Below are 144,179 nucleotides of genomic sequence, written 5' to 3' on the forward strand. Positions count from 1 at the left end.
TACGAAAGGCCCAATGAAGCGATGCTCAGATCCGAAAGTCGAAAGAACTTGTATCTGCTGGACATCAGTCTGGATTCCAGATTGATTCTGATGGTTCTTTACGACTTAATGGTCGGCTGATAGTTCCTGATGATTCTAATTTGAAATATGTCCTTCTTCGTGAAGCACATTGTAGCAAATACAGTATTCACCCTGGAGGTCGGAAGATGTATTTGACATTGAGACCTCAATTCTGGTGGAAACATATGAAGAAGGACATTGCTGAGTTTATTTCTAAATGCTTGGTCTGTCAGCAAGTGAAAGCCGAGAGAATGGAACCGGGAAGATTGCTCCATAGTCTTGAAATCCCGGAATGGAATTGGAAACATATTGCTATGGATTTTGTGACTCATTTACCTCGTTCGCCCAAGGGCTGTGATGCTATTTGGGTTATTATTGATCGGCTTTCGAAATCTGCGCATTTCATTCCGTATGAGCGGACTTATCCTTATAAGAGAATGACCCGTTTATACATTGAGAATGTTGTGAGATTGCATGGTGTGCCAGTCTCGATTGTATCTGATCGTGATCCCAGATTTGCTTCTAAATTCTGGGGTAGTTTTCAGGAAGCGATGGGTACGCGTTTGGCTATGAGTACTGCTTATCATCCTCAAACTGATGGCGAAACTGAGCGTACGATTCAAACGTTAGAGGATATGTTGCGTGCTGTTGTGATGGACTTCAGAATGGGATGGCAAGATGCCTTACCAAATTGGTCGAATTTTCTTATAATAATAGCTTTCAGACGAGTATCGGTATGGCACCGTTTGAAGCTCTATATGGGAGACGATGTAGATCACCGTTATTCTGGGATGAGATTGGTGAGAGACAATTGACTGGACCTGAAATGATACAGGAAATGAATGATAAGGTTCAATTAATTCGGCAGCGGATGAAAGCTGCTCAGGATCGTTAAACGAGTTATGCGAATAAACGAAGACGACCCTTGGAATTCCAGAAAGGTGACAGAGTATTTTTGAAAATATCTCCCTTTAGAGGCACTGTTCGATTTGGCATGCGAGAGAAATTATCTCCTCGTTATGTTGGTCCATACGAGATTCTGGATCGAGTTGGTGATCTTGCGTATCGATTGGCATTGCCACCAGCTCTATCTGCTATTCATGATGTGTTTCATGTTTCTATGCTGAGGAAATATGAACCAGATCCATCACATGTACTTGCACTTGATGAGGTTGAACTTGATCCTGTGTGGAAGAGTCGACGTGGGAATTGGAGAGCAAAATGCGAGAGTCATATCCGCATTTGTTTGATTCTATTCCATCTGTTCCATTGTATTCAATGTATACTGATCCGTCTACTAATTTTAGTTTTGATATGTACTATAACTGATGACATATTATATGTTTGTCAATGTTATGTATATAAAGATGCTTGAGATTTCGAGGACGAAATCTTTTAAGTATGGGAGAAATGTGAGACCTCGTAAATTGATTAATGTTAATTATGTACTTATGAGTCATAGAGCAACTCATAAAGTAATCATAATTAAAACTGAAATAAGAAAATGTAAATAATATATTAATTATAAGATATATGGGTTGCATATGAACTCCTGTAAAAGAAAAATAGTCTACTAAATTTTAAAAATAGTCAATTAAAATTTAAGGGCAAATTTGTAATTAAGGATATGGTGGCAAAATTGTAATTAATAAAACACTTAAAATTTTGCTTCCATTTCCCTGTAGTAACGTGTCCTAGGAATTGTGTTACACATGTCCATTCTCTTCCTTGTGTTGACCGATGCTTGCATGACTAAGCATATAACCAAGCTTTTGAAATACATCTGTAACATATTTCCTTCACATTTGCAACGATTTGAAGTGAGAAGTGCCTTCTGGTTCTACGAGATGAAATAAGAGGTATGATTATGTCAATTTTAAGTTTTTATTATCTTTATGTGATAGACGCATAAATAGGGAAATTGAAACACTGTAAACACGTGGTGTTGAGGTGGGAAGGTGATATCATGAAATTGGAAATATATATTAATTTAACTAATTGGATAAGCAATGTGATTAGTTAAATGACATGTTGATCAAGGGATTTATTGAGTACAATTAACAGTATGAGGAGATTAAAGAAATTCATTGTGCTATTCTTGTATTCTGAATGACTTGTGTGTGTGTGTGTGTGTGTATATATATATATATATATATACACATACTTGAGTATCGATTAATAAACACCAAATATATATATATGGTTCAAATAAAATATAAATTTTCTTAATAATTTAAATGTTAAATTGAATAGCGTAGAACGAATTAATACATTCAAATACGCTATCAGTGTTGAATTTGAATGAGTTTATTAATTGAAATGAATATGTTATTGATGTAGATAGATTTTTATACTGAAATCTAAAGCTACAACAGACTGGAAACGAAGAATTGAGGTATGTTGCGACCGGATAACATACGACAGATATCTGTATTATATGATATATGTTGGATTGGTTTGATTGATTGGATTGAGAATATGTGTCTATATGCCTTATTTGTTGAGTTTATGTGGCATACATGACATTGTGATTTGAATATCGATGTATAACATAAATGTTTTGTTAACACACATCGTTTGATGCATACATCGATACATGACATGCACGCTGAGCTATGATCCTTGGATACCCTGATATGATTTGATTGGATTCTGGGGTTTGTGAACACAATTGCTATGTTGGTATTATATGACCCGTAAAGCATAGATAATTGTGGCCCCGATGATTGGATATGAGATTTGGGATTTGATGGCGCTTTGTTGACGCTATCATACGAGTATCCCTTATTGAGGCCGGTGTGCCAGCTCGAGCATTGATTTGATAGCGATTCGTTTGATTCTGACATGTGCTCAGTGGATGGGCATTTGACCCGATACATCCACGACATACATGCATTGCATACCATATATCATTGTTTAGATACTTGTGGTATATATGATGGTTGTTCCATACGGAGCTTTGCTCACCCCCAAGGGGGGCTGTTGTTGTCTTTGTGTGTGGACAATGGCAGGTACTCCAGGATATCAGGAGACCAGAGAGGGTATTTCTGGAGGGAGTCACAGTTGAGTTGAGGTTTATGTCTTGTTCCCAGTATATATGTATATGTATTTATATACCGGGGCATGTCCCGAGGATATGAGTTGTTTGTATATGATTGGTTATGATTTCGTGTGGGCATGTTTATGATGTGAGATTAAATACTATTTTTAGTTTTCAAATTAAAGAAGAGATATTTCGGGCTCATTGTAAAGAAAATTTAAACTCGTTTTCCGCTATGATTAATTAACCATAATAAGATTGCATTGTAATAACGATTAGGAACTAAGGGCCCCATAATATCAGTTGTAGGATCGAGCGTCTGTCGCTTTACCAAGAGCTATAGATAGTGATAACAGTGCAACTCAAATATTTTAAACCGCATAACAGTCTAAACGTCATGGTTTGATCGATCTACCCAACAGAGATAATTATTTATCTGAACAATACTAATCAAAGTCACGTACATTGGAGCAAATGTTGTGGTCTCATTACTGAATTTGCTGCCCCAATTATAGTTTATGTGCTACGAGCAAAATCATTAATGGGATGGCCAGGTTGTATTGTCACTTTAGTCGATATGTTGCAACAATGTCTCCTCGGAGCTTGTCACGCATCATGTTATATTAACTTGTCACTTACGAGAAGAGGATATTAAGGACAGGGAAAATAGTTTTATCCAGTCGTGTGTTATTTTGAGTTTTGGTTTATTAAATATTTAAAATTTGATTTGGTACAATAAATTTAATTTTTTTATTTTAATTTTATTTTTCCCGTGTCCTAACATGACAATAGAAAATTGACGAGTTGGGGCTAGAAACCAATGACGTGTTCGGGGCCATGTCAGTAATTAGATTCAAATAGTTAAAAGTTAGTACAACAAGACTACAGTTAGACAAATTATAATGAACTAATTAAAACTCAAAATATGATAAGTTGGTAGACAGAAAAGTTATTTTTCATAAATATTATATTGCTAAAAAATTATATATTTAAATATTCTATGAAATTAAAAAGGGACGAAATTACAGCTTGAATGTCAAGAAATTATCATGAAATTTGAGAATTTTACGTCTAAATATTGGAAGTAATTAAACTACATCATAACCACTTGGCAACATGTCTTTTGTGTTTGATATAAAGAGAGACATGGAGAGCCCATTAAGATTTAAGATCATCGACATTTTGACAAGTATAAGGTTTTATTAGGCTTTTGAGTGCAAACAGGGACAGCTTTATTTCCTTAATTGCGATTTGCAAAAGAACATATAAAAATATCATAAGTTTGATCACAAAAACTTTTGAAAAACGGTTTAATATGTCAATTTTGTGAGACGAAAAAATCCATGAGACCGACTCATAAGAAAACTACTGAAGTTTGATTCACCTTCACCTTTTTTCTCTTTACCTTATGTTTGTTTGGATAATAAACTAACTATGTCTAAAAACAATTTGCTTGAGAGAGTGGGGATAGTTATAGTTTTTTTCTTCCATTTTGTGACCCAAAATTTTTTATCCTTCTTTTATATATATATAATATTATAGAACTGATTCAAATATTTTTAGTCCCCAAAGTTAAGTATATATATAACATGAATATGTAACATAGGGTTTTTGTATAGTTATGGGAGTAAGTCTCTTGTGAAGCGGTCTCACGAATCTTTATCTGCGAGACGGGTCAACTCTACCGATATTCACAATAAAACGTAATACTTTTAGCATAAAAAGTAATATTTTTTCATAGATGACCCAAATAAGAGATCCGTCTCACAAAATACGACTCGTGTGACCATCTCACATAAGTTTTTGCCTAATTACGGAGAGTATTTGCTTACATTGGGCTAAAAAATTACAAATATTATATATATTATAATTTTTAGATCAATTTTTTAAATTTTACTCAATATTATTACAGGCCTAGCACTTTGCATTGGATTAAAAAACATTAATTTTTTTTTCTTTTATAATTTTAGGCCTAAATTTTATGCTCCAAATTTTAAGTTTTTGCGTCCTATTACTGCCAAGATAAATATTTATAATCATATGTACAATTTTTTTCCTCGAGAGCGATGGACGGTTGTACGTTTTGATTAACAATATTTTAATTTACGTTACTTATTTGTTTATCTTTCCTATTCTCTGCAAAATTCGGAATCTCACCAAATTTAGTTTCGCTTTTTTCCTTCTGTGTTCGTTGATCATTCAATTGTTTTAAAATTATATGTCCTATTATTATTTTTGTTTTATTTTTGACCACATACTTTATATTTTATATCAAATTTTATTTTGATTTTAAGTTCTATACATGCTTTTCGTCATTTTTTCAGCGTTTTGCCATCGATTATCATGTGCTTTTTTTGTGCTTTATTAAATATAATATATTGTTGTCTACAATGAACCGAGATATTGGCTCTGCATTTGTATACAAACATTCATGACTTGTTCTAATTTCTAACACATAATCAAAGTCCTTAATGATCTCCTTGAAGTAACTACTTTATCTTGAACATGAATTAGCCCGACACTCGAGTGGAAACTGTACTGACTCCATGACTTTGAGATTGGAGAGAAACTGTATTTTTTGTCATACATGTGTGTCTATATATATAGTGGTATATTATAATTTTGTTCATCTATGTTATCACATTTTAGTTTGGAACCTTTTAATTTTTTGATATTTTAATCATTTTTCATCGAAAATGTTAATACAACATTACACGCGTCAATGTGCGTCATATTAAATTCACATCAGTACCAAATCAGCACTACGTCAAAAAAAAACAGTAAAAAAAAGAAAAAAAGAAGAAAGATAACAGAAGACTTGCATGTGATAACATAGATAACCAAAATTACCGAAAAACAACTCTACATAATAAAATATACAATTTTTCCTTAGGATAATTGGTTACAACTTGTGGCATTGATAGTTAGACGTTTAATCCAAATAATCCGGAAAAGTCGTGGCAAAAAACCATATGATTAGTTTGCTTAATTTAATTACTTTACTTTTCTTGTGTCAATCAAAATTGTAATTTTGTGGATGCAAAACTAAGATTATCACAAGTTCAGTATTTAACAATTTGGTCGATTTAATATATCCTCGAAGAAATTAAAATTATTACACTAGTTTAAAAACTATATATATATATATATATATATATATATATATATATATATATAGCTGTCAATGAAACAATGATATTGTCATGGATTGGCCATACACGGAAGAATAAATTACGTGCATCAAATAGGTCACATGAAATTTCGATAGATGTAGGCTCTCCCTTCCCTTGCATGCAACAAATTCGACTAGTCTGTAATTGCACGTCCCCTATGTTTTCGTGAGCGTAATAATGGTCACATTTTCGTTCCATTTGTCATCAATTTTGTCGTTGAATCATACGGTGCACGCTCCCAAATGGGTCAAAATAAAGAGCAGACATCGTAAATGTTTCACCATAAATCTCGGGCGGCCACACGAACTTGTGGAGTTTGATACACTCCATTCATTTTGAAACACAAAATTTGAATCTTTTTAATCGTATTTATTTTTAGAAGAAAACACAGTTGATTTTAAAAGGGTAACTCAAATTTTTTAATTTAAAAACCAAACAGGATACATTACATTCCAGTTACTTTGTCGATATAGTGGCTGATGATGTTCGGGTAGATTGGATGAATTGGGTTGGGCAATCTACCCGAGCAGAAAGGTGTATTTTCCCTGTAAAGATTTTAATATGATAGGATGAGTATGACCTGGTCTGATGGGATGATCCCGGGTGGTCTGGTCTGGTCTGGTCTCCCGGGTGCTTTGTCTTGGTCTACCAGGGTACTTTGGCCTGGTCTGCCCGGATTCTCTGTCCTGGACTGCCCATGTGCTCTGACCTGATCTGCCCGGGTGCTCTGTCCTGGACTTCCCGGATGCTCTGGCCTGGCCTGTCCGGGTGCTCTATCCTGGACTGCCCGAGTGCTCTGTCTTGGTAGGATGACCCAGGGTCAGACAATATGCACACATTGAACAAGATAATATCAGTGAGGCGACGGAAGGGTTTCCGACGTAGCTACTCCGACGCTCAAGTTAGTACAAGGTTAACCAAGTAGAGATAAATTTTATTGAATGCAGTAGATTGCAATGTCTGTTTAAATGAGAAAAAATGGGTATTTATAGGGGAGAATATGATATCGATTATACTGCATAGACACTGTTCCTGATTAGATAGCTGTCCATGCCATGTCATCTGACAACTGCCCATACCCTGTACTCTGACAACTGCCCATATCCTGTCATCTGTTAATAGGCATGGCGACCCATACAGTTCGGGTCTTGTCATGGGCACTGATTATCATGCTAATGATGTATGGTGACCCATACAAGTCGGGTGACCTGAACCCTGGTTGGGCGAAAGTACCCTGGTCACCTTGGTTGGGCGAAAGTAACATGTCTAAATTTTACCAATGCTCTACTCTTTACAGCATATTGGATTTTGACTTGTTTTAATATTTTTCTTTCCGCTTGAGTCCAAGAATGACTCGAGCCTCAGTGTATCATCGGTGGCAATTGTTAATCACCATCAATCCATATACTAATACTCCTAACGACCTGTAATATGAAGTGTTCAACTTGAGTTCTAGCTCCTAGTATCAATTGCATAACAAGACATTTTCTAGTTTTACCAAAATTTAGAAAACAAAATTTTAAATTGTACTGCAGCTCAAATCTCATACATTTATTGTCGTACAAATATCATTTTGATTCCATTCTCAAGAGACTCTTAAGTCAACATTATTTCAATAATAATTTGCTGTTTCTAACATAATTTTACACTTTCAAACTACAAGATACATGGACATCGGCTATTTTCCGGCATTTAATTTTTGTAAAAGTAAATTTGAAAAATTATTTTAAATCAGAGATTGCGAACTAGCTAGTCACATGACTCGAGACACAAAAAGACAATATAAGCACACAAGTATTAAAATGTTTAGCATCTTAAATGTGACAAATGTTTGCACACAAAAAGCTCAAATTTTTTTAGGCAAATATTTTCCCCCTTTACAGTATTTCTTTCAATCTTTATTTCATGTTTCCCTTTTGTTTTACACGTGGTTTTGCTTAAGAAACTTTTTTTTTTTTGTTACAAGACATGATATCACCCGTCATAGAACGATCCTAGTACTATAATTTTTCTCAAATAGCTTATTTTCATCTTGTCTTGTTCCATGATTTCATCTAAGCCTGTTGGAGAGGTGACGATTATCGTACTATAATTTTTCTCAAATAACTTATTCTCATCTTATTTTTTTCCATGATTTCATCTATGCTTGATGGAGAGGTCCAGATAGTTCTGTATTCTCGTTGGTATTTTACTGTTTTCGAAGCCTATTAATCAGCTGTCCTTTTTTGTTTTATGTAGATATTGTTGATCCTGACTTTCTAATATCTATTCAAAATGTTCATAAAAAACTTTTCTCTACAATGAAAAGAAAAGAAAAAAAAGATTCCAAAATTTTATATCGTAGATAAGGAAATATGTTGATCATAATATATCTAGAAAAAATTAAATTTGAATTTTTAATATATTTTATGTATTTTTTAAAATTAAAATAAAATAAAATAAAACAAGGGCCATGATGGATCCTTCATATTTTGGATGGGATTGGGTGTTGAAGGAGTCGAGTCAAACCTTTAAATAAAGGCAAGACTCGTTCTTTGCCCGCCCACATTCCAAAGTCTGACCCCCACAGGATTTTTATTATTATTAATATTAATTTGATAGGGAACGAGTGGCAAAAAGCAACGCTTGAAAGCACACACACTTCACAATTTTCTCTGTTATTTCCTTGGTCCTTTTTCTTTTTGGCTCTTTTTCACTTTCTTTTTGGAAGCATCCCATCACTTGTACCACTGTTTTTTTTTTTAAACAATCATATGCATTTTCCAAAAAATTATATGTGAGTTAGAATAAAAAAATTATCATGACATCTCGTTTGTAAAAACATGTAAAAATTTGTGTGAAACGGTCTCATAGGTCGTATTTTGTGACACGAATATCTTATTTGAGTCGTCCATGAAAAAATATTACTTTTTATGCTAAGAATATTATTTTTTATTGCGAATATCAGTATGATTAACCCGTCTCACAGATAAAGATTCGTGAGACCGACCCAAAATAGACATAGTCTTGTAAACATGATTTTAGTTTGATTACATTAATTCGCTTGAAATGAAAAAGATAAATTCTATTTGTATGTTTAATGTTACGCACACGGTTTTTTTTTTTTCAAGGTTAAACACTAAATTTTGAATTATAAACTATCCCAAATGCACTTTAATTAAATGAATTTTAAAAAAACTGCACTTCGAGTAATTTTATAATTCAAAAGTAGTGTGTTTTAAAAGATAATTTTATTTAATTAAATCATGCTTTTATTGGATGTTTATAATTTTTTTAAAAAAAAAACATTTCCTTAATTTAAGTCATTTTCAAGAATATTTTGGGGAAATGATAATATAAGGCTTTTTTTTGGATGATGGTGAGAATTATTTGGAAGCATAGTCGTCAACCTAAACAGACCTAAAATTCAAAAGCCTGAGGATTCAGTCATACAGTGTTTGGCAACATCTTTTTTTTCCCCAGATTTTTACTTTATTCTTATGTCTCACATGTTCTTCCTTCTTATCTCCATTCATACACTTCCATATATGATATGTATACTTTTCTATCAAATTATATGTTTAATTCTTTATTTTATTTTTGAAAAAATTGTTTTTTGTCCATTATATTTAATTTTTTTTCAATTTTAATCATACGTGATATTAAAATTTATTTTAGTAATACGTGTTCCATTATTTTTGGCATTTTGCTAACTTTTTTTGCACAAAAATTCTTACCTGATTTGAAACATCATCGTTATGCCAGTGCTAGATCTATGACACAACATGATTAAAATTGTGAACAAAAATCAAAATAGTGAATGACAAAAACTTGTGTGAGACGGTCTCACGAGTCGTATTTTGTAAGACGAATCTCTCATTTGGGTCATCCATAAAAAATATTACTTTTTATGCTAAGAGTATTACTTTTTATTGTGAATATCGGTAGGATTGACCGGTCTCACAGATAAAGATTCGTGAGAACGTCTCACAAGAGACCTACTCATAGTGAATAAAAACATAAATGTGACCATATAAAATACTAAAATTTCAAAAGACAAGCATAAATGACCAACTATACAATTTCCAATTTATTTTATATGTCACCGATTTAATGGAATTTTTATAAAATTATTGAATCCGAAAAATCATATGAGTAGTTCTTAAAATGAAGTAATATATGAACAATTCAAAATCAAAAATAACTGAAATCACATTAAAATCGAACTAATCAAATCGAAATGCACAACCATTTTAATTTTCACAAAATAAATTCGATGTATTCGAATTAATAAAATTGTCCAATTTTACAACACAAACCATTATATAAATCAATTAATTGATATTATAAAATTAGTATGTTATTTTATAACGGCTTACATCGATATCGTTCGGTATGAATTAGATAAACTCTTTGATTAATGTAATAGTCAGTATGATAAACAACACTTAGTAAACTTTATACGACATCCTGACATGATAAAATGTTAATAGAAAAAATCAAAATGATCATTGGTCAAACACTCGCCTATTCAATAAACTTGAACATTTAATATGAACAAAATTTGTATAATAGTTGAATAGAATAATAAAATTAAATAAAAAATGAGCACCTGAAAGTATTTAAATATAAATATACACAAAAACTCTTTTAAGACCATTTTATGAGTTAATTTTGTGAGAAGAATTTTCAATCCGATCCAACCCATGGAAAACTTATTTTTTATGACAAAAATATCACCTCTCACTCCATATATGAACATAATCAACTCGTTTAACATATACAGATTTGTGATAATGTATTAAATGAGACCTACTTATAATAAATATATATGTGTTAGTCTCTTATGAGATGGTCCAAAAGAGTTATATATTTGAAATCGATCGATCCAATTCAAATTATTGTGAAAATTAATGGATTTGATATAAATATAATAATTTTTTATAAATTAATTTTTTTTATTTATAAAATTAACTTGCGCCACTGTATTTTTATATTTATATATAGTGGTGTTGGCTTTTCTTCAAGTCGTCTTTCAAATTATTGTCATTAGCTTTTCTTCGTTCGTAATTCAACTAGCTAGCTCTCGATTTCTCTCTCTCTTCTCCATGGAAGGACTTGGGATTCGGAAATTCTGGCGGAATTCCTCCGCCGGAGACGAAGTTCGTGGGGCGGCATTCGTCACCGTTGAAGAAGAAAATGATGAAGACGACTCATTCTTCGATTTGGTTTTCAAACCGCCTACCAGCTGCAAAGGAGGCAACGCCGGTTCGAAGAAGGATTTCGAGTTCATTGAATCTTCTAGAGATGTTTTTCTGAGCAAAAGTGAGTTCATGATCTCCAAGCCTCTGTCACAGGCGGTTACTCTCGTGCGATCGACACCGAAGTTCAGAGTCTTCATGTTAGGTTTCAAAAGAACCACGAAATGTGGGAAGGTTGATCAGTCCTGCGGCGAATCGAAGGCGAGTACGTCGAATCAATCCTCGAAGCCTTCGAAAAAGGAACGGGAAAATCGTTTCTCCGGAAAGTTCGGGGTGGAGGAAATGTCAATCGCGCCGGTTTTAGGTAGAGAGAACAGTTTGAGAAGCAGGCTGTTGAGAGACGAAGACGATGACGAAACTCTGTCCGTCGGTGCTTCGTCGGTGAAGTCGATTCCAAAGTATCTGAAACTGATTCGACCTTTCCAAATGAAGGCGTCGAAGAAGGCGAAGGTTTCGAATTCCATCACGCCGTCGCACTCTCCGGAGACAGCGCCGGTGAATTTTTCTCCAAGCAAATTATCCGTGGGGAGCAGATCGGTCGGAAGTTTAAAGATCGCGGCAAGGAACTTGGTGAAGAGCCGATCAGTTTCAGCCACAGCTTCGACCATATCTCTAGCTCCGCCGTCTGTCCGCCGTAGAGATGACTCGTTGCTGGAACAGCATGATGGCATCCAAGGCGCCATACTTCATTGTAAAAAATCCTATAATTCATCCAAAGGTACATTCATAATAATTCAATAAAAAAAGTATATAAATTTTACTTACTAATTTAATTTCATCAAATAATTCACTTCTCTGATATTAATTAATATGTCTATAAAAAAATTTGCAGAATTTTCATAATTATTCTGGCCTCCAAAGTGGATATTTAAGAAAAAGAGAAGTACAGTTATATAACAAAATATCCTCGAAAGAAAGCCAAAAGGACGCAGCATTTAATTAACTGAACCTTGAATGAGCTTTAGAGAGAAGCAGCAGCAGGAGGCACACGAAGAATGCCTACCACGAGATGACGTCATATTTCAGAGAGCTCTAATAATAATATCGTCTTTTTGTAAAAATCTGAAATGCCCGGTGGGCAAATATTCCATGAGTAGAGGTAGGATCTGTTATACAAAAACATAAAATAAAAAATGCAAGTGATGTCGTTAACCGGAAGAGAATGATTATGGACTAGATAATATCACCAATCATATTAAAGTAGGTCTATGTGAGAGAATTTTTAAATGTGAGACGGATCAATCCTACTAATACTTACAATAAAAAATAATATACTTAGTATAAAAAGTAATATTTTTTCATGGATGACTCAGATAAGAGATCCGTCTCTCAAAATACGACCTTTGAGATCGTCTTACACAAGTTTTTGTATATTGATATATTTAAAATTGTTACGATAAAATATGTAGGATGAATGATATATGATAAATTAAATAATATAATGATTTATAAATTTTTTTTAAAAAAACTTAGTCAAACATTGAATGAACAAAAATGTGTTATATTATTTCACTTTTTTTTAAACAAAAATAGATAAGTTGGAAGTAGGCTTAAACTTTCTTAATATATTACGTTCTTCGTGAAATTATTGTCGAACTTTATTTTCTACAAGATACTATTATTATCTTTCACGGATATAGTTCACAAAATGAGATTATTAAATATCTAGAAAAAAATAAATACCTCTCATTATAACATGAAATTACATTAAATATAAGTTAAAAACTTGTGTGAAACAGTCTCACGAGTCGTATTTTGTGAGACGGATTTTTTATTTAGGTTATCCATGAAAAATATTACTTTTTATTGTGAATATCGGTAGGATTGACCCGTCTCACAAATAATGATTCGTGAGACCGTCTCACAAGACAACTACTCTAAATATAAAACACAAAAACTTATTGTCTTTCCTATCAAATTCAACATGTGAAAAATATTACATTTTTTTCTTCAAAAAACGTAACTTTTCATTTAAGTTATGGATCGAGCTGACCAATCTCATGAACATGATACTTAATCAATATAAATATCTTATGAAAGTAGTGAAAAAGTAAAGTATTTTTGAAGATTTTGTGATTTTGTGTTTTTTTAGAAAAAAAAATTGAAATCGGAAGAGATTGATTGTTGTGGGAATTGAATTAGTGTATATTCAAAGAAAAGCTACTAAACGCAACAGATCATATTGTAGAGACCGAGGTTGAAACGGTAAATATAGGCGTCGCGTCGTCTATGAAGTCAAGTCTCTGTCGCTGTGCAAATGCAGGATTGAAAAATGCGTTTTTGATTGGACTATTGTTGGGGGAATCAGTCAAACGCGATTAATTACTTTTAGTTGAAATTTTGGTTGGATTTCAAATTCCAGGAAATTATTGGTTGTCTTTTTCGTGAATTTCACGTAATTTTGGCAAAAATTTATATGAGACGATCTCATGCATCGTATTTTGTGAGACAGATCTTTTATTTGGGTCATCCATGAAAAATTATTACTTTTTATTATAAGAATATTAATTTTTATTGTGAATATCGGTAGGGTTGCCGTCTCACAGATAAAAATTCGTGAGACCGTCTCACAAGAGACCTACTCCATGATTTTAATGGATCCAGGACTTTCCGGCCAAAATTCAAGAAAAAAAGGATGGAACCTTGAATATACTTTTCATTTTATAGAGTCCATGCAAAAATAATAATTTCTATATATTCAGCAAATTATAAATAAAAAACAATAAATGGGTGGAGGTTATATATTTTTACGTTTCTTAATCCCAAATTTTGATTCTACTTTATTCTGTTTAATTCAAATTCATAAGTTGGTCTCAAGCAAATTCTGATTATTTAAAAATAATTATGATATTCTAATAAATAAATGAAATATTTTTCACTCAATATTAATTCAAAATTACATTTTACAACAATGCATCATTCAGATCTATCTTTCCACTTCATCATAATCTATATATAAATTTAAGGCAAAAACTTGTATGAGACGTTCTCACGGGTCGTATTTTGTGATACGTATATCTTATTTGGGTCATCAATGAAAAATATTCTTTTTTTATGCTAAGAGAAAACAAAATACATGAATCATGATGATATGTCCTCTAAAAGCGAGTATTATCTTCCATGTATTACAATGCATTATGTATCTCAAATATGTATAACTTAATGAATAAACCTTATGTTTATTCGAGTTCCAACTTTATTGATATTTCTCGAACCAATGAATGTGTGCACAATAAATATGAGAAAATATCATATCATAGTTTTATTAATTTGTTCTTACAACAAAATTAATAAAGGAACCAAGTCCTATTTTTTCTGTATGATCCTTAAATTTCAATGGTGGCATGCCTTTATTCAAAGGATCTGCAATCATCAATTCAGTGCTAATGTGCTATATAAGTAACTTTTTTATCTTTAACACGTTCTCATATGACTAAATATTTAATGTCGATGTGCTTGATTCGACTACCACTTTTGTTATTTTTAGTCATAAAAACAGCAGCTGAATTGTCACAATATATTCTTAATGGTCTAGATATAGAATTCATAATTATAAGCCTCAAAATGAAACTCTTCAACCATACAGCATGTGAGATTGCCACAAAACAAGCTACAAACTCATCTTGCATAGTGGAAGTAACAGTCAATGTCTGCTTTGCACTTCTCCAAGATACAACTTCACCAGCTAGCATAAAAATATATCCTGAAGTGGATTTTCGTGAATCAATGCAGCCAGCGTAGTCTGAATCAGAGTAGCCAATTACTTTCAAATTCTCAGTTCGTCTGAACATATTCATATAATCTTTGGTCACTTGAAGGTATCTCATCACTTTCTTTGCAGCTTTCCAATGATCTAAAACTGGATTACTTTGATATCTTCCCAGCATCTCAACAACAAATGCAATGTCAGGTCTAGTGCAGACCTGAGCATACATCAAGCTTCCGACAACAGAAGCATAAGGAATGTTTTTCATTTGTTCCCGCTCTAGATCATTCTTTGGGCATTGGCTTAAATTGAACTTATCTCCTTTCACAATGAGAGATATACTTGGTGAACAATCTTTAATCTGATATTTCTATAAAACTTTGTTGATATATGTTTTTTGAGACAGACCTAGAATACCTTTAATTCAGTCTTTATGTATATTAATGCCAATGACATAAGATGCATCGCCCATATCCTTCATATCAAAGTTTTTAGAGAGAAATTGTTTCACCTCATATAACAAACCTTTGTCATTGGTTGCAAGTAATATATCATCTACATATAGAATTAGGAAACAAATCTTATTCCCACTGACCTTCTGGTATATACATTGATCCATGATGTTTTCTACGAATCCGAATGAAGAGATAACATCATGAAATTTCAAATACCATTGACGGGAAGCTTGTTTCAATCCATATATAGATTTCTTAAGCTTACATAAATAATCTTTCAGGTTGTTTCATATAAACCTTTTTCCTCTAATTCTCCGTTGAGAAAAGCTGTTTTAACATCCATTCGTTGTAAATCTAGGTCAAAATGTGCAACTAATGCTAGAATGATACAGAAAAAATCTTTCTTAGATACATGAGAAAAAGTCTCCTTATAGTCGATTCCTTCCTACTGAGTGAATCCTTTAACTACGAGTCTTGCTTTATATCTTTCAATGATGCTTAATGAGTCTTTATTTGTTTTGAAGACCCATTTACATCCAATGGCTTTTACACAATCAGGCAACTGAATAAGATCTCAGACTACATTAAATGCCAAAGAATTCATTTCTTCTTTCATAGCATTAAACCATTGTTTTGACTCATTACAACTCATGGCTTATGAAACGTTTTAGGATCATTTTCGGCTCCGATGTTAAAATCCGATTCTTGTAAATACACGACATAATCACTAGATATAGCTGATATTCTTATTCTAGTGGATCTCTTTAAGTTGTTTGTTTGATCAACAATTTCTTGTTGTTCTTCATTAACAACTTGATCAACTGGATTTTCATCAGCAATTTGTGGAACTTCAGTAACCGGTTGCCTAACACCCATTTGGTCTTGAGGGGTGTGAATAACGACCAATATATCATTTGAATAAGAGTGTTGCGAATTAATGTGATCTTTCTCAAGAACTATGTCATTTGAATGATCACTTTCACTAATCAAAACATTTTCAAGAAATTTTAGATTTCTTGATTCCACAATTTTAGTGTTGTGAGATGGACAATAGAATCTGTACCTTTTGGATCGCATATTCGATGAAATATCAACTTATAGTTCTTGGATCCAGTTTCTTTTCATGTGAGTTGTAAACTCTTATTTCTGAAGGATAACCCCAAATGCGTATATGTTGCAAACGCGGTTTCCAACCTTTAAATAATTCAAATGGCGTATTTGGGACAGCCTTAGTTGGAACTCGATTTAATTTATACACAGCTGTCTTAAGAGCTTCAATCCACAAGGATTTAAGAAGTTTAGAGCTAATAAACATGCTCCTCACCATATCCAATAATGTTCGGTTTCTTCTCTCAGCTACGCGATTTTGGTCCGAAGAACCAGACATAGTATATTGGGGAACAATCCCATGTTCTTGGAGAAACTTCGCAAACGGACCAGGTGCCTGTCCATTCTCAGTGTATCTATCATAATATTCTCCACCTCTATCAATTCTCACGATCTTCATATGTTTTTCACATTGCTTCTCTACTTTAGCCTTAAAACTTTAAAGACTTCAAATGCTTCGTTTTTGTTATGAAGTATGTAGATATACATGTATTGTGAGTAATCATCAATGAAAGAAATGAAGTATTTCGGACTTTGCATGTCCATATTTGAACAACAAATATATGAACGTATGATTTCTAATATTTATGTACTTCTCTTGACACCCTTTTTAGACTTATTAGTCTACTTTCCCTTTATGCAGTCCACACAAATCTCAAAATCAGTAAAATCTAAAGTACTAAGTACTCCGTCATTTACCAATCTTTTAATCATCTCTATGGAGATGTGTCACAATCTCCTGTGCCACAATATAGAGCAATCTTCATTTATAACACAACTTTTAATACATCTCTGAACATGCATAGTGGTGTTATTATTTTGTAAAGAAATAGAAAAAATACCATCAATCATTGTACCATTTCCAACAATATTTGATTTAAAAAATAAAATTATTGATTTATCCAAAAACCGAAAGAAAAAACCAAGGGGTATAAGATTTGAAATTGAAATTAAATTCCTAGAAAAAATAGGAACATAAAATGTCTTTTCCAATTTTAAAATAAAATCACTATCCAATATAAGACAGAAAGTCCCAATAGCCTCCACATGCAAAGACATCTTGTTTCCTGAATAGATGTTCCGCTCATTTCCTTGAGGTTTCCTTAGGCTTTGCATAGCCTGTAAGGTATTTGTAACATGAATTGTAGATCCATAATCAATCCACCATGTTTATAAATCATATTAACCATATTAGATTCTTAACAGAAAAATGAAATAAGAATACCTTTCTTTTCAAGCCAATCCTAAAATTTATTGCAATCCTTCTTTATTTGTCTCGTCTTTTTACAAAAGAAATACTTGGATTCTTTCTTGATGTCAGGTTGGGGTGGAATTATTCATTCCATTTTCCCTAGACTTTGGCTTGCTTCTTTTATTTTTCTTGTGTAGTAATAAAAACATAATCACTCGTTTCCATTAACAACCTTCCTTCCTTTTGAACACACATGGTCATTAATTCATTGATTACCAATAGAAAATTTTGAAGGGTACATATTGTTGTGGAAGAGTGCATAAAATGTAGTGCACAAGAAAATTTTGAGACATTTCCACTTCAAGTGTTTTTAGTCGAGCCGCTATGTGCCGCATTTTCATGATGTGCTCTCGCACACCTCTCACACTAGTGAACCTTAATGAAGAGAATTTCATAATTTGGGTACTGACAAGTGCTTTATCTGAAGACCGAAACAATTCATCAATAGCCTTCAGTAATTCTTTGACATTATTGTGCTGATCGATAGAACCACGCATACCAATAGAGAATTTGGTCTTTATGAACATTACGCAGAGTCGATTAGATCGCTCTCATTTTTCATAAAGATCAACATCATCCGAAATGTTGTTTTCAGTAGCATATGGTTCGTCTTTCTGTATAGCATAACCAATATCCATCGACCCTAATTGAAGAAGAATTATTTCTTTCCATATTTTATAATTATCGCCCTTCAGTTCGGGAATATCACATTTCATATCAGAAAAACTCGTAGGTTGTATAACTGCATAAAAATATAATATGCTTATTATTTTTAAAATTTTTAGGTAATATCATGTTTTACCAATTTAAATCATTAAAAATATAGTGACATAAAATTTGCATGTGGACTAAAATTTTAATTCAATAAGAATTTTCTGGAACTATATGTTAAAACTATCAAAATATATTTTCCTTTAAATCATGTGGGTAAATTAAGAAAAATATAATTTTGATATTTTAACTTGATTAATCATATAAATATAACAAAAATCCATGTGGGATAAAATTTATTACGTTTATAAATTAATTATAATTGATGTCCATTATGTGCTTCAAATCCACATATGCCTAATTTTTCATAATTAAGAATGATGTGATTATTCCTCAATTATTTAAATTATATGGTTCACTGAACAAAATTTTGGCTTTATTTAATGCTTTATATAATAATTATTTAGTAACCTAATCAACACTTTCCAAGAGTGCTCCTAGGAAAGATAGGTAGGGCTAATGTCTTTTAAATACCTAACTCTTAGGCAGAGCAACGTTCATCAGGGAGACCAGTGTCTAGTCAAGCCAGTTTAAACCGATCTATGAAGAACTCTCCCAAATCATGTTTTCTCATGTCACCTTATAATTATTATTTATTTTAATACCCACATTTATATGAATCTTTATAAGTCAAAACTTTAAATAACTTTATATTCACATTTTTACTTAATTTGTTCATAAAAAATTATATAAACATAATAATAATCAAATATGAACAATTTGTGGATTATAATTATTTGAAATATCATACTATTGCAGAAAACCATAAGCAATATTTATAATTTTAATTTTAGTGGATTATTTTTATTCTACTCAATATTGTATGTAACAACAAATTATACATACATATAAATTTTTTTTATGCACAATTAAATTATTCATAAAATTTAGAACTATTTTAATGTGTACAAATTATTTAACCAAATGCTATATGTATACCGAATTATACATATAACTTAATTACACATTATTTATTTATTATTATTATTAAAAGTAATAAAATAAATAAATTTGTTACCGACAATTGCTTCAATTGTCAAATTTATGTAGGTCTCCTTCAACTTTAACCAATAATATACACACACATATATATCATATTAATAATAATTATTATTATAAATTTTATTATTATTATTATTTTTGAAATAATAATATTAATAATAAATTTGAACCGACACAATTATAAGGAAATCAAAGACATTCAATTTAACGTGTAGGCTCCTTAATATTAATTCATTTTGCATTACTTTTTTCAAAATTATTGAATTATCTTCTTTACACAACATTTGCGACGAGAAATTCATTCCAAAATTTTTCAGAAACCTTTCTCGAAAACTTCAAAGTGTAATCATGAAGAAAATTCCCCGACGAAATTTTCAGATAAATTTCTTAATTTATGATATCCAAACTTTCATTTTTACATAAACTTTCAGAAATCAATTTCTTAAAGTTCATATCCAAACTTCCATTTCTACGTAAACTTTCAGAAATCAATTTCTTCAAGTTCATGATATTCGATCTTCAAGCTTCTTAAAAATTTCAGAATTAAAAAAAAATTCATGATATTGGATTTTCAGAAAATGAAAACAAATTTTCAAGGAAGATGTATCACGGCTCTGATAACAAATGTAAGAATTTTTCTAAAAAATCACTTTTCTACGTATATATGAATATGCGGAAGTAGATCGAACATTAACTCCAGTCATTGAAATTTTTTAATTTCCCTGCTTTTCCTTCCGGTTGAAGTCTTCTACAGGGGCGGAGCTACTTAGCTCTTTACCCGGGCTAAAAGCCCGGGTGGCCCAATTTTTTTTAAAAAATTTATATGTAAATTTTCTATAATTTTGAAATAATATGATATTAGCTCGGATAGATCAATTTCAAATATTAAAATATTTTAGAGTTTAAAATTCTAACCCGGGCGGAGCCATATTTCTGGCTCCGTCCCTGGCCTTCTAAGCACTCAACACTCTCTGTAGATGATGTATTTTATTCTTATGAAATATGTGCTTAGGGACCTCAACCACTGCTATTTATAGGCGTTTCTTATACCATCGATGAGTTTATCTGGAGCCCGAGAGTCAAAAGAAGATGCGCATGCGTGCCTGATATGTGTCATTTTTTCTTACATTAATATCCACCGCAACACGAGTGGTGGTGATTTCAAATTCCTCGAAGTTAATGATGCTTAAAGGCTTGTCTTTTGCTTTAAAATTCAGCCTCTGTTATAACATTTGCAAACAACCTAGACGGACAAAAATCCCAGACAGAGGTCCCCTTGTTTGTCTGATAAAAAGGTAGACATCAAAGTAACTATTAGGCAGCAAAAAATAAAATCAGGAATTGACTTGAAACCAATTGGCCCCCCTTCTTGTTCCCTTTAAAAAACAAACTGCTTTTTCCTTCCATCAGATATTATTGACATATTATCCTCTTATCTGAAAGAAAGTTTCAAGATTAATAAAGACAGAAACACTGAGAATAAAAGTTAGATCGCTTTATTAAGTAGGGATAATTATTGCATCCCAACAATTTCTCTCTCAATAAATGCACTCCTTGCAATCAATAGGAATCGAACCCCGTGACCTTAGTTCTGATACCAATTGTAGGAGTGAGCGCTTGTCGCTTTACCAAAAGCTATAGCTGATGGTAATGGTGTAACCCAAATCTTTTTAAACCGCACAGCAGCTCAAGCACCACGGTTCGATCGCTCTACTAAGCAGCGACAATATTGCACATAACAATCTCTCTCTCAATAATTGTACTCTTTGCAATCAATAAGAATCGAACATGCTGACCTTGGCTCTGATACCAATTTTAGGACCGAACACTTGTCGTTTTACCAAAAGTTATAGCTTGTGGTAATGATGCAACCCAAATCTTTTTAAAACGCATAGCAGCTCAAGTACCATGGTTCGATCGCTCTACTAAGCAGGGACAATTATTGCACCCAATATTTTGACTTGTCACGACGAGTCATGTAACACGAAATTGACCTAATTGACTTGATGTATAGTCCCAGAACAGACATTAAACTATTTGGCTTAAATCGTTTTAAAGAACTACTAATTAACGGAAACTGTTTCTGCAGATATGGTGCATGTGTATGTCAACGTGAGTGACTCAAAGTTGGTGCCCATAGTTCTTTTTGTTTGTCTTTACTATGACTATCTCTACCGAGCACATGCTTTTGTTGGCTGGAAGAGGGGTGTAAACGAATCGAGCTGGTTCGCGAGCTTTTCGACCCGTCTCGAAAAATATTTGGTTCATATTTGAATTTATAGAATTCGAGACGAATGCCAACATGTTCGAATTTTTTTCGAGCTGAACTTGAGCTTAAATTATATTGTTCGATAGTTTGCGAACCGCTAACGAGCGTTGATAATTTATTAATATAATATAAATATATATTGAATAAATAAATAGATTTCGAGCCTTTTAAATATTTATTTTCGATCAATAGTTCGAATAGTTCGCGAACATGTTCTAATTTTTTAGGTTGAACTCGAACCCGATCCTTGATTCGAAATGAACTCGAATTTTTTTTTAAAACTTTTCGAGCTTTGAATCCAGCTCGAGGTTGAATATATCTATTTCGAACCTTAAATTTTTCGTCATATCTGGCTCGATTCGGTTCGTTTAAACCGGAAGTCTCCAAGCTAGATTGTCTTTAGTAATTTAATTATCCAGTCGCTTATATTCTCTCCCGATTATCATGTTTATATCGGCTTTCTGCTTCTTCCGCTTAACTCATCTCCCGTTTTTCTTAATACTTTAGATTGACATGGTGTGTATTAAATGTTTTTCATGGTCTTGAACCTTTTCCTACAAGCCCTCTAGTTTTCATTCATGAAGTCTAGTTGGATACAGGTTACATCTAAAGAACATTATGAACATTTGTAGTATGAAAACTAAATTACTACCATACAAACACACACTTTCCTGCAGTAGATGTTTCGCTCCTATTCTGCAGAGTCGTGGTGAGACCAATACTCCTGAACAAGCTGCCCGAACAAGGAATCCTCTTTCTATGTGCAACTGTGATAACTGCATGGGTGTGTAAATTTTGTCGTAATAATCTTCTGCGAGATCATGTCGGTAGCATTGTCAATAGATGCATGCAGTTGCTTCCTCGGGAACCAAGATCTTGCTTCTTCTTAGTAAAGCACGCCCCAAACAGAACAATTGACGTTGCCCCATACTCCACTTTGATCAATCTTCTACCACTGTAGTCACATGTTGTGTTTGTTTTGTAACGTCACATAAACATGATTTAGCAGTACTCACTCGATGTTATGAACGGTGTCAAAGCATCGTCACACATCAGATTCTCATAAGTTGCAGGAGCAATTATCCGGAAGACGACGGTTGCCCTGTTTTTTATGTGACAAATGATCAAAACATAACACCAAGACTCCGTATGATCCAAAAGATTTGGATTGTATTGCGATCATTTCTTAATTTTGTTATAATCATAGATGTTCAGTGATATGACATACTTAGAGAGTCTAGTCCATTTTTCTTCTCCTGAATTGCTTCCTTGAGCTGACACTTTCCAAGAACCTCTCGTTTCAAACAAACGAAGGCATAAAGAAGAAAGGAAAAAAATTTGAAGAAATTTAAGGAATTAAACGATAAAAGAATCAACAATTATTTACTTCCGAGAGTTCTTGATTTGTATGTTCACCCTAATATTTTTTTGTAAGAACCAATTTTAATAAATACCAAAAATAACTAAATATTTTTTAATCATAATCAATAACTCAAATATTTAAAAAGTATTAATTAAATTAAAAATATATACACACCAATTATCGTTTATATATAAGTTACTTGTATATTATTAAAAAAATTGAACAGATCTCTTGTAAAACGATCTGATGAATCTTTATCTACGAGACGGGTCAATCCTATCGATATTCACAATAAAAAAATAATACTCTTAGCATAAAAAGTAATAATTTTTCATGTCTAAAAATTTCCTTTGTTATAATAAAGTAGGCTACAGCCCAACTATCTGAGGGCGATGGGCTTGCTTAAGCAACAAGCTAATTTCGAAATCGCCAATAGTTTCAGTCGCTTCCTTCGAATCTCCATAATTCCATCAAAAAGCTCTTCAAAATTCAAAATTACATACAGCAAATTTATGAAATTGGTTCCAATCGAGCAAGAAACACACAAATTCAAGAATATTTTATTAATCACCTGTTGCGATGGAGTATGATTTCAAAACCCTGACATACGATTCGCCAACCCCCTCGTTCAGTAGGCCAGCGTCCGGCCCGTCATCGGCTGCCGCTGCTCATTCCATGTATGGTCGACCATTATCTCTTTATCCCAAGATCGGAGGCGGATCCGCTCAATCTTCCGCCGGTCATGGAGGAGTACCGGCCCGGAACCCCCCGTTTCTGAACGCCCCAGCTTCTCCAACTAGCTGTGTTATTCTTTTTCCTTTATGTTGTTTGAAGATTTATGCTGGAAAAGTTTCAGCTTTAATTTGTTTTTTGATGGTATTTGTCCTGTTTTGGTGGTATTTAATTTGCAGCTGGAATTGGGATTAGGGTTGCTATAAAACCTGAGTATAAAATTACGCCACCGGTATTTATTTCCTTGTCATCTGCTCACTAAGACGTAGAAATTTTTGTAAAGTGTGCTTGAATTTGAGTTTCTACTGATTTATGATTTCTTAGCCTCCGTTGTTGCCTGGACTTGGGGAGATCCCTCGAAGCAATTTCCACTTTGATTTCGAATTTGAGAGAAATTTTATAGCTGAAACAATGAAGGAAAACCCTAATTGGAGCAGACTTGGGTTGGAAAATTCTATGAACAAACCAACCGAAGCCGCATCCTCACATGTAAGTTTTGCTTTATTAGTTCATTTCAACAAATGAATAGTCAGATTGCTCAGTATTCTTATCTTTGTTTTATAGTTTATGAAGTATTATTCTGTATATTTGCTTATTCCAATGTTTATGTCTAGCAAAGTTCGGATACACAGGCACTTGACATAAAATTTTGGTTTCTTAAAGAGTGGTTTTTTAAAAGAAAACAAAAAATGTCATATTTCAAATTTGAAAAATTGTTTTTGAGTTCAATGAGTTAGAATTAATTGTGTCAAAGACTTTATTTTCACATATCACGAAAAATGATACATGATTTTTGGTAGGCAAAAACGTGTAGACGTTCTTACGGGTCGTATTTCGTGAGACAGGCTCTTATTTGGGTTATCCATGAAAAAATATTACTTTTTATGCTAAGATTATTATTTTTTATTGTGAATATCAACAGGGTTTACCCTCTCACAGATAAAGATTCTGCTCTTTTTGGTAAAAGAGTTGGCATACTTGTTTTGTACTTGAGTTGGATATTTTTTCCTCAATGTAGTAGGATCCTCCGTGTTGTTGTCAGATTACCAGTTTTTCTTTTGTAAATGAGAGTTTCCATGCTAGTGAATAGTGAAGTGAAGCTCCCCATCTTTTCATATAATTTTTAGGGCATGATTGATATGTTTGAACGGAATAAGAAATGAATGGAATCAGTTTCGAAATGGAAGGTGGGAGAGAATTAAATGAGGAATTTATTCTATTTCTGTGATTGATATCAAATTAAATGATAAATGAATGGAATGAAATTTTTTTTCATAATCAAATCATTTTTAAATATGAAAATAATTGTTATTTATTATTTATCATTTATCATTAATATTTTATTATTATTATTATTATTATTATTAATGTTGCTGCTGTTAAATAATAACTAATTTGATTTAATTTTGAAATATCATTATTAAATGATAATTTTAATATTATTATTTAATTTATTTATTATTATTATATTATTATTAATTTCTGATCATTTATTTTATCATCAAATAATAATAATAGTTTTATATTTACTGTTCTTATAAAATTATTGTTATCATTTTATTTACTAATTTTATTTTTGCTATTATTTATTATTAGTATTAATTTATTATAATTTTTTTATAAACAAAGATAAAATTTCTATTATTAAAAGATTTGAAAAATAAAATTGATAGAATATATTGATAAATATGTACAATAATACATATGAAAAGTAAATAACAGTAAACTTTCCTATTTGAAAATTAAATTGGAAAGTTTAAAGGATGGGAATGGGTAAACTCAAACCAAAAAGGTAGGAATGCCTATTAGGAATGAGTATTCTCATTCCAATTGAGAACCAAGCATGGAAATGAGAATGAGGTTGGGAATGCCCATTCCATTCCCACCTCATTCTCATGTACCAATCGTGCCCTTAGTGCTCAAACGTCATACATAGATCATTCAGTTTTGTTCATGTATTAGAAAACCCTGACTTGGGGTGAAGTCATATCTTGTTGCGGCATAACAATTGGATTTGATGCAGGGTCCATCAACAGATCCCATAGTGAGCAAATACATAGCAGCGGGTCTTAGCAGAGACGCTGTGCCACTTGCAGTAGCAAACTACGGAGACAATCCGACCAAGGTGATATATTCTTAAATTTCTTATCATGTTTCATTCAAGACTTATGGTTTGGATTCATTGAAGACATGTGAAATGAATAAAGAAAATTAAGAAATAAAGAAGTATATGGTTGTGTTAGCTTTACTTCTTGAGCTGAAAATTAGCCATGTCTATGTTTATAACTGATGGCGATTGTTTCTCCTCAGGTTAAGGAATTTGCAAATGGATTTACTCTCCTGCGAGAGATGGGATTCTCATCAAACAATGTTGCAGAAGCATTGTTCATGAATGACAATGACACGGAGAAGGCTTTGGCTCATTTCCTTAACAATAATACATCTTGAAGTAGCTATACTAGCAACATTATGGATTTGCATCAAACTCAAGTTCATTTGGTACCATAGTCAATACGTTTCCTTGTAATTGTAAAGTCGATTTGTGAAGATACTTATTGTATTGTTTGTATAGAGATTTTGGTGAGTGACGACTGTTTTGTTCTTTTCTTTCTTGTGTTCGATGTTTGGATGCTCCTATGTTGTTGCTGTCCGTTGAAAAGTTAAAATGTTGTTGCCATGACCATTGATAGTAACCAACCTACACATTATTTATCATATTGTATAGTTTCTTTTATTGTCTAAATTCAAAAATATGACTTGTAGTTGAGAGGCTTATTGACACAACAAGGCTTGCCCCTCGATTTAGGATTGCTGCATTCGAGTTTCATACTGTGCCCTTGAATAACTATGACCACGAAAAGGTTTTGACTAAAAGATATTGGTCAAAATTGTGCTTCGACATGACATACGTGTACGTTTATCGTTGCACCTAAACACCCGAAACTCTTCTATCTCGCCGCTAACTTTTGTCCTTATCACTTAAAACCAGAAAGCAACGCATATATAACTCCACGATAGAGCTCAGATGCATGGAAACTCTTCACGTGTTACAAGTTGAAAATATGATCATTCGCACCAAATATAGCAGCACTAAATTGCCTTGTGTTTAAATCTCCACCTTCCAGAACTGAACCGAACCGGTCAAGCCATTGAACCGGGCTAGGAATTTCAGTCTCCTCCACCCACTCTGAAGTCATATCCAAGTCATCCAGTTGAAGAGGATCTGCTTCTGAAGAATTTGATCTCAAATACTTTTCCAACTTCAGATTATAATTTACATAAACCAAGTCGTTTAATGTTTCCTTATCGATCTTGTTTCTTTTTTCAGAATGGATTTGCTGAAATGTGCTCCATTGCCTCTCAAATGTCGTAGTGCTGCAGACTTGACTGAGTATTCGTATTGCCACTCGTTGCAACGTGGATGCAGCGTCACCAAATTGTTCCCACCATATTCCTACACATCGCACCAAGATTCATTTGAATTTGGAGAAGTTAAACATAACGGACACTGGTAATGTTATAAATCTAGTGAATAGAACACACTATACATGGTTTACGTGGTTCGGTATAAATACATACATCCACTGGACGATGGCCTAAGAGCTAAAACTCTTAAAATATTAGGTTACAATCATTAATCCTGTATACAACTGATAACATATTGGGATAAACATGGTAGGAAATTTTTATCTAATCATATCAATATATATAATATCAGTCTTAATTTTAAATTCTATCTAGCACTTACCAGGTGAAACAGAGTCAATTGCCTCCTTAGCAAGGTTACAACCAAACATCCCACTTTTCCTTGAAAATAGAATAATCTGGTTTGTCATATCTCGCCTTAAATCGGGAGTGGGAAGAAGTTTCTCAAGAACTCTGTAAAATTCTTCTTTGATAGATCCAATAAACTTGATCTCCGGATTATACTGGATGCTTGGGTTCAGGAAGGCCGCAGCTGAATGCAGAGGAGAATGGAGATGGTTTTGCCACTTCTTATCGACTATGTCCACAAGCGTCTTGCATTTGATCTCGTCCATAATGTAATATGTCCTTATAGAATCCTTAGCTCGGGTCATCAGCTCGTAAATGAAACCCACAGAAGGCTTTCCTCCCGACACTTCCCTCAAAACTTTCAAGAACGGCTCAGATACAGCAACGCTTTCTTCTACTGCTCTCCAGAACTCATTATCATCTATGATTCCGATGCAAGTTGCAGCTTGAGGCTTATTTGAGTATGTCGAATTTGCAGACAATTCTGGGCTATTGAACATATGTTTCAATCTTGTTTTCTGCTTCAACACAGACTGTAAGGATAGAAAGTTTGAAACAAACTTGGTAATGCCACTCCTGATGATTTCTTGTCCTCCAGTGAACTTTTTCATCAGATCAAGCATCAATGAATTGTTGTATACGAACTTCGAAACAGCTTGCGCTTGTAAAATACACCGGTTGATCCAATCCACTTTACAAAGCTCCTCCAAGATCCCATTCATGCAATGTGAGGCACAGGGGGTCACGAAGATAGTTCCATAACTTTGTATTATGTGGTTGGCTAACCCAGGACAATTCAGAGAATTATCCATAACTATCTGCACTACATTTTCTGGGCCTACATCTTGAATAATAGAGTCAAATAAATCAGATAGATACTTAATATTTTTATAATAAGAAGACACATCAACCGACTTGTGGAAAAACGTTCTAGAGGGGGACGAAACTAAGAAATTAATCAGAGCCCTTGATTTGTTATCCGTCCATGTTTCTGCAATTATAGTACAACCTGTCATACCCCATTCCCGCTCACTATCTTTCGAATGGAAAGTCATTTCAGATTTGATCTTCTCTAACCAAGCCGTTTTCAAGGTTTCAGCAGATGGGGCTGAAAATCCGTTCCCGCACTTTCTTACAGCACCGAACATTTGCTGATAAGACGAGGAACGAGCTACACTGAAGTCCAATTTATTTTCAAAAAAGAAAAGGGCAACGCTTCTCTCGGCATTTTCTTGGTCATTTCTTGAAGAAGAGCTAGGCGAAGTGACAGAAGGGAATACTTTACCCATCACAGGCACTGCTTCAACAGCCACCATAGCCTTTCCAGTAGGTACACAGACAGCCACCGGAGATGTAACCTCTGGTATTTTTTGCCTTTTAACAATTGAAGTTTCTTTATCATCTTCTTTCAAGGATAGGATTTCTCTTACTCTATCACTTACATCATCCCTAACTTTTGTGCAGGGGTTTACACCTTTACTAGGAAGTCTAGACAAATGATGTTTTAGCCTACTAATGCCGCCATTGAGTACTCTATCACAAAATTTGCATCTCACCTTGTTTCCTTCCAACCTGTCAGCATATTCCCAGCAAGCATCTTTTTCTCTAACCACTGCCAGAAAGAAAATGAAAAATCAGTCCCTAGTCAAACCAGTCGTAAAATTAGTATTTGAAACTTTTGATTACTGCATTGTACTTGCATTCTTACAACAAGTGTTCTGAATAAATAAAGTGATCACATTGGAAACAAATAACCAACTTGATCAAGAACCTCAAATATCCTTATTAGGACAACCTATTCTTCGGTGGCTAACTTCTTTTGGGGCAAAGCCTTAGAATAGGACTTTAGCCTTAGTTAGAACAAGATAAGGCATGTCCCGAGGCAAGTCAGGTCTTAGCCTGAATGATACTCAACTCATCAAAGCAGCTTTGATTAAATCCATTAAAATTTCAAGTCCCTTTCAAGAAACATATCTGCACAATCATATGCTGCAGAAGTAGCCAACTTAAACAGCAAGACAAAATTTTTAGTAAAAATTTCTGGTGGTTGTATTGTAAGGACAGACATATACCGATATACCAAAACTATAGCTAGTGATAAATCTCTAACTTAAATTTCTACACCTTAAAATAGTCCAATCACCAGTTTCAATCAATGTATCACCTAGGTAGCCATATAAAACAGCAGGAGCATTTGTTGCTCCCGAATCCCTATGGTGTACACTCATAACTTGAAGAACCGCAACCAATAAGCAGGACTATCATGTATAATACTGACCAGTCCAACGAGCAGGACTCGGCAGATGAAAAATGCAATTAAATATGAATGATAAAACATGATAATTAAGTAAAACCGTATGTATAATAACAATTCAATGAAGTTCAAGCTGTGAAGCAAAATTCACCACTCACTTGTTATAGAAATGCCCAGCTGATGATCACCTGAAACAGTGTTTAAAATGTTAAAAAAAAAATTAAATTAAATTAAACTAAAAAAACATCCAAAATGAGTAAGAAATATTATCCATAACAGTAAATAATCATATCCCTAAACACCCATTTCCACAATTTTCAATCACCAACTCAATAAATTCGCTTTCTTGACCCCAAACAAAAAAAAAAAAAAAACACAAGCACACACACACACACACAAAATCATCTAAAACTAGAAACAAAATTGAGTTCCAATTATTTTTTTACTACAAGTATGATTTAACAGCAAAAATCTATCGATCTGAGAAATTTCAAAGGGCTGCAATTTGTTGTTTCTGCGATGAATCCATAGCCCAATTTTTATTACGCAATTAATTGATTTAAGATATTTTCAAAACTTAAAATTTGATACTAATTTGGAAGCAGAACAGCGAGAAATTGAGGAAATGGGAAGAATAAAAGCTTACGGAGAGATGCTCGGAGGTCTAGCGGATCTGGAAACTCGCTTGAGTTCTCGCGATAATTTGGCGATTTTTTTACTATACATATTTTGTTATTTACCAATTTTCATTTATTATTTATTATTTTTTTATTTTTTTTTTAAAGTGAAAAAGCTTATCTTCTCGTTCACATTAATTATTAAAAGATTTTATTCAGAGTCATATTTATTTGTTTGAGTTCGGGTCAATGTATCTTAAGTTCTATTATTCGGGCAAACGCTGCCAGGAGCTCGGCTCGATAAACTTTGTTAGGAGCTCAGATGTGCATGTTCAGGCATTATTATCGCGTGAGACCTTTTCTCGAGTAGAGAATAACCTAAATTATGTGCAAGGTCTTGAACTCTTACTTTGGTCTACTTGCATCAGTTAATGGAGTCGAGTCTGGAGTAATTAGGATAGAACCGGATTTTGACTAAATTGAAGATTTTACATGTGTTTTATGTTGAGGATGATGCTGTTGTTTTGCTTTTTCCATGGTTGGCATTAATATGCATAGAAAAGTAGGGTTTTGGTTGGAGAAAGACCAGACTTGCTTATAAAGGCATCAATAAATTAAAATTTTTAATATATATTAACGATTTTTGACATGCATATATTACACCTTTTGATGTTAATTATAACTTGACGAGAAACATTTTTAATAAAATATAATAATATGTGCATTTTTTCATTATCTAAATTTTTATTAAATGTAGGGTAGGTCTCTTGTGAGACGGTCTCACGAATCTTTATCTGTGATACTGGTCAACCCTTTCGATATTCACAATAAAAAGTAATACTCTTAGCATAAAAAATAATACTTTTTCATGGATGATCCAAATAAGAGATATATCTCACAAAATACGACTCGTGAGACTATCTCACTTAAGGTTTTTGCCTTAAATTTAATATAAATTAGTAAAAATAAGGTTAGAACTTAAATTTAATTTCGGTATGTATAATTAGCTTACTGATTATACTGAAATGTTGTAGTATATCGAGATTTTGGTACGATATCGGTATATAATATTTTCTATTGAAAAAATATCTTATTTTAAAAAAAATTAACTTTATTGTTTTTAAATTTATATATACATATATATAATATATATATTTTAAAGTCAAACCAAAATAATTATGTATCTACCTCTGTCATAGATATGTCCTTTTCTATAATATATGGACCTACCTTACTTATCCTCACATGGCATTAATGCTTCGGATGTCCGAGTAATAGGTGAATTTCTCAAGTTTTTCCCTGTTCAGACCAAATCAATCAACTTTTGTTTTGTTTTGTTTTTTTTATTTCCCCCCCTCAAATTATTTATGGTCTAATTTATTTTTAAAATCGAAGCAGTTAAAGATAATTACAATAATTCTTCTCTCTCTCTATTTTTTAAAAATCATATTGTATAAATTAGTACATATTATTCGTATTAGTCACTTTCTACATATAAATCTCACTTTTAAAATTAAAATCAAAATTCAAGCTATATGTCAAAATTGCTTTCAAATTTGTCATAGACTTTTTTTTGAAAAATAATTTGCTATAAAATCTTTTAAACGTTGAAATTGAATAAAAAAGTTAATAAATAATATCACGTTTAAAATAAGAAATTGAGTGTTAAAAATAAAAGTTATAAATATTAAAATTAGTGTGTGATAATATATGCAATTATTTATTTATTTTCGGATTATTTTCAAAAAAATTCTATAAACAGGTCTCTCAATTTGCAGAGGAAAAAAAATAATAGAGTATATATTTTTTTTATAAAGTGTGTAGTTTAATATATTTTGTGATTTTAAAATTATTATTTTTTACTGTAAATTATTACTTTTAACACATCAGATATTCTTTTTATTTATAACTTAGGTTGGGGAGCAATACTCACCGATCTATACGATTTAAAATAGTTCAATTATACAAATATAAATTTCAGTAAACCGACAAATTTTAAATTTTTTTTTACGACGATGTAATTCACTCCTCTCACTCAAAAACCCAAAAAAAACATTATTTTTCTCTTAGAAGTAAACCAGTCCACCATTATAATAATCAGTTGCACATGGTGAATTAATAAAGAGATTCAACCTCCAGATCCGACTCAGACGATAACTAGTATCTTTAATCAAGTAATTAATTTTTCTTTCCTTGTTGCTTTTTTTAAAATTGCATTACTATGGCATTATGATAATTATATTAAATTTTAATTTCTGAAATTTTATAAAATTCATAATGTCCCATCCAGTTAATAATTATAATCTCTAAATAAAAAATTATCAGCTTTCTATAGACAAAAATACCAAATATTGGTGGTATTTTAAAATTATTTACATAATTAAATAACATAGAAGTATCACATATGATAAACTACTAAAATTGAATTTTTCCTTATGTAGAAAATTAGTTAAAAGATTTAAAATCAGATGGTTCAGTATTATGTAATTTGACATTGATTCGAAGCTGAATTATATCAAATCTTAATCTTAATTAAAAAATGAAAGATAATTTGGTTAGTGTCGGTAGAAAAAAATTAGGCAAAAACTTGTGTGAGACGGTCTCACGGGTCGTATTTTGTGAGACATATATCTTATTTGGGTCATCTATGAAAAAATATTACTTTTTATGCTAAGAATATTACTTTTTATTGTGAATATCGGCAGGATTGATCCGTCTCACATGTAAAGATTCGTGAGACCGTTTCAGAAAAGACCTACTCAAAAAATCAATGACACTTCTAATTTCATAAAAAAATGTAAAATCCAATATAAATAAATAAAAAAATATGATGTTGTTACAGTAAATAGTATTAGGTGGGCTAGATCTGGAAAAAATTGACACCGATTATTTAATTTAATAGTCTTCATTTTCTTCTCTGCAGTAGCTGGTAGCTATTACGATACAGCACGTGCAGTTCCCATTCCTCCCGCGCCATATAAACAAACAACTCCCCTTTGCATTCTGAGAAGTTATCATTTATTGCTTTGTCCCCTCTGTACCACCCACCCTCCCACCATTTACGCTCCCCCGAGCAAGAAATCACCCCTTTTCTTTATCACAAACCGGAGTGTTTGGATTCTTGTGTTTGGTGTTTATGTGACTCGATTTTACGTTTAATGATGGGTTCTTTTTAAATCCTTTGGATGTGTTGTTCTTGAATTGGAACTTTCGCTGTATAGAGTTTCAGATTTCTTGGTTGGTGAAATCGGCTGAGAGGGGATTTCTTTGATCACTGGCTTGAAGGTACGTTTTGGATTTCAGTGTCGTTTTTGGGAGATTCAGACGTAGGATGGTGAAGTTTAGTCGTGATTTTCGAAAAGTTTTGAGTTTTAATCCAATCTATGTCGTCCAAGAGCTACATTTCAGCATGTTTCTGCAGATTATGCTTCGTTTGTTTGCTTTATGAGATTCGTTCTTTGATTTGTTATGAAAGATTGAAGATTTAGAAAAAAAAGAATGAATTATTGTTACGTACAGTTTTGTCAAAGTCTGGCAGAAAGAAACAAATAAAAAGTTGAATGAACAGTGTGTCTAGAGTCAGTGAAGGTGGGAAGAAAAAGATCTGTGTAATTTTTTATTCAATTTATTAACTTTTTTTATTTGAGACGTTACTAATTAATTTGGTTTGTTGACCTAACATGTCTGTGGAATTTTCTACACGTGGGGCTACATTCTTGATAAAATATTCAATATGTAATAATATTTGGTAATGCTGGTTCGTTTTTTAATTGGGAGTTTTTTTTTTGTTCTGATATGATGTAGTGATGGCAGAGATTGAGAATATTGTTTGAGGCTATTTTGACTTGTAAGAGAAGGAATGGGCATCAAGATTATTTTATTTGCAATTTTAGTATATGGTACACTGTACTTATTAGCAAGAGCTGAACCTGTTGAAGATAAACGGGCGTTGCTGGATTTTATTGATAACATTAATCATGTTCGTAAGGTGAATTGGGATGAGAGAACTTCTGTATGCTCTAACTGGACTGGAATAACATGTAATCATGATAATTCGAGAGTCATAGCGGTTCGCTTGCCCGCTAGTGGATTCAAAGGCAGCATTCCTTTGAACACACTTGGCCGGTTATCGGGGCTTCAGATCTTGAGTCTTAAATCAAATGGTATTAGTGGGACGTTTCCTTCTGATGTTTTGAAACTCGGGAACTTGACGAGTCTTTATCTCCAGTTCAATAATTTGCGGGGTCCTTTGCCGTTGGATTTTTCGGTTTGGAAGAACCTTTCTGTGTTTAACCTGTCCAACAATGCTTTCAATGGGAGTATTCCATTCTCCCTTTTGAATTTGACTCAATTGGTAGTTCTGAATCTTTCCAATAACTCGCTTTCTGGCGATATTCCTGATTTGAATATCCCGACCCTGCAAGTGTTGGATCTGTCCTATAATAATCTTACAGGAGCTGTACCTCAATCCCTCAAGAGATTTCCAAGTTCTGCCTTTCTTGGTAATTTAATTTCACCAGAGAATCCGATGCCTCCGGCTCTTCCACCGACAATTCCCCCAAAGAAACATAAGTCAAAACTTAGTCAATCGACCATCCTGGGAATCATTTTAGGCAGTTGTGCACTAGCATTTGTGTTAATTGCCTTGCTACTAATTGTTTCACACAGAAAGAAGCGAAAAAACAAATCGACCACCGAGGCTTCCCATAAGAAAGAGAAAACTGTTTCCGAGCGTCAAGGGAATGGTGGCCGGCTAACATTTTTTGAGGGGTGCAATCTTGCATTTGACCTTGAAGATTTGTTGAGGGCTTCGGCCGAGGTTCTTGGGAAGGGAACATTTGGTACTACGTATAAAGCAGCACTAGAGGATGCAACAACAGTAGCAGTAAAGAGATTAAAGGAGGTTATTGTTGGAAAAAAGGACTTTGAGCAACATATGAAGATTGTTGGAAATATGAGGCATGAAAATGTGGCTCCATTAAGGGCTTACTACTATTCCAAGGATGAAAAGCTTGTGGTATATGATTACTACAATCAGGGAAGCGTGTCGGCATTGCTACATGGTATGCTGTTTTTAACTTATTGTGTTTGTCATTAAGGTGGCATTATTGGTTCCTTGATTCACTTCCAAAAGGACGGATTTTTTTTTATATAGAAGCTAGATTCTAGTGCCAGCTTGAGATAAAATTGATTTTTTTAACACATTTTTGATTTCATGTGCTAGAAATAATAGCTGTAATGAGATCATCCTAGATTTGAGATGTATGAAATGAATAGGAGAAATATAGTGAAGATAATGCAATACAAATACACTGAAGGAAAAAAACTCACTTCCATATAGGATTTACGCGTGATAAAAGATAGGCAAATTAATGACACTCTTGTTGATATTTCTCATCTCCTCTACGCAGAGGTGACATAGATTGGAATAATATTGCTCGAAAATCTTTCTAATTATAAAATCTCATCACAGTTATATTAATGTTGGCCAATAAAACTGACAAATGTATGAGTTTGCAGCAAAACGAGGTGAGAACCGGATCCCTTTAGATTGGGAAACTCGACTCAAGATAGCAATCGGTGCAGCAAGAGGCATAGCTCACATCCACTCGCAAACTGGTGGGAAGCTCACACACGGAAACATAAAGGCCTCTAATATTTTCATTAACTCCCAACAGTATGGTTGTGTTTGCGATCTTGGTTTAGCGACATTAATGAATCCAATCACACCACCAGCAATACGGGCAACAGGGTATCGTGCTCCTGAACTCACCGACACTCGGAAAGTGACACATGCATCAGATGTCTATAGCTTCGGAGTTTTCATACTGGAACTCCTTACCGGGAAATCCCCTGTATATTCATCAGGTGGTGAGGAGATAATCCACCTGGTCAGATGGGTTCATTCTGTGGTTCGTGAGGAATGGACCGGTGAAGTTTTTGATGTCGAGCTCTTGAGGTATCCGAATATAGAGGAAGAAATGGTGTCAATGCTGCAAATAGGCATGAGTTGCGTGGAAAGAATGCCTGAACAGAGGCCAAACATCGAGGATGTGGTTAAAATGGTGGAGGAAATTAGAGGTGCTAATACAGGGAACAGCCCATCTGGTGGAAACAGATCTCCAGCTTCCACTCCACATTTGGCTGAGATTGGACCCTCAAATCAGTTCCAACATTAGCTTGTTACCTAATTTTTCCTTTTATAGTGAATGGACAAATTATTCAGTAGATATTTTCATGGTTTTGTTATTTGCTCAGTGTTGTGCTTGTATTTGGGGTTCAAAAATGTTGTCAACCTCTAAGTGGAGAGTCATGTATGTCTAGGTCGAGTATTTTGTCCGATTAGCTGTAAGCCGACGCAATTTTTTACAGGAGTTACGAGGGACAAATAATTGTCTTGCTAAGAGAACGACTGTGATACAACATTTGATTGAATGATTTAATCGATCTAAGTTGTATAATTATTATTAGTTATATATTTGATAAGACAAATGTTGTCATGCTTAGATGATGTTTTATGAAGTAAAAATGTTTCCACGGTTTGGTATTTGTGTTCTACTGACGTTTTTCTATAGTATGTGATTAATATGATTTTGTTCCAGCAAATGCTTACTACTAATTATGCAAATTATGATAGAGGGACGATTACTAGTAAAAAAGACTAGCAACCTACTCGTAAGAAGTGATGACATGAGAATAGCATATGCGATATTTTACGGATGAAACATGACGTTTACATCATATATAGCAATCTCAAACTCGAGCGGTCTCAATCTTTATATATATTAGGTGCCTGAATCGACTAAGGACCAGTTCAGAATATACAAAATGAAGGATCTGTTCGCCGCATCCCACTTGAAGATATTCGATCCCTTCGGCTATTCCTAGAACTATATCCTGAAGTCTCATCAAACCAAGGGGATTTTTCTTACGGCCCTCTTGGAAGATGAACTTCTCTAGTGATTCGTTTGGTAGAAATTCGTAAATGAGAGGTCGTTTAAATCCATCAGCACAAAAGCCCACCAAGCGGTGATGAATTTTTCCAATTGTACCAATTTCATTTATGAATTCCTCACCATTTCCCTGAAAATTATTGAGGACCTTTACTGCAACATAAATTTCATTGGCCAGTATTCCTTTATAAACAATACCAAACTTCCCTGACCCAATTTTTCACCAAACTCATTGGTCATCTTCCTTACATCAGTGTAAGGGAATGTAGTAGGTTTAAGAGCTCTATAATCTACCAAAAAAATTTCAATCTTCTCTTGATTTTCTCTGTCTGTTCTGATTGAACTGTGAAGAAGGTCGAGAGCTGCTAGAATCACTGCAAAAAGAAATTCGCAAATGAGAGCTGGTTTTCCATCTACGTTTTATGATTATTCAGATTCAGACAGTGACTTAATTGTTGAAATAAATTGTGCTTTTTAAATGATATATTTTTTGTTATAAAATTCTTTTACCCATGGAGTGTAATTAACTCGTGTGTATAGTAAATTATGTTTTTAAAAACACACTTTTTCATAAATATATAATAAAATGATAAAAACTTGTGTGAGACGCTCTCACGGGTCATATTTTGTGATACATATCTCTTATTTGGGTCATCCATGAAAAATATTACTTTTTATGCTAAAAGTATTATTTTTTATTGTGAATATCGGTAGGTTGACCCGTCTCACAGATAAAGTTTCGTGAGACCGTCTCACAAAAGATCTACTCTAATAAAATTATATAGTTACTCGTAACAAAATCAGTATATATAACGACCAAGTAAAACCAAACTGCAAGAAATTTTGTTTACAATCGATTCAAATCATCTCTTGATTTTTGCCATGTAGTAAACCAAGAAGTCAGTTTTTAAATATCATCTTAGAAAGATTTATTTTGACATTGCAATTGTAGTGACACGAGGGATTGAGTATTTGCACCGAGGTTGTGACATCCAGATGTTACATTTCGACATTAAACCTCATAATATACTATTGGATGAACACTTTATTCCGAAAATCTTTGATTTCGGGCTTGCCAAATTTTACTCCGCCGATAAAATTACAGCCACTCTCACTGCCATTCATGGCACGATAGGATATGTGGCTCCAAAATTGATCCATAGAAGTATCGGTGGAGTCCCTTACAAAGCCGATGCCTATAACTTTGGAATGCTGCTAATGGAAATGATCGGTCTAAAGAGAGATTTCGCAGTGATGGATCATACTTCCAGCCAGTATTTCCACACTGGATTTATGTCTGTTTCAACAAGGTCGAGATATTGAGATTGGAAATGGTGATGAGAATGAAAATAAAATTTTGAGGAGGATGACAATAGTCGCACTATAGTGCATCCAACTAAATCCAGGAGATCGACCCTCGTTGAAAAACAAATTCAACTGATTCAATGGTCTGCTGGTTGATGATCTTTCAAGAGGTCAGTAAATTTAAGGGCATCTCTTTTCTTGTTCAAGATTCTTGCGTAGATGCTCATGAAGTTGGGAATGATACTATTATGCATTTAGGTAGTATTTGACTCGATTCAACTAAGAAATTTATGTGGACTGCTTATTAACGTTTTCTTTTCTCTTTTTTCCTGAATGTGTTTGGATGAAGAATGGCTGACACCATTGGATATATTATAGGATAATACCCTCTGTCAAGTCTCAATCTTAACATGATATCAGAGCCCAAGTTCCACTATTATGTGTTGGATTGTCCATAGTTGGACCACCTGTTCTGCCTATAGTTGTGTCATTTGTAAACTTCACAATCCAGATATTCATTTCTGGGGTGAGAGGGTGACTTGAACAATCATACCCACGTGTACTAGCTTTTAAGGTTGAGTTAGATTCAAATCTAAATATTAACACTGTCACAGTAGATTGAACTATTCCGAGCGGAAGTAATGTGTCTATACACCTTCGAGACAATTTGGGATGGGCACATGGATAAATTTATTGAATAATTGAAGTGACGACGTGACTCTTGGATTAGATGTTTCCTCGAAATTTTGCTATTAAACTGTGCATGTATATCATGAGACACATTTTAAATACAAAAATAGTCAGATTTGAAGTGTTTATGCGAAGTGGGAAATTAAAATAATTTATCGAAGTATCGTTTCAGTTATCAAATTTTTATATGTTATCGAGGATATTTATGATATGCACATGTGGGCAAAAACTTGTGTGAGACGATCTCAAGTGTTGTATTTTGTGAGACGTATATCTTATTTGAATCATCCATGAAAAAATATTACTTTTTATGCTAAAAGTATTACTTTTTATTGTAAATATCAGTAGGATTGACACGTCTCACAGATAAAGATTCGTGAGATCGTCTCACAAGAGACCTACTCTACATGTTTTGTATATCAAAATAATTTTTGTTCAAGTGTTATACTTATTTTTGCTAAAAAAGCGATCAAACGACCCGTAACCATAACATGAATTTTAAATTACTTTTAAGATCTTGTAGTATTAGACTTGTCAAATTGGGTCAGGCTCGTCGGACCGGCCCGTCCCGCTATAAAAATTTAGCGGGTTGGGTTGATAAAATAGCAGCTCGTTTGAAGACGGGCCAAATGGGCTGAGCCCGTTTGGGTCACGGGCCAAGACGGGGCGGACCTAAACGAGGCGGACTGGCCCGCCAAATTTTGATATAATTTTATATTTTTAAGTTTTATATAAAAATTAGAATAAGTCTCTTGGCGCCTCCATCCCTCTCTTATCTTATTTCCTCCTTATTTTTCTCATGCGCCTTGCCTCCATCACTCACTCTGATAAAATCTAAATCTATGTGCTTCTTCTTTTTTTCGAAGATGTTATGCTCTCCTCTATTTTCTTTAATAGATACAGGCTACATGAATAAAATTTACAGATAATTCACTGAATGATAAAGTTAAATTTTGGTTTATGAATTTATTGATAATTTACTCTTAGAACAAATATATATAAAGAAAATAAAAAGGGAGAAATTTATTTTATATCTTTTAGATGCAGAAAATGATGAATGTGAAAATATTAAAACAACATCATCCCGAGAAGGATCCAATGTTGTCAAAATTTTTGATGAAGAAACGGTGGAAAGAACTATTGTAGAAGATCAAGATTGAATGGAATTTAATGAGAATTGACTTTATAGTATTTGTTTAATTTATTCATGTTTTGTTTCAACACTTTACTTTTTATGGATTATGTTGTTTGTTTTCTTAATTTCTTATTTCAATGTTTTTAAATATTTTATGAAACTATTGACTAAAATATATTTTTCTTTTACTGCAATACTGTTTAACATTTTTTTCTTAAAAAAATAAGCTGGTTCGGCCCGCCTAACCCGCGACCCAAGGTGGATTGGGCTGTGTTGGCCATTTAGAGGCCCGCACCACCCCATCTAATGGCGGGTTGCGGGCTGGCCCGCCCGGCCCCGCCAGCATGTTTTGACATAACAGCCCGCAACCCGTCAATCCATTTTGACATGTCTATGTAGTATATATAACCACATTAGATTATGCAATTAAAACAATTTGATCTATATGAATTAAACTTAACTCCTTATTTTTATTTATTTATAAATACAAGACAAATATCAATATCATTTTACAATATAATTTCATAGTAAATTAAAATAATAAACTTTAGTTCAAATCCCAACCGCGACGACGAGAAGCGGAACCATATCCAAGCAGTTATCGGATTAATTGAAATTGGAACCATAGGTTTTGGAACCGTAGTCAGGCCTAACTTGAACTACTCTTCAACTTATTTAAATTTTTTAATAAAATGTTAATAAAACTTTACAGCCCATTTGCGAACGCAGCAGACGTTTTCTCTGCAATTTGTTGTTTTCACTTGGCCTGTAGGGGGATCCAAAGATCACCGAGGTATGATTTCAGACAAGTTTATTTGATTTCTCCCCCCACAAAGTTTGTAAAGAAAACGGATCTGTGTTTTTTCTTTAACAGGAAAAGCTCATGGCTTCAAAGCGGATCTTGAAGGAGCTCAAGGATCTTCAGAAGGATCCTCCTACGTCTTGCAGTGCTGGTAGATTAATTTTCTTTGTGGAAAAATTTTTACGCTAAAGGAAAAAGTTTCGATTTTGATTTGTTTATTAACTTGGTTTTTGGGAAACAATATTTTATGAGTTTTTTTTTTTTTTTTACTTGAAGCTACTTGAGGTTATTTAATCAGTTCTCTTTTTGGTTTTTTTTTAGGAGAAATGTAAGTTATTCTATGGAGGGTCTTGGATAATTCATTGTTGCATTTGCGAAAATTTGATGTTCGTGTTCAGTGTGTTTTATTTATGTATTTTCTTGTTCAATTTGGTCCCTGAATGACTTTGATAAATGCTTGGATTTTTCCCTTGATGGTTCAAATTTAGATAAATTTGTTCCTAATATGCAACATAATGAAGTTTTAAAAAAAAGTTATGAATAACTAGTTTATATGAGCTTCTTCTTTTTTATGATGGATTGGTTCTTTGGAAGTTTGATAAGTTGTTTGTCCAATTGAGAAAGAAGCTTTTCAGGAAAACTATCTAAATCTGATGCATTGAGTAGATTTATGAACTTGGGTAGTGGCTTTAACATGCTCTGTGCTAGTTTACTCTCTGTTGGGATTTTGTATATATGTTTCTTAGGCGGGCTAATTAATGAGTCGGTAAAGTTTTTGATGTGACCATTTCTTTCTTGAAATGGCCAGTCATATCGAGCTTTGTGATTTATTCATAATGGATTGATTGAGGCTTCCTTTTAGCTATTGCTGTTGTGAGATTTTGATAACATGGATTTTATCTTATAAACAATCCTTGAAGTTATGGATGTACAAAATGATCCCCGAATATCATCTCTTCATATTACCACATCATTTCTCCGTTTATCTTTCATGGATACCCAAGTCATCTCGTGTTTTGGCCCAAATTAGAAAGTGGAATGGGATTCTGATGAATTTTCCAAATTTAATATTCCATTTTTTTTAATTCTTCGCTGCTAATTGAAGCCGGCAAACTACCCTCTTCAGAATCATGAATGATTTACATGTGCGAGAAAACATAAAAAATTCTATTTTGTTATGCTAATTTTGGCTTTCCACTTGGCATATATCTCAGGTCCCGTGGCTGAGGACATGTTTCATTGGCAAGCTACGATTATGGGTCCTCCAGATAGTCCATATGCCGGTGGGGTTTTCCTAGTTACCATTCATTTTCCTCCCGACTACCCTTTCAAGCCTCCAAAGGTTTTGCACGCTGACTTGTCTTTCTACTTTCAGTTTCTCTTTCCTAAGGGCTGTGTTAGTTGTGTATTCAAACTAGAGGTGGATTTACGAATTCAAGGGAGGGGTGACTGAATGGGTTTTTGGTGGTAAAACTTGTGGTATTATAAAAGTTGCACAAAATTACAGGAAATAATTCATTCCCCTGCGAACCACACTACTAGGTCTGCCCCTGATCCTAACGATTCAGCCATTAGATTTGCTCTTCTGTTATCATTCCCTAACTTTCACTATGCGGCTTTTTGAATAAATTTAAATATGTAGTGTATTCATCTTGTTTTCACAGGTTGCATTCAGGACAAAAGTTTTCCACCCAAATATAAACAGCAATGGAAGCATATGCCTTGACATACTGAAGGAGCAGTGGAGCCCTGCCCTTACTATTTCCAAGGTTGTATTTATTACCTACTCTCCCAATTATGTTTGATCAATCAACTTTCACCAATAATAACATACCGCCGAATGAACTCTCACTTTTCTTATAGTAGTTGAAATGATTTTTTCCCAATTCTAGGTGTTGCTTTCTATCTGTTCTTTGTTGACGGACCCGAACCCTGATGATCCTTTGGTGCCTGAGATTGCTCATATGTACAAGATAGACCGGAGCAAGTATGAGACCACCGCAAGGAGCTGGACTCAGAAATATGCTATGGGGTAAGAGAACTGTGTTTCAGTTTCGACAAGGGGATGGCCAGCTTCAACTACTTTTCTCGTTGTATTTTATGTATGATATAGTTAATTTAAATCTATCTTTAAAGTCCTTGATTTGGACAAAATAGAGGTCCAAGAAGTGCCCATGGGTTCTCATCCTTCATGTTCAGTTGATCTTTGAAATGTCTCGCACTATTTCTATATTACGCTTGTTCTCTTGTATGATCTTTTTCTTGTCTCGAAGCAATTTGTGGGCATGTTATTAATTATTCATAACTATTCATATTTGGCAAGAAAATTTCTCGAATCACAAGATGGAATTGATTATGATTCCTGACATTATATTATCCTTAATTTGTTCCTTACATAACGTGCATGTATTGAATCAGACATTACTGTTGCTAAAGCTAAACAGAAACAAACAAGATCAAACTCCAGTAAGCTTTTCTAACTCCCTGTCGTGGACTCCATTCCTTATATTTCATACAACATACCAACTTGCAAGAAATTGTCGGGAGGAATTCTAAGTGATGTAACTGCCGATACACTGTTCTTCTGCAAGAATCTATAGAGATAATTTATGGTCCAACGGATCAGCCAACCATTGCTTTCTTTAGATTTGAGAATCGTTCTTCCCGTCACAAAGACGACCCCTTTCTCGAGTGCGGAATCGAGTTTCTTGGCTTCTTCTGTGCTTTCTGATATCTCTTTCAACTTCTCCACGATCAATCCAACAGCATTTCCTGCTAAACTTTGCTCATCTTTATAGCCGAACTGAATCAAACATTTGTAAACTCCATCGAACCCCACTTTCCCGACCTCAAACCGCTCTTCCGGTAGCACAGTCTTGATCGGTAGAGTTCTAATGGTTACGATGATGGTGATTTCCCGAAGAGAATTCGTGTTATGAATATAGTGTCTGATAATTGGTGGGATTCCATTTACAAGATCAGCACAGAACAAACATATACCGGAAGGATGGTGAAGGTCGCTTTCATATAAGATTCTGTGGAGTTCTTCAAATCCGAGCTTTCTTTCAGAATCATATTTTGTTTTCTTGCTTCTTCCACTGGTCCAAGATAACATGATGATCATGAAGAAAGAGGCAATTGCGAATGGAACCCATCCCCCTAGTGGAATTTTGTTCACCATTGCTGATAAGAAGCAGCTTTCAACGAAAAGAAACGGGATGAAAAAGCATAAGATTAAAAGGAAATTTGTGTCCCAAATGACCAACATGACTAGTGTCACCAAGCATGTCGTTATAAGCATCACACATATGATTGCAACGCCTGCACAACAGAAAAAAGATGTTAAAAAAAACTCAGGAAATCTTGAATCAGATGAATCATAACATGAATAAAAGATACTAGAGAAAATTTTTCACCATATGCATTGCCTAGTTGAACACCTTGTTTGAATCCCACAACAAGAGCAATACAAAGAATCCCAACAATGAAATTGACTTCTGGAGAATAGACTTGACCCTCGTGCGTCGAGGACGTATGGAGCATGTTAACTCGAGGGAAGCATCCGAGAGCAAGAGATTGCTTAACGATAGAAAATGTTGCAGTTATCATAGATTGGCTGGCAACAACAGCAGATAAGGTGGCGATAACGAACATTGGCCAGTACACTGGAGTGGGAATGGAGCTATAATATGCGGTGCTTAATTTTTCTGGGTTCTGGATCAAGTAAGCCGCTTCTCCAGAATAACATAACACCAACGAGGGATAAACAAATGTAGAGAAAGCCAACTGCATCGGAAAATCGTTATTTTCTTAACTTGATCTGTAACAATAATCCAAAAGTAAATTTTGAACCCGAAATATTGATGCATTAGGTGGGAAAGCCTTGCAATCTTATAAATCGCTCCACCATGACTTGTAGAACTTATGTGAGATTATAATGAATACACTGATCGGTGCTATTTGGTTGTTTTCATTCTAACCTGGATCGATCTTTTGTTGAAGTGGCCTAAATCAGCGAACATTGCTTCAGCACCAGACGTGCACAGAAAGGCTGCACCGAGGAGCTCCCACCCGGTTCGGCCTTGTTTTTGAAAGAACTTGAGCATGTAGGAAGGGGAAATGCCCTTTAGGATTGAGGGATGGTAGGTGACAATGTTGTAGAGTCCAATTGCAGCATTTGTAGCAAACCACAAAAACATTATTGGAGAGAAAGAGCAGCTAACTTTACTTGTTCCAAATCTTTGGAAATAGAACAAAATTACAAGAAGAAAAACTGCCATGAGAACAACATAATCTGACAAGGAAAAAATAAATATTAGGATTTGCACCATTATCATGGTACTGTATAATGTGAGTAAACACATTATATATCTTACTGGTTGTAATCTTTGGGGAAAGTGTCTGAATTCCTGAAAGAGCAGAAAGAACTGCAGCAAAAGGGAAGAACACATTCAAGATGAAAATGGGAGAAGGAAACAAAAATTTCAAATATATATCAAGAACGATTGATCAAATGCTAAAGGGGTACATTCTATAGGGTTTCGAATATAACTCTTCATATTTGTCAGAAACAAGTTTCTAAGAAATCTCGAGTTTGGCGATAGTTCTATATTTAACAGATACCAACACAACTATATTCTGCTTTATAGTTAATTTGCACTTCTTATTGGTAACTTTCTAACATAAAAAACAAGATCCTATTTCTGGCCATTTTTTAAAAAAATCAACAAGATTCAAACACGTAAGGAAAATTTTCCGTTATGATTTTCATATAATGCATACCACTAGTTGCTGGTGTAAGAGCTCCATCTCCAATGACCATGCAAGTGCCAAGAAGAACAAAAAACGTTAGAAGAAACTGAGCAGTGTTACTTTTCTCAATAAAAACCTTGCTCTTATTCTTTATAGTGCTCCCTTGCTGATAATAAATCAAATTTGAATCAGATGGGAGCCTTGTATCCTTAATGGTGAGGTTGTTTCGGAACTTTATATGGCGACATAGGTACGAATACAAGGCGAAAGTACCGCCTTCTCCATTATCATCAGCACGAAGGACGATGAATACATATTTGATCAAGGGTATAACAGTCAACGTCCAGAAGATGATGCTAAAGATTCCAAGAAAATCTTCTCTTGTGGGATTTTCAAGTAGAGAAGAGGGAAGCACATAAAGCGGAGAAGTCCCTAGGTCTCCATACACGATTCCAAGTGTTTGATAAGCTAGGAGCAAAGTTTTTTTTGCATCATATTCCTACACCCAAAAAAAGGAACTTATTATAATTATCTGCATTTTCATTACATCAATGATTTGATTATATAAATAAACATGTATACATAAAAATAATCATCTGAACTAACAAATGAAAAATGAGATGTGCACTACATTGGCAAATTACATTCAGCAACTAAAATTAGTGCACTTGACCACCTTCTCGGGGATGGAATTCAATTTCTTAAATCGCGGGACCTCCTCGTCTCCCTCCATGTTCATTAAGATTGTATGTCGTTGATAAATGTGAGTGGATCGGAGAAAGGTAGAGAAAAAGAGTATTAATAGAATTTGAAAAGGAAAGAACTTGTGAGAGAGAGCGTGGGAATTAGGACTTATAAAATTGCTGTTGCATGAATATTTTGAGAGGGGTATGGATGAGTGTTTGCAAGCCCCCCAAAAAATAACAATATATAATTAAGACAAGAAGTATATGGAGAGGGGAATAAACATAGGAGTTTTAGAAGGGATGTCGATAGAATAAAATAGAGGATGTTAGAGAACCAGGAGGAATTACATGGGACGACGTGTACATTCAAAGATATTCAAATCTTACTACCATGACTCCACCAAACTTTTCTACCAATCCTAATAATAAACATTTCTGTCGATGACATACAACTCATCCATCTCGAGAAACTCGATCGTAATAACCTCGACTCAAAAAGGATCGTAACAATAAACATTTCTTGAAATTCATTGAACATGATAAACAAATATATTTTATACATAATATTTATATATATAATCATATGTATCCAACATGCTAGTTCATCCTGTATCCGAAAAAAAAAAAGGACATACCTGAAATGTTGTTTTTTGAACACTTAAAAAGGGCCAACTCGCCGTAAATCAAGTAACCCACGTCTGAAAATTCAGGTTACGAAAAAAAAGGATTAAAATTTCATACCTTTGATTGTGGAGTATAAGGCAAATATTTTCTGGGTAAATATTCCACTGAGATAATTTTATGGGCATCACCATTTTTATTCTCAGCAGAAACTTCCATTTCGATTTCATGCTGGGAACCCATAATCCTCGGTGAAACCTCACCAACCCCACCGGGTTATTATTACACAAAAATACTGAATAGTTTTTGCTTCACACACACACACACACATATGTACATTCTCATGCGTGTACCCGTCGGTCATACCCTAAACAAAAAGTTGATTACTAGGATCTATTTTTACTGTAATAAAAATTTATTTAACAAATCTCACGTAATTTATTTATCATACAAAAATTTGATCTTAAAATAATAATAATAATAATAATAATAATAAGAGTAGGTCACTTTGGAGACGATCTCACGAATGTTTATCTGTGAGACGGGTCAACCCTCCCGATATTCACAATAAAAAGTAATATTCTTAGCATAAAAAGTAATATTATTTCATGGATGACCCAAATAAGAGATCCGTCTCTCAAAATACGACCTGTGAAACTGTCTCACACAAGTTTTTACCTAATAACAAATAGCAGAGAATATGAAAGGTTGCAAGTGTGAAAGCAATGGAATTAATGTGTCTTATTAGAGAAATAGAAGAGAGTTGATAAAAAAAAAGTTTGACTTTGTGCATCCAAACAAACATTGGGAATACAAGTAGTTTTAATCTTAAATAAAAATTGCCTCTTAAATTAACCATAGAAAAAGTCATTAATCATCCAAACTTTGGTGTGTTAGCCAATAATATTGAAGTTTTCTTTAAACCGTGTTATATATATATATAGAGTAAAAAAGGTTTGGTACACATGAGAAATATATGGGGTTAAAAAATGTTCTGATACACTATAAACTTCCGTTTGGACAAATATTTTAAAAACGTTTTATAAAGGAAAGAACTTAAATATGTGTTTTTATAAATATTTCGTAAAATGTTTTTGATTTTTTTTAAAAATATGGTGTTTTCCAAAATATAGTTTTTACAAATACAAAATTTTAAAAAAAGTGTACTCCAAATATAATTTTTATATATAACAAATTTATTGGTATCTGTGGAACCTAACTATTCATTAAATAACATATTGGTACTTGTAATTTTTTAATTGCCTCAGATATTTACATGCGTGATCCAATCATTTTTTTTTGGTAAAATTTGAATGAAATGCCTATTTTAACCTCGTGTATAAAAAGATAGTTTTTATTAATATAATTGTATACCACTTTTAATTAGTCGAGAAAACCACATATATTGATCCATATTGCATTAATTATCATGCTTCCATACATGTTAAATTAATGGGAAAATAACAATTTTCAATATTATGCATCTTGTTGTTTATTATAAGATAACAAGCATATTCATCATGATAAATACAATTTAATAAATTTAATTTAGCATACTATGAACTCTAAAAATTATTATACAATTTTCCTCCAAAATTCACAACATCAAAATATTTTGTCAATTATAATCCGAAAAAGTTTTATTCAAGCCTTCAAGGTAAAAAATGTTAGCTTCAAATTTATACACAAACACTATTATAAAAAAATATGTAAAATTATAAAGCCATTATATTATAAAACCGTTGAGAAGGTGGAATGAATAATTTGCGAGGCGATAAATTAAATTAAAAAGAGAGTTATTTATCATACATGTAAAAAATAAATAACATTTGTATGTTATGTTTATTGATAAAATTATTGCTTAACTATTGCAATGATCATAGATCGTAAGCTGACTGAACATAAGTTTCAACTCATACTCATGCATCCACTATTAATTATAAGTCGTAGGTCAGTCCAGCTTGAGCAATAGCTCATAGCCATGCATTGTCACTGATAGAATATCCCACCCTTGAAAAGTGATTTCTTTCGTCCTCAACACTCGAACTCGGGACTTACAGGATTAAATATCTAGATTTTTAGAGTTTTTGGTATCGAAAAGAATCCAATTTTCAGGTATTAGGATATTCTATAACTAACAGTACATGGAAAAACCCACAAGAGAGAAGTCCTAGAGAGAACCCGTTTATGAGAAAAGAAACCAAGGGAGTCCAAAATCGAGATATCACATGTTCGTTACATTAATATTTGTCATTCAATTAATTTTAATTTTAAAGGGGCTTTATAACCTTTTACCTCCTAAAAATCAATTAAAATCAGATACAGATGTACGATAAGCCATTTGTAAAAATTAATGTATGAATTTATTAATTATTAAATATTACGTATACCAAAAAAATTATTCCTACTTTTATTTATTAAATGACCTTTATAACCTTTTATCTCTTAAAACTCAATTGAAATTAGATGGAGATGTACCCATTGAGTCATATATAAAAGATCATGTATCAATTTGCTATATATATGATAGTTCGTGCACCAAATATATACATAGATATATATAGTTTAATTTTATCTTAAATGAAATTTTCCTTTTCGTAATTAACAATTTAAACATGGCAAAAAGCCATAATGCATGTTTGCCAAAGTTGGGTCGTGTATCATGCAATGATCTTTTAAAGATTTCATTAGACGTTATATATATATACTCCTTTCGATACTTGACAAATTACATAAGATTGATTGAGAGATAATCATTGAGTTATAATAGCTCGGTTTTTGAAATATTGAACATCGATGAATTAAATTGAGTTTGATTTTCAAATTAATCGGGAGCAACTCAAAATAATTTTTCGCAGAAACAAATTAAATATTTTGATAAATCATTTAAAAACATACAAGCTGAATGTAAAAACAGTTTGGTTGAAGAACTTTATCAAACATTTGATATGCAATATTTTGATATTTGAATAACACATAAAATGTTTCAACATTGCATCTTAAAAAACAGTAGCAAGTAAATAAATGCAATAAATAAATAGACATACATTTGTTTATGAGTGTTTTGAGATTAAAACTCCTATTTCAACACTTCTTCATACAAGGAAAGATCCACTTGAAAACTTTGATTTATACAACTCCTTGTATAAACCAATTTTGACTTAGGACTTAACCATTGCCTAATCGAAAATCATAGTACACTCTTGATTATAGGTCGCAACTCTTGATTATAGGTCACAACCACACAATCCGCATAATATTTAACGTCTTTATGCCAAAACTACAAACACAATCTTTAATATATTTATGTGAAGACTCATCCATATAAACTTTCAAGCTTATCTCTTATGTATTTGTGAGTGATTGTATGTGATGATTTTTACCGTCTATTAATATATTAAATGTATTCTCACATTTAGGTTTGATCTCATTATAGCTAATTTTTTCATGTAGGCTGCCATACTTTGAATCACCTTAAAAATCTTGTATTTGATCTTCAAGATATTGTATTTATAGGCTTTAATAATGATACAGACATTAAACACAAGAATATAACTGTTTGGGAAGATTCTGAACAGTTGTTGACATTAAAATTGGCATTTCCACCTTGTTGGACGCTTTTCTCGAGCCTGGCTGATTTTGAGGTCCGCTGTCAGTTAGGATCATCAGCTAGACTGATCCTTCAGTTTGGCTCATTAGCTAGACTCAATCAAACTGATGAAGTATGTCAAAATCCACCTTGCTGATTTCAGCATATGTCTAATTAGTAACTTCATCGTATTTACCAGTATTTTAAACTTTGATTAAGACTTTAACTTGTGAATATGATTTGTATATAATTTTATTAGCTTCATAACTCATGTTGAATTGTTCTATTTGAATAACCAAGCTGATTAGACTGACCAAAATGCTGCAACTACTCATGTCCAACTAATTGGTGTTTTTGTTGCAATCAGTTTGATCTTGCAACCATCGGTTTGCCTAAATAACATCCGATTTATCTCAACTTATATGAAATACGACTTATCCCTAAATTGAGTTTTATAGTTCATTAGTTTTTCTGACTTGTCATTTTCATCACTAAGTTGTGAGATATCATTTACCAGATTTTTAGTTTGACTGTTGAGTTACAACTTTACGTTGGAGTAAATATATAAGAAACACAATCAAAAAAATTTGTTATCATAAAAATCAAGATTGCTAGAGTTTCTAAACTCAACATCTAACATAATATATCATTAAATCATTCATTTCTATCCAATTATATAAATTATGTCACAGTGAATTATGCATGATATAATTCACTTTCCAATTATTATGGATAACATAATATATGTGGTATAAGTAATAAATTTATTTTGTAAATATTATTATGTATGTAATGCCCGAAAATTTAATCCTAGTAATCTGTAATTATTGATTTATAATTTGATATGATTATGAAAGGATTAACCGAGACACGATTTGAGGTAACGTGTGATAATTTATGTGCGAGGACAGTGCCTCTCGCGCACGTGCGCGACGTGATGCGCACCCATGCGCCAAATGGGCAGAAGACCTCGCGCATATGCGCGACATGAGGGCGCGCATATGCGCGAGCTGCACAGGTCGAGTCCAGAGGTCCTCGCGCATATGCACGGAATTGAGGCGCGCATATGCGCGAGCGGTTGGGAAGACACGCGCCGAGACATACTGTCTCGCGCATATGCGCCGAGAAGGGTCGCGCATATGCGCGAGACGTGTTGCGCGTAGAGTTCGCCATTTGCCTTGATGCATGTTACGTATATATATGCAAATACGTTAAGCTTCAGAAAAACGAGAAATCGAAAGGGAAACTTTGGGAAAAATTGTCCTTGAATCTTAGGATCGCGATTGTGTAAAATCCGTCCGTCTGATTTTGAATTTGACTTCGGTACTGTGTTCATATCAACGCAGGCTACAACTGGACGTAAGTTTTGTTAAGTTTTGATATGTTCCGAAATTATGGTATTGTTGGAATTGAATATGATTTATATATGATGTTCTTGACATGTTAGACCTCATAGAATCGAAGTCAGATTAAGAAACGGACTGATTATGGAATTGTTATGATTTTCTGAAGTTAATTGACTGAGATATGATATCAAATTGTATTGGTATCGATTATTAGTTGAGGGAATTATTATCTGGTGATGTTATATTGACCGGGATATCGGGATTGTGCGGTTATACCGTTGATTTTGAATTATTGATCAGATTGGTATCGATTTAAACGGTATATTGATATGATATCATTGATATTGCCATTGCCAGATCGAGGGATTGACAGAGTTTGAATTCCTGACCGAAACTATAAACGAAAGATATAAGTCAATGTGGTATCGGGAGATCGACTTAAGTCGGTTTAGACTTGAGTTTCCCTAAATCACATACTTTACTTTATTGCATTGATTTGATTGATGTACTTGTTTTCTTGATTAATAGATAACAGGTATTAGACGAGTAATCTTGTGACAGAAGTGCCTGATAGTGGCGGGATCGCCACGGGCACATTGCACGATGTCGCAAGATAGTGTATTGGCGATAGTGCCAAAGTCTGTCACCGGATGATTGGCTATCGATGTGGATAGAATTTGGGTTTCTTCTATTACTGTTGATCGATGTCGTATCGGTGTGGATAGAATTGGAAGCTTCTTCTATTACTGGTGATCGATATTATATCGGTGTGGATAGAATTAGAGTTCCTTCTATTACTGGTGATCGATACCATATCGGTGTGGATAGAATCAGACCTTTTTCTATTTCTGGTGATCGATACCTTATCGACGTGGATAGGACTGGAGTCTTTTCTATTACTGTTGGTCGATATAGGAATGCCAACTTCTGGAAACCGGGATCTCTAGACTAGGATTGAGTCTAGTCTAAATTGTGTAGCTACGAGTATTGTCGGCAGTTTGATATTAGTTATGTTTCAGATTTTGATACATATTGATGTTACCTGTTACATGCTTTATATTTGTTTATATGATTGCATGTTTCGTTGATTTATACTGGGATTATATTCTCACCGGAATTATCCGGCTGTTGTCTTGTTTGTATGTGTACATGACAACAGGTGAGACAGGATCAGGGTCCAGAAGATGAGGAGAGATCGTGATAGAGTGGAGACTTCGGACTTTGATGTATATGGGGTTTTGGCACTTGATAAGTAGATGTTGAACCTTAGTTTTACTGATTTGTAGACGGTACATGACTTGTACTTTATTTTATACTGAGTTGTATATTAGTTTGATGTCCCTACGTTCCGCATTATTTAAAAAAAAATTTAGACCCTGTTTATTATAATTGATTAATTAGTCTCAATGATGATTAAGAACATGATTAGCGTCCGGGTCCCCACAACAGGTGGTATCAGAGCGATAGATCCTTAAGACTGAGGTAGGAGCTAGTGAGCGGGGTAGATTGAGGTTTTCTTTCCTGCTTTTGATTGCTAGCATGATTTACTGCTTTATAATGCATGTTTATCTGTTTATCTGACTTGATTTGAAAACATGTGTTATTGAAAATGGATCAGCACCGATTCTGGATCAGCAGTAAGATGATCGGAGGAGGACTGAAACATATTTGTGTATTGGGATTACTAATCCTTTTGATTATCAGATATGCCTCCGAGAAGAGTACCTGAACAGGGTAGTACTTCAAATCCTCCCATGGATGTGACAGCTACTCCTATGGAGAAATTGCTGAAAAGGTTTCAGTCATTCCATCCACCGACGTTGAAGGGTACGGAGAATTTCGTGGAATGTGAGAGTTGGTTGGACGATATTGAAATGATGTTCGAATCTTTGGAGTATACTGATGAGAAGAGGGTGAAACTGATCGGACATCAGTTGCACGACGTTGCCAAAAACTGGTGGATCACAACGAAACGGGCATTGGAACAACGAGGTACGACCATTACCTGGAATGTGTTTAAGGCTGAATTTTATCAACGGTTCTTTCCAGTTTCATATAGGAAGGACAAAGGAGCCAAGTTCGCCAACTTGAGACAGGGCCAACTAAATATCGAGGAATACGTGGCTAAGTTCTCTACACTGCTCCGATTTGCTCCCCACGTAGCTGAATATGATGAGGCCGTTGCGGACCAGTTCATAAATGGCCTAAATCCTGAAATCTTTACCTTGGTGAATACCGGGAGGCCAAACAATTTCACCGATGCCTTGAACCGAGCCAAGGGAGCCGAAGCCGGTTTAATGAGACAGAGAGAGGCTTCGTTTGTGCCTTCAGCACCGAGATCACAGATGCCTCCACCAGTTCCCCGATTTGAGAGCGGCAGTGGTAGTGGGAAGAAAGACTTCCTGAAAGCTAAGGGGAAGAAATTCAAGAAAGCTGGAAGTAGCTCATCCAGTTCGAGTGGCTCTAGACAGACTGGTCAGGGCCAGAGTTATACAGGACCTTACTGTAGCACTTGTGGAGGGAAGCATTCCACAGAACAGTGCCGATGAGTGTTCGGCAACTGCCGCATTTGTAAGCAACATGGACACTTTGCCCGAGTGTGTCCCCAGAGAGGTGCCCAGGGATCCCAGGCAGCTGAGTCATCTGGATCAGCGGCTCAGACAGGTAGACGACCATCTGCTGTTCATTCTTTTCAGTTAGCACCGTCTACTCAGTCACAGCAGAGGCCAGGAGGAAGCCAGACAGCGAGCCAGCCTCCTAGACAGCAGGCCCGACTGTTTGCTTTGACCGAGGAACAGGCACATGATGCACCTGATAATGTTGTGGCAGGTAACTGTTTTATTTCTGGTTATCCTGCATACGTATTGATTGATACTGGTGCATCGCATACTTTTATTTCTGAAAGGTTTGCATTGAGTCATGCGTTACTTATTGAGTCATTGTCTGCGGTAGTGTCTGTCTCTTCTCCGTTAGGGACATGTTTGATATCGGTGAAGTCTGTGAAATCTTGTATACTGCAGTACGATGGGCATACGATTGAATTAGACTGTATTGTGCTTGGTTTATCTGATTTTGATTGTATTATCGGTATCGATATGTTGACTAAGTACCGAGCTACAGTTGATTGTTTCCACAAGATAGTGAGATTCAGACCTGAGGAGTGAAAATTTTACGGTAAGGGTTCTCGAGCTAGAATTCCTTTGATATCTGTAATAAATATGACTCGATTATTGCAGAAAGGAGCGGATGGATTCCTGGTATATTCAGTTGATTTACTGAAGTCGAGCCCATCATTGGCGGATTTGCCAGTGATGTGTGAGTTTGCTGATGTCTTTCCAGATGAGATTCCTGGATTGCCTCCGATTCGAGAGATAGACTTCAGCATTGAGTTGATGCCAGGAACAGTTCCGATTTCGAGGGCTCCGTACCGGATGGCACCTATCGAGTTGAAAGAGTTGAAAGAACAGCTGGAGGATTTACTGGCCAAGGGATATATCAGACCGAGTGTATCTCCTTGGGGTGCTCCAGTACTGTTTGTGAGGAAGAAGGATGGGTCGATGAGACTTTGTATCGACTACCGGCAACTTAATAAGGCAACGATAAAGAATAAATATCCATTGCCTCGTATTGATGATTTATTTGATCAGTTGCAGGGTTCTTCGGTGTATTCTAAGATCGATCTGAGATCTTGATACCATCAACTGAGAGTCAGGGATTCTGATATCTCAAAGACTGCATTCAGAACCAGGTATGGACACTACGAGTTTATTGTCATGCCGTTTGGTTTGACGAATGCACCAGCTGTATTCATGGGATTGATGAACCGTGTTTTCCAAATATATCTGGATGATTTTGTAATCATATTCATTGACGATATATTGATTTATTCAAAGAATATGATTGAGCATGCAGAGCACTTAAGAACTGTGTTACGAATTCTGAGGGCTGAAAAGTTATATGCTAAATTGTCGAAATGCGAGTTCTGGTTGAAACAAGTAGTATTTCTGGGTCATATTATATCCGGAGACGGGATATCTGTTGATCCTAGTAATGATGAAGCCGTGATTTCTTGGCCGAGACCAACATCAGTGCCCGAGATTCGTAGTTTTATGGGTTTGGCAGGATATTATCGTCGATTTATCAAAGATTTTTCGAGTATTGCCAAACCGATTACACAGTTGACTCAGAAGAATGCTCCATTCGTTTGGTCTGAGGAATGTGAGACCAGTTTTCTCGAATTGAAGGAAAGATTGACCAGTGCTCCTGTGTTGATGATTCCTTCAGGAACTGGTGGATTTGTTGTTTATTGCGATGCATCTCACCGCGGATTAGGTTGTGTTTTGATGCAGCGGGGGCATGTGATTGCTTATGCCTCGAGACAGCTGAAACCCCATGAATCTCGTTATCCAATTCATGATCTTGAATTGGCAGCCATTGTCTTTGCATTGAAGATATGGCGACATTATCTGTACGGTGAGAAGTTTGAGATCTATTCTGATCATAAGAGCTTGAAATATCTCTTTTCACAATCCGAGTTGAATATGAGACAGAGGAGATGGCTTGATTTGCTAAAGGATTTCGATTGTGAAATCAAATACTATCCAGGAAAGTCCAATGCAGCAGCTGATGCACTGAGTTGAAAGGTATGTTCTCTATCCTTATCGACTATGGGAGTCTCGAATTTGATAAAAGACTGCTGTTTGTCTGGATTAGTATTTGAGACAGATCAGAGACCAATAAGATTATATACTATTCAAGCGGAACCAGAGCTGATTTTGAAAATTAAAGCAGCTCAGAAAGTTGATCAGAATATACAGAAGTCGATTGCTATGGTTAAAGCTGGACATCGATCGGAATATCAGGTTCAAAATGGTATTTTGTATGTGAATAATCGTCTTGTTGTGCCGAATGTTTCGGAATTAAGACAGCGAATACTAGCAGAAGCGCACAACAGTCGTTTTAGCATTCATCCTGGTGGCAGGAAAATGTATAATGATTTGAAGACACAGTATTGGTGGAAACAAATGAAGTATGATGTGACTGAATTTGTATCCAAGTGTCTGAATTGCCAACAGGTGAAAGCTGAGAGGAAGAAACCAGGAGGATTGTTGCAGAGTTTGTCGATTCCTGAATGGAAATGGGATCACATTTCCATGGATTTTGTGACACAGTTACCGAGATCCTTCCTGAGGTTGTGATGCGATTTGGGTCGTGATTGATCGATTGACCAAATCCGCATGCTTTATTCCATACAAGATGACCTATAGATATGATCAGATGGCCGATATCTACGTCAAGGAAGTGGTTAGACTGCACGGAGTGCCGAAGTCGATTGTTTCAGACCGAGATCCTCGATTTACTTCGCACTTCTGGCAGAGTTTGCAGCAAGCTCTCGGTACTAAGTTACATCTGAGTACCGCATATCATCCACAGACTGACGGACAGTCAGAGCGTACGATCCAACATTGGAAGATATGTTGAGAGCTGTAGTGCTTGACTTTAGCACTAACTGGCAAGATGCATTGCCTCTTTGCGAGTTTTCGTACAACAATAGCTATCAAACGAGTATTGAGATGGCACCATTTGAAGGGTTGTACGGAAAGAAGTGTCGATCCCCTCTTTATTGGGATGATATCTCTGAAGTTCCGGAGACCGGACCTGATATGATCAGAGATATGACTGAAAAAGTGAAATTGATTCAGAAGAAAATGAAGGCAGCCCAGGACAGACAAGCTAAATATGCCAACCTTCGGCGACGACCGTTGGTATTAGAAGCAGGAGACCGAGTGTTCCTGAAGATCTCTCCTTTCAGAGGTGTGGTCCGATTCGGGAAGAAAGGAAAATTGTCTCCACGATATGTTGGTCCTTATGAAATTCTTGAAAAGATAGGAGATCGTGCCTATCGACTCGCTTTGCCGCCTTCATTATCAGGGATACATGATGTCTTTCATGTATCAATGCTGCGGAAGTATCTCCCTGATGATTCACACGTTATTCAACCCGACGAGACCGAGCTGGATGAGACATTGAGTTATGTCGAGAAACCGATTCGGATTATCGATCGTAAAGAAAAACAGCTCAGAACGAAGATGATTCCGTTGGTGAAAGTACAATGGACTCGTCATGGCGTTGAAGAAGCCACTTGGGAAACTGAATCAGATATGAGACAAGAATTCCCATCATTATTTCACTGATGTAAATTTCTGTTCATTTTTATTACTTACCTTCTTATTGATATGATGGATTGCCTGTGATTTCGGGGACGAAATCATATCTTAGGGGGGGAGAAATGTAATGCCCGAAAATTTAATCCTAGGAATCTGTAATTATTGATTTATACTTTGATATGATTATGAAAGGATTAACCGAGACACGATTTGAGGTAACGTGTGATAATTTATGTGCGAGGACAGTGCCTCTCGCGCACGTGCGCGACGTGATGCGCGCCCATGCGCCAAATGGGCAGAAGACCTCGCGCATATGCGCGACATGAGGGCGCGCATATGCGCGAGCTGCACAGGTCGAGTCCAGAGGGCCTCGCGTATATGCGCGGAATTGAGGCGCGCATATGCGCGAGCGGCTGGGAAGACACGCGCCGAGAAGGGTCGCGCATATGCGCGAGACGTGTTGTGCGTAGAGTTCGCCATTTGCCTTGATGCATGTTACGTGTGTATATATATATATATATATATATAAGCAAATACGTTAAGCTTCAGAAAAACGAGAAATCGAAAGGGAAACTTTGGGAAAAATTGTCCTTGAATCTTAGGATCGCGATTGTGTAAAATCCGTCCGTCTGATTTTGAATTTGACTTCGGTACTGTGTTCATATCAACGCAGGCTACAACTGGACGTAAGTTTTGTTAAGTTTTGATATGTTCCGAAATTATGGTATTGTTGGAATTGAATATGATTCATATATGATGTTCTTGACATGTTAGACATCATAGAATCGAAGTCAGATTAAGAAACGGACTGATTATGGAATTGTTATGATTTTCTGAAGTTAATTGACTGAGATATGATATCAGATTGTATTGATATCGATTATTAGTTGAGGGAATTATTATCTGGTGATGTTATATTGACCGGGATATCGGGATTGTGCGGTTATACCGTTGATTTTGAATTATTGATCAGATTGGTATCGATTTAAACGGTATATTGATATGATATCATTGATATTGCCATTGCCAGATCGAGGGATTGACAGAGTTTGAATTCCTGAAAACTATAAACGAAAGGTATAAGTCAATGTGGTATCGGGAGATCGACTTAAGTCGGTTTAGACTTGAGTTTCCCTAAATCACATACTTTACTTTATTGCATTGATTTGATTGATGTACTTGTTTTCTTGATTAATAGATAACAGGTATTAGAAGAGTAATCTTGTGACAGAAGTGCCTGATAGTGGCGGGATCGCCACGGGCACATTGCACGATGTCGCAAGATAGTGTATTGGCGATAGTGCCAAAGTCTGTCACCGGATGATTGGCTATCGATGTGGATAGAATTTGGGTTTCTTCTATTACTGTTGATCGATGTCGTATCGGTGTGGATAGAATTGGAAGCTTCTTCTATTACTGGTGATCGATATTATATCGGTGTGGATAGAATTAGAGTTCCTTCTATTACTGGTGATCGATACCATATCGGTGTGGATAGAATCAGACCTTTTTCTATTTCTGGTGATCGATACATTATCGACGTGGATAGGACTGGAGTCTTTTCTATTACTGTTGGTCGATATAGGAATGCCAACTTCTGGAAACCGGGATCCCTAGACTAGGATTGAGTCTAGTCTAAATTGTGTAGCTACGAGTATTGTCGACAGTTTGATATTAGTTATGTTTCAGATTTTGATACATATTGATGTTACCTGTTACATGCTTTATATTTGTTTATATGATTGCATGTTTCGTTGATTTATACTGGGATTATATTCTCACCGGAATTATCTGGCTGTTGTCTTGTTTGTATGTGTACATGACAACAGGTGAGACATGATCAGTGTCCAGAAGATGAGGAGAGATCGTGATAGAGTGGAGACTTCGGACTTTGATGTATATGGGGTTTTGGCACTTGATAAGTAGATGTTGAACTTTAGTTTTACTGATTTGTAGACGGTACAGGACTTGTACTTTATTTTATACTGAGTTGTATATTAGTTTGATGTCACTACGTTCCGCATTATTTAAAAAAAAATTAGACCCTGTTTATTATAATTGATTAATTAGTTTCAATGATGATTAAGAACATGATTAGCGTCCGGGTCCCCACAATGTACATATGCAATTAAATTTTAGCATGTTAGAAACCTTTTTGTAACAAGATTTATAATCTTAAATTTATAGAATGTTATTTATACACACAAATTATGTGTAACGCGACAACTCGATGGCCTATACTAATTATTACAATACGGATAACTCATTTCTGGCGGTTCAAATACTAAATTATTGATGTGTAATTTTTTTTTGTATTTACTTTATCGATTAAAATTTACATGTCATATAGTTTACAGTTTCTATGATAGTATATTTTTTGAGTAAATCTATGAAAATATTTATATGAAATGTTTTGTAATATAAGATTTGTTTTTTTTTAATGAAAATTGCATACTATCGTTACTCTTCTGAAAGTACTAGATAAACAATCGGGCTATGGGTTGTGTGCTTGAATGTTTTCGAAACCTTGTTTTATACGGTATATTAGTTTATTTTCTTTTAATTATGTATACGAGAATTGAGAAAAATGATATACATTTCGTAATATTTTGAGTATTGATTGAGTAAATCGTGACGGTCAATGGGCTCGATTGACTCAAGTACTTATGTCTAAAATCTTATTTTAAAATTAATTAATCAGTATGTGTGTTTTCTTCAACTATATCTAAGTTTAAATGACAAAAACGACCATCGTGCGAAAATTACCGTAGGATAACTTTTAATTTTTAAAGAAATTTTATTAAAAATTATTTATATAATTTTTACTTTTAATATCATCCCTAAATTAATCATTTAAATAAAATTATTTAATATTAAAAAATATTATATACACACATCTTCGATTGCGTTTTGATCTGGTATTGTGCACAATACCACTATTGGATAATGTATATATTGTTGGAAATTTTAATCAAATTTAGAGTTTGAATGAAAGTTATGACTCATGAATGTGGGAGTGTCTTTTGGCTCTTCACATTCTTGAGTTGGTTGTGGCTCATTATTGTGGAGTGTCTTTTGACTTTCCACATTCTTGAGTTACTTGAAGACTTTTGGTTCTTCATATTTTTGAGTTAATGAGAAGATTAATTGAGTTAATTAATCTTGCATGACTCTTGGCGTGCATTTTGGGGCTTATAAATAGTGTGCTCATTTACTCATTTCAAGTACATGAAAATTTTATTTCTTTCAAGCACTCTATTGCATTACATATTGATATCTTTCCATTTGACCTCTGTTAAATCTCGGTGATAAAGTAAAGGTACGTTTTCAGTTCGCCGTAGTAGTATCTCGTGTTAAGTCACTGCTGGTTGTTCCGTTGTATCCTGGGAAACAGACGTCCAAGACGATCCTCGAAGCACATATAGGAGGGGACGAATCTGTTTTAAGGACACTGTACTTCGTACAGGCCTCGGTTTGGTTTACTTTATTTATATCGTTTCTCTACTGTTTTCTCTTCACTATATTGCTCGCTGGTTTTATTGACAAAAATATTTCTGTACTGTCCCATTTGATATATTGTGCAACAAACTTAAAACAGATTATTTATTACGTGGTTTGTTTCAGATATGACTACTGAAACCAGCGTGCAAAGAGAAACTGGTTATGTTGTCCCTACTGTGGCTCAAGTTGTCCCTCATGTTACCCCACGTGCTGCTGCGGTTGTTGTCCCAGCCAGTCACGGTGAAAAGCCTGAAAAGTTCACTGGTGTAGACTTCTAAAGGTGGCAGCAGAAGATGCTGTTCTACTTGACGATGCTGAACCTGGCTAGATTCTTGTCTGAGGATGCTACTAAACTCATAGAGGGTGAGGCAGATGTTGAATCTTTTAGTGCTATGGAGGCATGGAATCACTCTGATTTTTTATGCCAAAATTATGTGCTAAACGGATTGGCCGATTCGCTCTACAACGTGTTTTGCGAAAAGAAATCGGCTAAAGACCTTTGGAATCCCTTGACAGAAAGTACAAAACCGAGGATGCTGGGGCCAAGAAGTTTCTTGTTGGCCGCTTTCTGGACTTTAAAATAATGGATTCAAAGCCGGTTATCAGTCAAGTTCAAGAACTCCAAGTGATTCTTCACGAGATTCACGGTGAGGGGATGACTTTGAGTGAATCATTCCAATTGGCTGCCATTGTTGAGAAGCTACCACCAGCTTGGAAGAATTTCAAAAACTACTTGAAGCACAAGCTGAAAGGAGATGGATGTTGAAGAGCTCATTGTTCAACTTCGCATCGAGGAAAACAACAAGAGTTCGGAAATATGATTGTTTTCTCCTATTGCCGCTAAGGCAAATGTTGTCGAGCATGTTCAAAGCTTGAAAAAGAGAACCTTTTCCTTTTCCAACAAAAGGTTGAACATGGGACCCAAAAGGAGGCATTTCAAAGAAGAAGTTCTCTGGAAAATGCTATAACTGTGATGGCATGGGTCACAAGGCATCTGAATGGAAGAAACCAAAGAAAAACCGAGAGGTGAATGTGTGGAGAACATATCTCAAAGAGGTTTCTAACATGAATCTCTGTGCTGTAATATCATAAGTTAATATGGTGGGTTCAAACCCAAGGGAGTGGTGGATCGACACTTGTGCCACTCGCCATGTTTGCTCGGACAAAGAGATGTTTGCTACTCTTGAAAAATCTGTGAATGGGGAAAAACTATTCATGGGAAATTTTGCTACTTCTGAGATCAAGGGTCAAGGAAAATTTGTTCTAAAAATGACATCTGTAAAAGAACTGACTTTGAACAATGTGTTGTATGTACCGGACATCCGTAAGAATTTGGTGTCCGAGTCAGCTTCTTAACAAGCATGGTTTCCGCATTGTCTTCGAGTCAGATAAGGTGGTTTTGTCGAAAAATGGAATGTTTGTTGGCAAAGGGTATGTTTGTAATGGGTTATTCAAACTTAATGTAATGGCTATTAAGCCTGTGATGAATAAAGTTAATACTTTTGCTTACTTGCTTGAGTCTTCTTGTTTATGGCATGGTAGACTTGGACACGTTAATTACGACACAATTCGTAGACTAATTAACATGAAAAGCATTCCTGCATTCCAAATTGATAAACACACAAATGTGAAACTTGTGTTGAGGCAAAACTAATAACATCATCTTTTCGAACTATTGAAAGAAATAATGAACCACTTGATCTAATTCACAGTGATATATGTGATCTAAAAAGTGTGCAAACTCGTGGTGAAAATAAATACTTCATCACTTTTGTTGACGATAGCACAAAATTTTGTTATGTGTATCTCCTTAAAAGTAAGGATGAAGCTATTGACAAATTTGTCCAATATAAGAGTGAAGTTGAAAATCAACTTAGCAAGAAAATTAAGGTGCTAAGAAGTGATCATGGAGGTGAATATGAATCACCATTTGCTGAGTTTTGTGCTCAACACAGTATCAAACATGAAAGAACTCATGATGGAAAGTGAACATCAAAGCTTCAAGGAAGCAATGAGTTCATCTGAGGGACCTCTATGGAAAGAGGTTATAAATTCCGAAATGGATTCCATTTTACAAAACCATACGTGAGAATTAGTAAATCTTCCTCCGGGAAGCAAACCACTAGGCTGTAAATGGGTTTTCAAAAGGAAAATGAAATCAGATGGAACCATAGATAAGTATAAAGCCAGATTGGTAATTAAAGGTTACCATCAACGTGAAGGGTTTGATTAATTTGACACATATTCTCCTGTATTGAGAATAACCTCTATTCGTGTGATACTCGCGATTGCCGCCTTGCGGAATCTTGAAGTATACCAAATGGACGTAAAGATAGCTTTTCTAAATGGAGATTTAGAAGAGGAAATTTACATGAAACAACTGAGAGATTTTCTGCGACTGAGCAAGAAAATAAGGTATGTAAACTGGTGAAGTCTTTGTATAGCTTAAAAGAAGCACCAAAGCAATGGCACGAAAAATTTGATAACGCCATGATGGAAAGTGGATTTAAATTCAGTGAATGTGACAAATGTGTATACATAAAGAACACTGAAATTGGATATGTCATTTTATGTCTTTATGTAGATAACATACTTATCATTGGTAGTAATGATAAGATAATTAAATCCACAAAAAAATTATTGAACTCAAGATTTGACATGAAAGATTTGGGTTTAGCTGATATAATCATTGGAATTAAAATTCATAGAACATCAGAAGGGCTAATCCTAAGTCAGTCACATTATGTTGACAAAATACTTGAGAAATTCAATAAGGATGACTCTGCATTGGCTAGAACCCCAATAGATATCAGTCACCATCTATCAAAGAATCGAGGTGAGAGTATGTCTCAATTAGAATATTCTCGAGTCATTAGAAGTCTGATGTACTTAATGAGTTGTACAAGACCAGACATAGCGCAGTAAGCAAATTGAGTAGATTCACGAGTAATCCAGGAGTTGAACACTGGAAAGCAATTATCAGATTGCTAAGATACTTAAGGTATACTCGTGATCATTGGCTACACTATACCAGATATCCTGTTGTTATTGAAGGATACAGTGATGCAAATTGGATATCTGATATGAAAGACTCAAAATCTACAAGTGGATTTGTATTCACTTCAGGAGGTGCAGCAATTGCGTGAAAATCTTCTAAACAAACTGTAATAGCCAGATCCACAATGGAATCTGAGTTTATAGCTCTTGACAAGTGTGCTGAAGAGGCTGAATGGCTACGTCACTTCTTAGAAGATGTTCCAGGATGGGAAAAATCAGTGCCGGCTATATGCATATATTGTGATAGTCAATCTGCAATTGGGAGGGCACAAAATAAAATGTATAATGGTAAGTCTAGGCATATACGTCGTAGACACAATACCATCAGACAACTACTCTCAACTGGAGTTATCTCTGTTGACTATGTAAAGTCAAATGATAATATAGCAGATCCACTAACCAAAGGGTTAAACATAGAGTCAGTTGCGAAATCGTCAAGGGGAATGAGGCCCAAACCTATAGAATAAATTGGTGCGAAGGAAAACCCAACCTACGCTAACTGAAGATCCCAAGAACTAGGTTGAATGGGAAAACCTAATCGCACTAATTTGGAGAATCACTGTGAGGGTTATCCCTAGTCCATTCCTATTATGAAACAGTGAATGTTGAGGATAAGCTTACGGTTTTTAATGATTCTGATGATGAGATAAATATAGAATCACCTATGTGAGAGAGAAGTGGGGCCGCTTCTAAGGAATTGCTAGGCTCAATTCTAGACCCTCTCGCAGAGCCAGACGTGTGTTCATGGCCAAAACGAACACGATCATGAGAACTGAATAGTATCAGGGAGAGTCTTGTGTGAAGTATATCTTAATTTACATAAACAGCAGAACAGTTCAAGGACAACATGTCTACTGGTCAGCTAGTAAAGCAAATATATTTCATAAAGGAAGGTTCAAAGGGTAACACCTACCTATCCTATGCAGGATTCAACTGTAGAACTTTTTCACCAAGATTTGTATCAATTTTCATTCATGTGGGGGATTGTTGGAAATTTTAATCAAATTTAGAGTTTGAATGAAAGTTATGACTCATGAATGTGGGAGTGTCTTTTTGCTCTCCACATTCTTGAGTTGGTTGTGGCTCATTATTGTGGAGTGTCTTTTGACTTTCCACATTCTTGAGTTACTTGAAGATTTTTGGTTCTTCATATTTTTAAGTTAATGAGAAGATTAATTGAGTTAATTAATCTTGCATGACTCTTGGTGTGCATTTTGGGGCTTATAAATAGTGTGCTCATTTCCTCATTTCAAGTACATGAAAATTTTATCTCTTTCAAGCACTCTCTTGCATTACATATTGATATCTTTCCATTTGGCTTCTGTTAAATCTCGGTGATAAAGTAAAGGTACGTTTTCAGTTCGTCGTAGTAGTGTTTCGTGCTAAGTCACTGCTGGTTGTTCCGTTGTGTCCTGGGAAACAGACGTCCTAGACGATCCTCGAAGCACATACAGGAGGAGACGAATCTGTTTTAAGGACACTGTATTTCGTACAGGCCTCGGTTTGGTTTACTTCATTTATATCGTTTCTCTACTGTTTTCTCTTCACTATATTGCTCGCCGGTTTTATTGACAAAAACATTTCTGTACTATCCCATTTGATATATTGTGCCACATATATCATGTAGGGTCAATACGATCCAACGACTTTACAATGCACAACAGTGTACTGTACACTATAGAGGATCAAGTTGCCTTTGATTATAATAGTGGGGCTTGCTATAATATCCCACGACTACCAAATGTTAATTTCGGCTAGTGTTTGCCAAATATTATATTTTTGTAGAAATGATTAAATTTATATATTACAGTAGTGTTTTTACAAATTCACATAACTTTGTAAAGAAAAAGTCCATAATCATTTTTTAAGCATTTGCAAATGCTAAATATGAAGAAGAGATGCGAAATCAGAAGTGAGTATTGTTTGAAAACAAAAATGAAAAGTTAAAAATCTGAAATATGCAGTGTTTGAGGAATAAGTAATTCTAATACTAATTTATTTTTACTAGAATTACTTTTATACAAATCAAAATCAACGTCCCAGCAAACACCATGCTTTTGGATTCAATCACATGAAGTAGAAGCTAACATAGAAACTTGATTTAAAAACACACAAAAAATGAATTTCTTTAAACCACAAGCCAATAATATTTTGTTTAGTGATCACAAACATTCCTCTTAATCGTAATGCATGTATAAAAGTGAAAAGTTTTTTTTTTTTAAAGCCAGAAATAAAAAATAAAAATAAAAAACAAAAACAAAACAAATGGTCTGAGTTTCAGAATCCTTTTGTCGGTAAGTTGAAGAAATAATATTGGGTCTACAACATGGGATTTGAGCCCACTAATGGCTTCAGCTCTCTCAACCGAAAAATGTGTGAATGAAACCGCGTGGGTCTACTAATTACTACTCCCAATAAATAAAATTGAATCAATCATTAATGTATACTTTCATCGTCTCATATATTTAAGTTTACAAGTGTTTTAGATAAATAAAAAAAACTATTGGGAAAATATATTTTGAAACAAAAATCAAAATTTATTTTAAATGATTGTTTAATGAAATAAGTTAGAGTGGAAGAACGGATGAGATTCTCGAACGGAGAAAATGATCCAATGAATTCGAGAGAAATATTGAGTCGTATCTTGAATCGCGATATTTGGCTCAACTTTATCCAATTTTTGCCGAGGGAGCAACCCCTGGCCAGAATTTTATGGAAATAGTTAATGTATTTGACGATGGAGTATATTGATTGTAACACCCCATAATTTAAAAGTTCATCCAGATCGCATACAAGCATTTAAATGTTAAATAGTCTTTATTTAAATTCAGAGACTGTTTAAACAAAGAGTTGTTTTCGTTATATCTTGATTTTTCGGACTAGATGGATTTTCGGATGAAGATGTCTGAGCACGAAACAAGATTAATTTCATAAATTTACGAATAAAATTATTAAGGTAAATCGGCCATTTAAATACTTTTGGGAGAAAAAAATTAAGTGTTTTTGTTAATTCTAGGATTTAAATTTAATCAGCATATTGATTTTTAATTGAAAATGCACATTTAAGAAAGGTGTAGCACACTTTTATTTAATTTTAAACACTTTTAAATGTTGAGATTTAATTTTTTTTAGTTAAATTAGCACTTCTAATAATATTGCAGCACTTTTAACCAATTTAATAACAATGTCAAAGTTTGGAAAAGTACAAGAAACCCCATGACCCTATTCTTAGCCCATTCACGTAGAAGCTTACACAAAAGGAAAAAAATTGAGAGAGAGCGGATAGGTTCCTTCAAGAGGGCCGAAAAACTGGAGTTTTGTAGTATATTTTAATCGTTTGTGGTGTCTTTCTGTTGCCGGAGTCGTCTCCAAACCATCTATGCAAAAATATAAAGACAAGTTGATTCCGTTTCGTGAAGCATTGGTATTTGGTGGTCTCATATCAGGTTTTAAATTGATTAATGTTGGATTTATGAGAATTAACTCGTGAATTTTCAATGAGGTTTCGTCACTGTTTTGTGAAATTTCCAGCCATGTTTAATGTTTTTATGAATGTTTTTGCAAGTAAACATATGTATATATGTAACAGTAGGCGCGTATATGTGTATGGGTATAATCAACGAGTGTGCGTGTTCTGGTGTGTCGATTAAGTGAAGTGGTTGTGGGCGTGAGTTAGTGCTACGAGTGTGCGTGCAAGAGGGGCAGCGACTTCGAAAGGGGCAACCACAATATGGCTCGATAGGCGATGGGCCACAGGTGGCGCAGGTTCGAGCCCTTGGCAGGGGGGCATGCAGCTGCTGAGCGCAACACCTTGCACAGGTGGTTCGTCCGTGATCCCGGGGAACCGCTTAGTCGAGTCATGACTTTTTCTTTGCGGCGTTGGAAAGTTTTCAAAAGAAAATTTTGGGAGATTTGTGTTGCACGTTAGGTGGATGAAATTGAAAGGAAATTTCGAACTTTATGCCGTATATGAGACGGGTTGAGTTAATTGAAAAGAAATAAAATCTGTGAAACTGTCCGACAAATTATTTATTTTCTTTTTATATACTAGTAATAATAATAATAATAATAATCCTTTCGGCTTCCTGAATGTATAATGATTGAGTTCATTGTAGAGGAAGGAAATTAAAAGAAAATATTTAAGGATTTTAATTATTTGTTGTGAAATTATGACTTATTACGACACCCTCTTTGTGTTGGTGTTGCTTCGTCATCATTATGGACTTTTGACGTTGCTTTGCCACCCTTATGATGGGATTTGGTCGTCGGCTTTCGGGTTAGTAATATTTTGTCACTATTACATGCTTCGTCATCATTATGGACTTTCGTCACTATTACATGCTTTAGTCACTAAACTTTGCTCATCTTTATAGCCGAACTGAATCAAACATTTGTAAACTCCATCGAACCCCACTTTCCCGACCTCAAACCGCTCTTCCGGCTGCACAGTCTTGATTGGTAGAGTTCTAATGGTTACGATGATGGTGATTTCCCGAAGAGAATTCGTGTTATGAATATAGTGTCTGATAATTGGTGGGATTCCATTTACAAGATCAGCACAGAACAAACATATACCGGAAGGATGGTGAAGGTCGCTTTCGTATAAGATTTTGTGGAGTTCTTCAAATCCGAGCTTTCTTTCAGAATCATATTTCGTTTTCTTGCTTCTTCCACTGGTCCAAGATAACATGATGATCATGAAGAAAGAGGCAATTGCGAATGGAACCCATCCCCCTAGTGGAATTTTGTTTACCATTGCTGATAAGAAGCAGCTTTCAATGAAAAGAGACGGGATGAAAAAGCATAAGATTAAAAGGAAATTTGTGTCCCAAATGACCAACATGACTAGTGTCACCAAGCATGTGGTTGTAAGCATCACACATATGATTGCAACGCCTGCACAACAGAAAAAAGACGTTAAAACAAACTCAGGTAATCTTGAATCAGATGAATCATAACATGAATAAAAGATAGTAGAGAAAATTTTTCACCATATGCATTGCCTATTTGAACACCTTGTTTGAATCCCACGACAAGGGCAATACAAAGAATCCCAACAATGAAATTGACTTCTGGAGAATAGACTTGACCATCGTGCGTCGAGGACGTATGGAGCATGTTAACTCGAGGGAAGCATCCGAGAGCAAGAGATTGCTTAACGATAGAAAATGTTGCAGTTATCATAGATTGGCTGGCAACAACAGCAGATAAGGTGGCGATAACGAACATTGGCCAGTACACTGGAGTGGGAATGGAGCTATAATATGCGGTGCTTAATTTTTCTGGGTTCTGGATCAAGTAAGCCGCTTCTCCAGAATAACATAACACCAACGAGGGATAAACAAATGTAGAGAAAGCCAACTGCATCGCAAAATTGTTATTTTCTTAACTTGATCTGTAACAATAATCCAAACGTAAATTTTGAACCAGAAATATTGATGCATTAGGTGGAAAGCCTTGCAATCTTATAAATCGCTCCACCATGACTTGTAGAACTTATGTGAGATTATAATGAATACACTGATCGGTGCTATTTAGTTGTTTTCATTCTAACCTGGATCGATCTTTTGTTGAAGTGGCCTAAATCAGCGAACATTGCTTCAGCACCAGACGTGCACAGAAAGGCTGCACCGAGGAGCTCCCAGCCGGTTCGGCCTCGTTTTTGAAAGAACTTGAGCATGTAGGAAGGGGAAATGCCCTTTAGGATTGAGGGATGGTAGTTGACAATGTTGTAGAGTCCAATTGCAGCATTGGTAACAAACCACAAAAACATTATTGGAGAGAAAGAGCAGCTAAATTTACTTGTTCCAAATCTTTGGAAATAGAACAAAATTACGAGAAGAAAAACTGCCATGAGAACAACATAATCTGACAAGGAAACAATAAATATTAGGATTTGCACCATTATCAAGGTACTGTATAATGTGAGTAAACACATTATATATCTTACCGGTTGTAATCCTTGGGGAAAGTGTCTGAATTCCTGAAAGAGCAGAAAGAACTGCAGAAAAGGGGAAGAACACATTCAAGATGAAAATGGGAGAAGGAAACAAAACTTTCAAATATATATCAAGACCGATTGATCAAATGCTAAAGGGGTTAATTCCATAGGGGGTTTCAAATATAACTCTTCATATTTGTCGGAAACAAGTTTCTAAGAAATCTCGAGTTTGGCGATAGTTCTACATTTTAACAGATACCAACACAACTATATTCTGCTTCATATTTTGCACTTCTTATTAGTAACTTTCTAACATAAAAAACAAGATCCTATTTATGTAAATGTTATCAGTACAACAAGGTTTTCAACATTAATTTACCATTTAATAATCATAAATTATTTATCTCAAATACATATTATTTCGAAATCTATATATATATATATATATATATATATATATATAAAACAGAGTTTTTGTCAAAAATAATAATTTCCCGTCAAAATGTCATTTTTAAAAAAGGAAAGATTTATTATGAATATTGATATATGTGTAATGCAATAAATGATCACTTCAATTATTGTTTGCATTGATTATATCAATTTATTAAATTCAATTTTGAATTTAATTAATTTTATATTAATTCAAATGTAATTTATGTATTATATGTTTTTTTTATTTTTTTACTCAAATTAAAATTAAACTCTATTGAAAACATAAATTATATTAAAATTTTGCATTGATTATATCAATCAGGTTACTTTAAAACTGTATAAATAAATTTAAAATACAAATGATTGCAATGTTCAGTATCACTCATTAGATAAATCATTCAAAAATAAATTTTTCTATTTTAAGTAATTTCTGCTCGAATTACTTATTAAAAAAGAAATAAAATATTTAATTAATTTATTTAATTTTTCTACAAATAAAATTGGTTGAGTGTTAAAAGTTATCACTACAACAAGGTTTTCCAACATTAATTTACCATTTAATAATCATAAATTTTTTTATCTCAAATACATATTATTTCAAAATTACCTTAATTTGAAAGAATTAATGTGTTGTAGTTTTCTTCCAAAACCATATGTATATTGTATATCTTGAATTGTCTTCTTAAAAATTCAAATAAGAGAGCACAAAAAAATTAAAGAGATAGATTCAAAAGAGTTTAAATGTACATTAAATTACTCTCAATAAACATGTATATTATCCTCAATAATCAGAAATCTTTGACACTCAATGCATGCAATTCGAGATTTTCATAATTTGAAAGAGTTAATGTATGATATAATTTTGTCAAAAGTATCAAATGTATAATTATCGTCCCTTGGGGTGTCTTATTTGAATTTAAAATTATAAATAATGCAATATTGCATATTATATTAGAACCAATTTTATGCTATTTATATTACTAAATTTATCTACTCTAAGATTGAATTTTGAAATGACTTCTCTTTTCAGCACCATAATATGAGTTAATCATTTCAAGATGTAATGTTCGTTTAAATTTAGATTTATTCGTTGTTATGAACTACCTACATATGGAAACAACGAGAACAACAAGACACTTTGAAATATATCTTTCATAATCGAGAAGTAAAAAATATTATTCATCTATTTGTACAAAATTTTAATTATTACGTATTATTAATGTGATAATTTTTTTCTATATTACAAAGTTCACGGATACATGATAGTATAAAATTTTCCGTAATGAAAATGATTAAACCAATTCTAAAGAAAGTAAGCATCTTATTAGAAGACACATTATAAAATTTTTTGACATTATTTTGGAATACACATAATAAATGTTAATTAAATAACTTTTCTGATTTATACATAATTTACTTATAATCACGTGTTTCATTTTTCTTTCGGAATAATAAGGCTGTTGTGTATATTATGAAGAGATTTTGTAAATAAAATCACTACCCATTTGTATAAAGATATTGATGAAACAATTATTGTTATCATTCAAATGTGTCAAACACGTGTCATGTCACAAAATTTTTTGTGAATGTGGATTTAGACGAATTAAAGAATTAAATATGTATTAAGGTTGGTGGTCGACATCAATACACTAAACACGATAAGCATAATGTCATTGTCTTAGGCTAACACAGTCTAAAATTTTGAGATATAATAGTAATTATTAACCAAAAAAATTAATCGACATGCGTAGTATTTAATAAAGTTTTTTAAAATTACCGAAAAATAGTTTTTATTTATAATTATATTATTTTTTCAAATTAAATATTTATTCATTTTCACTAATTTTTAATAATATTATCCCGTGCATCGCACGGGTGAAATACTAATAATAAAAATAGCCGATAATATGAAAGATTACAATGTGAGAGCAACGGAATTATTAGAGCAATCGAAGAAAGTTATAAAAAAAGGTTTGACTTTGTACATCTATCTGTATTGGGAAGTTTTAATCTTAAATAAAATTTGCCTTTTAAATTTACCATAGAAAAAAGTCAATAATCATCCAAATTTGGGTACGTTAGCCAATAATATTGAAAATTTCCTTAAACTGTGTAATATATATATATATATATATATATATATATATAGAGTAAAAAACGTTTTGGTACAATAAATATAATAATATTGAAATTTTCTTTTAATGTTAGTGTGTGATATATATATACAGAGTAAAAAAAGTTTTGATACACAAACTATAATGATATTTGATACATGGAGCCGGGCCATGAATAGTGCCCGGGTCAAGAGGATGGATTATTCCCGGGTCAATAAGACGATAATCTGAGTAGAAATCTGGATCTCAAGCTTCTCGAGGCGTTGGGAGTATGACTTGGCAGGGAGAATATTTAAAGAGGCCAGTCGAAAGGTTGGGCCATTGAAATACCCGGGATTTAACCTACCCGAGCTATTGGATGCCCGGGCTCTCATGTAAATTCCCGAGAGACATTCTACCCGAGCCGTTTCGATATGAGTGCCGTATTTAATTACGCCGACAAAGTAGGGTGTGTGCGGCCGACCTATCTCTGACAATAATACAAGTAGTTGACAAAATCAGGTAGGCTGGATGTGACTAGTATGAGATTTGACATGTCAGAATAATAGGGTATAATCAGCCGCCCTACTATAATTAATGATCAACACAAAGAACGAGGTCATCATTACATCCTCTATCATAAATATCATGTTCACTCTTTGCATTTATTCTCTATTCAGATATTAAATACACTCATTTATTGTGCATTTACTGCTCATCTTTCACACCAATCTCACAACTATCAACTGGTTACATTGGTTTATAGCTTGGGTTCTCCACTGACTTAAGCATCTGAGTGGTCACGTCGGATACCCCTCCGACGCCCATTCACGTGGTTACTTTCTTGTTCGCAGATCTTCTCGGCTGCTTAAAGGAGGAAAGCTTCTGTTTCAAACATTCTGCTCTTTTTTCCCTTATCATACTGATAGCAGATCCGGTGGAGCATCCGACCCAGCTCACCCATTTCACCTGGATCGCATCAATATTGAAGTTTTCCTGAAACGTTCCGGTGTGATATATATGAGGTTAAAATTTGTTTTGGTACACTAACCTCTGTTTGGACAATTATTTTAAAAATGTTTTAACGTTTTAGAAGTAAAAAAATTTAAATATGTGTTTTGATAAAAAAATTTGAAAAATATTTTTTGTTTTTTAAAAAAAATTTCATTCAAGGAAGTCCGAAATCGGAATATCACATGTTCGTTACATTAATATTTGTCTTTCAATTTGTTTTAATTTATAAATTGGCTTTATAATTAACCTTTTACCTCCTAAAAATCAATTAAAATCTGTTACAGATGTACGAGAAGCCATTTGTAAAAATTAATGTATGAATTTATTAATTAATAAATATTATGTATACCAAAAAAAAATTTACTCCTAATTTATATAATAGTTCGTGCACCAAATATATACATGGATATATATAGTTTAATTTTATCTTAAATGAAATTTGCTTTTTCGTAATTAACAATTTAAACTTTGTAAAAAGCCATAATGCACGTTTGCCAAAGTTGGGTCGTGTATCATGCAATGATCTTTTAAAGATTTCATTAGATACCTGAAAAAATTACATAAGATCGATTAAGAGATAATCATTGAGTTACAAAAGCTCGATTTTTGAAATATTGAACACCGATAAATTAAATCGAGTTAGCATTCAAACCAAGCAGGGGAAACTAAAAATAATCTGTTGCATAAACCAATTAAATATTTTAATAAAACATTTGAAAGATATGCAAGCTGAATGTAAAAACAATTTGGTTGAAGAACTTTATCAAAAACTTGATATGCAATATTTTGGTATTTGAAAAAAACATAAAATACATCAACAATGTATATTAAAAACAATATCAAACAAATAAATGCAATAAATAAATAGACATGCATTTGTTTATTGGTGTTTGGAGATTAAAACTCCTATGTCACAATTTCTTCATCTAAAAAAAGATCAATTTGAAAACTTTGATTTATACAACTCATTGTGCAAACCAATTTCGAATTAGGACTTAACCATTGTCTAATCAAAACTCCTAACATACTCTCTATTATAGGTCGCAACCACACAATCCGCATAATATTTAACATATCTTATGTCAAAAACTACAAACACAATCTTTAATATATTTATGTGAAGACTCACTCATATAAACTTTGAAGCTTAACTATTATGTATATGTGAGTGTTTCTCCTTTTATCCAAAATTCATAAATTTCTTAAGTTATAGGAACTCCCACCGAATGCCCTGTATAATGATTTTTACCTTCTATGTATATATTAAATGTATCCTCACATTTGGGCTTGCTATTATTATTATAACTAATATCTTCATGTAGGCTGTTCATACTTTGAATCACCTTCAAAAGTTTGTATTTGTTATTCAAATGTTGTATTTATAGGCTCCAGTAATGATATATTGTTGAACACAAGAATATAAATGTTTGGGAATATTTTGAACAGTTTTTGACATTAAAATTGGCATTTCCACTTTGTTGGATGCTTTTCCCGAGCCTGGCTGATTTTGAGGTCCGTTGTCAGTTAGGATCGTCAGCTAGACTGATCATTCAGGTTGGCTCATTAGCTAGCTAGACTGAATCAAACTAATAAAGTATGCTGAAATCAACCTTGCTAATTTTCAGCATGTGCCTAATTAGTAGCTTCATCATCATTTATCAGTATCTTAAACTCCGATTAAGACTTTAATTTGACTTGTATATATGATTTGTATATAATCGTATTAGCTTTGTTTTTGAAACCATGTATTAGACGGTATATTAGTTTATTTTCTTTTAATTATGTGTACGAGAATTGAGAAAAATGATAAAAATTTCGTAATATTTTGAGTATTGATTGAGTAAATCGTGACGGTTAGTAGGCTCAATTGACTCAAGTACTTATGTTTAAAATCTTATTTTAAAATTAAGTATGTGTGTTTACTTCAACTCTATCTAAGTTTAAATAACAAAGACGACCATCGTCCGAAAATTACTGCAGAACAACACTTTAGTTTTTTAAATAATTTTTATTAAAAACCATCTATATAATTTTTCTTTTTAATATCATATATAAATTAATCATTTAAATAAAATTATTTAATATTAAAAAATATTATATATACACACATCTCCGATTGCGTTTGGACCTGGTATTGTTCACAACACCAGTATTAAATAATAATGTAGATCTCATGTAGGGTCAATATGATCCAACGACTTTACATTGCACAACACTGTATTGTACACTATAGAGGATCAAGTAGCGTTTGATTATAATAGTGGGGCTTGCCATAATATCCCACAACTACCAAATGTTAATTTCAGGTAGTGTTTGCCAAATATTATATTTTTGTAAAAATGATTAAATTTATAGATTACGGTAGTGCTTTTACAAATTTGCATAACTTGGTAAAGAAAAAGTCCAAAATCATTTTTTAAGCATTTGCAAATACTAAATATAAAGAAGAGATGCGAAATCAGAAGTGAATAATGTTTGAAAACAAAAATGAAAAGTTGAAAATCAAAAGTACGTAGCGTTTGAGGAATAAGTAATTCTAATACTAATTTATTTTTACTAGAATTACTTTTATAAAAAGCAAAATCAACGTCCCACCAGACACCAAGCTTTTGGATTCAATTACATGAAGTAGAATATAGGTTTAAAAACACACCAAAAATGAATTTCTTTAAACCACAAGCCAAGAATATTTTTTTAGTGATCACAAACATTCCTCTTAATCGTAACGCATGTATAAAAATGAAAAGTTTTTTTTTTTAAAAAAAAGCCAGAAATAAAAAAAAAACAATTGGGCTGAGTTTCACAATCCTTTTGTCGGAAAGTTGAAGAAATAATATTGGGTCTACAACATAGGATTTGAGCCCACTAATGGCTTCAGCTTTTTCAACCGAAAAATGTGTGAATGAAATCGCGTGGGTCTACTAATTATGATTCTCAATAAATAAAATTGAACCAATCATTAATGTATACTTTCATCGTCTCATATATTTAAGTTTACGAGTGTTTTAGATAAATAAAAAATTTATTGTGAAACAAAATTCTAATTTTATTTTTTTAATGAAATAAGTTAGAGTGGAAGAACGGGATGAGATTCTCAAACGCGGAAAAGGATCCAATAAATTCAAAAGAATTGAACGATGATTCGTATCGTGAATCGCGATCTTTGGCTCAACTTTATCCAAGTTTTTTCGAGGGAGCAACCCCTGGACAAAATTTTATGGAAATAGTTAATGTATTTGACGATGGAGTATACTGGTTGTAACACCCCAATATTTAAAAGTTCATCTAGACCGCATAAAAGCATTTAAATGCTAAATAGTATTTATTTAAATCCAGAGACTGTTTAAGCAAAGAATTTTAATGATGTTTTCGTTATATCTTGATTTTTTGGACTAGATGGATTTTCAGATGAAGATACCTGAGCACCAAATAAGATTAATTTTATAAATTTACGAATAAAATTATTAAGGTAAATCGGCCATTTAAATACTTTTGGGAGAAAAAAAAATTAAGTGTTTTTTTAATTCTAGGATTTAATTTCAGCATATTGATTTTTAATTGAAAATGCACATTTAATTAAGAAAGGTGTAGCACTTTTATTTAATTTCAAACACTTTTAAATGTTTAGATTTAAAAATTTTTAGTTAAATTAGCACTTTTAATAATATTGCAGCACTTTTAACAAATTAATAACAATTTCAAAGTTTGGAAAAATAAAAGAAACCCCATGACCCTACTCTTAGCCCATTCACGTAGAAGCTTACAGAAGAAAAAAAAAATTTGAGAGAGAGCGGCTAGGTTCCTTCAAGAGGGCCAAAAACCAGGAATTTTGAAGAATATTTTAATCGTTTGTGGTGTCTTTCTGTTGCCGGAGTCGTCTCCAAACCATCTATGCAAAAATATAAAGACAAGTTGATTCCGTTTCGTGACTCATTGGTGGTCTCATATCAAGTTTTAAATTGATTAATGTTGGATTTATGAAAATTAACTCGTGAATTTTCAATGAGGTTTGGTCACTGTTTTGTGAAATTTCCAGCCATGTTTAATGTTTTGATGAATGTTTGCAAGTAAACATATGTATATATGTAACAGTAGGCGCGTATATGTGTATGGTTATAATCCACGTGTGTGCGTGTTCTGGTGTGTTGATTAAAAGAAGTGGTTGTGGGCGTGAGTTTGTGCTACGAGTGTGCGTGCAAGAGGGGCAGCGACTTCGAAAGGGGCAACCACAATATGGCTCGATAGGCGATGGGCCACAGGTGGCGCGGCGTGGGTTCGAACCCTTGCGCAGGGGCATGCAGCTGCTGCGTGGTTCGTTTGTGATCCCGGGGCAGCCGCTTAGTCGAGTCACGAACCGACTTCTTCTTTGCTGTGTTGGAAAGTTTTCGAAAAAAAAATTGGGAGATATATGTTGCACGTTAGGTGGATGAAATTGAAAGGAAATTTCGAACTTCATGCCGAATATGAAATGGGTTGGAGGAAAAGGAATTTGAAAGTAAAATCTGTTTAGGATGGCGAGTACGGATGCGACAAAACTTTTGTGAGACCGTTTTAATATTTGGGTCATCCATAGAAAATAATTATTTTTTTATTGTAAATATGAGCAGAGTTGACTCATCTCACAAATAAAGATCCGTAAAACCGTCTCACAAAATAATTGCTCGGTGAGTGAAATTATTTATTTTCTTTACATATATATCTACTAGTAATATTAATAATAATCCTTCGGGCTTCCGGTATGTATTATGATTGAGTTAATTGTAGAGGAAGGAAATTAAAATAAAATATTTAAGGATTTTAATTATTTGTTGCGAAGTTATGACTGATTATGAGTTTTTAGTGTCAGCCTTCGTAGTGGTGCTTCTTTGTCACAATTACGGGATCTGGACGTTGACTTTGGGTCGATGCTACTTTGCCACCATTATGGGCTCTGGCGTTGGCTTTTGGGTTGTACTGTTTTGCCACTATTACAGACTTTTAGATGTTGTACTTGTTGTTTGTGGGATTGAAATTTGATAGAAAAACGAGAAGAAAATAATGAAAATAGCTTGTAGAAGCAAGTGTTGATGTCTCCGCAAATTAAAATTAATTAATTTTATGAATTTTACCGAGGAGTTGTTTTCTACATATTAGACTTGTATTTATTTATTGGTGGACATGAAATTATTTTTACGCTGAAGTTTTAACGATTACAATTGGTATGTCGAGGAAATACATTATTTTTTTACTGGTGAAAGATGACGTATATTTTTAGAATTTTATGAATTTTATTGTTTGAGTGATTTTTATTTATTTGGGAGATAACGACCAGGGAGAGATTTATTTTATGATTTATGAGGTTATTTTATGTTTTAACGTTGCTGAAATTTTATCTCAATTTTTTTATGTGGGATATTGAAGGTTTCGGCTTCGCATTATTTAAAAAAAGTTCATGTTTTTAAGAACATTTAGGACGTTTCAAAAACATCAGATAAAATAATATCTAAATATAAAAACTTGACCATATATACTTGAAATAGATGAAAAAGAAAATATGATATTTATATTTGAGACTTAATTAGGGAATATTAATTAATGTGGAATCTTTTATGATTTCATTATTCCGATAAATCCTTGTCTTTTTTCCTAATCGAGTTTGAATTCGAATCCAAAATAGATGGAAAAAATTATCAAGTTCGATTTCGTATAGATTAATGAGCTCGATTTCGACCTCAAATTATTTTTAATCACTGAACTATATATTTGAAAAATCGAAAAAGAAATCGAAATAATTGAGACCAATGATGTATATATTTTTTAAAACTGTAACTGTAGACGTATAACCTGAATGAAACAAAAATAATAGTGTGCGGTGTAGATAGATACCGATCAATACTAATAACTAATTTAAATAGTATCTTATATTATAATATAAAATTTTATAAAAATATTTTTTTATATATATGTGAGAATTATGAAATTCCCCAAAAAATGCCATGCACAAACAGTAAAAGACACGTGTTACACAAGTTGCTACTGGTTAGACATTTCATAAATACACAATTGCACTGAAGTCGTTAAATATCTGTGACACAGCAATAAATTATGACCAACCAACATTAATTTTAACGCAATTTAACTATTATTATATACTATTCTAATTTAGACAATAATAATTATGTATCTATCAGCAGATCCACGATGCATCCATTACAAATTATAGATTTTTTTAAAAATAAAAATAAAATTATATTGATTTTTTTAAAAATAAAAATAAAATTATCAGTTTCAAAATTGAAATGATATAGGATAGTATGAAAAAAACAACATATATTTAAAATATATGGGCTAAAAGGGTATTTTTGAAATTATAAAAAAAGTTGCACCAGTATACTAAAATTTAGAAAGAAAATCTATAATTTTATATTATTTTCCTAAAAATATATCAAAATAACTTATATAAACCCAAAATTGCAATATTTAATTCATATATAATACACAACCTGCAAATAAAGATCTACGTGAGGCTACAAATGATGCATGCATGAGCAGTCCGGGTTGCATGCATGCGTGGCTGAGGGGACCAAAACCAACGAACTAGAAATTATCATTCATTACTGTTTTTGTTTTTTGTTACAAGAGGAATAAATTTTATTAATTTTTTTTTTAATCTTATTTCCAAAGATTTCAGTTTTCACATATGCAACGTGTGTGATTCGGCCACGAGTCTAAAACTTGTCACGAGCGTATCTTATTGTGTTCATTAAATTACGCAACAAGTTAAGCACTCTTGTTACAGTACAGTGCAGTGCTGCTGGGCAAAAACTCGGCGCTGGCAAATTTTACGTTGAGCTCTCATTTTCCTTTCTGATACATTTTTGTGTATATAATAAAATTAATTAAAGGGTGTCGCAAACAACACAGTATTGTAATGTCGATCACCCCAACGTCACTCTTTCCTTTCCTTGATAAAAGATTTCGATGCATTAATATTTGCTCATTAATGTATCTGTCGGGTCCTTAATTTCATTTTGTACTCATATTTTTGGTTCTAACGAAGGCAATTCAATAGATTTTGAGGAATACAATTTCGAATTTCTACATATTTATACACGTAATTTTTGTATTCACGGGTCATTAATTATATATTATATTAAGAAAATCACATTAATTTAGAGAAATAATGTGGGTCGATAATGAATATATATATATATATATATCTGTGTGTGTGTGTGTGTGTGTGTCTTGTCTTCCATTAATTGAAGACATATCACGTGAAGAAAGTGTAACAAGTGAATCAAAAAGTAAAATTAAATTATATAGCTTTTGGAACATATTAATCATCATCATGATATAAATAACATTAAACCCTACCAAATTCGAAAGGATTTTTTTTTTTGAAAAAATGATTAAATGATGATTGTTGAGTGCAAAAATTGTCTTTGTTTGGTAGAGCGATTGAACCGTGGTGTTTGAGCTGCTGTGTGGTTAAAATATTTGAGTTACACCATTACCACCAGCCATAGCTTTTGGTAAAGCAGTAAGCATTCGATCCTACAATTGGTATCATATTGAAGTTCTCACGTGTCAAGCTGCTGATGTTATGCCGCTTGATCTGGTTGGCTAACACGCACCTCCTCGAACTCATTGGCCTAACATCTCGACCCATTAGCACCCACTTGGTATCAAAGTCAAGGTCACGGTTTCGATTCTCATTGATTGCAAGGAATGCAATTATTAAGATTTGATTTAAAAAATTTGATTTTCACTATTACCACTAAATATAACTTTTGGTAAAATGATAAACACTCGATGATTTTGCACAAGCTTTAATAAACAGTGCATGTATACATATGAGCCCAGCACTTGGGAAATGCAAGTACTTGGGGCCCTTTTTCTTCATGTCATCCTATGATTAGTAAACCTCGTCCAACGAATTCCACCAGCAAAATATTTCATGAAATGTTATCATATTTTTAGAACACCATTTATTCAAACAAAATTTATATTCAGTAATGTAATTCATCTTAAAATAAGGAAAAAAAAAATAAAGCAAAACGACCTCTCAGTACTTCCTAAATATGAAGAAAAAAATTTGTTGTTTCCTATTATTTTTGTTCATGTACATTTAACGTGTGTAATATAAATTTTATTCTTGTCATATCAGTCACGTAGGAGAGTATAAGTGTCAAATAGACAATATTTGATGAATGTAGTGATTTCAGGAAAACAAAGACAAAAAATCAAAATTACTGAATGAAAACCAAAACTTTGACAAGCTAAATAACTAAAACTCAAAACAAGACTAAAATTGTAATTTTTTGCATGAGAAAATAATTAATCTACATTTAAATAAGTTGGCATAATATTGAAAGAGAATTTGGGAATAGATTATGTGAAATTTCTTGGAAAATGAATAATTTTAGACATTTATAATTATAGATTGTTGTTATAATATTTTTTATTATTTAAAATTAAGGAATAGTGTAATTGATTGTAATAGTAAAACTCCAATATTTTTAAATCAGTGTAATTATTAAACAACATATATCTCGATTGCTCTCCCCACAATAAAATTGTTATGAACAACAGATGGCTTTTATTGGCATCGATCCTTGAGAATATCACTAAGGTTCGCTTGCTTTATGTGTAGTATAAATATATAATCGGAGAGTAAGTTTCTTGTGAGACAGTTTTCATGAATCTTTATCTATGACACAGGTCAACCATGCCGATATTCACAATAAAAAGTAATACTTTAGCATAAAAAATAATATTTTTTCATGGATGACCCATATAAGATATATGTCTCACAAAATACGACCAGTGAGACCGTCTCACACAGGTTTTTGTCATAATTGGGTGGAGGAAATTTTCAAATTAGTTGTTATATGAAGTGGGTTGATTTTTTTCCCCCTTAAAAAAATAACGAATAAATCGTATCTGTTTTATTTTGAATTGAATCTAAATTCAAAGATTCATACTACTTTTGCCCTCCCTACATACACGTTGTCCACAAATTCAAAAGTTGCAAATTAATTTTCAGATAAATTAAACACGTACATATATCTTTTTAAAAGATAAAATTAAATAAAATAAAAGGTCGTAAAACTATGAAAAAGGCATTTTGTGCTCCAAATTTGACCTTTTTTGTCACAACAATTTAACGTGGTTCTTTCCTAATATGTGTGAATGCTTTAAAACTTATATCTCAAAAATTTTAGACTCATGAAAAAATATTATTTTTAATATCAAAAATATTATTTTTTATTGTAAATATGAACATGATAGACTCATCTCACGAATAAAAATCCGTGATAACGTCTCATACGAGTTTTGTGAAAATTTTATGTATTTCAACAATTCTATGCACTTTACAACTCAACAAAAATTGACTATATATGTACATATTACTTTCTAGAGAAAATTATTATTTCATTTTCTCCGGCATGCAATTAAAATATTTGAACTGGACCTTTTGAAAAAATTTCTAATGAGAATAAAAAGGTGTTTGGTAGAGCTTATAAACTCTAAAAAATAGTTTATAAGTTGTTTTAAAAAACGTTGAGATAGTCTACATTTTTTAAAAAAAAAATATTTTTTCTATATTTTATTTCTCCAAAAATCCTTATATATTTTCTTAAATCACCATTTTATCTTCACTTCTTAATCTCCAATTTATCACTTATTTTTGTCAAATTTAAAATACGATTTGTCATATTTTTTTTTATAAATCTAAAAAACTAAAGTGTTAATATTTTATTGAATAAATTATTATATAATTTTTTAATCAATATTTTATTTACACATAATAATAATAAAAATAGTAATTACTTTTTTCTCCAACAAACATATATTTTTTAAAATATAATTAAAAATAGATTTATTTTTTAAAATATTAAAATTATAAATCTATTTTCATATATATATATATATATACACATAATATTATATACTTTTTGGTAATTTTGTCAATAAAAACATCTTATAATACCAAAATATAAACATCTTTAAATTATTTAAAATAAGTTCACCTAAACTCTTTAACGACTTATTTTTAAAATAAGACCTCACAGCTTATAAGCTCTTAAAACAAATTATAAAATGTAAGAGCTTATAAGTTGTTTTAAATAAGTTTAGTCAAACATCCTCTAAATGTAGTCGTGTTTTCGACTTATTTGATCGATTAATTAAGTATCAATATTTTCTATATAAAAAATAAACAAGCCATAATTAGGGTTCATTGATCATGATATAATGTTTATTTTTTAATGTATTATTTTTTTGGAGTGAGATTTAAGATTGCAATTTGATTGTTAATGTTCATCTCATCTCATGTCATTTTCAGTATTTCACTACATTAAACTTTACATAATGATTGTTCCTTGGACTATTCAGGAGTTACTTTCATTGTCGTCAACATGAAACGTTTATAAAATAACATTGCATGAAGTTCGGAAATGATTATAGTAATAGACTAACGGTTTGTGTTCGATAAATAATATTTTTGATATAAAAATTAATAATTTTTTATGAATGACTCAAATAAGAGATCCGTCACACAAAATTGATTCGTGAGAACTCTTCACAAAATAGACCCGAAGGGGTTGTCTCCCCTTTGGCTTAAATTATTGCATAGAGTCATATACTTTAATTTATGGCGTCTATATAAAAATATAATTCATACCCAAATAACCAAATTTTGGCAATTATATATAGTTTTCATTGACATTACACATGTAAACACCACATCGATGACATACCGGAAAAAAGAGTAAAACTAACAAAAACAAAAAGCAAAAGGATAGCAGATGAATATTAAAAACTTGACAGCATAGAAAATCAAAATCGCAACTAAACAAATACACATGACCAAAATTTCAATTTTCAACAAAAAATTTTTTTAAAAAAAAATTACAAATTTTATAACTCAAGAAAGTATAATGAATAACTTTCAACTAAAAATGTGGTAAAAAATTACAAATTTTATAACTCAAGAAAGTATAATGAATAACTTTCAACTAAAAATGTGGTAAAAGGGGCCCGAGTAGTCTTGGAAAAATTACAGCCACCCACTGCCGGGCTCCCCAGTTGGATCCACCAGTATTTATGGGAGTGAACATTATTCTAAAGTGCAAATATTTATTCAAACGACATCATGAAAATCTACTTAATTAAATACAATAAATATAGAGACACCAAAAAATAAATTCTATATCCACCACAATTAAATGTGAGCCATTCCCCATTTTCCTCAACCTTAAATACCTAATTCCATAATTTCCCTTCCCGATCCTTGAATTATCACCTTCCTAGCAATTACTTTTGGCACCTCTATCGAATGCAAAATGTTATGTTACGAAATATTATCGGTTCAATTATGTAACGAACATCTTCCACAAGTTAATGGGAGGAGATTTTGAGACATAATTTTTTTTTAAAAAAAAAAACCCACCCACCCATTTCTTATCAGTACAAGTATCTGTAATAAATTATTAATCACGGCTTTTTATGGAAAAATCCCACAAAATACTAACGATTGATTACTTGTATAAAACTAATTATATGGAAAAATTTTCTTTTTCTTGTTTTGTAACTTACATATTTTTTTTAATCTTTTGTCGAGTTTTTGGGGACGAATTAGTATTACTGATGTATCTAATACCTATATCAGCAATTCGACGAAAATTGATGAAAATTGGGAGAAAAAAGTGCAAGTTAGTGACTTAAAACTATAAATTTGACATACTAGATGATTAAAAATGAAAAACATATAGTTGAAACTAAATTCAACATGGAAAAAGAAACAAGTGATACCAAAATCTTGAAAAGGGGCAACTTATTTTTATTGTTAGAAACTAAATTAAACTCAATTTCCATACAAAAAAATAGCTCTCCTTAGACAGTAATACACTCCGAAAATGCAAAAAAGCAAATGTAATAAATATATAAGTCGATCGACCGGTGACAAAAATTTGCCTACGAAGAGACAAGCCGGCGATGTAACACTAGACATTTTTTATGCACTTCATAGAGCCAAAAGTGCATCTACACCGGCGAACTCGCTCATGTCTTGGAAATAATCATCGACTTCGAGTGGACTAAACTCTTGACATTCCTTGAACCCTTGGAATTCGGCTTCTTGAAAACCAATGTCGAAGGGCGGAATGTCGTCGAAGAGCATCGATTCAGGGAACCTGTCGGAGAAAACTTGCTCGTTTTCGAATAATTTATGATCTTGAACCTGAAGATCGAAGAAATCGTCTAAGAATGGAATGTCAACAGGCCAGAGATCACTCGAGTAATCTGGTACCATATTTGTTTCCCCTTGACACTCCTCCACTTCCGCCAGTGGTCTATTTTCAGAACCGATTTCAAGAACCAGTTCATTTGGAACATCCACTGACCCGATAAGAGAACCTTCGGCAGACCCAATTGGGTCGCATTCCTGACCCGAGCCGTGGACAATACCAGACCGACTCCGCTCACCAACTTCACTGGAGTGACTGCTCCTGAACCGGAGAACAGATGTAGGTGATGTGAGATTATGGGACTCATCGACCGAATCGTAGCCAGATAATGACGTCACATTGATCTCCGGCGACATCTCCATCACCGTCGGAGTAGAAAAGTTGGTTAAAGCATCCGGTCCCCGGAGCTTTATCGCCGCGTTATCGTACACCATGGCGGCCTCCTCCGCCGTGTCGTACGTACCCAACCAGAGCCGAACCCTCCTTGAAGGGTCCCTTATCTCCGCCGCCCATTTCCCCCACGGCCGCTGACGGACACCTCGGAACTTCCGGGCGCCGCCATTGGCCACCGGGGGAGCCTCCTTGACCTTCATGGGCTTGGGCTTCGCCTGTAGAATCTCCGCATTCCTGCTTCTCCTATTCGTACAGCAAGCATTAACTCCCGTCACCATTTTTATCTCGCTTACGTATTTCTTCACGCGCCGCCTCGTGAAAAGCTTGTCCTCCTCATCGCTGGAGGAATCAGTGGCATCAGGATCGGTAACCGAAACTCTCACGGTCCTCGGTGGATCCAGGTTTCTCTGTTCCTGCAATTTTCTGGGGCTCTGTTTAGAAGGTTTGATGAACTTTTTGGTAGTCTTTTTGTGCTCGGTGTATTTCACAGGCCACAACATGCTTTGATCCATCGCTGCAAATCTTCAAAAACTTCAGTTTATCATACAAAAAGAAGAAGATTGAGATTCAAAAGAAATGATTAAAACCACTGTTTTCATGAATCAAACGAAGAGCTCTTGGAAGACTGTAAGCAGTAATGTTAGATTTAAAAAAGAGATTTGGACGAGATTTTAAAGAAGGTAAATGTGTATCTGTATCAAGCGGAAAAGGTAAGCAAATAAATAGTTAAAACTGTATTCTTTTGTAGCAATCCCAGTTGTATTTTCTCGGGAAAAATGGACGATTTTTGTTGGGGAAAGAGAGGATATTTGGAGGCTTTTTGCGAGGAGGCTCAACACACAGAAATCGTTATCTTATAGGATCCCCGGACCAGTTGGTTATTATTATTATTGATTTTTTAAATTTACCATTATCATTTCTTTTTAAAAATAATTTTTTAAATATCAGTGTCAAGTGGGGAAGTCTGAGTAGGTGGACACCGACCACCGGAGGAGAAAGATTCCGGGACGTCCTACGGCGGGCACGGCTCGCCGCATTTGGCGTTTGTTAAATCCTGACACATGGCAGCGTGGGTCCCAGTGGAAAGTTGGTCCAATGAGTGAGCACGAACTGGTGCTGAGTCACAGCGTATAAATTCCATTTCTTTTTAAAGTTCTGGCCTTCTGGGAGTACGTGTGGCCGGTCACGTGAGGCCCAGGATGCCCGGTCCACAGTTAAAATATGTCGGTCAAATTTAAAAAGCCATTTCAATACACAATAATATATTAAAATATTTGACATATTTAAAAAAATTAAAATAAATATAGTCCATGAAAAATAATACATATTTTTATTTGCAATTTTTTTAAAAAAATACTAAAATTTATATCTTTTCTTGTCATATGTTGTGTCCCTTCCCATGTCCTCCCATGTACATATAAAGAGATGTAATGTTTTGCGTGATTGACAGATATTGCATTAATAGCTCAAGTTTTGTTTCAAGATCATATATTTGATCTCTTTGTATTGGATATAACGAGTGTGAATTTTAAATAAAATAGTTATAGATATTGTGGTAAAAATGTTGAATTTTGAAAATATAAATTATTTTTATTTAGAAAAACAACTTCTTTTTTTTACAGTTACAAATAACGTGACGAGCAACCTAGAAATCGCCGCCGTCATTTATAATTGTATTTCGTACTGTCTCTGGTTTTACTTGTTGTCTAGTAATTCTCATCCTCGACAAAGTTACCCCCACGCGAGTTCTCACGTTTTCATTTCACGCGCGAGCCCTCCCTGGTATATCTCGTGATTCCTTCTTTTTTTTTTGCGTGACATATGGGCATCGTTACCGTCGGCTGACACATCCACACTACGCGGTTAATTTATTTAATTACCTAATTATATTTGATTTTTTACCCTTTTTTTTATAATTTTATTATAACAATAACATTCATTATTCCACTATTAAACAATAATTTCAATCAATTTAGTTTATTCCCTTTTAGCATTTTTCCCCTTTTTTACTAACGGGTCAATGGTAACAATGGAAATAAATAACATGTTTATCAATTTTTTGTTTCCCTAAAAACTCAGGATGTTTGACCATTTACCGAGTAAAATTTTTTTTTTTTGTTTTTAACGTCAACATGATTCATGCGTTTGTGAGAAACTTGGCATTTCTTGAACAACCTTGATAGAAATTAAGGCTTGGCAAATACTATCTATATAAGTAATGACTTTATCCATCCAGCCAGAGCCGTACCTGTGTTGATTGATGGGGTCTGAGACAAAAATTGAAAAACGGGTCCTCTTATTGTAATAATAAATATAAAATTGAAAAACAGACCCTTTTATTGCAATAATAAACTTTTGTTATTATTTAAATTGTTTCAAACCGAATTTTAAGAGAAGATCGATGTTTATCAATTATAAACAGAAAATATTCAACTCTAAAAGTCTCTTCACCTGATTGTGTCACATTATCATTGTCACTTTCATTAAATTGTTTTTATTCGAATGATGTGTTTTTTCTCAAAATTTAGGTTCGATCCCCATTTTACTTGCCATTTGTGTAGCTTCATCCATGGGACTAGCAAACCCCTATTCTCCAAACTCGTCAAGAAATTGAACAAGTCTTTGTAAAAGATTTATCACAATATCAATATTCATTTTTCCAGATTGAATAAACTTACCCATAACATTTATTATTTGTAACAAGTTATACCAGATTATCATTCAAAGCAAGAACTCAAAACTCTCAAGATCATATAGTATCAAGGTCTCAACATCACTCTTTGCTCTAGAATCTTCGTGTTGATCAGAGTCATCTTCTAAGTTTTCATTCGATTCCCCAAATTGACTTCCTCATTGCCATATAAATCACCCAAATTTGAATTATTCAGTCGATTCATTCAAATTTCTAGTCTCAGTCTCTTCTTCATATTCATTGTGATTTTTTTGTTCTTTCATTCAACAAATTATTCACTAATTTATCTCTTTCTATTGTGCTAGTTCTACTAAAATATTTATTAATATTTCCAGCTTGACTTTGAATTAATGACACATTTTCCTTTGTTTCATTTTTCATTTTTGAGATCCAGACTGATATTTAGAAGATATTTTAAATTTCCTTTTGTTGTATCTACAAGTGATTAAAAATGAATAATTATCAAAATTTCCAATCAACAACAAATTAAATATGTATTAAAATTTTTTAAAAACCTAAAACAAAATCAATCATTCTCAATTAATATATAAAATCAAAACAAATAGTATTGCATGGAATAAAAAATTATAGTTTTGTAATTTGCATAAATTAAAGACAAATATTTTCTGAACCAAATCACTTGCAAGTTTTAATTTCTAAAATAATATAAATCAAATTAACAAGCGTCTAACCAAAATATTCTTACACTTTTATTCTCTATAATTGTAGAAACTGAAAATCAAAGAATTCATTGAGTCGAAATAACAAACTATAAAATCAAAGGAAAAAAATCCAAAAAATAACGAATTTCATCTTTCAACGGTCCACACATTCAAGCTCTATTCACAATTTATTTTATTTCTTTAGACTATTCATTGATTAATTAGACAAGTCGCATATAAAATTTATATAAAACTTATAATTCAATTATAACTAATTAAAGACTTTAAATCATGTGATGCGTGCTTTACTTATATATTTAATTGAAATGATTTCTAAGCACATTACAGTGCCCATATCACAAGTAAATTTCATTTTCATTTTTGATCTTCCGTAGATTAATCTACAAATATAAATATAAATGTCTATTTATAAAGAAGATTTGGAATGGAAATAAAGTATAATTTATGAAAAAAATTACTTACCTTCAGGTTCAAGAAAAGTAGGGGACCGTAAACTTTATTTGTTGAATGAGGACAAAAATTAGAGTTGAGATTTGAAGTGAGTTAGAGAACAAATAACATATATCATATATATTTATATATATAAATTTGGGCCCCTTATTGTGCCGGCCCCTGAGGCAACTGCTTTGTTGGCCTAATAAGAGGTCGTCTGGCTATGCACTCAGCGCATAAAATGTATGTTGAGGGATGAATCATGACTACTCAATCATATATCATGGTTGAATAAGTGATCATGATCTATCTACTCAGTATACATGTCATATATTAAGTGGATAAAGACACTACCCATGTGAGTAGCATAAACAAAACCCGAAATTAACCGGTTAATATATAAATTTAAGTGGAGGAGCCAATTTTGGGATGGGCGATCATCTACAATGCGTATTTGGATGGAAATATTTTGGTAATATCTTATCTGTCTCTGTATCTAATACATCCCTAATTTATGAATATAATTTTTTTTTATTTTAACAAAAATACATGTGTAAATATTTTTTTATTTTTGGAATTAATCCCTTGAAAAATTTATTAGCGTGGTGGTGGGGTGGGTCTCCCATAATATCTTGAATTTGAAGCTTTTGATAACTGCAGTCCAATGTTTACGTATTTGTGTGAAAAGTGAAAAAGAGCATACGTTGTCTCTCCTAGCATGCTTGCATGTTTAAATGAAAGGCAAAAAAAAAAAAAAAAAAAAAAACTTTTTGCTGTGAAAGCATCCACTTGAACTTGCACAGCACCTTTGAACTTATTCCCTTAAAAAAAAAATGAAACATTGTAGTAAACAATTAATTAAAACTTTAAAAAGTAATTTTAAACTTAATAATACATTTGAAAAAATCTCTTTGAAATAAAAATCCCAACTTCTATATATGTGTGTTTTGAAAACACCCTTCTTCAAATGATTTGAGACACAATTAGTATCTTTTACATATATTTTTCAGAAAACGTCAAGCATCTTACTCTACGATACCATAGTTTCGGAAGATTATATTTCGTGAATCAAAACATTCTTTTTATTAAAAAAAATCATATATAACAAATTGTTATTATTTAAAAAAGTTTATGTATGCTGCATGAACCTCACCGCCCATCTTCGGCAGCGCATTGCTCGCCATCGCCATTTTTTCCTCCACAAATTCCAAAGGCAATCACACTTATAAGCACACTCTCTCGGGCTTCGGGCTTCCCATTGAGCCAAGTGAATTTAAATAATCATCCAGAATATAAAAAAATAATATATATAACAATCAAATCATCTCACACAAACACATCGAGCTCGACAAATATTAATAATAAACTTTGGTCTAAGTTCAATTTATTATATCTTATTAAAATATTATTAAAAAAAAATAAAATCGTACGTGAACAACTAGCCCTTGATATAAAATTAACTATATATTATATGGATTATTAATTTGTTAATACGTGTGTGGAGGTATGCACAGCTAGTTTGAAAGTTAAGTAGATAGAAGCCAATGAACATCAAGTCCAAGATTGTTCTTAAATAATATCTTAATACTTAATAATTGGCCCTCAAATCTTTCCCCTTTAATCATGAATTACTTAATTGTCGTCAAACCCTAGATGTTCTTGGTTCCCGGGAAAATTCAGCAACTTCTACTCGTCATGTCTTTTATACAAAGAAACTCGTGAAAATATGTGCGTTTTTATACATGTTTAAGCTACCAACTAGTCATCACCGATCTTTCATATATGGACCACTTCCAACCTTCATCTTTACTTCATATGATCGCCAATTCGCGATTTTAGCCTTTTGTTATATCGAATTTCAGTCATAGTCTTATATATACATCTTCCGATTTCTTGCATTTTTACTCTTTTTTTTTTGGAGTGCTGATATGACACTGTGCAAGTGAGCGCCAGATTGGTGTTGCATCATTGCAGCGTCGGAGAAATGACTAAAAAAACAAATATAACTGATATCCCATGGATGGACCCAATACCCTGGCCCATCCATAGCCCAAATGGAAGACAAGTCCATCAATGACCCATGTATTCTCCTATAAATACCAGGTTTAATCGTATTAAAATTTCATTCAATATATTGTTTTTCAGCAGAACCCTTAGCTGCTCTCCACTTATATCCTAAGTCTCTGACTTGAGCGTCGGAGAGGCTACGTCAGAACACCCTCCTGGCCCCCTTCTAACGGTCTTATTTGTGATTTCAGGCTCGGGACAATTTTGAAACCTGCGTCTGGACTAGTGACACTTGCTGGAATCGGACCCTAAATTTCCCGTGAGTATCAATAACGAACGAATATTGATATTTAAAAATGTAGAAAACCAAATCGTAAAATACGGAAACATATACCATAAATTAGTCCTATGTGAGCAATAACTAAATTTTCACACTTGAGGATGATCAAGGTTTGATGCTTAGAATGTACTTGTAAATTTTAAAAATTTAAGTCGCAACATTAATGAACATTAATAATTTTGGGGGGTATGTCCTTGAAAATCCGAGACATTATTAAATGACCAAACAGTTATCACCAGGTTCTCAATCAAAATTATAATTTGAAAAGTCTAATCATATGATTTTCGAGTTATTAATTTTAAAACATAGGCTAAAATATAATGGATAATTATATACCTATGATCCGATGAAAGTAGCAAATAGTTTTGCCTAACGATTTTGTTTTTAAATAAAATATATATACCATTGCTTCCGTACCTTCACTTGTAAAATTATTTATCGGCTAGGCCGATTAATATTGAAGAGAAATAATGATTGGCGGCTAACCAAAATACATAAATAAAATTTTTAAATTATTTTATAATTAAAATAAATTAATTTTAATCTTCGTGGACGATCAATGCTCTCAGTTCTTTCACATCGTGGTCATGCAATTGTCAAAGGCGGTCATCGGTGAAATATATTTCGTCAATTGACAAAATTTTAAGCACATTAGGACTACAATTGGTCAGACGATAAAATTATGAAATGACTAAAAAGAGAATTATAAAAAAAATTACTGAAATAGAAATATAATATATAATGATAAAATAATATTATGTTTGGTATGATGGTTAAGAATGAAATAATTAAGAATCTTTTGATGAATTGACAAAATTGACCATCCACTTCGGCGTCGACGGCGGTCGGTGGGCGATCGGTGACGGGAAGTGGTGGTGAGTTTGGATATAACAGAAGGGTAAAATGGAAAAATATGATAGATTAAGAGTTGGATAAATAATCCTCGGGGTGAAGAGTGATTATTTTATCCCAGTTAATATAACCTAATCATTTATAGGAGGGATTAACTTGGTTAAATAAAAATCATACCAAACATGAGATTAGCTAGGGTTAAAAAACCATAAACTCACCTAATTTCTCCTACCAATGTAGCCGAACATTATAAACCACAATAAACAAAATATTAATTTAAAATATAAGTTATTCTCATGCATACACACACGCGTGCTATATTCACACATGTTAAGAAAATAGAAAAATAAATTTACATATAAATTTCTTATTTTATCCCCCATTTAATTAGTTAAAAATGCTGGACGTTTATGATAAATATATTAATTTTTGAATTTTTGTATTGTCTAGATTAGAGTTGAAAACATTTATAATGTTTAGTACGTTTGTGAGTGAGTGAGTCTAACCCAGATTAGGTTCTTTGGGTTTGGGGGCCGGATTATCCGAGTCCATTTTTTCTTGACGGGATGATCATGTTATCGACCGAACCCATCCAGACCCGCTCCGTTACCATCCCAACTTCTACGTACTTATATGTTTTTGAAAATTAAGCTATTATTAAATATATAATACAAAATAGTTGCAAATAACTAGGAATGTTTACAAAACTTGTTACTGCTCAATGATATACATTCTCGTTTTATGGAAAACGAAAATAAACAGAAACCCACGCGAAATATTTCGAAGTTTGAAATGTTTAACGTTTGATAATTATTTTCATTTTACGAATTAATTAATCCCAATGTTTCTAAATTATTTAAAAATAAATACGAAGAGATCTATTATGAAAAGAAGGGTCACATTTATTAACATGTACTATTTATTATTATTTTTATTGTTGTTGCTGTTATTTATAGCTTTGGTATTTGCGAATATAGAGATTAATAAAATGCCAAAGCTCGCATTTACACGTGGACAAAATTAAAACAAAAATACGCAACAATGACCAATTATTACTAAGATACACGCTTCTATTAATTTCAACAAGAAACGTGTAACAAAGCGTCCGATGAAAGCAAGAGATGTTGGTCTCATCTTTATATTACCTTCAGCCCATTATTATTTGATTTTGGCTACTTTTCCTAAGAAATATTTTCCTCTTGTCGTAGGTCTCTTGTGAGACGGTCTTACGAATCTTTATCTGTGAGACGGGTCAATCCTAACGATATTCATAATAAAAAGTAATAATTTTAGCATAAAAGTAATACTTTTTCATGGATGAACCAAATAAGATATCCGTCTCGCAAAATACGACTCGTGAGACCGTCTCACACAAATTTTTGCCTTACTCTTACACATATATTTGGACTCGAACCCCATATTTTGAAAAATCGGCAATTCTATGGGATTAATCTAATTTAAATTTTATAATAGAAGAAAAAATTATTTTTTTATTCGATATTGAAATCCAGAATGGAGCTAGATCCGTAAAATTTCGGTTTCCTAACTTCTAGGAATCACATCACGCACAAACATGCATTTATATGTATATATATGTATGTATGTAAAAATAGATATAAACACGCATATAGGAAAAATTCTGATATTAGTTTTTTGTGTTTGTTTCTTTGAAATTTTTGTCATTTATTTTGTTAAAATTAAGTTGCAATTCTATATCTTTCAATTTTTGAAAAGTTTAATTTTGGTTCATTGGGGAATATTGATATGTCATTGTTATAGATGTTTGAGACTGAAAATCGATAGTATCATATATATTATAAACAAATATAATGTTTCTTGGAAACATAAATTGTGTCCAAAAATAGAAACTTACATGATTTAGCCATTTAGGAAATAGGATATGGGTGACCGATTGATTTTTTTTTCCACTAATTTTAAAATTTTCAGTAGAAACCGAAAAGACAAGTCAATATTAATTTTTCATTTGTGTTATTTAAATTAAATGCATGGTTACTTGATTAATAATAAAATCCTTAAATTTATGAAATTTGAAATAAAGTTTGGTAAATCAACCTTAGGGTTTTTGTTATTTGAAAAAAAATGAATTTTATAGTAATTAATTTCTCAACATTTTGTATGATTTTAGATAGTATTTCGTTAAGATGTTCAAAACTTTTATTCATAATTTGATTTAGTTTTTTCTAATTATCCACATATTTTGTATGGTTTAAAAAACATGCATCCTTCCTTGACAATAGACATCACGTACCATTTATATAGGGGTGTAAACGAACCGAACACGTTCACGAACTTTTCGAGCCGGTTCGAATAATATTTGGTTCGAATTCGAAATTATCGAATTCGAGCCGAATTCGAACATGTTCGAATATTTTTCGAATCGAATTCGAGCTAAAATTATATTGTTCGATTGTTCGCGAACTATTCGCGAGCTTTAGCATTATATTTAAAAAATATATATAATATTATTAAGTATATATATATATATAATATTATAATATATAATATATATAATATTATTCGATTTAGAATCGAATTCGAACTCGAGCCTCAGTTCGAATCGAGTTCGAATCGAAAATAATAAAAGTTTGAGTTTCGAATCGAGCTTCGAATATGTTTATTCGAATTCGAGCTCGAGCTCGAATACTGAAAATTTTGATTCGATTCGATTCGTTTACAGCCCTTGATTTATATGTTCAAAACACAATTAGGAAATTATAGTATTTTTCAAACGATAAATAAAATTGATCGATTTTTATTATTAATTTCCTCAATTCTTGGAGCTGGCCTATTTTATTAATTCACAATATATATTCGAATATGAAACCTTGTTTAGGAGAAAAATGAATTTCTTGCTATTAATTCCAAATTATTAACACATATTATTCTCAAATTCGATTATATATATATATGCGACCCCCGTGTTGGGTGCCTTTTGTCTTTGGTGTACTGGATCTTGTGTTGTGGAATTTCAACGAGGAGATGTTGAAAATTACATTTGAAATAAAAAGTGTTAGGATTGAGCATTTATCATTAGATCAAATGCTATAGCTGTTAGCAAATGCTTAATTTTATTTTTTTATATTGTGGCACTGCAGAGTGTACATATTGGGATGCTAATTGGTCAGACTGTTATGCTCATGAGTCTGAGGATGTGTATGTCTATCTACTGTTGATGTCTCATATCCCTAGATATCAATCTTATCATTTTCCTATCGTCGGCTATGTCCCCAACAGAGACAATATTATTAATTAAAATCTGAGATTATTCTTTTATGGCTCGCCTATCCAGTCCAGATCAAGTGACGCAATGTCAACAACTTGACGCATGTGAACTCACAGGAAGTCATCCATCTCCGTAGCACTCTCACATATACACGCTTAACCCAACAAAAAAGTTTATTTTCCATATATGTCTTGAGGTAAGTATTTATATAATATAATTTATGTTTTTATATGTATTTTTGTATTTGGTGACTTGCTTCATTTATTTGGCATGTGAAGATAAATGCTATAGGTTTCGTGTGTGTAGTTAGTAGACCTTGAATTTTTGGTCCAAAAAGCCTCAAATATTGAAAATTTTCTCTTTAAGTTATATCTTTTCATTATATTAAACTCCATTCAAATAATGAGAATATTTTAGTCGTATTTATTTAAAGTTCATTCTGCTTTCATTTCATTTTAAAATTTCAAATTTAAACTTCGTTTTTTTTTAAAATAAAAATTGCAATGACAATTTTAAAAATATATGATAATTAAACGGCTTGCCAACAAAATTTAATGCCTACAAATCTTCTTCAATGAACATAAAAATTTATAGGGAAACTTATATATTTTTCATGTTACAAGTTTTTCACTTTTACTCGCAACTCACACCGTTTTAGTTAACTAACTTTTATTTTTTCCGATTTTTGTCTTTTTTTCACCAGAGTGCTAATGCAACATCCGAATTCATCAGCAATGTCTTTTCGTCACATCAACACTTCTATAAAAAAACTTAAATAAAAAAATACAAATTTGTAGACTACAATAGTGAATTAATCGATAACAAGACAAAATGAAAAACATATATGTTACAAGACCAACAATATAATTTTCAACATTTAAATTTTTTTATTCACGAGGTTTCGTTTGAAATCTAATAAATTGCAGGTGTTCTACGTAATATTAAAATCCAATTACATATATTCTCTCATTTTTTTTTTTAAAAAAGCAATTTTACAGCTTAAAATGTAGGAAATAAAGCAAAAAATAAAATAAAATTAAAGCAATATGGACCAAACCCACTACAAAATTTCATTCATGTGTTCGTTTTTCAACAACACACAAACCATGAAATGTGCTTCCCAACAATTTATGTTCTCACAATATTTAATTATTATCACAAAATTATTGAGTTAACATCCCCACCTGATGGCCGATTCCCTCCCGGCGGCGTAGTGGCAGCTCAACCACCACCGCCGCCGCCACGTGATCCTCCACTCACAACTTCGTTAGTGGACGTCAACTTGTCATTAATTCCCATGTCTTCACTTAAGACAAATACTACAAGTAGGCCAATGTTCACTCTTGGAACGTGAAAAAAAAATAGTCGCTATCATTCATACGAAAAAAATTTAAATTAAATTTTTATATATAATTTTTTTAATATTGTATATTTGATTTATCATATATATAACTAATTATTCGCTTATTTTTTTGTTCATAACACAACTTTTACTTTACTACTTACTATACCATAAAAATACTTGTACATTCTTGTTATATCGTATCAAACTCAACAAAAAATCGAAACTACGCATCATTTCAGAACTTCGAGTTAATATAAAACTATTTCATTTTAATGGATGACCCAAATAAGAGATCTGTCTCACAAAATACGATCCGTGAGACCACACAAGTTTTTGCCATAGTAAATAATCGAATCAAACTAGATTGTTGATAGCTTTGTAATAAAATCATTTTATGTTGCAATGTATTTCAAACGACACATATTTTTGACTGATTTGAAATCAAACACAATTATTAACATATGTGTATGAAATAAACAAAGGTGAATCTCAAATAATACAGTTTCATCTATCCAAACGCAATCTCGACTCAATCCGAAATATTCTCTAATATATTAGAAATCTAAATATAATGTGAATTTGAATTATATATTATTTAAGATGGCTTATAAAACATACTATAAATATTTTATTTATGGGTGCCCCCACATGTACAAAAATACTGACAAAAAATCTGAAAAAAAGAAATATAAAAAGAATATAGGGGTTAGGTCTATAAAACTATGAAGCTGATTTTCAGGGTCGATGCCTCTCCCCGGCTTCCACTCGTGGGCACGATCTTTTTCCCGGGATTTAAATTAATCCAATTTACAAGATTCTTCATTAGATAGGAACTCGACACGTGTAATTTTTCGGATTTTAAAAACGTTAATTATACACGACATGGGTCATGTAATATTTACTGTTGCATTTAATAAAAATATGCCACCAGAGTTGAATTAGACCATGGGGAACAAAAACATTGTTAATTTGGTTTAGAATTCCTAGGAATTAATTTTTTTTAATCGAAAGATGGTATTTAACTCGGCTAATTCGATACCTCGGTCCGGTCCGGTCCGGTCGGTCCGGTTCTGACTGATCCAAACCCCATAATACCAATACTGGTTTACCTTAGCATGGTCGCTCTGGATTCAAGTACTTGTGGGGCGTAACCATGATTTTAAAGTTAGTTAGATGGGTAAAATCTTAAATAAAATTTTCTAGTGGACAAATAATACTTTTAGGCACCGTTTTGTTCGTGTGATAGAATAAGTAAATGATATATAATAAGAGTTATTATAAAATAAAAATTAAGGATAAACAATACATTATGGTAGATTATATGATGTTTGATACGATTTTAACTTGTTTGATTATTTTAATTAATTATTACTAAAATGCTCTCATCATATATTAATTAGTAATATATTCTTAAAATGATTGAATAAATAAATAAAATTTTTATAATTAATTGATTTAAAAAATTATAAATAAAATTAAAATATTATATTAATTATTAAATTTTCATTAATTCCAATTTCCGAAAAAAACTAAAAAATGGATTAATATTATAGAAAATAATTAAATTTTATAATAACATAAATATGCATTTATTGTGATAATTAAAATATTAATACAAATTTGAATATTAAATAATGATTAATAACAATTATAATATTATGGTTAAAAATAATATAAATAAAAATATGATCAATAATAAGTAAATTATTTATAATATTAGTCATATTAAAAATTATATTTAAATATTATTAAATTTTTGAATGTATATTTATTTTAAACTTTAGGATATTAAAAAAATTTAAATTAATCAAACATCATCCATTCTCTCTCAAAGGATTATATAATCACCAACAAGAAGATAATAATGCATACAATGGGGGCTAGGGTGCTGGCTGAACGGGCATATCTTAATCATGCACACCAAACACATGATAAGTGAATGATTAAAATCAATCATCTCTTATCATGCACACCAAACAATGTCTATTGTTTAAAAAGTTCACAAAAATTCAAAAATAATAAAAAGTATAATCTTATCATTTTTAAGATTTTCTATTAATATTTTGAATTAGAGCGGAAGGAGTTTAAGTTTTTATTGTATGTAACTATTTTGGTGTCTATTTGTATTTCTAATCATTAAAAAAACATATTTTTGTTTCATAGTGATGGTTTAGTGATATATATATATATATATATATATATATATATATATTGACTTTGCACAAATGATATGTTCTATTGATTTTTTTTAATGATAATGTAATATTATATGATTGGGCTTTAAAGTTAAATATTCCATGGATTATTACACATTTGTTACATATAATTACACGTAATACTCACTGTCGGCACACGTAAAAATCCATTAAAATGAACTTGATTAAATATTTAATCAGTGACTTATAAATCTTGATTGATTCAGCCAGCCACGTTATTAAACATACTGTTACATATTATACATAAAAAAATTTCCTGTAACATTTTAGATGTGACAATTATATTCTACATTTGGAGTGCGATTACGAATGACATAATTGAGATTAATTATATTAAAATTTGTGCTTTGTGTTTATTTAAGGGGGGAAAATTCAACGTGAGTAATTTATAAAAGTTGGCCCCCAAAGACTTGCCATTTATAAAAGTATTATTATGGAGTAGCATTAATATCATGTTCGGCCCTTTGGGTATTATCTTAACAATATTCTATGCAATCTCAATTTCGAGGCAACAGTATAACTCATTAATATCTGTGATGTGAATCATCCGTGGTTACAAATTCTAAGTTGAATTTTTTATTATGATCGTGTCAAAGTGAGGAAGTTCAACTCAAAATAATAATTGAATAAAAAACATTATAATTTAGTGAAACTGTCCTAAAATATAAATGAAGAATTAGGGTGACAAAAAAATACCGAATTTTTTAAATATCGAGATTACTGTATCGAAAAAATGCTGAATTTACCGTATACCGAATATTTCGGTATGGTATGTTAACAATAACGAATTTTTCGATATGATAACGGTATACAATTTGAAAGTTTCGGTATATACCGAAATATCGAAACAATATACAAAATTTTTAAAATATATAATATTTAAAAACAATAAATTTATAAAAAAATTAAAATGTAAGGTTTTTTTCGGTATAAAACGATACCGTATCGAAATTTCGGTATATCGTACAATTTCGGTATAATCAGTATGCTAGTTATATGTAAGGAAAATCGGTATACCGAAATTTTCAGTACGGTATACGGTATATGATTTTCGGTATGGTACGGTACGGTATACCATCCCTATAAAAACAACTATGTTTCGATACGATACAAATTTTCAAATTTAAAATTATATCTCGACCATTATCTAACTCGTCTAAAGATAGTGGCTATCACCCAGGGCAAACATAGGTAGTGATAACAGTATAATTATAATCACCGATGGTCGATTAAATATCTAAAACCACGTTATCGCCATAACATAGCATAACTAATGTGAATAAGCCTAGTTGGAGAGATTAACCTACAATCAAGTGATACTTAAGAATCATTATCTTGAGATTAAATAGTTAATCATACTTGAGGTCACTAATCATGTCATTATATAAAATTTAGAGTGTTGGGTGACTTTTGTAACGTTGAATAGGTAGCAGATTCGTGCCATTAATGCTGCAGATATATTTGACTTTGACCACTAATTTTTACACATGATTATTTTAGGAAATGTGCATGCATCATCGTCTTTTGTTTATGGCCTTGGTCTTTCCCTTGATTGATCCATGCATGCATACTCTGTTTTTAACTCACAAAAGGTACACCTAATTGTACCAATAATTTTAAAAAAAATGGCATTTTTTTAATATATGAGAGATCGCTACAAATATTTAATAACAAGATGATACGTGTAATAATTATTTGATAAATTGAAAATTAATATATGGTTCTTTGTTCACGTATAATAGCGTTCTTGATTGATGATCGATTCAAAATCATGATGCGATCGATGAACTTGTTGAAATGAGTTTGAAAATTCATTAGATTCGAAATATAACAAAAAAATTTTATAACTTTGACTCGAATTTGATTTAAATCTGCCTCGTTTCCTTTGATTGGATTTAGGGTACCTTTAGGCCTGCTCTAATTTCATCATCTGACTAAAATAACAGAAAAACAAAATTCATGTAATTCTGATACTTGTCTTAATTTGCTATACGTATAAATAATAATACATCATTATAAAAATAAAAAAAATTTGGAGAATCGTGAAAGGAATGAACAAACATTTTGGGCTTAACAATATACAGAGAGCCTTTAGAATAGTATCATCGATCTGGCCTAAATCCAATTCTAGTCATGGCCCAAATATTAAGGTTACCTTGAGTAACCTTTGGTAATACTGAAACAGATTGTGCTATACAAAACATGATGGGACTGCACTATAAACAATCTCATCTGTATAGATATATACCTCCAGGCTCGAGATAGCTCGTTGATAAAATTCGAACACAATCCAAAAATGGATAACCGGAAACTACACCTCTCTCTGTTTTATGAACCTGCACGATAACCAAATATTGATAAACCAACGGAAATCAAGCACACAAAAAACAATGCCTCTAATAAGATCTCTCCAACTCAAACCCCTAGCCCAGAAAACGTCTAATTCAGTTAAATGATCACTTGAAGGCCCCCGTGTGTGATATGCTTTCCTCGTCTCTCTGTCAAAAGCAGAACGACTATGATTCATTTGCACGAAAGCAAGTATGCTAACAGCTAGCATAGCATCATTCCCAAGTATACCAACCGTGTTCTCTGATCTAAGGGAATTGAAAACGGTCGTGAAAGCAGAGAGAAAGAAATTGACGAGAGGATTTGGTTTTGTCCCTTTCTGTCCTAAAGGATATTGTGTAGAGCCGTATAGATGTTCTAGTGCAACAAATTGGCCAGCATTCTGGACATTACCAACCAATTCTTGGGCTTCTTCTATTGCTTTGTACTTCTTGCCTTGGTGTTCCGCTAATCTCATTGCAAGAACAACGCGACTTTGCTCTAGTCGAGCAATTGCCGCATCTCTCTCGACTTGTTGCTGTGTCTGCGCCATCTATGAATCGTGACATTATAGTAATGCATTATAATCGTTTTATAGAAACTATATCCGTGAAACAAGTAAACTTCTCGACCAATTTCTGCACGAATTAGATCCTACACAATGGTAATGCATGGCAGCTTTAGAGTTCACAAAAAACATATCGTCGCATGTATTCTTTCTCACGCAAAAATTAAAAACTAAAGCCAGGAATTGACAATTACAAGGAATAGAACTTGCACAAATGAGTTGAAAATTGCATTCAGTATCTCATTTTCTTAATGTGAGTACGAAAATCGAAACGGCGAGCTCAACTATGTTTCATCCTTTTGGTTTTCTACGTGATAAACGAATCCTACGATTGCAAATCATGAATTTCAAACACGTGAAGCTGGATTTCGATCTTAGAAGCAAAATGGGAAATGCTAATAGATTTTATATCTAAAAGATTGAAAATTTCAACCGATAAGCTTTAAATTACAGAACTTCAATAATCCGTTGAAGCATAATATAGACAAAAATCATCGGCAAGATCTCTCATTGGTAATTAAATATAAAGTAAAAGAACAAACCACATTACATCATCGCCAGAGCTCAAGGGCGAAGGCGAATTCAACATGTCATAATGAACCTCACAATCTCAACAAAACAAATTACGGAACAATCCCCGACCCGACACCTCCTTCAAATCAAGATACGTTACCAAATCATAAGAATCAATAAACAAACACATTTGCACAGAATTCAAATTCACCACCAGGTTGTTAAAAAACGTACAGAAACTTTCTCCAAACTAAATAAATAAATGGATAAACATACTAAAAATTAAATGTCGATGCTTACATGGAAAAACTCGAGCTGGTCTTCAAGATTTTCAAGGGCGTTATGAATAGCATACAGACTCTTGGCCTCATGAGCTGCGAAATCATCTTTATCTCCCCGGGATTCCTTCACGAATACAAACCCAGGTCCCATTTTCTTGTCAAATTCACCGGTGGACGTTTTCCTCCGATTGAGACAAAATTCGTCGAATTTCAGAGGATTTTTGGCGGAACCGAGGAAATGAGCTCGAGAAACGGAGTGAATCGCATCACTGAGCCTATCATGCAAATCCCAGATTTTTTCAAGCACGGCTTCGATCTCTTCAACCTACGTCTCCTATTTCATTTTAAGAAGGAAAAGGAAAATGCTCGAGTGCTGGAGGGAAAGTATGGGTTGAACTCGAGGGAAAGGGAATCTTCTAGGGTTTTATAATGTGTGTGAAGAATATTTTTAAGTCTACGCTTTTGATACGAACCGAAAGAATTGTAGTATCAGTAACAGTAAAAAGATCTTTTTAAAAAAATTGAAATAAATAAATATTTCTTTTATAAAATAGGATTTAAAGTAATTCGCTTCGCGGCGTCTTGCTTTGTTATAGTTTCTCTCAAGGCCGATACTTGATTTTCCCATGTTCAGAAAAGGTTTGGGAAGGACATTTTGGTCATTTCACTAGCTAATTGTTCGTCGTCCGAAAAAATTAGAGAATAAAAGTCTCAAATTTTAGGCGAGGTATCGATTCGAGATCCAGTTGTAACAAATTTTTTCTCAAATAAATAATAATAATTATCATATAATCAAGATGTCTAAAACATTTGGTATGTGTTATTTGTTGATGTCTCGATTAAGATGATAGGCAAATAGTCAAGTGAGTCAGTGTTATGAAAAAATATTGTCTTTACTTATTTATTATTAAATACATGTTAAAAGTAATTAGTCTTAAATGTTTTTTTTTAAAAAAATTATATTTATTGATCGATTAAACGTATAAATTAATACTAAAATGTTTTTAAATTTTTTAATTCGATTTCAAATTATTTAGAGTACAAGAGAGCTCAGGTTAGATGAATTATTTGAATAGGTAGGGTTCATAATTGAATAATTCGATTCGAGTTATGTCTTCATTTTTGAATGTTTCCGAGGGACCAAAAAATAAAAAGGAAAATGAAAATATATCGTCAAACAAATGAGAGTGAGATCCTCAATGGTAATTTGATTTGATTCAAGTGTTAATTTGATTATAGAATGTGTACCTAATTCCTTTGTTTATCCAACCTTAAAAATATCTCCAACAATGTGTAAAAGGTAAGAGTTTTAAGGCAATTCAAATACAAAATTTTAATTACTATTTTTTTTAAATATATTTTTACCTAACTTTATGATTTTAATCCTCACCCAGTTTAGAATTTGTGGAAGTTATCAAAAATCAACCCGACAATTTATATGCTATCAAAATCAACAAATCAATTTTATAAAAATATATATTAAACAAATCATTTTTAATATCGACGATAATCTCATGTTGTGCTCTTTGTAACTCTGGTAATGAAAATAAATGACATCTCTTTATTGATTCCCTATGCATATATATATATACACTTGTTGGAGTTTGGAAAATTTGTTGCAAATTGTGAATGTACGATTAACTCAGACTCGTAGATACAATGGTTATTTGGAATGATGTCCCTCTAAGGTAATTCGAATGTTTTTATTACCTGAAAGAATCGGCGTAAAGGTCTAGGAGGACCCTTGGACATAGGCCTTTGCTGATTCGAAGATTGTCTCCAAGAAATGTTGCCATTGCTTCCTGATATAACCTTGCATCCCGAAATCAGCAGCTCTAAACACCACTTGTCGGGATTCTTCTGCCACAGAACGAAGCCTCCTGCTTCGTCTGTGCTCGTAACCTCAACACTTTCGTTATCACCTTGATGAAAATCTGATGCACTGATTTTAACCTGTCCCATTGCGCACATGCTGTTTACCGCGTTCAGGGCCGGTTGCCCTCCTGTTGCGGGTTGTTGCACTATGTATTTGGCTGTTGAAGCTTCCTAGAAAATGATGACATATAGGAAAAAAATGTCCTTCGCAATAAGTTATGAGTTACAAATGAGTGATTATTTATACGCGATTATACAAAGTTTGTAGATAATATAAGCCACGTACATTGAAGGATTGAGTGCGTACCACAAGAATTTGAGTACAAACTTTCTACTTTACTATCATTTTAACTTGAATATACATTTGATGTCAGAATTTTGCTCAAAATCATGTTTTTTACGTATACATGAACATGAAAAAATATATGCGGAAGCTTAAATCGAGTGTTACCTCCGGCCATTGAAAATTTTGATTTCTCTACTTTTCCTCTCGGTTGAAGCCTTCTAAGCACTGCACGCTCTCTTTAGATGGTGTATTGTTCTTATAAGGTGTGTGTACTGGTGCGCTGCCGTTGTGCCACCAAACTTAAATTCATACTCTTTAAATAAAACTAGTGTAATGGTGAGCAGGGTCGAATCCACAGGGAACGGGGGATAATTCCTTTCGAGTAAAATGCAAATAAAGGAGAGATTTTGGATATGAATTAAATAAAATACTAGAAATAATTTAACATGCAAGAAGAAACAACAAATCAAGATGAAAAAAACTAATTAAATGGAAATTAATATTATCAAGCTCGATTCAAGGGATTTTTACTATTCAATTGTATCACTGTTCATCGTCTACCATATATTTATTCATGCAATTACAAGCAATTAACTTTAGAATTATAGGGATAGCCGCTAAAATTCTTGTGTTTTCCTAAAATAATTGACCGAACCCAGCATCCAGTCAAAACTTATTAATAATTAACTGGGCACGATAGCGTTCCATATTAATTAAAAATAGCATTTTCGTTTTGTGAAAACAGTTAATCCTAAATCTAACAACCGAGATAGCTGCAATTGATAGATCGAGTTTCGTTGATTTATTTAGATTAAATATGCTATGATAGCACAACACACCTAATCTATCGCTACTCATGTACCAATCGTTCATGACAATTACGGATCACTGAATTCATGGATAGCAGTAGAAAATTATATATCAAATTAAATTGTCAGATTAACCGAGATATAACTTTCATATAAATAAATTATAAATCAACGAATACTTGAACAAAACACGAATATTAAATTAAAGTGCAAAAAGCCTCACAGTGATAAATCGAAATAGTAAAAATATCCCTTGAATCAAAAAATAAAACTTAGCCTAAAGATGTGGAGAAGAGGTTGAGAAATTCTTGCGCTATTTTTCTTCTCTTGTGCGTGAGTTGTGGGAGATTGGTTGGAGAGAATATCTTGTGTATTCTTCACGTGAGATCCCTTGTGATTGGAAAAAAATCTCATTCTTAAGGCTGCGCCCCATTCTCTGTACGTGAGGTAGGTATTTTGAGTCTAAAAAATTAAGCTAAAAGCCCGAAACATAAAAAACCAATTAAAGACCAATTAACCTAAAATAAAACATAATCACTAAAAATAAAAAGATACTAGAAAATATCCAAAAAATATAGAGTTTTTATGGAAAAAACTCTATCTTGTATTTATTTCTTGATATGAAAATTCCTTGATTCTCCTTAGGCAGCTGAGGAGTAGTCACGAGGCGTGGCCACGCCTTATCCAAAAACGACTTCTGAATTTTTCTGTTTAAGTTTTCCACTAAGATCATATCGGCAACTTTAATTGTGATATAAAATCACCTTTTTTAGCCCAAATTTATCGCATGAACAGAAAACTTCATCATACAATAAAGCACACAAAAATGTGTCAAATAAGCACGTTAAAAGTGGTAACGATGAGAGATATGATAACAAAAATACAAACTACTAAGAGCCTATCAAAATCTCCCACACCTAAACGATGCTTGTCCTCAAGCATCAAATAGATCAACTTATTATCTCAATTTTTCGTCCTCCTTCTGCTTCCTCTACTTATCCAAAACATTTTTCATGCAACAAGACATTTTAATTTCTTAGCATCTCACAAAATAACATCATGAACGATCACTTCAATCAGAATGTGTAGAAATTAAAATGCATGGGATTTAACAACTTCTTACAAGATTCGCTCATTTCGCTCATTAGTGTCTAGGATATATATTCAACAAACTCTCCTATCAAATGCATCGAAAATTTTTACCATAGGCTTGCAAATATATCGCATCCTTCCACTAAATGAAATGAATTAAAATACACAAACAAAAAGGGCTATAAATGGGTTGTAACGTGGTTAGGAATAAGGTAGGAAAAAAAAGGAAATAATGTGCTATGAAATTGGAGAAACCATAACAAACTTTTCTTACGAAAATAAAAATGCATCCAAAAACTCTTATATCTCATTATAATAATCAAGAGCATTGCATTTTTTTTTCTTTATTGCTCTTCTTTCTTTTTTTTTTCTTCGTCTACTTCTTTTCTTCTTCTTTTTTTTTTGTTTTTTGATTTTTTTTGTTTTGTTTTTTGTAGACGGTGACTTTAAGGATTCGAGATTGACTAAATCCCAACAATTCACACTATTTTGGATTGAGTGATGCTATTTGTGAAAAGTTTATATGATTCTCCAATTCAAGGTTCGAAACGGGGGATAACCAACAAAAAGGATTTATCACGGCTTGTAATGTGGTTATTTTTTATTCAAAGAAAAAGGCTGAGGCTCAAACTTGGTTCACTAAGGGTCTATGAATCAGGGTAGGCTCAAAGAACGGCTTAGATGATGCGAAAGAAAATGGTTTAAACCTAATGCCCTTATCATTTTGTCTATGCACCTAATCCACCATAAAGTGTTGACAAAGACATGTATAACAATGCAAGTTCTAGAAAAGTTAACAATGCAATTACAACACACAATCAAAGAAAATGGAGCATGATATCATGATTGCTCATAGACTCAAAGCTCACCAAAGAAAAAATATAGCAATTGTGTTAAATCCCACACACTTGTCCTCTCCAACTATCATCAAGGGCAACTTATTCATAATGTAAAAAGTGAGCATGCAAAAACATTTGCACGCAAAGAAAACATCATTTTTTTCGCATAGGAGGCAATCAGGATTCAGAAGAAAGAGATAACAAATGAACTAGGTGCTTGGAACTAACAACGTTAATATCTTTCCTCTTCTTTTCTTTTTCAATTTTTTTTTTCCACATCCTAAAAAATTAAATCAACAGACTAAAAATCAAATAAGAAAAAAAATAAAAAATCCCACAGTAAAGTCAAATTGCTCGCACAAACTCCCACACCTAAACTTGGCATTGTCCTCAATGACAAAAAATAGATGCTCAACTAAAACGATAAAATAGTAGGAAAAGTTAGAGAACTCCCCTGAAAAATTATGAGCATCGTAAAGAAACATCATCTACTGCTGTGGTGGGGACGGGAGAGTGTGCCTCGGTTATGGAAGTTAGAGCAGACGAGCGGCGACGGCTGGTGGGTCGCGACGACGCTGGAGAAGGTGGCGCGAGATGGGAGAGGGGATTTGGAGAGATGCGATGGAGGCTGCTGTGAGAGAGAGAAAAAAAAAGTAGGTTAAGAAATTTTTTTTTTTTTGGTTTAAAAATTCAGTAGATGGGTTTCAACAAGGCGTGGCCACGCCTTAAGCGAAGACCTCTGCTGTAATTTTTTTTTTTCAAATTTTTTTTTTGTTTAACAGTAGAGGTGTTTCAACAAGGCGTGGCCACGCCTTGTGCGAAACCTCCACTGGATTTTTTTTTTTTCCCGCAGAAGTGGTATTCTTATAAGGCGTGGTCACGCCTTGTTAGAAGACATCTTTTGCAGAAATGTAACAAAAATTGTACTATTTTAAAAAAAAGAAAAGGAAAAAAATCAAAATAATAAAAACGAAAAATAAAAATAAAAATTGGGTTGCCTCCCAATCAGCGCAATTTTTTTAATGTCGTTATGCTCGACCCTCAAAAGCACTCATTCAAAGAGCGGCTGATGCCCAAAGTACGTGTCATATGACACCATATATGGGTCTTGGTTCCATGTGCCCTCAAGTTTTGCTTGATGTATGCAATGTAAGCTCGTCTCCTCAACAAAACGTGACTTTAAATAATAGGCATGAGATGAGAGTATCATCGTTGGCTCTTGAAGAACAAAATCTGTTGAAATCGGCAATGGAGAAAGACAAGGATCTCCTAGATTTATGCATGATAATATTATCGACGAGCTCAAATCGATAGTCTCAGGAGCTTGTTCATCTCTCAACTTCATTGGTGCCTCATCTTCGTTTGATATTTATTCCAAAACTTCTTCTGACTGAGGTTCAACAGTTTCCTCATTCAAAGCCACGCGCTTGTTTACCATATCATTCAATCGGCTTATGATTAATTCCAGACTATATCCCTCATCTTTTTGATGCTCGAAAGGTTGGTCTGTAAAATCAGATTGGCTAATTTCTGGAGTGTATTGGTGGCTCCAACTCTGCAGCGAAGGATCCCAATATTGATGGTAGTCAAAGTCGGCCATATCATTTAACAAATATATCACACTGTCTTCACGTCGACTAAGTAGTGGACTACCAGTTGTTAGTGCTCCATTAAATACCCATCTTCGTGTAACTGTATCCAAACCTTTAAGAAAAATTCGAATAAGAACATAGTTAGAAAAATCATGATTCTTGTATGTTGTTATTAAATTATTGAATCTCTCCCGTGCTGCGTAGAATGGCTCTCCGTTTTGTTGAGCAAAAGTTGTGAATACTTGTCGATGAAACATCTCGAAGTATTTCACAACAAAAAAATTCTAAAATTCTTCTTCTCTTGATGAATCACCTGTAAGAGAAGAACAAAGCATAAAACAAAAAAAAAAACAAAAACAAAACTCGAAAAAAACTAACCTTGCAGCGTTCCCCGGCAACGGCGCCAAAATTTGGTGCGCTGTCGTTGTGCCACCAAACTTAAATTCCTACTCTTTAAATAAAACTAGTGTAATGGTGAGCAGGGTCGAATCCACAGGGAACGGGGGATAATTCCTTTCGAGTAAAATGCAAATAAAGGGGGGATTTTGGATATGAATTAAACAAAATACTAGAAATAATTTAACATGTAAGAAGAAATAACAAATCAAGATGAAAAAACTAATTAAATGGAAATTATTATTATCAAGCTCGATTCAAGGGATTTCTACTATTCAATTGTATCACTGTTCATCGTCTACCATATATTTATTCATGCAATTACAAGCAATTAACTTTAGAATTATAGGGATAGCCGCTAAAATTCTTGTGTTTTCCTAAAATAATTGACCGAACCCAGCATCCAGTCAAAACTTATTAATAATTAACTGGGCACGATAGCGTTCCATATTAATTAAAAATAGCATTTTCGTTTTGTGAAAACAGTTAATCCTAAATCTAACAACCGAGATAGCTGCAATTGATAGATCGAGTTTCGTTGATTTATTTAGATTAAATATGCTATGATAGCACAACACACCTAATCTATCGCTACTCATGTACCAATCGTTCATGACAATTACGGATCACTGAATTCATGGATAGCAGTAGAAAATTATATATCAAATTAAATTGTCAGATTAACCGAGATATAACTTTCATATAAATAAATTATAAATCAACGAATACTTGAACAAAGCGCGAATATTAAATTAAAGTGCAAAAAGCCTCACAGTGATAAATCGAAATAGTAAAAATATCCCTTGAATCAAAAAATAAAACTCAGCCTAAAGACGTGAATCTACTATTCAATTGTATCACTGTTCATCGTCTAACATATATTTATTCATGTAATTACAAGCAATTAACTTTAGAATTATAGGGATAGCCGCTAAAATTCTTGTGTTTTCCTAAAATAATTTTAGGAAAACACAAGAATGTTTTTGAATGTTTCCGAGGGACCAAAAAATAAAAAGGAAAATGAAAATATATCGTCAAACAAATGAGAGTGAGATCCTCAATGGTAATTTGATTTGATTCAAGTGTTAATTTGATTATAGAATGTGTACCTAATTCCTTTGTTTATCCAACCTTAAAAATATCTCCAACAATGTGTAAAAGGTAAGAGTTTTAAGGCAATTAAAATACAAAATTTTAATTACTATTTTTTTTAAATATATTTTTACCTAACTTTATGATTTTAATCCTCACCCAGTTTAGAATTTGTGGAAGTTATCAAAAATCAACCCGACAATTTATATGCTATCAAAATCAACAAATCAATTTTATAAAAATATATATTAAACAAATCATTTTTAATATCGACGATAATCTCATGTTGTGCTCTTTGTAACTCTGGTAATGAAAATAAATGACATCTCTTTATTGATTCCCTATGCATATATATATACACACTTGTTGGAGTTTGGAAAATTTGTTGCAAATTGTGAATGTACGATTAACTCAGACTCGTAGATACAATGGTTATTTGGAATGATGTCCCTCTAAGGTAATTCGAATGTTTTTATTACCTGAAAGAATCGGCGTAAAGGTCTAGGAGGACCCTTGGACATAGGCCTTTGCTGATTCGAAGATTGTCTCCAAGAAATGTTGCCATTGCTTCCTGATATAACCTTGCATCCCGAAATCAGCAGCTCTAAACACCACTTGTCGGGATTCTTCTGCCACAGAACGAAGCCTCCTGCTTCGTCTGTGCTCGTAACCTCAACACTTTCGTTATCACCTTGATGAAAATCTGATGCACTGATTTTAACCTGTCCCATTGCGCACATGCTGTTTACCGCGTTCAGGGCCGGTTGCCCTCCTGTTGCGGGTTGTTGCACTATGTATTTGGCTGTTGAAGCTTCCTAGAAAATGATGACATATAGGAAAAAAATGTCCTTCGCAATAAGTTATGAGTTACAAATGAGTGATTATTTATACGCGATTATACAAAGTTTGTAGATAATATAAGCCACGTACATTGAAGGATTGAGTGCGTACCACAAGAATTTGAGTACAAACTTTCTACTTTACTATCATTTTAACTTGAATATACATTTGATGTCAGAATTTTGCTCAAAATCATGTTTTTTACGTATACATGAACATGAAAAAATATATGCGGAAGCTTAAATCGAGTGTTACCTCCGGCCATTGAAAATTTTGATTTCTCTACTTTTCCTCTCGGTTGAAGCCTTCTAAGCACTGCACGCTCTCTTTAGATGGTGTATTGTTCTTATAAGGTGTGTGTACTGGTGCGCTGCCGTTGTGCCACCAAACTTAAATTCATACTCTTTAAATAAAACTAGTGTAATGGTGAGCAGGGTCGAATCCACAGGGAACGGGGGATAATTCCTTTCGAGTAAAATGCAAATAAAGGAGAGATTTTGGATATGAATTAAATAAAATACTAGAAATAATTTAACATGCAAGAAGAAACAACAAATCAAGATGAAAAAACTAATTAAATGGAAATTAATATTATCAAGCTCGATTCAAGGGATTTTTACTATTCAATTGTATCACTGTTCATCGTCTACCATATATTTATTCATGCAATTACAAGCAATTAACTTTAGAATTATAGGGATAGCCGCTAAAATTCTTGTGTTTTCCTAAAATAATTGACCGAACCCAGCATCCAGTCAAAACTTATTAATAATTAACTGGGCACGATAGCGTTCCATATTAATTAAAAATAGCATTTTCGTTTTGTGAAAACAGTTAATCCTAAATCTAACAACCGAGATAGCTGCAATTGATAGATCGAGTTTCGTTGATTTATTTAGATTAAATATGCTATGATAGCACAACACACCTAATCTATCGCTACTCATGTACCAATCGTTCATGACAATTACGGATCACTGAATTCATGGATAGCAGTAGAAAATTATATATCAAATTAAATTGTCAGATTAACCGAGATATAACTTTCATATAAATAAATTATAAATCAACGAATACTTGAACAAAACACGAATATTAAATTAAAGTGCAAAAAGCCTCACAGTGATAAATCGAAATAGTAAAAATATCCCTTGAATCAAAAAATAAAACTTAGCCTAAAGATGTGGAGAAGAGGTTGAGAAATTCTTGCGCTATTTTTCTTCTCTTGTGCGTGAGTTGTGGGAGATTGGTTGGAGAGAATATCTTGTGTATTCTTCACGTGAGATCCCTTGTGATTGGAAAAAAATCTCATTCTTAAGGCTGCGCCCCATTCTCTGTACGTGAGGTAGGTATTTTGAGTCTAAAAAATTAAGCTAAAAGCCCGAAACATAAAAAACCAATTAAAGACCAATTAACCTAAAATAAAACATAATCACTAAAAATAAAAAGATACTAGAAAATATCCAAAAAATATAGAGTTTTTTATGGAAAAAACTCTATCTTGTATTTATTTCTTGATATGAAAATTCCTTGATTCTCCTTAGGCAGCTGAGGAGTAGTCACGAGGCGTGGCCACGCCTTATCCAAAAACGACTTCTGAATTTTTCTGTTTAAGTTTTCCACTAAGATCATATCGGCAACTTTAATTGTGATATAAAATCACCTTTTTTAGCCCAAATTTATCGCATGAACAGAAAACTTCATCATACAATAAAGCACACAAAAATGTGTCAAATAAGCACGTTAAAAGTGGTAACGATGAGAGATATGATAACAAAAATACAAACTACTAAGAGCCTATCAAAATCTCCCACACCTAAACGATGCTTGTCCTCAAGCATCAAATAGATCAACTTATTATCTCAATTTTTCGTCCTCCTTCTGCTTCCTCTACTTATCCAAAACATTTTTCATGCAACAAGACATTTTAATTTCTTAGCATCTCACAAAATAACATCATGAACGATCACTTCAATCAGAATGTGTAGAAATTAAAATGCATGGGATTTAACAACTTCTTACAAGATTCGCTCATTTCGCTCATTAGTGTCTAGGATATATATTCAACAAACTCTCCTATCAAATGCATCGAAAATTTTTACCATAGGCTTGCAAATATATCACATCCTTCCACTAAATGAAATGAATTAAAATACACAAACAAAAAGGGCTATAAATGGGTTGTAACGTGGTTAGGAATAAGGTAGGAAAAAAAAGGAAATAATGTGCTATGAAATTGGAGAAACCATAACAAACTTTTCTTACGAAAATAAAAATGCATCCAAAAACTCTTATATCTCATTATAATAATCAAGAGCATAGCATTTTTTTTTCTTTATTGCTCTTCTTTCTTTTTTTTTTCTTCGTCTACTTCTTTTCTTCTTCTTTTTTTTTTTGTTTTTTGATTTTTTTTGTTTTGTTTTTTGTAGACGGTGACTTTAAGGATTCGAGATTGACTAAATCCCAACAATTCACACTATTTTGGATTGAGTGATGCTATTTGTGAAAAGTTTATATGATTCTCCAATTCAAGGTTCGAAACGGGGGATAACCAACAAAAAGGATTTATCACGGCTTGTAATGTGGTTATTTTTTATTCAAAGAAAAAGGCTGAGGCTCAAACTTGGTTCACTAAGGGTCTATGAATCAGGGTAGGCTCAAAGAACGGCTTAGATGATGCGAAAGAAAATGGTTTAAACCTAATGCCCTTATCATTTTGTCTATGCACCTAATCCACCATAAAGTGTTGACAAAGACATGTATAACAATGCAAGTTCTAGAAAAGTTAACAATGCAATTACAACACACAATCAAAGAAAATGGAGCATGATATCATGATTGCTCATAGACTCAAAGCTCACCAAAGAAAAAATATAGCAATTGTGTTAAATCCCACACACTTGTCCTCTCCAACTATCATCAAGGGCAACTTATTCATAATGTAAAAAGTGAGCATGCAAAAACATTTGCACGCAAAGAAAACATCATTTTTTTCGCATAGGAGGCAATCAGGATTCAGAAGAAAGAGATAACAAATGAACTAGGTGCTTGGAACTAACAACGTTAATATCTTTCCTCTTCTTTTCTTTTTCAATTTTTTTTTTCCACATCCTAAAAAATTAAATCAACAGACTAAAAATCAAATAAGAAAAAAAATAAAAAATCCCACAGTAAAGTCAAATTGCTCGCACAAACTCCCACACCTAAACTTGGCATTGTCCTCAATGACAAAAAATAGATGCTCAACTAAAACGATAAAATAGTAGGAAAAGTTAGAGAACTCCCCTGAAAAATTATGAGCATCGTAAAGAAACATCATCTACTGCTGTGGTGGGGACGGGAGAGTGTGCCTCGGTTATGGAAGTTAGAGCAGACGAGCGGCGACGGCTGGTGGGTCGCGACGACGCTGGAGAAGGTGGCGCGAGATGGGAGAGGGGATTTGGAGAGATGCGATGGAGGCTGCTGTGAGAGAGAGAAAAAAAAAGTAGGTTAAGAATTTTCTTTTTTTTGGTTTAAAAATTCAGTAGATGGGTTTCAACAAGGCGTGGCCACGCCTTAAGCGAAGACCTCTGCTGTAATTTTTTTTTTTTCAATTTTTTTTTTGTTTAACAGTAGAGGTGTTTCAACAAGGCGTGGCCACGCCTTGTGCGAAACCTCTACTGGATTTTTTTTTTTCCCGCAGAAGTGGTATTCTTATAAGGCGTGGTCACGCCTTGTTAGAAGACATCTTTTGCAGAAATGTAACAAAAATTGTACTATTTTAAAAAAAAGAAAAGGAAAAAAATCAAAATAATAAAAACGAAAAATAAAAATAAAAATTGGGTTGCCTCCCAATCAGCGCAATTTTTTTAATGTCGTTATGCTCGACCCTCAAAAGCACTCATTCAAAGAGCGGCTGATGCCCAAAGTACGTGTCATATGACACCATATATGGGTCTTGGTTCCATGTGCCCTCAAGTTTTGCTTGATGTATGCAATGTAAGCTCGTCTCCTCAACAAAACGTGACTTTAAATAATAGGCATGAGATGAGAGTATCATCGTTGGCTCTTGAAGAACAAAATCTGTTGAAATCGGCAATGGAGAAAGACAAGGATCTCCTAGATTTATGCATGATAATATTATCGACGAGCTCAAATCGATAGTCTCAGGAGCTTGTTCATCTCTCAACTTCATTGGTGCCTCATCTTCGTTTGATATTTATTCCAAAACTTCTTCTGACTGAGGTTCAACAGTTTCCTCATTCAAAGCCACGCGCTTGTTTACCATATCATTCAATCGGCTTATGATTAATTCCAGACTATATCCCTCATCTTTTTGATGCTCGAAAGGTTGGTCTGTAAAATCAGATTGGCTAATTTCTGGAGTGTATTGGTGGCTCCAACTCTGCAGCGAAGGATCCCAATATTGATGGTAGTCAAAGTCGGCCATATCATTTAACAAATATATCACACTGTCTTCACGTCGACTAAGTAGTGGACTACCAGTTGTTAGTGCTCCATTAAATACCCATCTTCGTGTAACTGTATCCAAACCTTTAAGAAAAATTCGAATAAGAACATAGTTAGAAAAATCATGATTCTTGTATGTTGTTATTAAATTATTGAATCTCTCCCGTGCTGCGTAGAATGGCTCTCCGTTTTGTTGAGCAAAAGTTGTGAATACTTGTCGATGAAACATCTCGAAGTATTTCACAACAAAAAAATTCTAAAATTCTTCTTCTCTTGATGAATCACCTGTAAGAGAAGAACAAAGCATAAAACAAAAAAAAAACAAAAACAAAACTCGAAAAAAACTAACCTTGCAGCGTTCCCCGGCAACGGCGCCAAAATTTGGTGCGCTGTCGTTGTGCCACCAAACTTAAATTCCTACTCTTTAAATAAAACTAGTGTAATGGTGAGCAGGGTCGAATCCACAGGGAACGGGGGATAATTCCTTTCGAGTAAAATGCAAATAAAAGGGGGATTTTAGATATGAATTAAACAAAATACTAGAAATAATTTAACATGTAAGAAGAAATAACAAATCAAGATGAAAAAACTAATTAAATGGAAGTTAATATTATCAAGCTCGATTCAAGGAATTTCAACTATTCAATTGTATCACTGTTCATCGTCTAACATATATTTATTCATGCAATTACAAGCAATTAACTTTAGAATTATAGGGATAGCCGCTAAAATTCTTGTGTTTTCCTAAAATAATTGACCGAACCCAGCATCCAGTCAAAACTTATTAATAATTAACTGGGCACGATAGCGTTCCATATTAATTAAAAATAGCATTTTCGTTTTGTGAAAACAGTTAATCCTAAATCTAACAACCGAGATAGCTGCAATTGATAGATCGAGTTTCGTTGATTTATTTAGATTAATATGCTATGATAGCACAACACACCTAATCTATCGCTACTCATGTACCAATCGTTCATGACAATTACGGATCACTGAATTCATGGATAGCAGTAGAAAATTATATATCAAATTAAATTGTCAGATTAACCGAGATATAACTTTCATATAAATAAATTATAAATCAACGAATACTTGAACAAAGCAGCGAATATTAAATTAAAGTGCAAAAAGCCTCACAGTGATAAATCGAAATAGTAAAAATATCCCTTGAATCAAAAAATAAAACTCAGCCTAAAGACGTGAATCTACTATTCAATTGTATCACTGTTCATCGTCTAACATATATTTATTCATGTAATTACAAGCAATTAACTTTAGAATTATAGGGATAGCCGCTAAAATTCTTGTGTTTTCCTAAAATAATTGACCGAACCCAGCATCCAGTCAAAACTTATTAATAATTACTTGGGCACGATAGCGTTCCATATTAATTAAAAATAGCATTTTCGTTTTGTGAAAACAATTAATCCTAAATCTAACAACCGAGATAGCTGCAATTGATAGATCGAGTTTCGTTGATTTATTTAGATTAAATATGCTATGATAGCACAACACACCTAATCTATCGCTACTCATGTACCAATCGTTCATGACAATTACGGATAACTTAATTCATGGATAGCAGTAGAAAATTATATATCAAATTAAATTGTCATATTAACCGAGATATAACTTTCATATAAATAAATCATAAATCAACGAATACTTGAACAAAACACGAATATTAAATTAAAGTGCAAAAAGCCTCACAGTGATAAATCGAAATGGTAAAAATATCCCTTGAATCAAAAAATAAAACTTAGCCTAAAGATGTGGAGAAGAGGTTGAGAAATTCTTGCGCTATTTTTCTTCTCTTGTGCGTGAGTTGTGGGAGATTGGTTGGAGAGAATATCTTGTGTATTCTTCACGTGAGATCCCTTGTGATTGGAAAAAAATCTCATTCTTAAGGCTGCGCCCCATTCTCTGTACGTGAGGTAGGTATTTTGGGTCTAAAAAATTAAGCTAAAAGCCCAAAACATAAAAAACCAATTAAAGACCAATTAACCTAAAATAAAACCTAATCACTAAAAATAAAATTATACTAGAAAATATCCAAAAATATAGAGTTTTTTATGGAAAAAACTCTATCTTGTATTTATTTCTTGATATGAAAATTCCCTGATTCTCCTTAGGCAGCTGAGGAGTAGTCACGAGGCGTGGCCACGCCTTATCCAAAAACGACTTCTGAATTTTTCTGTTTAAGTTTCCCACTAAGATCATATCGGCAACTTTAATTGTGATATAAAATCACCTTTTTTAGCCCAAATTTATCGCATGAACAGAAAACTTCATCCTACAATAAAGCACACAAAAATGTGTCAAATAAGCACGTTAAAAGTGGTAACGATGAGAGATATGATAACAAAAATACAAACTATTAAGAGCCTATCATGTACTTAGGGATCTCAATCGTCTCTATTTATAGGCATCTCATACCATCAACGAGAAAAATCGGGAGTCTGAATATCAAAAGAAGAAACGTGTACGCATCTCAATTTTCTAAAGTTGAGGTTGCGTACGCAAGTTTCGTCAAAATATGTAGGCAATGATCGTCACCAATTCATACACGATACTTCTTTTAACATCATGTGTCATATTTTTCTTACATTCTCCCACTTGACTACATGTATCTCATTTACTATAGGAGAAAATAAAATACATGAATCATGGCGATAGGTCATCTAAAAACGATTATTATCTTCCATGTATCACAATGTAATATATCTCTCAAATAACTTAATGAATAAATCATATATTTATTCGAGGTCCAACTTTATTGATATTTATCAAATCAATGAATGTGTACACAGCAAATATGAGAAAATATCACATCATAGTTTCATTAAATTTGTTCTCACAACAAAATTACATAAAGGAACCAAGTCCCATTCTTTCTGTATGATCCTTAAATTTCAATGGTGGCATGCCCTTAGTCAAAGGATCCGCAATCATCAATTCAGTGCTAATGTGTTCGATAAGTAACTTTTTATCTTTAACACGTTCTCGTATGGCTAAATACTTAATGTCGATGTGCTTGCTTCGACTACCACTTTTGTTATTTTTAGCCATAAAAACAACAGCTGAATTGTCACAATATATTCTTAATGGCCTAGATATAGAATCCATAATTTCAAGCCCTGAAATGAAACTCTTTAACCATACACCATGTGAGGTTGCCTCAAAACAAGCTACGAACTCAGCTTCCATAGTGGAAGTAGCAGTCAACGTCTGCTTTGCACTTCTCCAAGATACATCTCCACCAGCTAGCATGAAAATATATCCTGAAGTGGATTTTCTTGAATCAATGCAGCCAGCGTAGTCTGAATCAGAGTAGCCAATTACTTCCAAATTCTCAGTTCGTCTGAATATAAGCATATAATCTTTGGTCCCTTGAAGGTACCTCATGACTTTCTTTGCAGCTTTCCAATGGTCTAAACCTGGATTACTCTGATATCTTCCCAACATCCCAACAATAAATGCAATGTCAGGTCTAGTGCAAATCTGAGCATACATCAAGCTTCCGACAGCAGAAGCATAAGGAATGCTTTTCATTTATTCCCTCTCTAGATCATTCTTTGGGCATTGGCTCAAATTGAATTTATTGCCTTTCACAACGGGAGCTTTACTTGGTGAACAATCTTTCATCCGATATCTCTCTAAAACTTTGTTTATAAAGGTTTCTTGAGATAGATCTATAATACCTCGAATTCTGTCTCTATGTATCTTAATGCCAATGACATAAGACGCATCGCCCATATCCTTCATATCAAAGTTTTTAGAGAGAAATTGTTTCACCTCATATAACAAACCCTTATCATTGGTTGCAAGTAATATATCATCCATATATAGAATAAGGAAACAAATATTGCTCCCACTGACCTTCTGGTATATACATTGATCAATTGGGTTCTCAACGAATCCGAATGAAGAGATAACATCATGAAATTTCAAATACCATTGACGGGAAGCTTGTTTCAATCCATATATAGATTTCTTAAGTTTACAAACCAATTGCTCATCCATTACTAGAGAAGAATCCTTCAGGTTGTTTCATATAAACATCTTCCTCTAGTTCTCCATTGAGAAAAGCTGTTTTCACATCCATTTGTTGTATATAAACATCTTCCTCTAGTTCTCCATTGAGAAAAGCAGTTTTCACATCCATTTGTTGCAAATCTAAGTCAAAATGTGCAACTAATGCTAGAATAATACGAAGAGAATCTTTCTTAGATACAGGAGAAAAAGTCTCCTTGTAATCGATTCCTTCCTGCTGAGTGAATCCTTTAGCTACGAGTCTTGCTTTATACTTTTCAATGTTGCCTGATGAGTCTTTCTTTGTTTTGAAGACACATTTACATCCAATGACTTTTACATCATCAGGCAACTGAACAAGATCCCAGACTCTATTAACTGCCATAGAATTCATCTCCTCTTTCATAGCATTAAACCATAGTTTTGACTCATTACAACTCATGGCTTGTGAAAACATTTCAGGATCATTTTCGGCTCGAATGTTAAAGTCCAATTCTTGTAAATACATAACATAATCACTAGATATTGCTGATCTTCTTATTCTAGTAGATCTCCTGAGGTTGTTTTGTTGATCAACAATTTGTTGTTGTTCTTCATTAACAACTGGATTTTCATCAGCGATTTGTGGAACTTCAGTAATCGGTTGCCTAACACCCATTTGATCTTGAGGGGTGTGAATAATGACCAATCTGTCATTTGAATAAGAAGGTTGTGCATTAATGTGATCATTCTCAAAAATTATGTTATGATCACTCCCACTAATCAAGTCGTTTTCAAGAAATTTTGCATTTCTTGATTCCACAATTCTAGTGTTTTGAGATGGACAATAGAATTTGTACCCTTTGGACTTTTCGGCATACCCAATGAAATATCCACTTATGGTTCTTGGGTCCAGTTTCTTTTCATGTGGGTTGTAAACTCTTATTTCAGAAGGACAACCCCAAACGCGTATATGTTGCAAACTCGGTTTCCAACCTTTTAATAACTCAAATGGCGTCTTTGGGACAGCCTTAGTTGGAACTCGGTTTAATATATACACAGCTGTCTTAAGAGCTTCAGTCCACAAGGATTTAGGAAGTTTGGAGCTACTAAACATGCTCCTTACCATGTCCAATAATGTTCGGTTTCTCCTCTCAGCTACGCCATTCTGGTCAGGAGAACCAGGCATAGTATATTGTGCAACAATCCAATGTTCTTGGAGAAACTTCGCAAACGGACCAGGTGCTTGTCCATTCTCAGTGTATCTACCGTAATATTCCCCACCTCTATCAGTTCTCACGATCTTAATATGTTTTCCACATTGCTTTTCCACTTCAGCCTTAAAAACCTTAAAGGCTTCTAGTGCATCGTTTTTGTTATGAAGCATGTAGATATACATGTATCGTGAATAATCATCAATAAAGGAGATGAAGTATTTCGGACTTTGCATGTCCATATCTGGACAACAAATATCTGAATGTATGATTTCTAATATTTCTGTACTCCTCTTGGCACCCTTTTTAGACTTATTGGTCTGCTTTCCCTTAATGCAGTCCACACAAGTCTCAAAATCAGTAAAATCTAAAGTACTGAGTACTCCATCATTTACTAATCTTTTAATTCTCTCTATAGAGATGTGTCCCAATCTCTGATGCCATAATATAGAAGAATCTTCATTTATAACACATCTTTTAATACCTCCTTGAACATGCATAGTGGTGTTATTATTTTGTAAATAAATAGAGAAAAGACCATCAACCATTGTACTATTTCCAATAAGATTTGATTTATAAAACAAATTTATTGATTTATCCAAAAACTGAAATGAATAACCAAGGGGTACAAGTTTTGAAACTGAAATTAAATTCCTAGAAAAACTAGGAACATAAAATGTCTTTTCTAATTTTAAAATATAACCACTATTCAACACTAAGCAGCAAGTCCCAATAGCCTCCACATGCGAAAACATCTTGTTTCCTGAATAGATGTTTTCATTTTCTATTGGCTTCCTTAGGTTTTGCATACCCTGCAAGGTATTTGTAACATGGATTGTAGAACCAGAATCAATCTACCATGTATTATAAATCATATCAACCATATTAGATTCATAACAGACAAATGAAGTAGGAATACCTTTCTTTTCAAGACAGTCCTTAAATTTATCGCAATCCTTCTTAATGTGTCCTGTCTTTTTACAGAAGAAACACTTGGATTCTTTCTTGATGTCACGTTGGGGTGGAATTATTCCTTTCCCTTTACCCTTGACTTTGGCTTGCTTTTTATATTTTCCTTGTGTGGTCATAAAGACATTATCATTTGTTTCCATCAACAACCTTCCTTCCTCTTGAACACACATGATCATTAATTCATTAATCGACCATTTATCCTTATGTGTAATGTAGGAAATTTTGAAGGGTCCATATTGCTGTGGAAGAGTGCATAAAATGTAGTGCACAAGAAAAGTCTCAGACATTTCCACTTCAAGTGTCTTGAGCCGAGCCGCTATGTCCCGCATTTTCATGATGTGCTCTCGCACACCTCTCACACGGGTGAGCCTTAATGAAGAGAATTCCATAATTAGGGTGCTAGCAAGTGCTTTATCCGAAGACTGAAATTGTTCATCAATAGCCTTCAGTAATTCTCTGACATTATTATGCTGATCGACAGAACCACGCATACCAGCAGAGATTTTGGTCTTTATGAATATTACACAGAGTCGATTAGATCGCTCCCATTTTTCATAAAGATCAACATCATTCGGAATGCTGTTTTCAGTAATAGCAGATGGTTCGTCTTTCCGTATAGCATAATCAATATCCATCCATCCCAATTGAAGAAGAATTCTTTCTTTCCATATTTTATAGTTATCGCCCTTTAGATCGGAAATGTCACATTTCATATCAGAAAAACTCGCAGGTTGTATAACTGCACAAAATATCATATGCTTAAAGTTTGAGACAATATCATGTTTTACTAATGTAATTCATGTTTTAAAAATCTAGTGACATAAAATTTTCCTGTGGGCTAAAATTTTAATTCAATAAGATTTTTCTGTAACTTTATGATAAAACTATCAAAATGTATTTTCCTTAACTCCTGTGGGTAAATTAAGAAAAATATAATTTGATATTTTAACCTAATTAGTTATATAAATATAATAAAAATCCCTGTGGGGTAAATTTTATTATGTTTATATAATTAATGTCCATTATGTGATCCAAACCCACTTAATGCATAATTTTTCATAATTAAGGATGCTGTGGCTATTCCTCAATTATTTAAAATTATACGGTTCACCGGACAAAATTTTGGCTTTACTTAATGCTTTATATAATAATTATTTCGCAATCAACACTTTCCAAGAGTGCTCCCAGGAAAGATAGGTAGGGCTAAGGCCCTTTAAATACCTAACTCCTAGACAGAGCAACGTTCATCAGGGAGACCAGTGGCTAGTCAAGGCAGTTTAAACCGATCTATGAAGAACTCCCTCAGATCATGTTTTCTTACGTCACCTTATAATTATTATTCAACTTAATTATCCACATTTATGTGAATCTTTATAAGCCAAATTTTTTTCTTAAATAACTTTATATTCACATTTTTACTTAATATTAACAAATACGTTCTCCATCGGTTTTTCTTTTCAATCAGAGTAGTGATAAAGTGATGATCACATTTACGTGAAAATGTGGATTCCTCATCAGTTTTTCTCTTTTATCAGAGTAGTGATAAAGTGAGGAATTATTTGTTCATTTGTGAATATCTGAAATATTTTATAATATTATATTCACATCTTATTTGATATGTTCATTTCAAATTATAAACAACTCGATATAATTTAATATGAACATAATGTGAATATTGATTTACCTAAATTATTTTTCAATACAATTTGCATTTAAAAAACTTCAAAAATAAATGCAAGTATAATATTAAATTTGCATGTACACATCAAACATTTATTCATAATATTTGATATTATATCTAACATGTAAAAATAATTTCTAAACATGTATTATAAATTACTTCGAACTTGAAATTATTTTAATGTATTCATTATTTAACCAAATGTTATATGTATATACCGAATTATAACTTAATAACACATTAATCATTATTTATTTATTTATTTATTATTATTATTTTAAAAAATAATAATAATAACCGAAACTTGCAAGCAAATTCAAATTGTGTGGGTCCCTCATTTTATTTTATTATTATTATTTTAAATAATAATAAAATAATGCACAAGAATAATTGGATTCATGAATCTCATGCATTCACCGACAAGAATACTTAATTCGTGGGTCTCATTTCATTTAATACATATTGAAGGCTTCACGTGATTTCTGTGAAATGCTGCCTTCACGAAGCATCTTAATATATCACGAAGGCTTCAACTTCTCCGAAAAAATTTCAGAACCCTTCGTCTTAAAATTTTCTTTTCTCAAAAAATTTTAAAAATTCAGAAAACTGTATATAATTTTCAAGATCTCATCCGAGAACTTCGAAGTGTAACGTGAAGAAATTTTCCAAATAAATTTTCAGGTACGTAAACTTTCTTAAAGTTCATATCCAAACTTCAAGATCCTTACGCAAATTTCAGAAAATGAAAAAAAAAAAATTCAAGGCAGAGGATATCGTTGCTCTGATACCAAATGTCAGAATTTTTCTCAAAATCATGTTTTTACGTATATATGAATATAAAAAAATATATGCGGAAGCTTAAATCGAGTGTTAGCTCCGGTCATTGAAAATTTTGATTTTTCTGCTTTTCCTCTCGGTTGAAGCCTTCTAAGCACTGCACGTTCTCTTTAGATGATGTATTGTTCTTATGAGGTGTGTGTACTTAGGGACCTCAATCGTCTCTATTTATAGACATCTCATACCATCAACGAGAAAAATCGGGAGTCTGAATATCAAAAGAAGAAACGTGTACACATCTCAATTTTCTAAAGTTGAGGTTGCGTACGCAAGTTTCGTCAAAATATGTAGGCAATGGCCGTCGCCAATTCCTACACGATACTTCTTCTAACATCATGTGTCATATTTTTCTTACATTTGAACCAACAGCAATTCTAGAATTATTTTGCATGTTAACTTGCTCAAACTGGAACGGTGCATTTCGGTAATAAACTGTGCAATTCATGTTTTCACCCAAATTCCTCATTGTCATGCAGGTATTACAGATCAGATAAGATCTCACCGATTATCAAAAGCTCAGATCTAAGGTAACTTCTACCTCGACTATGATCTTATGGAGCATATGAAATGCAATGTTGATGCAGCCATCTTCAATAATATGCATCAACTATCAAGGCTGCTAGAGGTTCGTGAAGGTAAGATGAAGACGTTGTTCCGTGCTCTAACTTGAGTTGTCTCGATGGATTTGCAACATGTGAAACGGCCTCAAGAATCTATATCCATGAGACGAGTCGACCCGATTCATATTTGACAATGAAAAATAATATTTTTGCCATAAAAAAATAATACTTTTCATGAGTCGAGTTGTGCCGAAAGTTTGTATTGCAAAATTGACAAGTGAGACCGAATCATATGAGATTTTGCGTAAAATAAAACATTACGTCTAATGTAACAACATAAATATTCAACAAACAACGACAGTAAAAAGGAGATTTCTACAAAACACAAGAAATCAAGAATATTGCTTTAATTTATAAATTTTCTTGATTATCAATTTCATATGTTAAAAGAATAATTACATTTGTTAAGGTTAGAAATTCAAAACTCTAATGAATAATATATGTTAGCACCAAAGCCACCAGCATTAGAACGTATGCAATTCCCTGATCTATTGTGGTCCCTGTAAAAAATATTTTTAAAATTAATATAATTAGTGGACAGATCAAATCACAAACACACACACACACATATATACATATATATATATATATATATATATATTAACTAATAATTATTTTATATGCCAATTACCTTTAAACCATCAATGTTTTATCCCATCCAACTTCTAAACTATCCAATTATATATTCAAAATTGATGGAAGAGGAAATTTAAAAGTCTTCAATTCGAAATCATTTCATGTTTGATTTAATTTGTGGAATATAAATAATAAGAAAAATAATTTTTCTAGTTCACAAACTTGTTCAATTTTGTGTTTTTGCTCTATTAAATTTTCAAATTTTGTTTTCCTATATGAACTTTTAATTTTAGGCTATTTTTGTCTCATTGATGATGACAAATGCTGACATGACACCAAAAATTGCTGACTTGTTAGATGTCACATTAAAAATTGGACCAAAATAGTCGTAAATTAAAAGTTGATGTACTAGAATTAAAATCCAAAATTGAACGGATTAATGAAAAATAATATTTTTCCTTAAATAATATATGAATAGGTTTTTTCTATGTATTTTTTTCCATAAAAAAGATTAAATAACATGCGTACCATCGCTAGTGGGGGAAAGCGCCGGCGCAAAAGTTTGAGAGTGGGCGTCGCATCCAAGAGGTAAAGCATTAGCCGCCAACACCATTGCAATAATCGCCAGGAATGATCTGCTGATGGATGTCACCTCCATGATATTTATATTTGCCTTATTTTATTGCCTTTTCAACGTACTGGGAAAGAATCACGATTTCAGTTATATATTCTCCTCTGCGATGTTAAGCTGCGATATTGAGAGAACCGCAGAGAGAGAATATGCTAAAACACGCTTTTGCCTCAGTATGTAATCTTCTCTTCTTTTTTTCTCCTTCTATGAAATGTGAAATATTTTTCCCTTTGGTGGTTTGATTTTGAGGGATTTTATGTAAATGGATCCGGGGAAGGAGTGGTGTGGAGAAGAAGAAGGAAATTCTTAAACTTGTTAGGACATGAAATACAGTTAGTTATTCTCGTTTATACGGTTGTGTTGTTTTGCTTCAATATTAGGTCAACATGCCAACCCTACAAATCTGAAAAGTGACTCGTTTTTTTCTTTTTTGAACAAAATATTCTTTTAAAAATATAATTTAATGTGTTCAGCTCTGAAATCTTGTTCTATTTTAATTAAAATATACCTCTAAAATTTTTTTTCTGCGATATATATATATATATATATATATATATATATATATAGGCAAAAACTTGTGTGAGACGATTTCACGGGTCGAATTTTGTAAGACGATCTTACAGATCGTAATTTGTGAGACAGATCTTTTAATTGAGTCATCTATGAAAAAGTATTATTTTTTATGCTAAGAGTATTGCTTTCTAAAATTATGTCTGAAAATATGATATCCTTAATAAAGACATTAATTATATAATATATTTTTTTCCACTTTAAGCAGTTCAAAAATTTTAAAACCAGTGTGGGCTCACAGAATTTCACGGGTCATTGTCCTTCACTACACTACAAGCTTGGGCCCACGGATGATAAGCTGGAACTAAAATAATATATTAAGTGTGGGCTGGCCCATAATAACCAAAATACACGGGTCAGCCCATTCAGTACTTCGTTGTCCAAAAATTATTCACCTTACCGTCCACTAGATATTATATGACAAAATCTATTTGGTAAAACTAATTAAAAATAAGTTCAATAGGATTCTTTTTAACGATGATCTTATTCAGCTAAAGATGGAGGTATCAATTCGGTTCGGGTCGCGTTAAAGTAAGGGTATTAATAAAAATTGTTCAACCCGAAACTGAACCAACTCGACCAACGGGATGATTTTTTTTACTATGCAATATTCTTATTTTATTCTTTTAAAAATAAGGTATCTTAATTAATAAATCAAATAATAGTTTTCTTTTAAAATTATATATGCCCTCTCCTTCGCTACCGAGGGAAAGGTTCCCATATTATATTAAGGTTTCTATTCCCTTGGATTCATATTCAATCTCTCATTCTCTTCCTTTTATGTGTTGAATTACACATAGAAGAGATCACGTCGGAAGAAATCCCGCGTCCCTTGACCTGTTTTGTTCATGGTTTTCAGACAAATATGGAGTGATTGGAACACCAACATGGCGGAAAAAGATTTTGGGAGCATCAAATCATAATAGATTATATATTAGGGTAAAATCTAACTTGTTTGAAGATAATATTTTATTAATTTTTGTGAAATATTTAATGATTTAGTTTCGAATATATTGACAAATGTCAAACAATACAAAGCCACCTTTTGCGGGTCGTTGGAAAAAAATTAATCAAAATTGGGAAAAAAATAAAATAAAATAAGACAAGACCAGAATAGAATTAAATTCAATGTTCAAATACTTTGGACCCTACATGTCTTGCATTGGATTCGAAGGTATAGCAAAAATTTGATATCAGCAGTTGTCTTTTGTTTTTTAATCTGTTTGGCTCAGGTCGTAGGTTACATAGCCCCAGTTCTTGTAGATGCTTTGGCAGGTAGGCCTCTCCTTGTACCATTCCATCAAATCTACTAATTTAAGCATTCATAAATAATTATATAATTTGATTTTTTTTTTTTTGTAAATATTGTATAACATTGATGTTTTAGGTCGCAATATCCTTTCAGATTTGATATACTTTTAGGTTTGATAGGACCATTTGCTAGTCATTATCAGAGCTGGAAAATCCTCAAGGTTTTTGAAATATTGGGTTTTGTTTTTTGATTTATGATATATTAGTAGCATATATTTAAAAAGCGCTAGACGGTAGGTAGGAGATCATTCGTTGAGCGCTTAGGCTGTTTTTTTAGCCCATATCTCTAATTCTTCATCTTGTTTATCTTCATATATATATATATATATATATATATATATAGACAGATTTAGAGCCGCCTAGGCGATCGATTAATGCGGAAACAACCAGAGGCATCATCTTTACAAAAACCGGGGTGGTGGATGACCGTTTACCACCTCGACAGATACCTTTTAGAGCATTGTCCAAAACTCATTTGTATTTGTGGCATCTTTGTTGATTGGATTTTTTCATTTATTAAATCACGAGTTCAAATGGTCCAATTACTTGAATGTGAAAGAAGGCAAATCTTAAACGTGGATGGATATATGCTATTGCTAGGGGACCCCTAAAGGAACTACACATTCTTGAAACATTTATCCATGACTACTCAGTGTATCATAAAATATTAAGTGACGAAACTAAATACAAGAATATTTTTAAAACTTATATGAGGAATATATGTTTTTGACACTGCCGCAGCGACCATCCAGAGCCGTACCTCTTGTGAGGCGAGAGAGGCCATCGCCTCAGGGCCCAGCCTTCACAGGGGCCCAAAAAAATATTGGTCTCATGTTGTTGAGGCATGCACCTAAATAATATTTACATTAGACATTTTAAAAAAATTAGACATTGACCTATTGAAAATATGATTAAATATGATGATTGTGTTCATTGGGATTTAATCAAATTATGTAGAGCCAAAACAATAAAGCTACATGGCTCATTAATTAATTTTTTAAAAATTTTGTATGCATAAAATAGTAATGTTTGTCCAATATATTTATTATTTTATCTTGTGTCAATTCATATGTTAAATTTTTATATTTTACTTGTCAATTATTTGGCCTCTTTTCTTGAATTTATGTAGTTGAACCCATTTCAAAAAATAAAACACAAAAAATTGTGATACTTACCTATTTTACATATCTTTATTTTATATTTTCTTGAATAAAATATTATATTTATTATTTAAAACAAATCATATATTTTTACAATATTGATTCATTATATTTATCATTTTGTTATTTGATAGTTTATATTGATAAATTTAAATTTTAGCAACATATCTTACAATTTTTGTCAATTTCAATCTTTTTCCAATATAATTGTTCATATGACACTGCATTACGTTATAGCTATGTTGATGTTGTAGCGCACGAAGAAAAAAATCACAAAGAGATAAATATATAACTCGTAAATTATATTTTCTTTATATCTATTGTTTGGTTATTTTTAATTTACAAACAGAGCTTTATGGTTATTTATCACAACAAGATTTTTTTTAACATATCGCTTCAGGCCCTGTGAATCATACAGGTACGGCTCTGCGACCATCCCCGCTGATCGATGCCTAAATTTTCGAAACATACAACATATTTTTTTTAAGAAAAATCGTGCGATGATATCAATCCGAGTCATCTTCAAACTCATTTCATACATATCCGCAAAAAAAATGGATGAAAAAAGGCATTATTTAGAGGAGTGTATCGATTATGTGCTAGAACAGCCAAATTTGAGGTGTGCTACTTGATTTGAAAACAAACACAGTTGTATGTTTTTTCAAACGTTGTTTTCGAGGGGCCATGCAATATGTAATACTCGATTCGGCCTTTAATTGTTTCGAGATCACCTATAATATATACATACATATACATATATATAATTATACAAAGATAATTAATGACATTTTGGAATGTATCCGCTCCAAAACATGTCTAACTCGAGTTAAATATATTATATTGCGTATAGTTTACATGCATATATCTTACTTTTAATCTCATATATATATATATATATATATATATAAGTTAAAAGCGTGAATATTTAGTTCAGTCCATCAAATACTCTACCGACTCAACTCATGACAAATATAACGCAACTATTGCGAAAGATAATAGCCACTAATACTATTAATCCAACTAAATCTCGTTTCACCCATATAAAAATTGTATATTTGGCTCAACATGGATCCTCTGGGTAGATTTTTCGAAGTTATACTTGAAATATTAGACGAGTTTGTCATAGCAATCTTATATCAAATGAAGGAATCGATCAATTGAAAATTATTTATGTCAATATTTGTATTTTACGAGGGTGTGAAATGCAATTTGGCATTACGTATAGGAATCTATGGAGTAAATAGATCTGCACCAATAGAAAGCTGCTTAACGGGTAAGATACGGACACCACAGAAAAATAGGACAGCCAAATCTGAAGGAGGTGGGGCCCGTGTAAGAACAATAGGAAAGAAAATGTTTTCAGATTATTTTAAATAAATTTGTATGATTTTAAGCAAATTTTTCTTCAGCCCAATATTAGGGTGTGTGTATATATATATATATAATATATATGTTAATATTAAGATAAGAAAATACATAAATTTACGTGAAAATTTTAAGATGGTACAATATATGATTTCTGAGGAGAGTGACGACTCAGACGCACTCCTCACAACTTTCGTAACCCTTTAAAAAATTTAAATTACATCAACTGCATAGCTTGGAATTTTTTAATATGCTAATTCGGATTAAAAATGTAACACTGAACTGTGTCTATATATATAGTTTTTTTAAAAAAATTATAGCATCTGTTAAATGAATGAAGTATGAAAAAGGGTTAGGTCCAGCCCTAATTTACAGCAGAATTTTGGGTTTTACAGTTTTGTCCCATCTAGGTAAGTTATTTAATAATGTGACGTTCACATCTCAGCAAAAATTATCGCGTCCTGGTTTTGAATACTGAATTTGTGGGGGAGGATTGGATTAAATGCTTTTCCTACATTGAAAATTATAATTGTTTTAAAAAATTATTTATATTCGGTATATGATATATATTTATATTATTAGGAAAAGATTAATTCTATTATAACCTATTCCTTTTCAATCCAAGAATATATGCAAAAGGATCGATAACAGCGGCCCGCCATTATGAGTTTTAACTCCCAAGTTCGGGATGGATTGGTGTGATTCCTCGTTCGGTTGATTTTTAATATTGATTAGAAACATACATAAATTTTAGTTTAATTGATATTAAAAATTAAAAACGAGAGAAGATTTATAATTAAAAATAAGTTTTTGAGAATAAAATCAAATAATATAAATTCTTTCATCCAAAAACTAATGTAGAAAACATTTTTGAGACCTCGACTTTCTGTAATATTAGACGTGTATCAAATACTTTCGGTCAAAATAATTTTTTCTACGAAAGAATGTTGAAAGTTTATATTAAATATAATATTCCACTTAAATCAAGAATGTGATTTCGAAATATATAGAAAAAAAAAATCAAAGAATATGTTTTTCCCCCAACCAACAAAGCAGAAAGTAAAAAGAAGTATGAATAATGAAATGTGGAATCTAAATAAGAACTTCCCCTCCCGACGTCCTTCCCGAATCATGTTGTACTCGTACCAATATCTTTATTCAATTTTTTTTCCGCCTATCACCAGTTTTCAACCCAAAATACTATTTTAGAGCAACTATATTTTAAAATAGTGTAGTTTCTGCACCAAATATAATATTCATCTTCAATTCATCTATTTCAAATCTTACTCTAAAAAAAATATTCTCGAAATGTTTTTTTATTTGATTTATTTAATTTTTTCTTATTAGTTAATAAATGTGTATTTTTAAATTTAGTGATATAATTATAATTATATATATTTTATATTTTTGATATAATTAATATTATATTATTAATAATTGCGATAGTATTACAAAAATAATTAGTAAATATATTATACGAATTGAAATAGAAATAATTAAAATTGGTGAAATAAAATTAATACATGACATTATATTAAATAACATATTACAATACAACTTCAAATATTTGAACGATCATATCCATCTCATAAATTATCAAATGCGTCAAATTGTTCAAAACTAACGAGCAAAAATTATGCAAAAAAGAGATGAAGAACTGTCGTCAACATGAGGACAGTGCATTTGGAAAATATTTTGGTGATTTTGGAGGATCTGGATATGGATCCGGATCCGATTTTCCAAATTATTGATGATTTAGTGTATTTATCTTTTATTATTTTTACATTTAAATTATCTGAATTTGAATTAGTATTTTTATATTAATTGTGTGCTTGAATATTTAAGTATTATTTAAATAAATTTGTGTGTTATATTTTTAAATATAAAATTATTTAAAAATCTATTTATAAATTTTTATAATTAAATATTTAAATTTTTATGATTTAATATCTAATTATTAAAATAATATAATAAGTATTATATCATTTTTATTTAAATAACATTTATAATCTTTCATATAAATATTTATAATAAATAAAAACAACAAAAAATTAAAAAAAAATGGAGCTCTGCGCTAAATTTGACGCAGATGAAATGAAGCTACACTATTTTACAAAATAGGACAACTCTGTTGGAGAAGAATCCCCTGCACCAAAATGTGCAAGAGTTGGAGATGTCCTGAGCAGAGCATTTTGAGCGAGATAAAGTGGTAAAATTAAATCTTGAATCCAAAAATTCATCTTAATTTTAAAATATTAATGTTAAAAAAACTATAAATTTATCACAAATATCTTAATTCTGTTTTTGAGCATTATGGAAAAAAAAATATCTTTACCTCTAATAATTGCAAAACATATATATATAATATATTTTTGTCTGTATGTGAGATATATGCTGACGATAATAATGATATAATTATGAGAAAAGTCGAGGAAAAAGATGGGTTGTTGCCTTGATGGGAGAAGGTAAATGTGAAGATGATTGATGACTGTAAAAATTAAATATATATCATCAATTTCATTCACTCGGTACGAACGCACACACTCCCATGCAGTACTTTTCATCTGTTAATATTCCGCAAACCTTGGACAATTCTTACCACACACACACACACACACAAACGTTCAATAATTAAGTTTGATAAAACTATCATTTAAGTTTTATATTATATTAATCTATTTGTGATTTTGATTTTTTATTTTATTAATTTTTAATCTCAGTCATAAATCTTAATTTTTTTTATAATTTTCATTTAATTTTCGTCAGAATATTGATATGATACTACATAAATGACATTATCTGGCTACCTCAATTCACAAGAAATGAATAAAATTTTAATTCAATGGGAATCAAGTTATATGTATACGTGCATTGTATGCATATATATATATATATATATATATATATATATATTGATTTAATTACTTATGTAAGACGTCATGCGATAGTGATAAATTAAATTGAATAATGTAGCAGAAGGGGTTAGGCACGCAGATGGCGTGTGTGCGCATTGAATATATTTTCAATTCATGAATCTCTCTTTAATTTTTGTTTCAACTTGCAGACACTGTTCAGTGCCCCATCCGCATCCCCCTTACCCACCTTAAATTTGGCTTCATCCTCATTTACTCTCCCCCTTAAATCATGCATATACATTAGGGCTTAATCGAATTAAGTCACTTCCTGAGTTTTTCGAGCTATTCGTATTCGAATTCATTGAATTCAAACCCAACTCAAATATGTTTGCACTTTTTTATAGCCGAACTAAAGTCAAAATTATTTTATTTGATAGTTCGCAAGCCGTTCGTGAGTCATAATATTTTATTAATAATAATAACAATAACAATATTATTATTATATACACACACATTCGAGTCTTTCGAACATTCATTCTCGAACCTTAATATATAAGCAATAGTTCGAATAGCTCATGAATAAGTTCGAACATTTCGAACTGAACACAAACTCGAACTTGAACTTCATTTTGAGTCGAAATCAAGAAAAAAATTTAAAATTTTCGAGCTTTGAATCGAGCTTGAACTCGAATATACTTAATTCGATTCGAATTCGACCCTTAATTTTTTTTTATTAATATTCAGGTCAATTCGATTCGTTTACACTCATGATATACATACTCACATGACGTGTTCACACACTTATACGACAAATTATGAAATATGTCTAGTAATTTTGTCTATTTTGGATTTTGGTAATCCTGATAGTCAAAATTATGATATTAGCCCAATAAGTTAGTTATTTGTTTTTTTTTTTCACTTCTAGTTCTTTTTTATGGAATACTGACATAATATTTGACATGTTATTAATTTTCGGCACTATGTTAGCAATATTCGATACTGTCGATGCTCCAATATTTTGCATGATATTGAATTGATAGCTATATATATATATATATATATATATATATATATATGCGTTTGTGTGGTTCTTATGATTGTTCATAAGTGGATATTTGTTATTTAAAACTAGTGAAATTTCAAACTTTTGTATTCGAATCGAGTTTGGAAAATTTATCTAATAATGGGAAATAATATCCAGACTTGAATTTGATTGACTAATACATAGATCTATTACCACATATTATTGATTATTATTAAAAAGGGGAAAATAACTAAAAGTTCAAAAAATTGAAAGTTACTAGACCGATACCGAAATTTGAAAATATAAAAAATTAAAATTACAAAAGACCAACATGTAGGACCAAAACTAAAATTTTCCTTTAAAAATAGTATGTTCCATTGAAATAATCCGCGGGTAATATTATATCATCATGTTTCGAAGTTTTCGAATTGATACTTTGGATCCAAAACAAATTTGGATAAATATAAGCACAAAAAATAATAATATATATGCATATATAAATAAATATCGACCAATAATATTTCCAGTACAAAATTGTGGTCCCTTCTAAAAATTTATTGTACATATGTTTTAATACTCAGATGAAAGAAAAATAAATAAATAAACAAACAAACAAACAAGCAAATATATTTATGGATTTATATATATTTTGGTAATTTTTTTAATGAAATTATGATATGATGGAGATTTGACAAAAATAATGTGGAGCCAAAGGAAAATGGAAAATTCTTATAATTGAGGATTCTAGAGAAAATTAATGAGTCAGTTTCACACATGATCCGATTGTCGCCGGTCTTCAATCAAGATTCGGAGCTTTAATTTGTCCGATTCATATAATATATGTCACGTTATTAGATTTCGAAATTATATGAAATTTATTGATGTGATGTATTAAGGAAAACTTTGCTTACAAATAATTGAAATATACATTGTATTCTCCGCTTTTAGCATTTATAGTTGCAAAATCATCCTGTTTTTTAAGAGTTTCTCAATGCTTTCCATTTTAGATAATTGGAATATACAAAGAAAGCATATATATTTATATATATAATTGCATTCATCGTCTCATCACAAGAACAAAAAACACGTTAAAATAAAAAAAGTCGTCATCATGTGCTTTCAACTCGATAATTCCTTATATATCTTCATGTATATATGTGGGGACCCGGACGCTAATCAGTTCTTAATCGTCATCAAGATCAATTTACTAATCAAGTAATTAGTGTCATAAATTTTTTTTCTTTTTAATGCGGAATGTAGTGAAATCAAACTAATATACAATTCAGTATAAAATAAAGTACAAGTCCTGTACCGTCTACAAATCAGTAAAAACTAAGGTTCAACATCTAATTATCAAGTGCCAAAACCCTATATACATCAAAGTCCGAAGTCTCCACTCTATCACGATCTCTCCTCATCTCCTGGACCCTGATCATGTCCCACCTGTTGTCATGTACACATACAAACAAGACAACAGCCGGATAATTCCGGTGAGAATATAATCCCAGTATAAAGCAACGAAACATGCAATCATATAAACAAATATAAAGCATGTAATATGTATCAAAATCTGAAACGTAATCCATATCGGACTGTCGACAATACTCGTAACTCTACAATTCAGACTAGACTCAATCCTAGTCTAGGGATCCCGGTTTCCAGAAGTTGACATTCCTATATCGACCAACAGTAATATAAAAGACTCCAGTTCTATCCACGTCGGTACTGTATCGATGTGGATAGAATTTGGGTTTGGGTCGAAACCTGGCTCTGATACCACCTGTTGTGGGGACCCGGACGCTAATCAGTTCTTAATCGTCATCAGGATCAATTTACTAATCAAGTAATTAGGGTCATAATTTTTTTTTTCTTTTTAATGCGGAATGTAGTGAAATCAAACTAATATACAATTCAGTATAAAATAAAGTACAAGTCCTGTATCGTCTACAAATCAGTAAAAACTAAGGTTCAACATCTAATTATCAAGTGCCAAAACCCTATATACATCAAAGTCCGAAGTCTCCACTCTATCACGATCTCTCCTCATCTCCTGGACCCTGATCCTGTCCCACCTGTTGTCATGTACACATACAAACAAGACAACAGCCGGATAATTCCGATGAGAATATAATCCCAGTATAAATCAACGAAACATGCAATCATATAAACAAATATAAAGCATGTAATATGTATCAAAATTTGAAACGTAATCCATATCGGACTGTCGACAATACTCGTAACTCTACAATTCAGACTAGACTCAATCCTAGTCTAGGGATCCCGGTTTCCAGAAGTTGGCATTCCTATATCGACCAACAGTAATAGAAAAGACTCCAGTTCTATCCACGTCGATAAGGTATCGATCACCAGAAATAGAAAAATGTCTGATTCTATCCACACCGATATGGTATCGATCACCAGTAATAGAAGGAACTCTAATTCTATCCACACCGATATAATATCGATCACCAGTAATAGAAGAAGCTCCAATTCTATCCACACCGATACGACATCGATCAACAGTAATACAAGAAACCCAAATTCTATCCACATCGATAGCCAATCATCCGGTGACAGACTTTGGCACTATCGCCAATACACTATCTTGTGACATCGTGCAATGTGCCCGTGGCGATCCCACCACTATCAGGCACTTCTGTCACAAGATTACTCGTCTAATACCTGCTATCTATAAATCAAGAGAACAAGTACATCAATCAAATCAATGCAAATATCACTGCAATAAAATAAAGTATGTGATTTAGGGAAACTCAAGTCTAAACCGACTTAAGTCGATCTCCCGATATCACATTGACTTATACCTTTCGTTCGTAGTTTCGGTCAGGAATTTAACTCTGTCAATTCTTCAATCTGGCAATGGCAATATCAATGATATCATATCAATATACCGTTTAAATCGATACCAATCTGATCAATAATTCAAAATCAACGGTATAACCGCACAATCCCGATATTCCGGTCAATATAACATCACCAGATAATAATTCCCTCAACTAATAACCGTACCAATACAATCTGATATCATATCTCAGTCAATTAACTTCAGAAATCATAACCATTCCATAATCAGTTCGTTTCTTAATCTGACTTCGATTCTATGATGTCTAACATGTCCAGAACATCATATATGAATTCCACGCAATTCTAACAATATCATAATTTCAAAACATGTCAAAACGTAGTAAAACTTACGTCCAGTTGTAGCCTACGTTGCTAGGAACTCGGTACCAAGTCGGATTCAAAATCAGACGGACGGATTTTGCACAAAAAGCGTAGGGATTTTCTATAACTTCACAGAGACTTTTCTCGACTCTTTTCTCGGAAAATAATGAAGGAGGAACGAAGCTTTGTTACATATATATATATTGCATTCACGCATGGAAAGCAAATGGCTCATCCTACATGCAACACGTCTCGCGCATATGCGCGACCTAAATCGGCGCATATGCGCGAGACCTTCTGGTCTTCGCACATTTCTTCTCGGCAGCTCGCGCAAATGCGCGACACCTTCCGCGCATATGCGCGAGACTCTCTGGAGTTGTGATCGAACCTTCACACAGCTCGCGCATATGCGCGCCTTCCTGTCGCGCATATGCGCGAGACCTTCTGTCCAATTCGCGCATGTGCGCCGATGGTACTGTCCTCGCACATACACTTTCACACGTTACTTCAAATCGTGTCTCGGTTAATCCTTTTCATAATCATATCAAATTATAAATCAATAATTACGGATTACTAGGATTAAATTTCCGGGCATTACAATATATTTCCCCGGTTCTTCAATTCGGGGCTATTTCCATAGGTACCTAGACGTGTATAAACATATCATAAGCCTTGGTATCGACTACCAAGAACATTGCGTTCAAATCCAGGTATATCATGTAAGTCAAGCAAGCTAATTAAATTTTGATCCCCAAATTTTTTAATAAATTATATGTTTTAACGACTAATTTTATAGAATAAATGTGAGAAAATGAGACATCATATAATATATGTTCTTTATACAAAAACATATTACATCTAGAACCGTACCTGTGGTTCACAGGGCCTGAGGCAATATGTTAAAAAAAATCTTGTTGTGATAAATAACCGTAAAGCTCATTTTGCAAATTAAAAATAACCAAACAATAGATATAAGAAAAATATAATTTACGAGTTATATATTTATCTCTTTACAAATTAAAAATAACCAAACAATACATGGCTTACAAAAAAATTTGGTAAATTTTCCTCTGTTTTTTTATGGTTTCATTTTAACAGTACATATAAAACAAATTTGTATGCATATTCTCACATCATATATATAATCAATAGAATGCAATAAATCTCAGCTCACTTAATATAATTGCGCGCACACACACACATGTATTTATATATATGTGTGTGTGTGAAACAGCACTTCCCCAAAATTCAACGGTTAGCATACAAAACATATCCAGTGTAAAAAACAAAGCTACCATTACTGCTCATTTCTGAAACACAATTGATGTCGATAGTTTGGTCCTTTTCAGATGACCTTAAATTACTTTTTTCCAACTACTTCTCCAAACAATATTTCATGGATTTTGTTTAATTTTCTTGATATATAACTCCACCTGCAAATTATTAAACCCCATCATTCTTTTCAATACTAATCCGTCCACCTGTTCTTGGTTTTCTAACTTTTTTTTTATTTGTCTTCTTGAAAGTCAAGCTTCAGAAGATGGATGGTGAGAGTAATTTATCCGATTTCTTCGGAGAATCCGAGTTCTGTGAAGCACATAATGTCTGCAACGCCGCGTCCCCGGATGATATTTTCAGTATTCTTGAGGCTTTGGACAGTGGTTCTGAACATCAAACGGATATTTCAGCCTTAAACAACGGTGGAGAAGATAGTAAAGAAAGCTTCGAGTTTCAAACAGTTTCTGCAGGCTATTCTCCTTCTTTAAGTAGTTTTTGGGAATCCGATGCCGAGGCCGAAGCTGTGGCTGCGTCTCCGAAGCCGAAGAGACAAAAGATGAATGCTGCAACAACATCTTCTAATTGTGGAGAAGGGCAGCAGAGAATATCACACATTACTGTGGAAAGGAACCGTAGGAAGCAAATGAACGAGCATCTCTCCGTGCTTCGGTCTCTGATGCCTTGCTTTTATGTCAAAGGGGTACGCATACCATTTTACTCTCTCTCTCTCTCTCTCTCTCTCTCTCTCAATTATATTTAGTGTTACATCTTTGTTAATGTACCATGCATCTTGTAATAGAAGACAAGTATTTTTCGTAGACTAAAACTAGGTTTTTCTCGCAGATTAAAGAGATTACTGCTTCGAAATAATGCATGTTTCCACTGAACTCACGAAAATAATTAGTTGGGATAAGCAAGCAGATACGTATATTTTCTGATAAGGGCAACTTTCATTATTCGTCTCTTTAAAATTGACTGTCTTAATTCCTTTCTATCGATGCATTAAAACAGGTGATGCAAAAGAGTGAGAAAATTATCATTTTAGTAATTTAATTTGTCAAAATATAGTTTCATACAGTAATTTGATTTTTTTATGTGACATAATTAAACTCTATTACTCAAATTAAATTGATCTGGCAAAAAATAAAAGGAAAAAAAAAAGAGAAAATGACTCTCAAAACTTCAAATTTAGAGGAAAAAATTTATCGTTTCCATTTACTTTTATTTATATATATTAAATATGTTTAATATAAGCTTTATTTTTGTCACATAAGTCACGTTTGAGATTATCAATGTCAAATAAGCAATATTGGTGGATTTAGTGATTTTAGACAAAAAAATGATTAAAACCCAAAAAAATCTAAGTTAATTTATGAAAACCAAACTTTGACAAGTTATATGATTAAAACACAAAACAGACAAACTTAAATGACTAAAATTATAATTTTTCCCATAAGTGTCTTAATTCGTCCCTATATGTCGGCTTTACAAAAAAACATATTTTCTCTGAGAGTAATAATTTTCTTGATGTCATAAAAACAAGAGAAACATGATCTCTAGGACGTTATATGACTTAAAATATTTTAATTACCTTGTTGCTATCAATCACGATTTTTTATAAAGCGAGGAGCACTTTAAGGAACCATGGTTTTGAACACTTTAACAAGGATTATATTTGTTTTAATTAGGGTGACCAAGCTTCGATAATTGGAGGAGTGGTGAATTATATCAACGAGTTGCAACAAGTTCTCCGTTCCCTTGAAGCCAAGAAGCAAAGAAAAGCCTACAACGAAGTGTTGAGCCCGAGACCCTCGCCCTTAAGCCCACGAAAACCGCCATTGAGCCCGAGATTAGGCCTCCCTATAAGCCCGAGGACCCCTCAATCAAGCAGCCCGTACATGCCTTTGCTGCACAGTAGCCAAACATACTATCTCAACTCACCGTCTCTTCCAAGCCCCGTGGACCGATCTCCATGTAATTCGTCCACTTCATCGATCAACGACAGTGTTAATGAACTCGTGGCAAGTTCAAAGTCAGCTGTAGCTGAAGTTGAGGTGAAGTTCTCCGGCCCCAACCTGTTGCTTAGTACGATGTCCCTTCATATCCCGGGCCAGGTGGTGAAGATCGTATCGGCTCTGGAGGAACTTGCACTGGAAATCCTCAAAGTGAGCATCAGCACAGTCGATGAAACAATGCTGAATTCTTTCACCATTAAGGTACCTAAAATAATTTAAAGCTGAAGTTTATTAAATATTATTAATGTCAAAAGTTGGAAAATAATACGGGGTTATATTAATATTAATTAATGTTCCTTAAAATATATTTGGTTTTTAAAATGACACTTGAAATAAAATGAAAGAGTAATTGGTTTTCATTCCAATATATATAAAATGCATATATCTTGATTTGTCTGGACGTTCGACTCAAGAATTGAGAAATAGACATGACAAGTTCGAAACGGTCAGCAAATTTTCTGACACCAAAATTAAATGAAACATAATAAACACTTCCCACAAGTGTTTGTTCTTGGAAAAACCCATAAACCGCAGAATCCATCATGATAAATCATCAAGAATTTGACTGAAATCTTAAGCG

At 32.9% G+C, this 144,179-nt stretch overlaps 10 protein-coding genes and 1 long non-coding RNA gene across 14 annotated transcripts in view; 5 read left to right on the forward strand and 6 right to left on the reverse strand.

Moving 5' to 3' along the window:
• Positions 1–11,275: 11,275 nt before the first annotated feature.
• Positions 11,276–12,683, forward strand: LOC142517767 (membrane-associated kinase regulator 5-like). The gene is made up of 2 exons (XM_075620207.1): positions 11,276–12,231; positions 12,346–12,683. The coding sequence occupies exons 1-2, from the start codon at positions 11,361–11,363 to the stop codon at positions 12,354–12,356; spliced, it is 882 nt and encodes a 293-aa protein (XP_075476322.1). The 5' UTR covers positions 11,276–11,360; the 3' UTR covers positions 12,357–12,683.
• An 11,139-nt stretch (positions 12,684–23,822) lies between these two features.
• On the forward strand, positions 23,823–26,777 carry LOC142540048 (uncharacterized). The gene is made up of 5 exons (XM_075645912.1): positions 23,823–24,240; positions 24,350–24,402; positions 24,495–24,659; positions 26,194–26,295; positions 26,481–26,777. The coding sequence occupies exons 1-5, from the start codon at positions 24,018–24,020 to the stop codon at positions 26,616–26,618; spliced, it is 681 nt and encodes a 226-aa protein (XP_075502027.1). The 5' UTR covers positions 23,823–24,017; the 3' UTR covers positions 26,619–26,777.
• A 372-nt stretch (positions 26,778–27,149) lies between these two features.
• On the reverse strand, positions 27,150–30,922 carry LOC142540041 (uncharacterized). Its single transcript, XM_075645899.1, has 4 exons — positions 30,845–30,922; positions 30,357–30,386; positions 27,919–29,556; positions 27,150–27,624 (listed from the first exon to the last, which is right to left on the reverse strand). Coding segments are annotated over exons 2-4 (2,046 nt in total). The 5' UTR covers positions 30,358–30,386; positions 30,845–30,922; the 3' UTR covers positions 27,150–27,217.
• Positions 30,923–33,712: 2,790 nt separating this feature from the next.
• Positions 33,713–37,295, forward strand: LOC142540055 (putative inactive receptor kinase At4g23740). The gene is made up of 3 exons (XM_075645924.1): positions 33,713–34,100; positions 34,620–35,878; positions 36,336–37,295. Exons 2-3 carry the CDS (start codon positions 34,675–34,677, stop codon positions 36,992–36,994), a joined length of 1,863 nt encoding a protein of 620 aa, XP_075502039.1. The 5' UTR covers positions 33,713–34,100; positions 34,620–34,674; the 3' UTR covers positions 36,995–37,295.
• Positions 37,296–41,568: 4,273 nt separating this feature from the next.
• LOC142540071 (ubiquitin-conjugating enzyme E2-17 kDa-like) lies at positions 41,569–43,972 on the forward strand. Its single transcript, XM_075645961.1, has 5 exons — positions 41,569–41,691; positions 41,773–41,851; positions 42,915–43,042; positions 43,365–43,469; positions 43,593–43,972. The coding sequence occupies exons 2-5, from the start codon at positions 41,782–41,784 to the stop codon at positions 43,734–43,736; spliced, it is 447 nt and encodes a 148-aa protein (XP_075502076.1). The 5' UTR covers positions 41,569–41,691; positions 41,773–41,781; the 3' UTR covers positions 43,737–43,972.
• Positions 43,973–44,123: 151 nt separating this feature from the next.
• Positions 44,124–48,064, reverse strand: LOC142540059 (potassium transporter 26-like). 3 transcript variants are annotated; one of them, XM_075645936.1, is made up of 6 exons: positions 47,880–48,064; positions 46,483–46,951; positions 46,077–46,127; positions 45,681–45,994; positions 45,117–45,486; positions 44,124–45,021 (listed from the first exon to the last, which is right to left on the reverse strand). In XM_075645936.1, the coding sequence occupies exons 1-6, from the start codon at positions 48,000–48,002 to the stop codon at positions 44,204–44,206; spliced, it is 2,145 nt and encodes a 714-aa protein (XP_075502051.1). In that variant the 5' UTR covers positions 48,003–48,064; the 3' UTR covers positions 44,124–44,203. The 3 variants fall into 3 exon arrangements, with proteins under 3 accessions (XP_075502051.1, XP_075502064.1, XP_075502058.1); XM_075645949.1 differs by lacking the exon at positions 47,880–48,064 and adding an exon at positions 47,129–47,369; XM_075645943.1 differs by lacking the exon at positions 47,880–48,064 and adding an exon at positions 47,126–47,268.
• A 21,652-nt stretch (positions 48,065–69,716) lies between these two features.
• On the reverse strand, positions 69,717–71,649 carry LOC142517775 (potassium transporter 26-like). Its single transcript, XM_075620220.1, has 4 exons — positions 71,370–71,649; positions 70,974–71,287; positions 70,411–70,780; positions 69,717–70,315 (listed from the first exon to the last, which is right to left on the reverse strand). Exons 2-4 carry the CDS (start codon positions 71,271–71,273, stop codon positions 69,735–69,737), a joined length of 1,251 nt encoding a protein of 416 aa, XP_075476335.1. The 5' UTR covers positions 71,274–71,287; positions 71,370–71,649; the 3' UTR covers positions 69,717–69,734.
• A 15,041-nt stretch (positions 71,650–86,690) lies between these two features.
• LOC142517780 (ethylene-responsive transcription factor CRF4-like) lies at positions 86,691–88,331 on the reverse strand. Its single transcript, XM_075620233.1, has one exon. The coding sequence runs from the start codon at positions 88,032–88,034 to the stop codon at positions 86,907–86,909; it is 1,128 nt and encodes a 375-aa protein (XP_075476348.1). The 5' UTR covers positions 88,035–88,331; the 3' UTR covers positions 86,691–86,906.
• Positions 88,332–103,371: 15,040 nt separating this feature from the next.
• Positions 103,372–105,397, reverse strand: LOC142517788 (plastid division protein PDV1-like). Of its 2 annotated transcripts, XM_075620252.1 has the most exons (3): positions 105,043–105,397; positions 104,076–104,214; positions 103,372–103,669 (listed from the first exon to the last, which is right to left on the reverse strand). In XM_075620252.1, the coding sequence occupies exons 1-3, from the start codon at positions 105,172–105,174 to the stop codon at positions 103,662–103,664; spliced, it is 279 nt and encodes a 92-aa protein (XP_075476367.1). In that variant the 5' UTR covers positions 105,175–105,397; the 3' UTR covers positions 103,372–103,661. The 2 variants fall into 2 exon arrangements, with proteins under 2 accessions (XP_075476367.1, XP_075476358.1); XM_075620243.1 differs by having other exon boundaries at positions 103,372–104,214.
• Positions 105,398–127,963: 22,566 nt separating this feature from the next.
• Positions 127,964–129,141, reverse strand: LOC142517802 (uncharacterized). Its single transcript, XR_012813391.1, has 2 exons — positions 128,736–129,141; positions 127,964–128,131 (listed from the first exon to the last, which is right to left on the reverse strand). It is a non-coding gene; the product is annotated as an uncharacterized LOC142517802 (long non-coding RNA).
• A 12,467-nt stretch (positions 129,142–141,608) lies between these two features.
• LOC142540084 (transcription factor SPEECHLESS-like) overlaps positions 141,609–144,179 on the forward strand; it is a 9,910-nt gene continuing 7,339 nt past the window's right edge. Inside the window, exons 1-2 of the mRNA XM_075645983.1 lie at positions 141,609–142,284; positions 143,273–143,800. Coding sequence (XP_075502098.1) covers positions 141,847–142,284; positions 143,273–143,800 — 966 coding nt within the window. The 5' untranslated portion in view covers positions 141,609–141,846. The remainder of the gene's footprint in view (positions 142,285–143,272; positions 143,801–144,179) is intronic.

The sequence above is a fragment of the Primulina tabacum genome, chromosome 1, assembly GCF_025594145.1.
Source record: "Primulina tabacum isolate GXHZ01 chromosome 1, ASM2559414v2, whole genome shotgun sequence".
Lineage (NCBI taxonomy): Eukaryota > Viridiplantae > Streptophyta > Magnoliopsida > Lamiales > Gesneriaceae > Primulina > Primulina tabacum.

Coding starts and splice junctions, on each gene's coding strand:
- LOC142540048 (XM_075645912.1), top strand. CDS start 24,018: ATGGAGTATGATTTCAAAACCCTGACATACGATTCGCCAACCCCCTCG. Junction 24,241..24,349: donor CCCAGCTTCTCCAACTAGCT/GTGTTATTCTTT, acceptor TTTAATTTGCAG/CTGGAATTGGGATTAGGGTT. Junction 26,296..26,480: donor ACGGAGACAATCCGACCAAG/GTGATATATTCT, acceptor GTTTCTCCTCAG/GTTAAGGAATTTGCAAATGG.
- LOC142540071 (XM_075645961.1), top strand. CDS start 41,782: ATGGCTTCAAAGCGGATCTTGAAGGAGCTCAAGGATCTTCAGAAGGAT. Junction 41,852..42,914: donor TCCTACGTCTTGCAGTGCTG/GTAGATTAATTT, acceptor CATATATCTCAG/GTCCCGTGGCTGAGGACATG. Junction 43,043..43,364: donor ACCCTTTCAAGCCTCCAAAG/GTTTTGCACGCT, acceptor TTGTTTTCACAG/GTTGCATTCAGGACAAAAGT.
- LOC142540041 (XM_075645899.1), bottom strand. Junction 27,625..27,918: donor AATTGACTCTGTTTCACCTG/GTAAGTGCTAGA, acceptor TGCGATGTGTAG/GAATATGGTGGGAACAATTT.
- LOC142517780 (XM_075620233.1), bottom strand. CDS start 88,034: ATGGATCAAAGCATGTTGTGGCCTGTGAAATACACCGAGCACAAAAAG.
- LOC142517767 (XM_075620207.1), top strand. CDS start 11,361: ATGGAAGGACTTGGGATTCGGAAATTCTGGCGGAATTCCTCCGCCGGA.
- LOC142540055 (XM_075645924.1), top strand. CDS start 34,675: ATGGGCATCAAGATTATTTTATTTGCAATTTTAGTATATGGTACACTG. Junction 35,879..36,335: donor CGTGTCGGCATTGCTACATG/GTATGCTGTTTT, acceptor ATGAGTTTGCAG/CAAAACGAGGTGAGAACCGG.
- LOC142517775 (XM_075620220.1), bottom strand. CDS start 71,273: ATGGCAGTTTTTCTTCTCGTAATTTTGTTCTATTTCCAAAGATTTGGA. Junction 70,781..70,973: donor TCAACAAAAGATCGATCCAG/GTTAGAATGAAA, acceptor TTTGCGATGCAG/TTGGCTTTCTCTACATTTGT. Junction 70,316..70,410: donor TCAAATAGGCAATGCATATG/GTGAAAAATTTT, acceptor TCTGTTGTGCAG/GCGTTGCAATCATATGTGTG.
- LOC142517788 (XM_075620243.1), bottom strand. CDS start 105,174: ATGGGACCTGGGTTTGTATTCGTGAAGGAATCCCGGGGAGATAAAGAT. Junction 104,215..105,042: donor ACCAGCTCGAGTTTTTCCAT/GTAAGCATCGAC, acceptor CACGATTCATAG/ATGGCGCAGACACAGCAACA.
- LOC142540059 (XM_075645936.1), bottom strand. CDS start 48,002: ATGGGTTCCCAGCATGAAATCGAAATGGAAGTTTCTGCTGAGAATAAA. Junction 45,487..45,680: donor TCAACAAAAGATCGATCCAG/GTTAGAATGAAA, acceptor TTTCCGATGCAG/TTGGCTTTCTCTACATTTGT. Junction 45,022..45,116: donor TCAACTAGGCAATGCATATG/GTGAAAAATTTT, acceptor TCTGTTGTGCAG/GCGTTGCAATCATATGTGTG.